The sequence below is a fragment of the Stegodyphus dumicola genome, chromosome 4 (assembly GCF_044657685.1).
Source record: "Stegodyphus dumicola isolate Sdum_Otavi_A_Nest chromosome 4, ASM4465768v1".
NCBI lineage: Eukaryota > Metazoa > Arthropoda > Arachnida > Araneae > Eresidae > Stegodyphus > Stegodyphus dumicola.
The window spans coordinates 246,688,015-246,832,193 of record NC_140771.1 but is presented as its reverse complement, the minus strand read 5'-3'; the positions used below and the strand labels follow the sequence as shown (position 1 = coordinate 246,832,193).

Here is a 144,179-nt window from a genome sequence, read left to right as displayed (position 1 = left end):
GAAATATGCATACTCCGTTATCCAAAAACGATGTGAGAGTCATGGTTTTGTGATATCTAAAGCGTCCATAGGTAATATCATCAACAAGAAAGGAAAAAAACGTCAAATTGGAGCCTCAAGTGGGACGAAAATTCCAAACAAGTATCCAAGGAAAAAACGGACATCTTCGACTATTGCAAAGGTACGTTGTTTAATGTTAAAAGAAAATCCCCATCGTCAAAGGACAGTTGCAAAATCATTAAAATGCTTGGTTTTCACCGTAAACAAAATAATAAACGTTGATTTAAATCTAAAGAAAGCTAAAAAAGGCAATGCGCATCGTCTTCTTCCAAAGCATATCGCTCGACGCAGGACACGCTGCAGTATTCTATATGAAAAACACTTATCCAGAGAAAAATGGAAAACAATTGTCACAATAGATGAAGCATGGGTGTATTTAAATGATTGTAACAATTTTTTTGTTACAATCATTTAAATACATTATTATCATAAAAGGGGAGAAAATTTAAGCACGTGGTTCAAAGAATCGAAAGGAAGTTTTTCTAAGGGATTCATGCTTGTTGTTGGTTTTTCTTATAATGGCAAGTTAAAAATAAAGAGAGTGCAAAAAAATGTCAAGATTAACTCCAAATACTATCAGGAACATATTTTATCGCCAATTTTTCTGAATGAAATACCATCGCTTTACCGACAGTGCCATCCATCTGTGAGACTCCATCAGCACAAAGCTAGCAGTCACACATCAAAATACACTGTAAATTTCCTAAAGGAAATGAAATAAAAAACTGATATCAAGCCATAACCCTTCACTGATATCCCTACTAAATCTCTCGATGTGTCACCTATGGACTTTTGTGCTTTCGGACTTTTAAAAACTGCATTATTCAAACGTTGTCCCAAAACCCTAACAAAAGTTGTCCAAAACCTAAACGTTGTCCCTAAACCTAAGCGTGATGTACCAATATATGTACAAAACCCTATCAGGACTTTGGAAAGCTGTTCGGGAGGAATGGGATAGAATACCTCTTCTGCCACTTCAAAAGGCATTATTATCCTGGAAATTGCGGTGTCGAAAGATAGTTCAGAATAAAGGATGTCAAATAGAACATTTAAAACACAAGAATTTTATGTAATTTAGTTTTGTGAATACAATATACATCGTCTGAAAAATATGTGAACAGCCTGTGTAGGGCAGGTAGCCCTCGTGAGCTTTGCAATATTAAAGTAACTGTAACAAATGTTTAGACGGATACAATTGAAATAATTAATAATAATGATTATATTCTAAAATGTAATTCTTCCGATTATTTAGTTAATGTTTAACAATGTTTGTACCGAAAACATTGCGCCCTTTGAAGTTTTTGATTAATTTCTTGAGTTGGTTTACTTTGGTAGCTTATATCATTGTCGTCCGAAGTTTGAATTAAGATGTAAAATAACGCAATAAATTAATTAATCCACTTTCGCTTAATTTTTCTTTAATATTATTTATTTAATTTCGTTTAATGTTCGTTTAATCTTGTCACCAAGTCTCAAAATTGTATATACAACTTTAAAGTTGCATTTATTTTCCACTTTTTAATTTCCTCATTCTCATTCCCATGCATTTCATTCCGTGGCTAGTTTCAGTTATTCGCTTATTTGATTCGTTAGATAATCGAAGGGTTTTCAAACATTTTAAGTTTTGTTTCCGTGATGTACCAATATATGTACTAGAAGGGGTGCCATTTTACATTCAGTTAAATTAAATCATTTGTGTAAAAATTATACCTCCAAAAATAATATATCGCTAATATGGTGCACTCAGAATTAAAATCTCATTCTTATTTCATCTCACGAAAACCCCCTAAACTTCTAAACTCTAACATTTTCAGCAGCTGGTGAGTTTACAACCTAATAACCTTGTGTATGGCCTACATTTAGTCAATAACTGCATAGATTTCTAGGGCAGACAAGTTTAAATCTCTATTCGTCAGGAGCAAAGATTCAGTCAATAACTCGATCGATTTCAAGGGCAAAAAGATACAAGTCCCTCTTCATCAGGAGCAAAGATATCTGCAAAACAGTCTCGCAGATTGTCGATTTACTCCCCGAATTGATTGAGTTATTGACTAAATCTACGCCCAACACAAGCTTTGCTAATTTCATATTTCACTTTTGCGTGTTTCTATGCTGATTTGCGTGCATAAGGTATTTTCTGTCTCTTTTACACCGTGCCTTTTTACTGTAACTAGAAGCACATCCGGCGCGTAAGCGGAAGGCTTGGAATTCGAATCGCGACGAGGGCTTTGCGAATTTCTTAAGTTTCCTGACAGCGAAAACTCCTAAAAGATTCTACAAGTGGCATCCGAATTAAAAAGAATGGTGGACGATAATTCGTCACCGCCAGGATTTGGCGATTGAGTCCCCTCGTTCCCAGCGACTTGCCTTCAGTGCTTAAGATATTTTCTTCCTCCTTCCGGCGTGCCTTCGTGGTATAACTGGATAGCACGTGCAGCTGATAGTCGGGAGGTTCGGTGTTCGAACCCCAGCAAGGGCCTTGCATATTTTTCCCGTCTCCTGGATCGATGATTGATTACTCTAGCATTATGAATGAATAATATATAAAAGCAGTACAGATACTATTTATAACAAATGTTTTTTTCGGGGGGCGAAGGCGTTTCTTACGGAATTTCTAACAGTTTGTAAGGTTATTACTTAAATTCACGAGTTGTTTATAATTTCAGCCTTTACTATAACTTTTCCTTTCCGTTTCAGAACATAAGTACGTAAATCCTTTCATGACTGATGGTCATTACCAACAAGTATTGCTAAACTCGGTTTCAGATATCTATTCTACCTTTCAACTGGGTTAGATTGTGGGTGATAGACAGGAGTAAGACTTTGATCAGTGTTCAAGATATAGCACAGTTGTTGCATAACAACACTAGTAAACTGGGTACCATTATCACTTATTATTTTCTTGGGTAGCTCAAATTGAAGGGCGACGTCTTCCAAAAGAATAGTGGCACATTCTCTGGGCGTGGCTTCCTTTAAAGCAAATAGTTCTTTCCACTTCCTGTGTTTCAGGAAGGGGACCGAAAAGATCAATTGACAAGGTCTCAAAACATTGAGCATAGACTGGTGTTTGAAGTAAGCCAGATGGCTTTTCATTAGAGGCTTTATAACGACAGCATTCGAGACAGCTTTTGACATAATCTGCTATATCCTTTCTCATTCCAACGAAGGCATCCCTCCCCTTAGGCAGATAGCCCTAGTGCGCTTTGCCATAATTAAATAAACCAAACCAAACCAAACCAAACCTTTCTCATTCCAACCCAGAAGTATCTTTTTGCTATTCGACAAAATGTTCCTTCAGATCCATAGTGACTGATCGTTGGCGAATTATGATATTCTTTCCCGATTTCTGCTTTTCTTTTTTGAGGTATAACTAGTTGAGCTTCTTCCTCTTCCGAATCAGGGGAATATCGGTACAACACTCCTCTGATCATAACGTAGCCTCTTCCAGTTCAAGGTGCATAGTCTGCTTCTTTCTCTGGACTCTCGATGATCTTCCGAAGATCATCTTCTAGCTGTGATTGTCGTAATTCTGCAGGACTAATAGTAGGGATTTCGACAGAGACAGCGGAGACTTGACGAGAATCTGTACTTGAGTGTTCACATATAGGACGAGATAATAGATCGCCCGTAAAGTTCAATCGTCCAGGAATGTAATTGATAGTCAGATTGTAGGATTGGACTTATAAGGCCCACCTTGCGAGCCTACCAGTTAGTGACTTTAAAGACATCAGCCACTTCAATGGTTGGTGGTCAGAGGTGATTGTGATAGACTGGCTTTCGACATATCCTCTAAATTTGTTGAGTGCCCATACTAGTGCTAAGTCTTCTTTTTCTATGATGGAATAGTTTCGTTCTCATGAGGTCAGCAAGCGGTTGGCATATTCTGTAGAATGTTCTTCATTTTTCTCCCCTTGCAGCAACACTGCTCCAATGGCTACATTACTAGCATCTGTGCGAATGATAAGAGGCTTCGTTCCATCAGCTTGCTTAAGTGTTTATGCTAGCAGCACGGCATGGTTCCAGAATTGATTTCCAGAATTTTTGACCAGCAGTCCACACTTGAAAAGAGATTGAGCCGATCTCCAGCAACCAAAAGTAAGGACTTGTTAAAGCCAAACATAAATTGAAAACATTTTGCTGCGCGATTTTGGATTCAAGTTTAGATGGGCGCCAATGTGATGTAGCCGCTCCACAATAAACACTAATGCCGGCCAGCTTTAAAAGGATTTATTAACAGAGCACACAGGAACGAATACAAACAAAAAATATACATAAAAATGAAACATATACCAAATGGAGCATCAAACATTAGAATTACAGAGACATCTAGTACATGGTAACCTATCATCATCGCGGCTGGAGGTCGACTGCCGTTTTTTGTCTTCACCACTAGATGGCGTTCAATACAATATATCAGTTACAGTCAAATAGTTCTGTCACACATGTTTGAAATAATTAAACTTCTTTATTTAAGAAATAAATTAGGTTACAAAACAAAGAGGTTGAATAACATGAATTTTGAAAGGGACAGGCATTTTTGCCTACGATCACACATTTTAAGATTTATATGTAAAAAATTTCAATTGATTTTTACTTCCTTGTACGAAGTAAAAAGGAAGTATTTTAATCGCGAAAAGTTTCAGGCAGCATATCTCAATGAAAATATCCATTTTGACCGCTATCGAAAGCAATTTAACGATATTTTTGCGTGATATCTGTACTTAAGGACAGAATAAAAGACTCTTTTCCTTCAAAAAAATTATAAAACTGCTTTAAAATTAATTCTGAAGAGAATTTTTCGTGGCGTCTGTACGAACGTATGTACGTACGTGCGTACGTACGTATCTCGCATAACTCAAAAACGAGTAGCCTCAGAACGTTGAAATTTTGTATATAGGACTGCTATAACATGTAGATATGCACCTCGTATTTCGGTTGCAATCTGCCGCACCAAACGTATATAAATATTCGTATAAACGTATATATATATATATATATATATCCACTCTATTACCCGGCTCAGTGATCTCAGTTTCTTTACTCTTATATGTTTGTAAATTGTACATTTTTTTCTTTAAAAATGGTTGAATTATATTGTTTTTATCTTCCGGTTAAGGATTTTATGCCTTTAGTAAATCTGTGTGCAATATTTTTAGAATTATCAACAATTTTAAAGTTGTTTAATTGCCGCTAAGCCTGTTTTTAATGGCGGCCATTGATGTTTACATTTGAAACAGGAAACTAGTGGATTTGTTGCCAATCTAGAGAAACTTAGCTTCGCAACAACAAAGATAACGCCTTCATTTATTATTGCCAATTAAATCATGCTTAATTCTTTCTGGAATATTTTCGAGGAAATAAGCGTTTGAGATTTACTTCGTAATTTTTAATATAGATATTTTGAGTTTTTATGTATTTTTGCCTTCTCGCGAAGTAAGAACTAAATTAATTCAATGAGAAATACTCAATCGTCTGTGAAAAACTGGTTTTTTTTTTTTTTTTTTTTTTTTTTTTTTTTTTTTTTTGTTTTGTTTTGTTTTATTTGCTTAATTTCTTTTATACATAGTTCTAGCTTTATTATAGTATTTGAATAGAACATGTGGCAACGATTAGATAATTCTTTAAAAGATATACATTTTGTGCATTCTGAGTTATAATATGAAGGAAATATAATACTGTTAAGTAAACCTAGCGCCAGAGTGTCGCTATGGTAAACAAAGTGAATTTTAAAGAATGCATTTATTCTATTGTGGTTTGTGCGCTGTCGGCGAAGTAGGTTTAATTCAATCTAATAAGTTTAAATAAAATGCAGGAAAAAATGCGTATAATTTAATATTCCGTACAAGGAAGTCATGTGGTGTACACATCAGATTTTTTTTTTTTTTTTTTTTTTAATTTAGAATGGTAGAGATATATTTATAGTCATCTTTATGCAATGCAATTGCTCAAACTAATCTGTAAACGTAATTTATGTTGAATTTTCTTGCTTTACTTCTGGAAGAGTATATGTAAGCAAAATTTGAAAATGGGCACCACAGCGATAAGTCCTTTGGCCTCATTTCACAGTCTTGGCTCAGTGTATGCTTCTCAAAAGACTGAGACTCTCTGTAGTAATGTTGCAGAATTAGCCCTTGTAGAACTGTAATACGTTCCTTCAACATAATTCTAATTTGCCTGTCCTAAATTTGCGCTCCGTCCCTTTGTCTGTTTCACCCATTTTCTTTCGCCTGCTGTAGTCCGGGCGCATCGTGTTGTTTTCATTCCGCGGCAGATTCTCTCTCGCTATTGGTACTTTTTCACCCGTGCAGCTTGAGATCGGAGGCAATATATTTCTGTTATGCCGCTGTTTAACCCGCTCCGATGCGCTCTTTTAAATCTGTTCATTCCGAGAGTATTTGTTTAGCAGAATGTTGGGTCCGCTTAGGAAGAAGGATAGAGAAGCAGGGCGAAACTCGATGAAAATAATCCGCATTAAAAATCGACTGGTAGTGTGCGATCACAGCCCTTCACCAAACGATTCGGAAAATTAAAATGCGAGTTTCCGCGCTTTAGTTTCTACGCGTCTGTCTGCGCATACATGGCGCGTCGGGAAAATGTATACACACTTTGAACTGTCATGGGAAATTTGTTTTCCAACCTAAAAGGTTAAATTTCTGGGAAAATAAAGGCTGTAGTCCAGTTTGAGTTTACTTTCTGGTGTGTTCCAAATGGTGTTTACAGTAAACGTTCAAAGTGGTCGCCTTCAGCGTCGATGCATTTCTGACTGAAACTGAGTCACGACTGATTTCGTACTTCGCTCCAGTGTGATTGTCCAATGGGCACACTGCTTGAATCTCACCCCAAAGTGTGTCAAGGTTGCGTGGCATACGACAGTATACTTCATCTTTTACTTTTCCCCATATAAAAAGAAAACAAAGTCGAGAAAGTCTTTCGTCAGGTCTGGAGACAACTCAATGGGTCCCCTGCGTCCTATCCAGTGGCCTACTTTGATCCACGTATGCTCGCACATCCCTATCATTCTGCCGAGAGGCGCCATCTTGTTTGTAATAAAATCTGTCATTGCCATACATAACACAAATGACAGGGAAAATGGAATCAGCAAACAATGTTGGGTACTTTTCTCCAGTTACAGCACCTTCAAAACGAGAAGGCCTATTGAGTATCCTAGGAGACAAACCACATCACATATTTACATCAGGCAAATTTACAGCCTTTTCAACAGTAATATGAGGATTATCTTCAATCCAGTACACGCAATTATGCCTGTTCAGAGTTCCATTAAGTTTAAATTGGTTTCATCCGACTAAGCAATGGTACCCATAATTGCCGATTCAAGTGCTGAACCCATTCGCAGGATTGTGCCCGGAGATCTGGGTCGTCGTAGCTGTTGAACCAGCTTCGGAACGTGCACACAAAACTCGCCGTTCTTCAGAATGCGTGGTTACTTACACTTACACCACTCTCACGGACTCTTCCTTTGAAAATATTTGTTGATGAACCCTGAAACAGCACCGCAACTGAGATTCATCACCTGTAGCCGTGCGAGATTGCCCTAATCGGCCTTTATGCGCATCAAATATTGTTCCATGAACCTCGAATATTTCTTGTAGACCTTGAAGTCCCATACTCACATCGCCACTGTCTCTCAACCCGCAGCAACATCCTCGAACTTTCCAGTGTAACTTAATAACCTGCTTCCTCTCTTGAAAGCTGAAACATACATCCGCCATGTCGATGTTACTCTTGGCACTAAGTAGGTTGCGCAGCTAGATCGATGATTCTGGTCCCTTAACCTTATAGGCAGGGAAATATATTTTCCATGACAGTTAGTTCAAAGTAAATATACATTTTTCTGACGCACCTTTTATATATAAGCGCACTAAATGCTCACAATTTGCAAAATTAGATCGTTGTTGCAATTGTTGTTAAGAGTAAGCTTTGCTTAATCGTAAGGGTAGGTAATTTAATCATAATGGTAGGGTAGGTTTTTTAATAGTATTTAAAGTACCACATACAATTTTACTTAAATGCGTACAGTCGTTAGGTTTATTTCAGAACAAGAAACATGAAAAATTAGTTCAAATTTCGAAGACGTGTATGTTTGTAAATGTATAGTGTGTGTGTGGCATAGAGGCACTCGGTATGCGGTAAGCCGAAAGCCCTCTCGAGAGGTTGGTGGGTGGGAGACCTTCAGTCCCCTTCTTGCCGGGGTGCTCTTTCTCAAAATGAGGGGGCGGAAGTCGGGCTGTCACCTATATGGTTCTCAAGGCTCTTGCCAACGACAGGAGGATATGATTCCTTGACACGATGAATGTTGTGACCTTGTACTGACCTTTGTCAGACAAATGAGACTGCTAATAACAACAACAACAACAACAGGAACAAGGAATTCTTTTATTGCTAAATACAATTTATTTTCTTCAAGTAAACTAATTCTCCGCACAATGTTTTATTTCGTGATAAAAATTCTCATGAAAAAAACTAGAACAAATGCATTAAAATTCACCGAAATTGGGCAATGATATCAAATTTCTTGCATACATTTTTATGAAGTATTAAGGTTTTTGAAAAACACTTCTACCCTCTTTGTGATAATTCTGTAACTTATAACTCTTATCGGCAATAGCGTAATCATACCAAATTTTGATCAAGAAAAGATCCGTAAAATAGGCTATTGGAATATAACAAAACACACGAACGCTAACTGCCCGGTAAGAGGGTAGCTTAGTGGAGCTACCCTCTTACCGGGTAGGGGATCACTCTCTGAGGGAAACGACCTCATATTTATGTGACACATGGAGAAAACCAGGAAAACCAACCATACAGCGAGCTAATTCGCCGAGGATGGGAGCCTAGTCCAAATTCTAGCATTCAGCGGTCTTTATCACTGGCGGGGCAATGATAAGTAGAAGTTCCATGCCGCTGCCTTAACTATTAAAGAGCATTGCTGAAGGCTTGAAGCCGAGCGGTAAAACGGTTGAAGGTTGGTAATTTGTTCCAGGTTAAAATTTTGGCAAATGAATTCCCTGCATCGGCGTTTTCATAGTTTCATCGGTGAATGTCGCCCACGGCATTATTTGAATAGCCTTTATCATAGACACGAAAAAAAAAAAAAAAAAAAAAAAAAAAAAAAAAAAGGAATGTGAGCCGGTTTCCTTTAAAAAGTCCTCTTTCCGGAGGCATCCTTCCCAGGTAATCGTCATGTACTGTGCCATAATCAAAATACACTCATGTCCATAAATTAAGGATAATGCAAAATCAGGCAAAGGAAGAGTTAGAAGCAAAACAAATTTGACTTATTTGTAAATCTTATTTATTAAACAAAAGGTAAAGAGCAAAAAAAGATGCTATATGTTTGATATTATTATAAAAATTAGCGATTTTTTCTCCCTGGAACAAATTAAAAAAAAAAAAAAAACTATTTACAAAAAACCAATATTACATGGTTGGTATGATTGTTAATACATTGTATGTCTCCCAGACGATGCAATACAGTCCGTACAACGCCTAGGCATGCTGACTATCAAATTATCGATCTGATCTTGGGGGATATTACACCACTCAAAAAGCAATGCTCTCCGAAGTTCCGGTAGACATGTAGGAGGAGGTTGACGGGTTGCAACTCGTCGGCCAAGCATGTCCCACACGTGCTCTACTGGATTCAAGTCCGGTGAGAATGCTGGTCAGTCCATACGGGTGATATCCTCCGATTGAAGGCATTCGCTTACGATGTTTGCACGGTGAGGACGGCCGTTGTCATCCATAAACACAAATTGTGCGCCCATGGCGCCCCGAAACAAACGTACATGTTGTTCCAGAATGACGCCCCGATAGATTTGGCTTGTCATGGTTCCAATTTGAACATGCAGGTCAGGTCTGGAACCCAGAATAATTCCACCCCAAACGAGCACTCCTGCACCACCGTAACGGTGTCGTTCAGTGATGTTTTCTTGGTGGTAACGGGTACCTGGAGCTCTCCATATGAAAGACCGGCGAGAATCAGACTGCAAGCTAAACCTGGACTCGTCAGAAAACATCACACAAGCCCACTGTTGCGGTGTCCACAATGCACGCTCTCTACTCCAGCCTAACCGTAGGCGACAGTGAGTTGCAGTAAGTGGAACGCATCTGACAGGTCTACGAGCATATAGACCAATCTGCCCTAAGCGTCTGTACACGGTCTGCCTTGAAGTTGTCGTACCAGTGGCTGAAGAGAGCTGACGAGACAGGTCTGAGGCTGTGCTTCGCCTGTTTCTTTTGGCAGTAACTGCCAAATACCGGTCCTCATTCGGCGTTGTAACTCTGGAGCGACCTGTGCTGTAACGTCTACTCACATTACCATCATCTTGGAATCGTTGCCAAAGCCTGGAGATGACACTCTGGGCAATTCCAAGTTCGTCTGATACTTCCAGTTGGGTACGCCCACATTCCAGACGGCCGATAATTTTACCACGTAAAAAATCATCCAAATGCGTTCTTTGTGTCATAACTATTCGGTTATTGCACTGAAATGCTTATAAAGCGCCTGCGAACAATTTTACTTCTTTGCCTGTATTCCTTATATATCGCTCTCTTACACTCTCGTCATTGTGACGTACCATCGGTGTCATCTGGTTACTTTCTGAAATTTGCATATGATTCTTGAAGATGTGTGTAGTGATTTTACAGGTGATATATTTGTTTTAAAGTTCGATTTCCGCGTGACTCCGAATTATCTTTAATTTATAGACATGAGTGTAAATGAAAACCAAGGCTGGCTAATTTTCATACTGTTCATTTCATCGTCATCTTCAGCATAACTGTAATTTTTATAATTCTGCGGATCTGCACCACATATAATTTCTTCATCCTTGAAAAATCTGTAAACTTAGTTTGTTGTTTCGTTCTAAATTCATGATGAAACCATCATCCTTTGAAAGTATTTGCAAATTCGTTATCAGTTAGTGTTTCTTTTTATCTTTGACACATGAAAGACACATTTCTTACTGTATTTTCTTTTTATTATGTATTTCTTTAACTTAATATATTACTGTAGAAATTTGATGAAACTTTCCCAAATATTCTATAGAATACTGCGAATTAAATGGACTAAAAGTTTAGGTACATATCTAAAATTTTTTTCAGACGATTCTGTAAATAAAAACAGAAAACTTTTTCGAAATATAGTTAGTGCATGTTCTCAGGTACATTTGACAGACATATATGCCCGGACAATTTCATCATTTAGATTTTAGTAAATATCCCTTATTCCTTAATAAATATAAAAGACATAAATAAAAGTAAAATTTTGATAAACATCTCTGTGGGAAACTGAAATTTAACACATTGTTAACCCAAAGTGTAAGGAAAAAAAACCGAAAATTATACTTTGATAATTTATTTATCTCCTGTTTCTATCATTTTGAGTCATACGAGTATTCTATGAAATAAACACACGCCAATAATACATTTATTTGTGCTATAGACTCTCGTATTCTTTGGTAACGTAAACTCACTAACTCTACAAAGCCTCTACAGTAATTATCCTCAGATCATTAACAATAGGCAGATAAAGTCAGAAGAAGGCTGTAAAAGCCTTTTTATTCGACCACAAAGAATCGACAGTAGACCCCGTTTTGGGGTTTTCATAAGCCAACACTTCTGGCTTAACTTAAAAAAGTAACGTTGAACTTAAAATAAAATGTTACTAGACTAGCCGAACGGCTCATAGGATGACATAAATGCGGAGGAAGGCTCTGGCTCGTAGAAGCCGGTGAGACAAGCCTTATGGCTAGAAGCACTCAACCACAGAATCAAAACGCTAATAAGTCACGGGAACAACGTGGCCTCGAGTAGCAGAACACTCTCTAAAATCAACTTCCAAAACCTTCGTTTAAATAGCACTTCTTTCTCCCTCGATCTCAATAAACGCACGCTATTTAATTTACATTTCTGGCATGGAAAGCGTGGGTGAAAGGAGAGTAGCTTTAACTTAAAATTAACTATTAGTCAAAACGAACAAATAAATCCTCACAGTACTATTTTCCAAAATCCTCGAGTCGAACATAATCGGACAGCTTTTAATGACAGTGGCACGGAGACTTTTGTGCATAATTGAGAAAAGGATTCTCGGAACACTTGCAAGAAACTTGGGACTACGAAATTCATACAAGACAGGCCTGGATACACATGACGGAAGATAATTTCACTCGGAGAAAGCTCATCATAGACACGAAACGTTCGTGTGACCTCGTGCATTTGATGCATTAGTCACGATCCCGGCGCCCTTTTGTCCGAGAAAGCGAATTTCTCGGCTCGACTACACGCTTTTGGCAGTTTCGAAAACACTTTTTTGCTAAAGAGAAAGGTAGGCTCAAGGACGAAAAGGAAATCATCCCATATCCCCCCCCCGAATTCGCTCAGATATCGTAAGATTACCATTTCCGCGGAGATTCTAAAGAGTGACGTGTTTTAAGAGATTATTAACACGTTGACTGCACGCTTAGAAAATTGCATGGGGGTGGGTAATCTAAGCATATTTTTAGCCCATTGGGGCAATTTTCCCAGAAGGGCTATTAATTTCGTTTTGGCCCTCCGCTTCGGTTCACTATAAATTTCGGTTCAATTTTCAAACTGTTGCCAGCGAATTTTAGAGCCCTGCATTATATTTAAATTAAATAAATAAGAATTAATGAAAAATAATTTAATTTCTTAAAAATTCTAATAATTTAATTTCTTCAATAAGAATAATTCTTATTAAAGAAAAATACTGAAGAATTTGCATGAATGTACCGAAAAAAACAAGGGTACCTAGAGACATCTAATTTTGAATGACGTAGCCCTCCATTCGAATGTGGACATCTGGAAGCCGAAATTTGGAATTTGTTTTACCATCTATTTCATATTTTGTCAAACATTAAAGAATTTATGATTAACAAACTCGACAATTTCAAAGCGAGCAATGTCAACACTATACGGAGGGGGGGGGGGGACTGAGCGCTTTTAGATTAAAAAAAAAATTTTTTTTTTTCGTACAGTGTTGCCAATGCACGCTTTGAAATCGTTGAGTTTGTTAATCAAAAATTCGTTAAAGTGTTACAAAATATGAAATCGATAATAAAATAAATTCCAAATTCGGACTTCCAGATGCAAATGTTTGGTGGAAGATTACGTTATTCAAAATTTGGTGGCCTTAGGTACTGTTGTTTTATCCCAATGCGAGAAACATACATATATTTATGCAGATTCTTCATTATTTAATATCTTCAAATATAACACAGGGCGATCATACTGGGTGGCAACAATTTAAAAAGTGAACTGACATTTACAGTGAAACGCAAAATACCAAAACGAAATTAATAGCCCTTCCGTGCAAATTGCCCCTTTGGGCTAAAAAAACATTTTGAACTCCAACACGCGAGACTGTGTATCGGGAATTCTAAAGATATACTCTAAAGACATATTGTAAAGATATATATAAGATTTAATTATTTTGTCATATTGCTGTTGAACTGAATTTTATTGAATTTATTTATTTATTTATTTACTAGCAGCTTCACCAAACGTTAAATTTAAAAACTGCATAGAATTTTACTCTGCAGAACAACTTCATAAAAAAAGTTATTACGTATAGCAAAATTACAATGAAATAAGCAATACCCCTTAATACAAATATTAATTATCCTAATAAATAAATTAACCAACTTCCCTTTGCAAAATCTTAAGAACTCAAATGGTATAAAGGAGGTTAAGAACTTTGTTTCCTAAAAAAATCACTCAAAACTTTTCAATATCTTAAAAACAGTGAAATGAGCAATAAATAACATAAAAGAATATATAAAAAAAAAATCTGAAAAGCAAAGTATAATTAATGATATTTTATCTTATATTTTCAAGATAAAAAAATTACAATGAAATAAGCTATATCCCTTAATACAAATATTAATTATCCTAAAAAAATAATTAATCAACTTTCCGTTGAAGAAAAAAATCATGCAAAACTTTTCAATATCTTACAAACAGTGAAATGAGCAAAACATAACATGAAAGCAACTAAAAAAAAAAAAAAAATAGGTGCTACTTTGGTAGACGGTTGCACGGATTTTTGGCGATTTACATTGGCGCAATAGTTGGCGCGGTTTTAAACTTTGGAAGAAAAAAGTAACTGGAGGTTATTATGTATAGGACACAACATGGCCTTTTATATCAATTGTATTTACGTTTGAACCACACTTTGGTCTTTTTCCAGAACATTACAGCACATATTGGTATATTTTCAACACCATTTTGTAATAAAACGAAATATATTACAAAATTAAATTCAAAATATACGAATGAATAATTTTAGAATTTCATACCTTTTTACCAGTAATAAAGAAATACTTTATGAAATTATATACGTTTGCAATTGAAAACCAGTCTGAGAAGAGTGATTCGGAGGCTGATGAAATTTATATTCCCAATATAAAACTGCAGAAAAGGTTACCAACTAGTAGTATATGCGGCCGCAAAAAAAAAAAAAAAAAAAAAAAAGATAAGCGTTACTGTGACCTATCCCTGGATCGATCGCGAGGCGCCAGAATCAGACTTGTCATGACACACCAGTGGGTCATGCGGTAGTTAATGTGTTAAAGGATCGCACATTTTTCCTGCAAGAAGCAAATTTGCAAGAAGCAAATTCAAACTCTGACGTTTGAACACTTCTTTGTAATAACCAGCAGCACACACGAAAATATTGTAACGATCAGGGTTTAATTTAGAAAATGAGGAGTGTGGACGCCGTACAAAAAGCCATAAGAAAAGTTGAACCAAAAATAATTAATTAATTAACAATTCATAAAGAAAATTAAATAATTTTCCCCAGTGGCGGGCACTAGCCATTATAGGCGTTGGCTACTACTAAAGCCGGAAGCTCAGGTCACTTTATTATGAAGGCACCTAATATGTGGTGCCACCGTTGCCTGCTTTGAAGGGACAGACAATATTGTCACGTTTTTTTTTTTTTTTTTTTTTTTTTTCTATTCTTCTGACACCAGTTGTTACGTTATTTTCTCCCTTCACGTTCGTACGGGGTTTGTATATTTGGAGTGAATAACGACGACACTTGATGAAGTATCGAAACACGCTTTATTGGCCAGTCTTGTCAGGACAGCTCCAAAACACGTTGTACAGTCGTCGATGAACTACTATAAACACGCTGACACGATCAGAGACACAGCCTTCAGGTTATAAGGCTATCACGGTGGAGACAGCTTCACTGCAAAGCACCAGAGTGCAGCTCCCTCCTCTGTTCGGTCGTTCTCGGAAGTCCACGTACTCTCGAGACTCTCCACGCTACAACTCGCGATGCACTCGACGACACACAGAGCCCGAATCTTCGGTTCAGTCGTTCCCGGAGCTCAACACACTCTCTCGACGATGCACTAAGAGACTCCTTCGGGGCACTCGACGACCCACTCGGTACTCGTAGGCCGGCTGTTAACTCCATTGTCTCCGCACGGACTAACTAGATGAGACTCTCTACGAGGCATACACACTCGCCCTCTCGACGAAGCGCACTCTGACTGACTGCGGACCAGCAGGGTTTATATAGCTTTCGGCCTGTGTTCGAGAACATTCTGGGCTAAACCGGTAAGAATTCGTTCCAGAAGGTTCTCCATCCGTCCATGAGATATCGTCAATTATGTCTCCAAATGTCGCAAAATGGGCAATTTATCGCCAAATGTGGCTACCCTGCCTTCCCTTGCCATTTTATTGCAACCCTAAAACTGCTTTGCGGGGGAAGCCATCTTACAGCGCCTGTACATTTCGTAACACTATACATCCAGCCTTTTTCCGGGATTCGAACCCGATCTATCTGTGCGACACTAAGTTAAATGTAAATAAGAAATAAATGTTAAATTAATGACAAATAGTTAAATAACAAAATAAAATAACAAGTACTAATCTTATTTCCTGCTCCAATTGGAATCTCTAGCTGAACAGTAGAATTCCAGAACAAATTCCACTGAGCTGACGGTTAAGATTACATTTTATTTTTTAATTATGCTGCTTTCCTTAAAACTTGGGCAAGCTTTTAATCTGAGGGAGTAACATAACGCTATCAGGCACATAGAAAATAAATTAAGATAAAGCTGACTGATATTAAAACTTAAATTATAGATGTGAAAACTTATAAAACAGTTTTGAGCAGTATAATGGTTAACGCCAATATCTTTGGGCTTTGGGTGGTTGTAAATTTTGCAGCATGGGAGCATTTGAAATACACGAAGAAGCGAAAATCCTCGCGAATGGTTCCTGATATGGAACGATAAGTGAAAGACCCCCCCCCCCGGATCCGTCACTGGGGAGATGTTACCTTCAAAAGTTGACGTAACTGGGAGAAGTCGTACTATTTGTTTTCCTCTGCCCATATCACACACTACTGTTACCTTAGGCCTATATCACACACGCATTTGTTTCCCACGAACAACTATTTCGGACAATTTTCCTTCCTTGTTTACTATTGAAAGAAAGACGTGCAATTTTTTCCTTCCTTTCGAAAAAAATTGCAAGTTGTTCATTTTCAACCAATCAGCTATCAGCTTGTTTGTAATACAGAACTAGTTTCCCCTGTATTAACCCCAAAGTGATCTATGGTAACTGGCTGTTGTGACAAAGCAGAAAAATTGTTCCAAACAGTTGTTTTTCCGAAACAAACGGATGTGTTGCATTTATTAGATTATTCGAAATTTATTAACCCCTTAACCTACAATGACGGGCATAGCCCGCGTACGATGGTCGTGCCAAACCTAACTTTCACGGGCATAGCCCGCGTACGGTGATCGGGCCAGAAGTGAATATTACGTGGAATATTTGATACGCAATTACAGTCTGATGCAATAATTGTGGTAGACGCAAGTATTACAAAATGTTTATATATACAAAACTCCAAAATGCAAAATTGGTAATCTATAACGGTATGATTTATTTCAAAGCATTCTGGTACATGTAAAGGAACTTTACACTTTTGACACCCGTGTTCTATGTGGATTTTCTCGTACTTCATCTGCACACTGATTCGTTTCGGTTACAATACTGTTCCAAAATATGTCATCAAATATTAGATTAAATATATCAAATTCTCCTCTACTTCCTCCTAATTCTAATAATAAGGCTTCCTCTCTTATGCCAGGAGTCATCGTATAGTCCCAGATTTTTGGACTATTTCTTATTTCTTTCCAAAGCCAGGACTTTAGTAGTTGATCGTTATCGGATGTATCATCCATAATTATTCGCCTATACTTTCTTCGAAAATTCCATAATTCGTCATGTTTACGATTGCCCGGATTAGCGTGTTACGCAATTCGTGCAAACATCCCGAACGCTGCGCGAGCTTGTAAACAATTTCGGCCCAACATCTTCGAATCTAAATCGTAGGTTAAGAGGTTAATTATGAATTTCAAAATTTTCTTCTTTGTAAAACAAATTTCTTACTTCATGTCTTTAATGACAATTTTCTGCAGTTCAAAGCGCGAAAATACTAGACTTATTTACATTTTGTTTTAAAAAAAAAATGAATTTTGTTTAATATACTTCAGCCACCAATAGACCATCCTTTTCAATGTCTGCATGCACCACTACTGCGTCTTTGGCTAACGGCAGACTGTCGATTGTTTGTTTGCAGCAGAGTCGTAGCTAGGGTTACTGCTTGCCAAGGATGGAAAACATTTAATTCTAAAATGTCGTAACATCAGTTTGGCGCCCCTTGGATTCTGCGCCCGGGGAGCGTAATGGCAGACCGCACATTGAGTTGAACAATGTTAAGCAAATTTCGCTTACTGCGCATGCTTGATGGTGTACCTTTGGCGCGGGGAGAAATATTGGCGACTAAGCAACCCTACGCTAGCTTATTCGTGATCACCCAGGCTGTCGAGTGTGTTCGAATGATGTTTACAACTGTAATGTTGTGGAACTTTGCTTATTAGTTATTTTAACTTCTATACGGATTGCGATTGCACTTGCTTATTTTTCTAATATATATTTCATTGTAATTTGTCAATAACATTGCATTTAATATTTGTTAACATATGTTTGTAATAATTCGTTATTTAAATGTAATTTGTTTACATGTTACAATTCAGTAATTGTAAACTGGAGTATCTCGCTTAGTTTGTTAGCGTATATTCGCGCTTTTATTTTATCATTTCAAAGAATTTAATAACTAGCATTAAGGAATTGTAAAATTTCTTCAGTGTTATTTGCAAGCACTTGTTATATTCCTCACTGTTTCTTTATGTATGTACGAATGAGACGTATGGTAAATCCTGAATTGTTTTTATTGCTTAAAAGTATAATGAATAAATTTTCAACTAATATATCCTAAATTTCAGTCTTTTTTCTGAACGAAAATTTGTACAGTTCCAAAGGAATGTGCAGAATTTCATAGGTATTATATTTTACATTTTGAATGCAAACACTGCTTCACATTACTTCGCAATAATTTCAGCTTTCTAGTTGTTTGAGCAGTACAGCAAAAAATAGTATTTTAACACAGTAATTAATTTACATTTACATTATACTCTACGAAGATTTAAACGCCAGATTTGTTTACAATCAGATGGCGGTACATCTACCATATACCGTATTTATCTTCTTTTCAAATCGCGCCAACATAGTAATTACGCCAAATTGTTTTCTGGGCATGCGCAGTATGCGACATTCATTTAACACTGTTCAACTCAATGTGCGGTCTGCCATTACGCGCCCGGGGACAGATGACCCCCCTCTAGTTACGCCCCTGGTTTGCAGAGAATTATTTAAAGGTGGGTCTGCAAGATAACTATAATTCCCTTCCCGTCTGTGGATTGAATAGAAGGCATTTAAGGGCCTTGAATCGAGAATGTCATAAACAACCAACTCAACCCCTTTTAACCCAAGAAACATTTCGAAAGTACCACCGGCAAGATGTCCCATTTAAAAAAGGACGAAGAGAATTCTAACCATTCTGAGCCGCTCGCAGAGTCCTAAGAATAGAAAACGTTTCTGAAGATGTTGCCCGGCCCGGGACTTCATACGAGACTTTTTACGGGGCAAGAAAAGAAAAGACGTTTAAAAAAAAAAAAAAATAGCAAAGTGAAAAGGTTAGCTTGAAAATGAATTTTACCACACGCATGACGAAACCTCCTCGTTTATTTTTAGACCGCTACAGAGACAGCGCCATTCGAAAGCTTTCCGGACGCTGCAGCTCCAGTAAGGACTTTGCCCCAGACATTCGGGTTCGAGCGATTCTGTACCCATGCAATTAGCTACTCGATGTACTTTTTCCTCCGATATATTTTCCTTAAGGCGGCACACTTTCGGATTAACAATAAGGCCAGACAGCTCGCCGTCAGTTGATGACGCTAAGCATCTCTTTCTCGTTTAATGTAATGAGCTTTCTTCGTATCTTCACGCGACTGATTGCAAATTTTAAAGTCGCTTCGAAGGCGCGATAATTAATCAGCATTTAATTAATTAATGAAATGCATATCTAAAACAAAAATTTTTAATATCTGAAAGAAAAATCTGATATGTGACATGACTTCCTTGTACGGAATATTAAATTATACGCATTTTTTCTTGCATTTCATTTAAACTTATTGGATTGAATTAAACCTACTACTACCACAATAGAATAAATGCATTCTTTAAAATTCACTCTGGTATTTGTTTACCATAGCGACACTCTGAACAGTATTCTATTTCGTTCATATTATAACTCAGAATGCACAAAATTTATATCATTTAAAGAATAGAATTATCTAATCGTTGCCACATGTTCTATTCAAACACTATAATAAAACTAGAACTATGTATAAAAGAAATTAAGCAAGTAAAACAAAAAAGAAACAGTTTTTCACACACGATTGAGTATTTCTCATTCCATTAATTCAGTTCTCACTTCGCGAGAAGACAAAAATACATAAAAACTCAAAATATCTACATTAAAAATTACGAAGTAAACCTGAAACACATATTTCCTCGAAAAAATTCCAGAAAGGATTAAGCATGATTTAATTGGCAACAATAAATGAAGGCGTTATCTTTGTTGTTGCGAAGCTAAGTTTCTCTAGATTGGCAACGAATCCACTAGTCTGATGTTTCAAATGTAAACAATCAATGGCCGCCATATAAAAAAAGGCTTAGCAACACTTGAACAACTTTAAAATTGTTGATAATTCTAAAAATATTGCAGAGAGATTTACTAAAGTCATAAAAACTTAACCGGAAGATAAGAACAACATAATTCAATCATTTTTAAAGCAACAAATGTACAATTTACAAACATATAAGAGTAAAGAAACTGAGATCACTGAGCCGGGTAACAGAGTGTATTTATATACGTTTGGTGCGGCCGATTGCAACCAAACTACGAGGTGCACATCTACATGTTATAGCAGTCCTATATACAAAATTTCAACGTTCTGAGGCTACTCGTGTTTGAGTTATGCGAGCTACGTACGCACGTACGTACATGCGTTCGTACAGACGCCACGAAAAATTCTCTTCAGAATTCATTTTAAAACAGTTTTTTAGTTTTTTTGGAGGAAAAGAGTCTTTTATTCTGTCCTTACGTACAGATATCACACAAAAACATCGTAAAATTGCATTCGATAGCGGTCAAAATGGATATTTTCGTTGGAATATGCTGCCTGAAACTTTTCGCGATTACAATACTTCCTTTTTACTTCGTACAAGGAAGTAAAAATGCTTAATATCTGAAACAAAGTAAAGGTATCAAAAATACACTGCGCAAAAAAAGGGGGAGGGGCAGTTCTATATCGCTCGTTCTACTGGGCTGATTGACGAAATTCAACTTTCGTTTTTCATGTCTCGGAAGCGCGACTTAGGATATGTATTAGATTAATATATATAGCCTTGTTGTAATATAGGAATTTTGACACAAAATCGGACTTTTTCCGAAATAACGTACCAATTCTTTTTTTCCATATATCGATTCAACGACTCAAATTACTACAAAGTACCAAGTTTAGTTAAAATCGCGCGAGTAGTTTTTAAAAAATTAGCTCTCAAAATTTTAACTCTTCCATGTTAATCGAATGTGGTATAGATTTAGGAATATCTCTTTTTTTTTATTAAACTTATTTGATTCTTCTTTTCACTTCCGAAATTTAGGTTCATTCCAAATAAAATTAGGCCATTTTTTATCATTTATTTTTTAAATTTTGTATTTTTAAGTTATTTTTATAAAATTTTTCGAAAAAAATTCTGAATTATAATCTGGAAAATTTTTACCATCACCTTAAAGTAGATGTATTTTTAAGCATACCTGCAACAAATTATTCAAAATTTCCTAAGATATACCTGAATTTAGATATTGGCGCGTTTTGAAATTTGGCATATTTGTTGTAAGCGATAATAACGCCAAATGTAGTTTACGCAGTTCGTTAAAATTATTTGAAAGTACGAACGATGACCTTTTTTCCGCTATTAAAGGAAAATATGTTGCTATAAATTAAGAAATTCGCTATTCTTGGCACCAACTGAAAAAAGGCGCCAAGATAAATTTTTAAATGTCTCGATAAATTTCTAATTAAAAATTACAAAATTTAATATTTAGGCATAATTTAAGTCGTAAATCGAAATTTGGAAAAAAATTTATTTTCTTTCAGAAAAGGGCCGATTTTGTGTCAAAATACCTATGTTGGAATAATTACTACATATAAATCTAATATATATCTTAAGTCGCACTTTCGAGACAAGGAAAATGCAGGTTAAATTTCAACAATCAGTCCAGTAGGACGGGAGATACAGAACTTTTTTTGTGTGTGCACTGTACATTCAGTTATTAAGAGGACTCATACACCTTAAAACCATAAGATCTTCGAATATGTGACTGTTGCAAGAATTGGTATAACTTATTTATTTTAAAAGCAATTACTTCCAACTTTTTACAGCTGACTACATAACATAGCTGCTTTCTGAATTAGTCATCAGAAAGTTTGTGTTGCCACAGATATTTTTATAATTTATTCCGCTTTGTGACAAAATTTTTCGTCATGTTTCCACCTTGCGTGTAGTTTAAAATATTCTGTTGCATAATTTAATTCCATATTTAATATATAGCTTTTATAACATTTGGAAACTACTGTGAACCCAAAATTCTAAGAATTTCATGTTATATTTTTATTTTATTTGGAGCTGAGTTTATAAAATGTATTTTATTAAAAGAAATCTGTAATGTTTTCGTCCATAACATTTTTTAATATTAGAATATTCATCAGATTTTTGGTTCAGTTAGAGAATAGTGCCCATATAAAATATTCCATCCAATTTCAAGTATGTACCATTAGCCATTTTTAAAATATCATCCATGCAAGGTGGAAACATGACGAAGAATTTTGTCACAAAGCCTATTAAATTACAAAAATATTTGTGGAAACACAAACTTTGTAGTCACTATTTCCCAAAGCAGCTATATTATGCAGTCAGATGTAAAAAGTTGGAAGTAACTGCTTTTAGAATAAATAAAATATCCCAATTCTTGCAACAATCACATATTCGAAGATCATAATGGGTTTAAGGTGTATGAGCCCGCTTAAAGGTATATGTTTACTTCATTTGAACATCAACAGCCCACACACGTGTCTTCTGATTAATTTTCAGAATAATTAAATGTATATTTAGTTAATAAATGCTAATCAACTAGTGTGACTGACTTTCTTTGGGAATTTTTATTTTAACTAGTGCAAGCCCTGGCTTCCACGGAACATAGTGTGAAGGCCTTGTTTTTGGCTTAAAGGAAACAAGTTTATCAGATAACTATACGGATTTTAAGACAAAGGCATCCAAAGAATCTGCTTCCGTCGATTTTGTTATAAAGGCAACTTATTTTTATTTTGCTATTTTGGGAAACTCTGATACTATATACGCTGTGAAAGCTACGTAAGAAATGAAATTATTTTTATTTAACGGTTTTAATCATTCAGTAGTTAAATAAAAAGACATTATCCTAAGCGTTTACGATTCGCTGAGGGTTACAGCTAGACCATTTGCGGCAAAATCTTCTCCCAGTCTAATCCGTCACATGATGATTTATGAATCGCTTCTGAAGAACATAAAAAATATCCTTGTCGTATCTAATCCTGTATCTCAAATTTAAAGCGTAATCGGCTGAGTGCTTAAGAAGCGAGAAGCGTTAGTTAAAGCCGCGGAAGCGCTGAAAAGACCCCCCTTCACTCTCCCGAAAAACAAAAATTGGCATTTGATCAAGTTAGTGCTTTGGCATCGCACACAAGGTCAAGGAATGCACGATTCGGGATTACAGCGAATATTTCTTCGTGGTGGGTAAATAATATTTTGCATAATCTCGTACAAGAATATGATTATGAACGCAAATTCTTGGGAAGGAAGAGGTACTGTGTGATGATTTTCGAAATTGTGTGTAACATCCATTGCAGTTTGGTTACATTTAACCCCTTAATCTACAATGACGGGCATAGCACGCGTACGATGGGCAGGCCAAACCTAACTTTCACGATGCCCGTGTACGGTAATCGAGCCAGAAGTTATTATTACGTGGAATATTTGATACGCAATTACAGTCTGATGCAATAATTGTGGCAGACGCAAGTATTACAAAATGTTTATTTACACAAAACTCCAAAATACAAAATTAGTAATCTGTAACGATATGATATATTTCAAAGCATTCTGGTACATGTAACGGAACTTTACACTTTTTACACTCGTGTTCTATGTGGATTTTCTCGTACTTGATATGCATACTAATTCGTTTCGGTTAAAATATTGTTCCATAATATGTCCGACTACGCTTTAAATTTGAGATAATGATACCGACTACATTTTAAATGTGAGATACAAGATTAGATACGACAAGGATATTTTTTATGTTCTCCAGGGACGATTCATAAATCATCATGTGACGGATTACAATGGGAGAAGATTTTGCCGCAAATGGTCTAGCTGTAACCCTTAGCGAATCGTAAGCGCTTAGGATAATATCTTTTTATTAGATTAAATATATCAAATTCTCCTCTACTTCCTCCTAATTGACATAAGGCTTCCTCTCTTATGCCAGGAGTCGTCGCATAGTCCCAGATTTTTGGACTATTTCTTATTTCTTTCCAAAGCCAGAACATCATCATCATCGGATGTATCATCCATAATTATTCGCCTATACTTTCTTCGAAAATTACATAATTCGTCATGTTAACGATTGCCCGGATTAGCGTGTTACACAAGTCGTGCAAGTGTCCCGAACGCTGCGCGAGGTTGTGTACAATTTCGGCCCAACATCTTCGAATCTAAATCGTAGGTTAAGGGGTTAATGGTGATTGTAGGGACATTAAGATATTTTGAAGCAGGAAGACGTAAAAAATGTGCAATGCCCCTGCCGGGACTCGAACCTGGATCTCTCGAATACGCGCCGAATGTGCTTACCGTTACACCCCGAAGGCATGCATGATATCGGCACGAGTGTTGGAGGGAGCGAATTTTTTACCATAATTCACGCTGTCCTGAAGGTACAGTGTACAGCGAAGCTTGCTATCACGTCGAAGGGTTGATAACACGTAGATTTCTGAGAATGTGAAATCTATGAAGAATATTGACGCTTGAACCTGCCAACCGATATAGTAGTTAGTGACTATGACTGCCGTAACAAAGGATCCAGTTTCGAATCGAATGATGTTTGTAAACGTATAGTGTCTGTGCCGCATAGAGGCACTCTGAATAAGCGGCGAGTCGAAAGTCCTCTCGAAAGGTTGCTGGTTGGGAGACCCTCGGAAAACCCCCGGTGGATGCTTTCTCTCAAAATCGGGGAATGGGAAGGTCGGAATTGATGTAAAGTCGGGCTGTCACGTGTATGATGCTCAATTCTCTTGCCAACGACAGGTACATATGATTCTTTGCCACGATGAAAATAGTGGCCTCGCTCTGACCTTTGTCAGACAAGTGAGCTTGGTAACAGCAACAGATTGGCACGTGATTCCTACCGAGTTGGATAGTAAGATGGATGTGAAACTCACGCAGTGTGCCATCTCACGGGATGTTCTTCATCGCAACTGGAATGTATATAAGACCTAAAAAAAAGCCAAGCACGTGAGGTCAGGGCCATATCCTCCAACCTAAATTTGATTTAGGGCATGCTGAGGGATAAAATACGAGGGTTCGTGCCACTCTTTTCGAAAAAAGTAATTTTTCTAAAGAACTTTTAGATCGACTCATTGTACGTGGACTTAAGGTATCGCAGCCACAAACATCCAGCTCGGAGTACATCAGTGCAAATACCAAGTCACATTAGTCATTTCCTTTGCCCTTTCATACCTGACCGGGGGGGGGGGGCGAAAAACCACACGGAGCCGAATAGAATCATACAAATTAGTTCTGTTTCCGCGATTCCTCTTTCCGCGTTTTCCAAAATTCTTCCTGTTCCCGCGAAATCGGAGAGTACAGTCCCCCCTCCCACAGCTCCTCAGATGTCCATGGAGGTAAGGATGGAGGTAGACCTCCTTCCTTACCTCAATGGAGATGTCAGGATGAGTCATTAAGAAGAGCTGGGCAGTTTCTCTGTGAAAAAGTTAGTTTTAGATGATACAGATGTTTTAGACATTATTGGAACTAAAAGGAAAAAAAAAAAAAAAAAAAAAAAACTTTAGCCCTTTATATCGAATTTAGAATAAAAATAAGAAAAAGGAAGTTTATTGGATTTGCATAAATGAAAGAATTGAAAGCTGCAATAGCGCAATTCAAATCAAAGAAGACGTCGTTTTTTAGAACGAATATTCATTCTGAAAAATTTTATTATAAGTCACCTTCACGCAGAATTTTGGAAGAATATTGTTTTTTTTTTATTTTAGAAAACAATCTTTTAGTTCATTGCTAAAATCATGGCAGAGTTTGAACATCTCTTTCTTTACATATAAATACAGTATTATCTTCATTCGCGCAAAAATATGAGATCGTAAATATTTTTCGATTATTTCTTTTAAAAATTCTTTTTAGATCTAAAAATTTTATGCTTTCCTACACTTCGGGAGAGGTCAAGGTCCACTTGGCCACCCCCCCCCATGTAATCCCCTTGAGAAGGGGGATAATGAAGATTGATGATTTCACGAAAGCAGGAATCGCGGAAAAGGAAGACACCAAATCATACTACCATTCCTGGTGCGCAATTAGGTGATGCTTCCCTGTTACAGGACGATAACGCAAGACCACACATCGTAGATGATTATCTTCAACAGGAAACAATTATGCGTATGGAGTGGCCAGCTCGATCCTCGGACTTGAATCCTATCGAGCACGTTTGGGATGCTTTAGACAGACATCTACCTGCTCTCAATTCGCCCCCTCAGACCCTTGCCACTGCTTTGCAAGAGCAGTAGCTCTCGCTTCCTATGGAACTAACTGATAGACCGCATAATTGAAAGCATGACGCATCGCTGTATTTCTTCTAGAGGCGACCATATTCCATATTGAAGGTACTTTTCCTATAGCAAACTGACACCTTCGATTTGTTCATTTTATACATGTGCTAATTTCTATACTACCATAATTGTCTGGTAATTTATTTTTATGTTATTTGATACCTTACTATGTGTTGTATATTGTGGGTAAGTTTCATAAAATTCTACACGTAACTTTTTCAGTAATCGTGATTTTTCCTTAATTTATGATAACCAGTGTAGTATAGATGTATAGTAATAGATATATTACTATTAGATATTAATTTTTGAAATATAAGCTATTAATTTACGCCACTGATGGGCCATCCCCTTTTAAAAAAGGCGTTAAGTTTGTTTATTGCAAAACGACGAAATAATTACTATCACGAACCACCAGCATAGAACAAAACTCTCTCCAAAAAATCTAAGAAGCAAAAGAAAAATGTGTGGGATACCAATATTTATAGCTAGTGATATCGCAATATTTGGAAGATATTTTTATCCCTAACATTACGTAATTTAATTGCCTGTAATCCGATATTTGTAAACATTGTACGATAAAAAACGCAAACTCTAATCCTTTTTTTATCGAGGTTTATTTCTATATCATTGTTCAAGTTCTTTTGTAATTATTGTTTCTTAATGCGATTTATTATTAGAATTTCTTCATTTATAATTTTATCTATTCTTTTATTATTTACAGTGTGTTTCCCTTTTGCTAAACTGCCGGATACTGTAAGTTCATCTTTAATATTTTTTTGTTAATTATAATAAGAATTATTTCCAATTCCTGTATCATCGGATTAACGGTGATTTTTGAGTAAACGTGAACAAGAGTTGATATTTTAAAATTCTCCTTGATTAATAATGCACGGATTCTGCGCTTTTCTATAAAATACACTCCAACACAACATCGTTCTTTAACTATAGGGCTGTGATTAGTTATATTTAACGGGGTTCGTCCGTCTTTTATGTTTTCTAATGCCGGTGTTGTTAGTAAGAGCCAGAAACTTCCAGAAGAAATGGTATCAGCTTTGGAAAGAGTACACTTTCCGTTCGAAGGAAGACACCATAACAATGCTGAAGATGACTGCTTTGATAACTTTCAACAACAGAAAGGCTGCATTGAAGACGTCACAACTTACTTAAATTCTGAAAATTTTATTTGCGCAGTTTATTCATAGTATAATACAGGATTGAAATTCTGTTAGCATTAACTCGAAACTTAATATCCTTACAAAATATTAAAATTCTCGTTAGTTCTCAGCTTTTTAATTCAGCATTGAAATTCCTCCGCTCCTTAGATGCCCTTTGCATTTCGTTGTGCTTAACGTTCTTAGTAGTTTGAAATTGTAAGTACAGATTGTGCTCTGCGATATTGATAAAAGCTGTACGATATTTTTTGTGGAAAATTTGAGAACTGAGAAGTATTCTCTTCGGGAAAATAAATTCTATGAAGGCACATTTTTCGATTTGAATTAATTTATTTGACTTTACTTAAAAATGTTTGTAAAAGTTTACAATTGGGCGCTCCTTCTTTTTTCGGCGATTCTTTTTTTGACGCCAAGAAGGCACAATTTCAAGATGACCGCTACACAAAACCAAAATAAAAGGTCAAAGAATTGCACAAACTTGGTGTCCATGTACACATCGATTCTATTTTCACTTAAAAAACATCAGAGAATCGCATAAACTCGGTATTGCGCACTGCCTTGACTTTGTTCATGTGCACATCGATCTATTTTTACTTAAAAAACATCAGAGAATCGCATAAACTCGGTATTGCGCACTGCCTTGACTTTGTTCATGTGCACATCGATCTATTTTTACTTAAAAAAACATCAGAGAATCGCATAAACTCGGTATTGCGCACTGCCTTGACTTTGTTCATGTGCACATCGATCTATTTTTACTTAAAAAACATCAGAGAATCGCATAAACTCTGTATTGCGCACTGCCTTGACTTTGTTCATGTGCACATCGATCTATTTTTACTTAAAAAAACATCAGAGAATCGCATAAACTCGGTATTGCGCACTGCCTTGACTTTGTTCATGTGCACATCGATCTATTTTTACTTAAAAAACATCAGAGAATCGCATAAACTCGGTATTGCGCACTGCCTTGACTTTGTTCATGTGCACATCGATCTATTTTTACTTAAAAAACATCAGAGAATCGCATAAACTCGGTATTGCGCACTGCCTTGACTTTGTTCATGTGCACATCGATCAATTTTTACTTAAAAAACATCAGAGAATCGCATAAACTCGGTATTGCGCACTGCCTTGACTTTGTTCATGTGCACATCGATCTATTTTTACTAAAAAAAATCAGGAGAATGATGACGTCACATAAGGTTAAAAAAAAAGGTTACTCATCGCCAAAACTGAACAAAATTTGCTGCCAATCAAAGAAGCGCCAAATTCTACACTAGAGCCTAAATTTATGCAAAATAATATTTTGTCTTCAAGACAACTATTCCTTAATTCAAATAATATGTGTATGGCTACTTTAATTAAATTAAATTTAATTTAGGGGATTCTTTATGAACCGCTTTTTGGTGCATTTATGACAGTCAAAGTCTTGGCAGAGTCTCTTTAATAACCGCAGGTCACAAATACCCATATTGCAATGTAACTTTATAAATTCCGGTACAAATTTTAAGATTCTACAGAGATTTTTGGCTAGGCCTAGATGCTCCACCAACTGAATACAAGTGCTGATTAGCCATATAACGGGCGATACAGTTACTTAGCTGGAGGCTAGTAAGTAAAGTATGTGGAACTCCATAGTTGACATGTTGGTATCATTATTCTCCTAAACTGATGAAACTTTCTGCCACTGGAACACGTGCAAATTTTTCAAGTCCTGTATCTCTGAAACGTTGGCATCCTAGCTAACAATTTTAATGTCTGTCCGATTGCCTACTTTGCGCATAAAGATAGCTATCACGTTCATAGATGACATACTCGCTCTTGAACGCTTGCGATGGGTGACCAAAACACGTGGGAACTATGATTCAGTATATGGGACATTTTGCTTAAAAATGCAATTGAACCCTGCAGATCCCATAATAACAAATTTCTTATCCGATTTTTTGCAACGCTAGAAAACGTTTTGCAAAAGTTTCAAGAATTTATATACTTTAGTAATCATAAATCGCCTTGATATATACCAAACTTAAAACTTGTAGAGCTTTATGTCTTTGTAAGCAGTTATATTATTTTCGCTTTTACTGTTAATTTCATTGGTTTCTGTTTGGATGTAAATTAATTAAAAAATTAAGTATAAAGGTCTTGATTTAAGACAACTTTTGGCAGCCATTGCCGTCAGTCTTGGAACTGTTTTCGTCTAGTTTCCTAATCACTTGAATCGGCTTTAGCCTTGCTAGACAAAAGTGCTCGAGTAAACTGAGGGCCTGAGTTAAAATTTGCAGGTGTGCTTTGTCTTGTAAATCTCGTACTTTAAATATTTACATTTCAAATTTAAACTTTATTTTTTAAAAAATTTATTATTATTACTATTATTCCCACGAGTTGAGGAGATTAATTTTGTTGTTATACAGGTTCTGTACCATAAGGCTGCCAAACGAATGTTAGCTTAAAAGGGCTATTAGTCTCAAAACGACATTTTGCGTTGATTCAGTTATCACTTTTTAAATTGTTGCCACGAAATAGTATCTCTCTGTATTATATTTAAAGAAATCAAATAATGAAGAATCTGTATGAATGTGTGCATGTTTCTCGCATAGTGAAAAAAAAGATACCTAAATTCTGAATAACATAGTCCTCCACGCGGACATTGACACCTGGAAAACCGAATTTTTGAATTTATTTTACTATCTATTTCATATTTTGCAAAATGTTAACGAATTTTTATTAACAAACTCGGCCATTTCAAAGCGAGCATTTGCAATACTGCATTTGTATGTCCAGGGCGCGACACTGTCTGTCGGAACTTTCAAAGATATGTTGTTTTTAAATATTTTGTGAATCGAATTTTATGTGGTGTAAGCAGGAAAACGTGATATTTAATAAATAAAGTACACATACAAAACGTTAATAATAATAAAAGGTTTTTTTTTTTCCTTAAGTTAAAAAAAGGTTTTGCCTATCTTAATCAGAAAACTGAACATGGATATGATAAACTGAGAAAAGACTTTAAAAAAAAAAAGTATGCCAACACTTAATGCCGCATCAGAAATTCTAAACGTATCCTGCTATACTGCTTTTAAAACAGCGGACTGTTAGAATGCGAGCTTAGCTAGAGCGTAAAAAAAAACTTAACAAATCCCTTTCGGCGATCGTTAAAATCTGAAACCTTTCAGATACTTCGCCTGGCTGTATTCGTGGATCCTAAGATAAACATTTAAAGAGTTAGACTCGATACAAGCTAGCGCAAATTAAAGAAACGAAAAATAAATTGAAACACATACAATTTAATGTACACTTTTTTAATAAAAGACAGTTAGACACACGTAAAGTACAATACATACAAACTCGAGTAGGCCGACAAAAAAACAATTTTGTACAATACTTCGAACTGCACAGCCCACGTCGACAAGCTTTGACATAAAACTTACTTGATCTGTACATCTATAATAAGCAAGCGTAGCATTACACAGCTTTCTATGCACAGATAGCTTTAAATATTATTATCTCTCTATATACAAACATCTTTCACATAAATCCGGTCTCACTTGCATTTGAAGAATGTATTTTTTTTTTATTTGAAGTAGGCATAGGTGCTTGCAGACAGACGACAGTTAAAATACCATTGATGTTATATGAAGCACTTATTAAACTTTAATAAGGAATCCATGATCACATGGTTTTAAATTAGAGCAAGGTGACATTTCTGTGTAATCGTCCTAGAAAATAACACGTTTTAAGATGTAAAAATAAAAAGTTTCTTGCCAGTTAAAAAGTCTAGTTTAGTAAGCCAGCTAAACAAATTTGAATAAAATAAAATATCCCACTGTCTGTCTGACTGCACCTATGACGGGCATAGCGCAAGAGCTCCGAAAACATGAGGAATACTTATGCTAGACAATCGTATTTCTTTGAATCACTTTTTAAGCAGAATTCAGAAAGAAACACAATAAATAAATAATATAATAATCAAGACTAAGCAAGCTGAAAAATATACAGGAATTGGGAGTGCGTTATGGAGAAAAATTAAGACAAGGTCCAAGTTTCTAGAACTATGGGTTATTCAAATAAAAAGTTATGTTTCCGAGAATTAACAAGAAAATAGATACCGGGGTACGTATAATAAAACATTCAACTACGTAGAAGAGTACGAAGCGTTGTTGCAGTCTTAAAATTTGTTAGGAACGGTATAATTAATACCTCAGATTTGCAACAAAATCTCACGCTTGCAATCATATGATTTGAAGACAATGAATTAACAACTAAGGCATTGACTAATTCACCGCTAAAAGCTATTTAGAGCTTCTTTTTTCGGATGACGGGTGTTGTGGGGGGGGGGTCTCTTCCAATAGGAGCTGTCGAGTGTGAACGCTGCTTTCTGGAATATTTACAACAGAAAAATACACACACGTCCAGCTGTTTTAGAGTTTGCTTTTAACACAGTTTCTATCACAATAGCGGCGCACAGGCACACATCGTCGTCTGCTATCGCACGGAAATCGTTTCGATGCCCAGCACTTGACGTATGCTGTTGTCCAGCCTCACTAGATCTGTCGTGCTGCCGTTGTCCACCAGCCTGTCGGTGTTTGGACGTGACATCAACGGGTTGTCTAACTTCGTCCCTGTCAGCAGGGGACTGCACGTGGCACTAGCTTCGAATTCGTGCCTCGGGAGAGCCAGAATCTCAATGTGACCATAAAGCTGGAGAAACTCCTCCTTGGTGATGGAAAGTTTGCGCAGAACGTCATTCAGACGAAGGTAGTTACATTGCCTGAAATTGAAAGACACAAAAGTAAGCATCTTGTTAAAGAATCATACAAAATTCATTACTTAATTTGCTTTTAATACAAAAATTCTCAAAGGGGCATAACTATTCGCAAAATTTTTGACCAGATGTCCATTTTTTTAAGACATCGATAAAAAAGCAATCGTTGCGGCACAGTATTTACAGTACATTCCGGCTTATCGCGTGCACCTATAATTTCAAACAGCATTTTTCAACTTTTAGGTATACAGGGTGTGATTCAAAAGTTTCAAGAGTAGAACTAGAAATTTATTGGACATTTAAGTACAGCGGACTCAAATTCTTCAAAATATGATACTTCAGCATCAACACAGCGCTGCTAGTGCGTCTTCCACTGTTCATAGCCCTTCTGGAAGGCCTCGGGCGTCATGCTGTCAAGGGCTCTCGTCGAAGCCTGCTGGATGGCGTCGATGGAGTCAAATCGTTTCCCTTTTAGGCCTGTCTTGAAGAGGAAAAAGTCCCTTGGAGCTAAGTCGGGGCTGTAGGGCGGCTGAGGCAGTGTTGTCACATTGGACTTGACCAAACCTTCGGCGGCGGGGGCGTTGTCGTGGTGGAGAGTCCGATCGCCCTTGATCGCCGGCAGGACCCGATCCCTCAAGCGGCGGAGCACTCCAGCATAAAAGTCACCTGTGACAGTCTGTCCACGAGCAACAAACTCCTTGTCAATCACTCCTTTACCATTTAAAAAAAAAAAAAAAAAAAAAAAAAAATTCAGCATTTCCATCGACACTATCCAGCAGGCTTCGACGAGAGCCCTTGTCAGCATGACGCCCGAGGCCTTCCAGAAGGTCTATGAATAGTGGAAGACACGCTGGCAGCACTGTGTTGATGCTGAAGGATCATATTTTGAAGAACTTTAGTCCGCTGTACTTAAATGTCCAATAAATTTCTAGTTCTGAGGTAAGTCTTGAAACTTTTGAATCACATCCTGTATTCACCTTACAACGCGCATCCTTTTTTACATCATTTAGGTACATGCACCCCCTGGGGTCAACATACCGAACTCTGGAAAGCTACTGGCTAGGAGCTTATGAACCTGGCGGTTCTGGAGGCCCAGGAAAGGTCATTATTGCCCGGCCCCTGGGTTTAGCAAGTCCTAGAGCTGAGGGCTCTAGTAGCTCGGGTACGCTGGGTAATGTCCCTCTGTAGCAAATCATAGTCAACGACCAGTTCCGCAAAAGCGATGCGTCTATGCCGATACTTAGCTAGGTACATGTAGAAATCTAATTTTTGTATGCTAATATTTTCCTTATTTTTTAATCTATCATTTTTAAATCCGGCCTATAACGCACACTCGTAAATTTTGATCTTATTTGTTGCACTAAAAATGTGCAATATTCGCTGGAATATACAGCAAACAGAGAAAGCAATGTATTTAAATAGGCTAAGGACATTTAAATTTGCTAATTTTAGCATTAATTTATTATATAAACTCTCCTGGAACATATTTTTAATACTAATCACTTCCGTGCCCCGTAGCGTGCTTACGAATTTGCCGTCGATCGTTTCCGACAGTGCAAGTTATTAACAATAATGGATAAAAGTGACGTCCAGTGGCGTAGCTAGGGTGGGGCAAGGGGGGACATCTGTCCCCGGGCGCAGCATTCAGGGGGCGCCAAATTGATGTTACTAACTTTTAGAATGAAATTTTTCCGTTCTTGGCACAGAGAAAGGGGCGCAAAATCTTCAGTTGTCCCCGGGCGCTGAAAACCCTAGGTACGCCTTTGGTGACGTCACATCGCATTCATGTGAACTTCGCTTTGGCGCAGTTTTGGAGGGATTCCCGCCAACTTTCACGATTGACAGTAAAATACTAAGTGCATTAAACTATATTTCAAAGTAGAAATACTAGATTTCATAATTTACAATGAAGCAGGCAGGTCATGACAAAAGTCTTCAAAAATACATCATATTTATTAATTTTTAGGGTGATTTGATACTCATTTTTTTTTTTTTTTTTTTTCCAAAAACGTAAGATGTTTCTCGCAATTTTTTAGAGTCTATCATATGTAAAAAATAGGTGAAAAACATGCATATTTTTGTTAAAAAAAACTTCACATAACATAGGATCATTCAAATTTTTGACAAAGTGGTCGATAAGGTCATTTTAACTCTATCTTATGTAACAGAAATAGACCTCCTCCACCTATTCGAACCCCTGCCAAAGTGCAAATCGAAATGGAATCATCAGCCTACTTACGCCTTACTGTTGGCAGCAGGCAACAGAAGTCTGAAAGTTGGAAGGTGGGGGGAGTCGCTCACCTCGAACAGGAAGTCGTTGTCGCCCTCCCCCTCACTCTGAGGATCGGACGGAACGCCATCAAACACATCGTAGCCACTATCGTCTGGATCTGAAATAGATACGACAACATCCATTTAAAAACCAACTCCATGGCAAGTCTGGATTTTGAAGCATGACTACAGCAAGAAGCAAGACGGAATTCAAACTTACCCAAACATCTGGCAGAGCCCCAGAATCTCCACGGTAGGTGAGGTCTACTATCGGCCTCCCCACTTATGTCAGCCAGAAATCCTTCAATAAATAAAAAATATCACGTGAGCATATTTATTTGCAGTACAGTGTCAGGAATCTTGTTCCTACCAATGATTCAACTTTTAAGTTCGACGATACCGATAATCAAACTTACCTTGCAAGAATTCAGCCATCATAGGCGAACGGGCTAGTTTTATAGGCTCCAGACCTGAATAGGTAGCTATGGTTGGATCAGCCCCATATGAGAGAAGGAGGCGAACAATTTCTACATGGTCATTTTCCACAGCATCATGCAAAGGCCTAGGAAAAAATGATATATGTCCATTATCTGATATCTAAGAGGAAAGTCTTGCTTAACTTCCTTAAATTACTCTTTGGATCATCACTGACAAACATTTCGGAGCTCCTCAACAATGAATGAAATAAAAATATTTTAGATGATATGTATATACGTAATTATTTTACCCAGATCGATATACAGTGATATTAATTAAACAAAAATTAATTCCTATCTTATTAAAATTATTCAGAATAGAAATTCCGAAGTCTTCATTTGACTATTTAAATACATTTCTGTTGTCATATGTTGTAAACATTACCAACAGATGGCAAATCTGATGATGTCATTACAACAAAGTCAGCAAAAATCGTTTAAGATACAATGATGACTTTTCAACTAGATATTTTTACTTCTTTGAAATGTAAGTAAATAACTGCATGTTAGACGATCGGCCGCTTAGCGTAATTTAACTAAATATTGTTACTAACACGATGACAGGAGTCGTGGGCGGATGGGATTGGTCTAACCGGCGAGGAAAACGCGGCACTTAAGGAATTTTCCGGATTCCCAATAGCCCCATCCGCATTTGACCAGTGCAGGATGCGAATTTTTTAAATGCACGTTGATACCGCAACCATGGGAGGGGCTTCTGAAATGGACCAATGGTTGAGACAGCAATGTGCAGTTAGGAAATTTACGTGACGGGCGAAGATCACCAATCACTTGCAGAGGTGTATGCAGACAGCAGAGTTCGCTGACTGTAGATTTTCATCCTTCCTCTCTGTTATACAGTAATTGCAGATTCTACTTTGCAATAAAAGTCACGTCATCAAAAAGAAGTTGGTAACTCTTTATTCCTCAACTATTTAAATTTTTTCAACTTGTTTAGCATATTATTTCGAAAAGTAATATAGCTCGTTTTTAACAAAAAGGCGATTAGTTAACAACTGCCATTTTTATTGTGAAATAATGAAAGGTAAACGGTTAATCAGCCGACTTTATGTTTAAAGAAAAACACTTTTAACTATTGCTATTTAAAAAAAAAATCTGCTCACCTAATGCCACCAGCAGCGCTTGCGTTAACATCTGCTCCGTATTGCAGTAGTGCCCGTGCTATGTCCAGATGCCCTCGAGAGCAGCATTCATGAAGAGGCGTGTAACCAGCATTATCACGTGCATTAACGCTGACACATTTGGTCTTCAGGCAGTACGCAACAGATTCCTGCAAAGAATGAAATGCACTCCAGTAAATCGCATGACTAGTGTAAAGGTAAGTGATATTTCTGCACTTATTTGGTTAATCTTACACAAATCCAGCAGTTACAAATATTCAGGAAATAACCGAAAACAAATGGTATTTACGTATTAATGCAACCACCTTGGCACAATTTCGCAATTTTTTTTTCCCCCCCACAGATGAAAAGGTAAAAGTTACCTACCTATCCATTGTAAGTTGGTGGTGTTTGCGCCTTTTTTTCTTAGCGAGATTCCCAATCTACCGATATTTATCATAAGTCGGTAAACATCACCAACATATGAAAAGGAAACACACTTTGGCAATTTAAAACCTAAATTTGAATCATTAAATGAGGATTACGGGATACATTAAAAAAGTAAAAAACAACGTTCTTCTTCCAAATCTTTCTGTATTTTTTTTAAAATTTAATTAATTTATTTTTTGACACTATTCTTCTCCCGAAGTACACAGCGATCCATTTTCGCATTAAAAAAATCAGAGAATTGCGGAAACTCCTCAACAGCGGCTATCTAGGAAACGCATTTTCACCTCGTCCCGTTTAGAAAATCTTTGTTTCCTTTTCTATAGTGTTGCAGAAATTTTACCGCAGTTTCTTCCACTGGTAGCAAGTTTCACAAGATCATATTTTAAAATTAAGGGAAAAATATCACGATTTATTTATAAAATAAGTTTGATCTCGGAACAGAAAAAAAAAAAAAGCATACGAAAATGGTGGCATTGCTTGACCTTGAGGACTGTTATGAGCATGGTTACCAGAGTTTGGCCCATTCTGAAAATTTGGCAACTTCTACTCGTGCGATTGCGTTAATACATAAGTACTAAACAAATTAATTAAACGTAACACATCCTCCGATGGCTGATTTACACAAAAGAGGGGAAAAGGCGTAGAATGTTTTTTATATCCTTTCGATAAAGTCGAATATTACGCTTTATTTTTTTTACGCACGGGATAAAATAACACTTTGAAAAAATATAAAAATGAACACCCATGAAAATGAGATAGATGATTGCTATGAGCGACACTTAACAGTTGTTACTCCAACTCCATATCGTTATGGAAATGATTTCCATTGTTCCTTTTTTCTTCTATTCCCCTGGTTAAAACCGTATCGCGAGGAAACGCAAACCGGCTAAACGGGACGGCGGAATGGACAATCACGACCATGGTAAGGACAAAAACACCTGTCCTATCAAGCATCTAAAATCTTTAGAACACAACACTGCTTTCAGAGGAATAAAAGAACCGCACGTGACACTGTAAAAAAATATAAAAAAATCTTTCTCTTGCACCTCCTCTCTTTCATTACTTTAAAAAAAATCTATATCGACCTGCAGCTCGACTGTCAAACGCGAGTGTAATATACTGGGGGAAAAAAAAAATTCTATTGTTCGTAGAATAGGGAGAAGGGAAAGAACAATGATTAGAAAGGGTAGAAAATATATGAGGGGAATATAGGAGGGGAAGAGGGCAAAGTGAAATGAAGTGAAAAATTAAGTATTCGATGTATCCAAAGTCATTAATGTACCTGTCATAAGAATTATGTTGTCACTGCCCATTAAAAGATTTTTATCTGTTATCCAATTGAAATATAACCAATTATATTCTCTCCCTCGTTTCTGCATGCTTTCAGAGTGTAACGGTAACACACTCGGCGCATATTCGAGAGGTCCAGGTTCGATTCCCGGCGAGGGCATTGCTCATTTTTTACGTCAACCGCATCAAAAACAACCTAATGACTCTACAATGGCACCAGAACTGGAAGGTGCTGGATGATGATTCTTCACCACCAGGATTTGGCGAATGGGTCCCCTAATTCCCAGTCGCCCTCTAAAAAGGGGGTATTTTCTCTTTCTTTTCTGCATGCCTTCGTGGTGTAACAGTAAGCGCACTCGGCGCGTATTCGAGAGGTCCAGGTTCCCGTCCCGGCGATGTCATTTTTCACATCTCCCTTTCAAAAATAACTTAATGACTGTACACAGTACAAGTTAAGTGATTACCCTTCTAAAAAAAAAAGTTTTTTTTTGCAGGTAGAATATTCTCTAATAAAACACGCCCTTGATCTAGATAGAATGCAATCGAGTATGGTACAATGTAAACATAGCACAGAACCCGAAGAAGTTATCTTCTGTTATAATGCAACAAATGCCATGCCTTAAATTACATTTACTAAAATCTAATCTGGATCTAATATGAATTATATTTATGAATATTTCTAATTTGTTTTTCAGGGTTTGTTGAATTTACTTTTAAAGACATTTATATATTTAAACTAAAGTCAATACAAACACTTCGCATTTTATGTTAGTATGTAGATTAGGAATAGAAAAAAAGTTAACAAGGTAACAGAAAGAATGAATGAATGAATGCGAATGCTTACAGGATAGCCTAATCTTGCAGCCCGATGCAGCGTGGTTTCTCCTAGAGCTTTGTTGCCCATTAAACGTTTCATCTCGGGAGTTATGGCGAGGGAACATGGCGAATCATTTGTCTGCAAAAGCAAACCAGTTCGTAAGTTTTTGAAATATTATTAAATATATTATAAGACTTATTAAGAAATAAACTTGAGCTAGTTATAGGTATTTGCAAATGAACTCGTTTCCGTACACAGAGTTCAAATATTCTGAAGGAAAATACTACTGATAAATATGAATCATGAGTTAACAAATATTATTTGAAATCAATTAATAACACACTGTTGAAATGTTATAAAATGGATGCAATCACACAGTGATACTTTTAGAAATTTGAATGTTTGAAGTTTTTAAATACCTTGGTTGAAGATTCGTGCATTTTAGAGTCTTTCAACTTCCCGTCACTGTCACGTTTGATCTTGTACACTACTTTGCCATTCCTTTTCTTTTTCCTGAGTTTCAAGACACCATTTGAGTTCTTCCTCTTCATCGAATGCCATTTGTGCAGGTAACGTCTGTGAGCCCATCGAAGGGTTAGTTGGGATAGAAGTTTTCGTGTGTACCTTACGGCTAACTGCTTCTCGATGGCGCTGGGGTCTGGCGCTACATGGCCAGTCAAAAGCGGCCGTCTCTGCTGGTAGATGCGGGCCAGCAATTTCTTTCGAAGTTTCCTCTTAGCTCTGATGGCACTCAGTCTGTCTGCCGTATGCAACGTCGACTGCTCGCATGTGGTTTTTGGAATGCACCGGAGTTCTGACGACTTTGAAGATGACTTAGCTGAAATAAGATGTACCGCAATTAGCATCAGATATACATTGTGCTGAGGAACAAATACAGTACAACTCCAATTATCCGAATCGCTTTCAGAATTTAAGAAAAAGGTTAAGACGGAACGGCAGTGCTGGACAATCAACGATTTCAGACATTAAAAGGAGCAAATCTACACTTTTAAACTTTGTTGCACTGCTTGAAAACGAAACTGGAAGTTCAAGAAATTCAATGCAGCAACAAACAAAATTTTAGAAGATGTCATTTTCAAGGGTTTTTGCAGCAACATTCTATGGGAAACCCAATTTTAGGTCCGATTCTTTGTGAAAAAGCTACGATCTTAGCTCAGTAGCTTGATTGTTCATCCTTAAAACTCTTTGAAGACCATGACGCCCCAGACGGCCTTTCATTCAAACCAACCCATCCGCCCAAAACGGCCGAAATTCCGATGTTGTTTTCTTCCCTCCCCTAAGGTATGCAGTAGCAGGTGCAGTATTCCAAATGCATTGTGTCAGTTTATTGCAGATAGCTTGTCCTAAAAGGATTTATTTGTGGTTTCTTATCTTTATTTGTTTGGAAACAGACAGGATGACATTTGAAATCGTCACTCTTCTTTGTGCGTTAATGGATGGGGAGGGGCGGAAATTACCGTGACTCTCGAAAACCTTTTTTGGCGATTCGGTATTTTATGCGTACAGGTTAGCGAAAACTTTGGTTTTCAAAGAGCAAGTAACCGCTGGCTAAGAAATTTAAACTGCAGGCACGGTGTCTTCAGCAAGCAATGACTTGCAGCACCTGTAAGTACTGTACAGTATGCTATATCACATGTATGCAAAAGCGCTGCCTTTTCACTTTCATTAATTAAAACCTTTTTTTCTATTCAACATACCGCACATAGAAACGTACATACAGTAATTAATTAAAATGCACGTAGACCCTCTCATCGGAAAAAATCCAATTATCCGATTTTTTGATTATCTGAATAGAGTCCGCTCCCAATTGATTCGGATAATTGGAGTTCCACTGTAGCTGCATTTAATATTTCTGTTGAACACAGATATATTTCTGTTTATTCTTTGAACTGAAGTTTAAGCATCAAACCAAGCGAAACACACTTACTGGTTATTGCCGACTTCGAAGAGTCCAGAGAAGTATCGTAAGGCTTTTCTAAACACTCTCGTCTGCAATGCTTTTGATTTTCCTCCATTTTGAACTGGAAGAATAACCACATTCAATAAATTTTAATAGTTTTATTCATTACAAAGAACATAACTAGAATTATAGACATCTGGTAAATCGATTTCGCTAGCAATATTTACGCAAAGAATATATGTATACGAAATTCAATTTATAATAACATTCTACAAAACAGCTGTTTAATTAACATCAGGCTTGATAGAAGATAAATGCGAAGATATAATTTAAGATAATTGGATAAATATAAAATGAGAAATTTATCCTTATTTAGCATAGGACTTGCTTGATAAACAAGTAGTTGCCTTATAATCAACTAGCGGAAGTACCTGATGCCAGTTAAGTTAGATTGAAAGTAATGTATCTAACAATAGAGAGAACAATACAGCTGTCATCCTTCTCTAATAATGATGCAAAAAATACGATTGATATTCATACATTTTTCTGTCTGATGCGATATGGATCGATCCCACATAAAAAATTTCGATACAAAAATAAACTAATTCTCTCTCATTATATCAGCAACAACGGCATGAAGTTTTTAATGATTTTTCGTCTTTCTAATTAAATGGGCGTACAAGCTCAAGTTCCATCCAATATTTCACCAACATTCAATCTTGGTCAATTAACTATGGCAAAAGATCGATCCTAATTATAGATTTTGTAAAACATACAAATTTTTTATTAACAAACTCTGCGATTTGAAAGCGAGCAGTAGTAAAACTTCGAAATAAAGCATTTTTATTTCCAAAGTGCGAAACTGTTGCCACTCGTAAAAATGTGTGTTTTCAGAGTTTTTAATTTAATATCTCGGCTGATTAAAGTCGTACAAAGATGAGAACAATCGAAATGGTTTCCTACGAATTTTTGGAATCGGGAGTAATGTATTTAAATTTGAGCAGTGCTATTTTTATTTCGTTGTAAAATTTAAGAAATTTTTATTAACATATTTTTCGATTTGAAAGCCAGCAGTGGCAACATATTTCAAATTAAAGCAAATTTTTATCTTTAGTTTGAGAGACTGTTGCCACTCGGAAAAGTGAGATCGAAGGTTAGTGTTTTCAGAGTTTTTAATTAATATCTCTGATTTTAGCTTATTCTATTTTTTTTTAAATTTTATTATTTTTTTATTTTATTTTATTTATTTATTTATTTTTATTTTTTAAAGTCGGACATCCACCTTTTCCAGACCAGAAAGAACGGTAGCTATAGTGGTGACTGAAATATAGATTAAATGCAACTTAGATTCAAATAAACATAACAGCCATTGTCTTTATAATGAAAGTATAAATTATTTTCAACCAAGAATTTTTATATTGCAGAAAAAGACTGTCCAGCTTATTTCTTTGTATTGTTTTATAAACTTTCATTAATTTTAAAACACGGTACTTGTTTTTACTTGCTTTGATATTTTTTATACTGCTTGAAATTCTTCACAAAACAAAATTCAAAAATAAGAACAATTTTTTTTGTGCCCTGCAAATAAAAACTAAATAATACAGATGGTATTTAAAGCAAGTGTTTACAAGTACAAATAAGGATATTATTTAAAGAAAAATCAAGTAGCTAATTTCATTAAAAATATTGATACACATATTTTTGTAACTTCCATAAACCATTATAACCACTCTTTCTTAATTAAATAAGGAAAAAAAACCAAAATTTTTTTTTTACCTGATTGCTGAAGTTGAGAGGAGGTTCTGGAATGAAAGTATATGGACATTCTGGTGCTTCTGAAGCTTCATTTGCAAATGGCGTTGTCTGCATAGAGATAAAATAAATAAGATAAATTAAGATAAAATTTGAACAAGCTCAGAATAGATGATAATTAACAATCCTATCAAAAATAGGAATTGCTGCTATTATATCAACTTATTTAGAATATTTGTTACAAAAAAAAGCATTCTAGAGCTATCTGTCGATGAAAGAACGCGGGATATGGAGAAGACTTCCTAGGAAAATGATTCAATTTCTAAAGGAATGTATAGACCATACTTCCTTGTATGGTCTATTAAGTTACACACATTTTCTTTTTGTGCATTTCATTTAAACTTATTTCCTCAAATTTCATTACAGATATATTTGACATTCAATTAATTCAGTTATCACTTTCCGGCAAGGCAAAAATACATAAAATTTCAAACCATCTTCATTAAAAAATTGCAACATATAGGAAAACATAAAACACCAAAATAGTTAAGACAATTAAAAAGAACAATTTTTACAATAAAAATTAGAGTTCCTACGCAAAAATAAGCAAACCTGCCAGCGGGCAAGTAGGCAGATTTTGGCGCACAAAACTGGATGTTCACTTTTGGTCAAACCCGGCAAAAAGACACTGAAGGTGCAGAAACTGGATTCATTATTCTACTCAGTTTCAAATGTAAAACAAATGGTGGTTCGATGGGCTTAACTCGCCACTTTTAAATTGTTGATAATTCTACAAATATTTCATGCAGATTAACTAAAGGCATAAACTTTAACCGAAACATAAAAACCACATAATTTAATCACTTTTAAAGCAAAAAATGCACAATTTACCAAAATATAAAAAGGAAAAAACTCACGGAGCCAGGTAATACAGCGGGAATATATATACACGCACATTTACATACGATTGGCGGTGCCGATTTCAACGAAAAAGAGAGGTGCACAACTACATGTTATAGCAGTCTAATATACAAAATTTCAACGTTATACGGCTACTCGTTCTTGAGTTGTGCCAGGTACGTATAGATGTCAAGGAAAAACCTTTTCTGAATCCATTTTACAATCCTTTATTTTGTCCATACGTGCAGATCTCACACAAAACACATCATTGATATGGTTTCGAGAGCGGTTGAAATGGATATTTTCGTTGAAATATACTACCCGGAATTTTTCGAGATTACAATACTTCCTTAACTTCGTTCAAGAAAGTAAAATTAATAAAATCATCAAAAATAAATTTAGTAATGAGGTATTTTTATAGATGTTATGTTATGCAGCAATTAAAAATATACATGTCTGTAAATAACACATCAGGGGGGGGCCTCTGTTAGCAATTTAACATTTATTTCTCTCCTTTTAAAAGTTTCGGTCTGGTGTCTTCGAAATCAATAAAAAAATAATACGCAAATTTGTCATCGACCCGTCAGCAGGCGCGATGTTTTCAGACGCTTCGAAAAAGCACGGAGCCAAAAACAGCGATGAATGGATTCGTGTGGCAAACGAGCTCAATCCATCTGTATTCGAGCCCACGACTGTTGACGGTAGCAAACGTCGCCCCGAGTGCAGGCGGATGAAAGGCATTTCCTGGCGACTGAGAAACTGGTAGACACGGCTGACTTCCGAAAAGCCTGTAAAAATAAAGGGCGAAAAGGATTGCCGCGGTTGAAAATTACTTCCAGGAGCGAAACGTTCGCTTTTGTTGAATTTCGCTAATTAATTTGTCGCTCAAATTCTGCACGAGTAGTTAGTGATAATAATAAATTGTTCTCTGCTATGGCATGTATAAATTTGTCTTTGCTACTTATTTTATTTTAGAACTAGCGGGCCGCAGCCAAAGCAAAATTCGTAAGTTCTATGCAAATGTATGAAAACGTTTCAATATGAAAGAAATTAGTTCATTCTTTCCAAGCAACAACCCATTCGTAATTGATTTTTTCATTGCCGAATCAGGAAACAAAAACCTCTCACATTCCATGTTAATAAGTATGACGTCATGAATTAAATTTAATGTAATGTAATATAAAACTTACGAATTTTTTACTACCAAATTCTATGAGTTTAAAGCGAGCAGTGGCAACACTTTTCAAAACAAAGCGGATTTTAATCTCCAATGCGCAAGACTGTTGCCACTCGGAAAAATAAGCGCGAAAATGAATGTTTTCCGAGTTTTTAATTAATATCTCGGCGGATTAAAGTCGTACGAAGATGGCAACAGTCGGAATGGCTTCCCACGAATTTTTGGAATCGGGAATAATATATTTAATGTTTGGCAATGCTATTTTTATTTCATATTTTGTAAAACTTATAAATGTTTTATTACCAAACTACGATTCGAAAGCGAGCACTTCTCGAAATAAAGAAAATTTTTATCTCTGGCGTGCGAGACTGTTGCCACTTGAAAAAATGAGGTTGAAAATTAGCGTATTAGTTCTTAAACATAGCTCAAAGAAAGTGGCAATATACAAACTGCCAAAAATTATTATTTAAAAAGGCGGTGAAAAGTTAGTGAAATAAATGTAGAACATACTCTATCAACCGGAATCCATAATTCAGAGTATATCACCGTATTTTAAGGAATAAAAAATTCAACTTCGCGAATTTCAAACGCATTCACAAAGAAATAACCAGTTTCATTGAGATGGATACTTTAAGAAATACACACGAATACATGTTTTCACCAATTTATGCATATCCCGACAGAATGTTGAAACCATCGAAATATGGAAGTTAGTACGACGTTTTACGTTATTTTTGCAAAATGGCTCCTTGGTGAAACAACCTTCTTCGGCATATATAAAGAATTTGCATAAAAAAGGTTTCTCCAGGTTATCGATTGATTCCTTAAATGGATGCTGGTTGAAGGAGGGGTGCACCCTAAGTACTACATTCCTTTTCCTATTTATGCGCGATTAAATTAGGTAATCAGATAAATTTACAAGTATCGAATTAACTTTCGAACTAATAATGTACTTTTTATCACGGAATTAAGGCTAAATTTCTAGTCCAACATTTTTATATTTTCAGTTGCACTTCTGATACCAAACCGCGAAAGGGCCAACTCGTTCATGTGTAACCAGCCAGTTCCCCCTAAAATGTCCTCCACTAAGACACCACTCTTCATGGGCAGATAAAACAATCTTAATCAATTAGCCGTGACTACATTTTCGCGCCAGATGCCATTACCTCAGACATATTTAGCAGCAGCGAATCGGATGTTATTTACAAAATCTGGCTCATCAAATCTGCTAAAAATTTTTCATAGACTTGATATTTTGAATCACAGAATAAAAGGAACAGTAGTTTTATGGGAAGCATACAAAAACTTCTGTACGTGTTTAACAAAAAGTTCCGAAAGCTTTAAAATTTTAAATTATCTACACTGGCAAATAAAATTAAGAGCATGCATATGTATACGTGCGCACGTTTTTGTTTCACGGACGCTGACATAACTTCACCACGTCTCTTTTGAGTAACTCCGAGCGTTGAAAACGACACCCAATAGCGCGAAAAGATCGAAAATTGACCAAAAGCAAAACGAAACAAAAAAGTGCTAGAATTTTATATTCTGCTCCACAGAAAATCTTTTTTTAAATAGGTGAAACTTCGGCCAAGGATTATTATGAACCTTTTTTTTTTTTTTTTTTTTTTTTTTAAATCTCTCTCTCCCACCTTCTCGTACTCCAGCGGGACTCGATTTGGAACGGGGGAGGGGGGAAGAGAACCAAAAGAGAACGGTACACCTCGTGACTGTTAAAAGATTCCACCGAAGCGTTCGGAAACAATTACGAGTGAAGCTTCACCTCCGCGAAAACCCCCGCTCTCGTTATACGCGTTTTGTGATTTTCTTTATGCTTCGGTTCTTTTCACTTTTTTTACTATTATTATTATTTTTTATTTTTCTTTCAGCCGTCATTTATTATTTATTTTATCGCTTCGCTTTTATCTCGGGCGGCGCGCTCTTCGCAACGCCGAAGGGAAGGAAAGCCCGATGAAGGGGACGATTACATATCGCGGTTATAGTTCCGATGATAACACTTCGCCCGCATGCAGATTTGCAGCGATATTCAAATTAGGATCTCGGGTCGATCTAAATCCCATTCGGTGGTCATGCGCGTCCGTGGACGACGTTGCACCTTCCGCAAATCTCAATTTAAGCACGCTGCTGCTGTTCAAATCCAGATTTGTCCTAGTCAGTGAATTCCGTTCTGCCATTTAACCGCAGACATCGTTTATCATTCGAATGTCTTGTCGCTTCAGACCAAACATCACGTGGGGACACCAACACTATTGCCACTTCGCAAACAGTTTATGGAAAATGTTGACGCAGAAGAAATCGATTCGGGTGACTTCTTTGAAACTTCTTTTTAACACACGATTACGTTCTTCCACAACGATCTGATGGGAAGGCAAAAACTAAGACCCTATTTGGAAGTGTGGGCAAATGTTGTAATTTCGAACGAATCTTCGAAACTACACATGTTACAATCTAAATACATTCATTAGACAGATAAAAGAGCACATTTAGCAAACATAAGTACAGGTAGAAGCTAGGCCAGTACCTCCGTAGTACCACAGGTAACTGAGGTATTGCTGAACTTGGGTACCACAGTTTCCTGAACAGTACCTAAGTAGCTCAGAACTACAGGTACTTCAGTTACCTGAACTTGGGTACCACAGGTAACTGAGGTATTGCACAACTTAGCTCACTCAAAGCTCTGTGGGCGACCGCGTGTGAGTTGCAATGCCGCCTGGTACACATTCGGTGTGTTTGCTGTACTTTATTTCGCGAAGCAGCGGTGTCGCGATTGATAAAAATTTCACGAGTGTAGCGGATTCTGTCCCGACAGAATTTACTGTTGAGTAGCGTAAAAGAATACAAGAACTCACGAACAGGCGATATTTGTATGGTTGATGTAATTGTTAATGGACAGTCAAGATTTACTCCAGCATCCGTCCATGTTCATGCGACTGTTAATTCAGGAGATTTGAAACTGTTTTTTTTTTTTTTTTTTAGTACATTGATGAAATATCTTGAGGCTACTTTATTGATGGATGAAGCGTTTACTGTAGATACAGATGTTCTTATTATTATGACGGCAGATGTCAATGTAGACGTCAAACGAAATCAAAAGGCATTTCGTTTTATGAAACATCATTTTAATCTGTGCAGAGTAACTATCCAAATACACTTGGAAATTCATTTACAGATTTAACATTTATTAGGAATATAGCTGCAGACATATAACTGCGAGGTAGAGTCCTTACGGGAACAGAGGTAGAGGCAAAAGTGCACAGTTATCCAATATGGCGGCTTTTCAAGAGAAAGTTTCGAAGTTCCGAATTAGCTACGTCATCAGTAATATGATACAGACTGATCTAGAAATGACGCGCTAAATGCAAAACATCTTGCACATTTTCAACAGCTACAGTTATCCACGCAAAGATTTTGGTACGTCCCCTTGTAAAATGACAAAACTTCAACTATTAGGTTAACATCAGGCGTGTTCCCCAAAATACCCGATACGTAATGCGCTGATTTAAGACATTATTAACCCTTTCGGCACGCAACAGTGCAGTGCAGTGCAGAAACACGCTGTGTGGCCAGACTAAAAAAAAAAAAAAAAGTTACAAACACGCGAATGGATGCTCGTTTTTAACCAGTGACTATAGATGGTGCAAAAGAATGTATTTAATGCATATATTCACTTTTTTTTGGGGGGGGGAAGAGGGGAGTATCTCAGACTTCGTTTAATGTTTGGCCACCGGCTGTGACCAGCGAATGCATTTATGAGTTCATGGGCTAAACAATGCATTTCTTTCTCCGATGGGTATTGCATCAATGAGCATGTCTTGACAAGTCTTGCCTAACGAATTTAGCTCTACACGGAGTCAAAGGAATTAACCAGAATTTCATTGGATATCATCAAATTGTCTATTAGTGAAATCTTGGGAGGGAAAAAAAAAAAAAAAAAAAAAAAGACAAGGTACAGTTACAGTACCCATGCGCCATTTCTTTTATTTTAATTCATTTCTGCTCACGATTTCATTTTAAATTTCTTTTTCGCCTACAACAGATTTTTAAGAGTTTACACATTCACGTTGACGAGTCAGCTCTTTTTTAATCGTACGTTTGCCTACTCGGATATTTTCATAATTTAAATTAATAACGTTTTTTTGAATGTATTTGTGTAAAGCTTCTCTAGCAGTAAACTTTGTTTTTGCAATTTTGTATTTTTTACAATTTAATTTACATCGTTTTAAAATATATTATTATTTAAATTCTGTGTTTGTAATTGATAGAGCGAAGGTCGACATGTAGCACATTATAGGGCTTTAGAAAAATATGACATTATAGGGATATTAGAAAAATAATTTTGCAAATAAGAAAAATTAATGCACAACGGTTTGAGTCATATAATGCCGAGAAGAACGAAACATGTCGTTCGGCACTCATTAATCGTCCCAGTTTAATGTTTTAAATACTAACCCCTTTAAAAGTTCTGCTTGAAGCATTAAACAAAGGATGATTCATAGTCTTTTACTGCTCTTTAATTTTATTATTTGCAGGAATTCTTACAGATTTCTTGCTTCAATATCAAAAGTTAGATTTACGTCTCAAGTTTAAAAAACATTTTTTTCACTTCTAATTAATAGGCCCTATAAAATTCTCTTCAGACTATGTAATGACCTTCTTCAGCGAAACGCATTTAGCTCTTTCTATCAAAAATCGTGACAAACGCAGAGAGTCGACAAAAACTACACTTCGTACCCCAGTAAACAATACTTCTCTCGTCAACAATTCACGGCTAAGTTCATTGGACGGGAAACTCGTAACATTACGGAGACCATTTCTGACAACACCATTACAAGTCATAAACAGAGAGATGAGCAACGGGAAAAAAACAACAACTCGTGATCAATATAATTTCAAACTTGCTGCGAAATAAACAAAAGTGCGATGAGATTTAACCAATGAGAAACTCTAACCTCGACAACAAATGCACGCGAATCAAACGCACGAAAAAAAAAAAAAAAAAAAAAACCACTGTCGATTAACCTCACACACTTTTCATTTTGAGATATGTTAGGACTGCAACTCATGCCAGCATCACCCAAAACGCAGTTGCGAGAAATCAGACAGTTAAGGGCTTGTTTGATCGACAAACAACGCGGGCTGAAGTTCAGCTGTTTCGCCAGCTCTTCTGGTGGAACGACTACAAAGTTCCACGACTGTCGTTCAACTGGTAGAGATCCGTGAGGCGAATAAGCACTCGAATTAATAGATATCTTACAATAACTGATTCATTATTTTATTAAAATTGATAAATAAAGCTTTTACTGATCACTACACATTAACATGAAAGAATATTATAACCAAGTCACAATTCTGCGCCACAAATATCAGGCGATTATATAACCGTGCCCAGTTGTGTTGACTACCTCATGGCGACTGACAGTGTCTTTTACTGACGAGAATGTACACTAGAATAAACTTACTGAAATTCAACAAAACGTAACCTACTTTTTTAAAAACATATTTTGATGATAGGTTAAAATATGCGTTTGGTTTACTTATGGCAAAGCACTGGAAGGTTACCTGCCTGAGGGAAGGGATGCTTTCGTGGAGGATGTTCTAAGGGAAACTGGCTCGTATCCACGTCATACATTAAAGGGGAAAATCACGACACGACCATGCAGCCAGTCCCTCCGCCGGGATTCGAACCTAGGATCAAACTATCAGTGTCTCTACTCTTCTTGCTGCTAACCCTTCTTCAGCTTAAGAGAAAATGCATCCATTAAATTTTGGCTATATGGTATTTAAACCATTCAGTTACGATTTTGTTAAACTTTAACAAACTTACATTCACAAACCAGACAAACCACGTAAAGATTCCACGTGAAGTGGTGGTTAGTACTGTTGCAACTCAACCCTTGTTGACATCTGATGTTGCTGTGTGACGTCATTACGAATTAAGAACTCACCATTAGAGATCGTCTGAGAACTCGGAAGGGATAAGTCGCACGTTGCGTCGTGTCAAATTTAAAACCTTTTTTATGTAGCTGTAAATATTAGGTAACCGTTTGAGTAGTAAATAAAAAAATGTACTTTGAATGTGAGAAGAATTGTATTTATCAATTATACCCCTCAAAGGACTACCGGAAAAGGAGGATTCATTCAGTGGCCCTTGCTCGACCCCTTTGGAACAAGGTAAGCAATTTTGTTTTACCTTCACTAATTAGTTTGAATTGTGAATAACACGAATAGTAACAGGCACATACTGAAATAGCCTGTTACTTGCATGTATTTGTCAAGCTTTTACAATATTAGGTCAATAAGTTATACCTTTGCACCGTTAAAACAGGAAACCAAGTTACCAACCAGTGGCGTAGCTAGGGTGGGGCAAGGGGTGACATCTGTTCCCGGGCGCAGCATCCAAGGGGCGCAAAATTGATGCTACAAATTTTAGAATGAAATGTTTTCCATTCTTGGAACACAGAAAGGGGCGCAAAATCTTTAGTTGTCCCCGGGCGCTTACAACCTTAACTACGCCTCTGTTACCAACCAAGTTATGCAAAAGATCGGCTTGCATGATTTAGTCGACAATTAGTGTTTAGGATATTACTAGGCATTTGCATAATGTGGTGTATTCAAATGTTCGTTTCAAAAGTGTTCAAATCAAATTTTCCAAGCGAATTCGAATTATCCATTTGATTTCTAATTCCGCCCATTCCCGACCCTCAAATCAGTAACCCTCTGTAAGATCTCATCAGCGCCTATGCACGAGCGCGTTTTAACCAACCTATACCTTGATAACGTGGCAAATGTTTCCTGAAATTGCATTTCGGGGGGGGGGGAATTGAAAGGTTTTCAGATTTTAAATTACGTTCCAAAGGGGCGTTTTTATTTAACGTTTTTGTGTGTTACCTTTATTTATTAAATATCATGATCTTCGCACTTAAACCATAAAATTCAGCTCAAAATCAATATGGCCAAATAATTTTAAAATGAGCATATCTTAAGAATTTCCGATACACAGTTCCGTGGGCTGGAGATAAAAAGACCCCCCCCCCCAATGTTGCCATGGCTCGCTTTTAAATCGTTGAGTTTGTTAATCAAAAATTCGTTGAAGTTTTACAAAATATGAAATAGATAATAAAACCAATTCCAAATTTTGGTTTCCAGATGCCATATTCGGGTCGAAACGTACGTTATTCAGAATTGGATGGCTCTAGGTACCGTTGTTTTATCACAGTAAGAGAAGCATACAAACATTTATGCAGATTCTTCATTATTTAATTCTTTAAATATAATACAGGGCGATAATATTGGGTGGCAACAATTTGAAAAGTAAATCGGACATTTATAGTGAAAGAACGCAAAATACCAAAACGAAAATAATAGTCCTTCAGGGAAAATTGCCCCTTAACGAACAGCTTAATGAAATTTATCAATTAATGAACACGGTAATTAGGATTTTGCCGATGTACCTGCCCTTCTGCCACACGAAACTTGGAAGCGATCAAGAAACACGCGAATGCAATAATTACATCAACCCCCGCAGGACTGAAAAAAGATCCGACGCGTGGTTGCGAAGGGGGGGAAAGACAAGAGCGCGATGAGGCAGGGGGAGGGAGAAAGCGGAGAGGAGGACTAGCGGGAAGTGAAGTGGCACGTCGTGTGGGTGACGAGGGCGAGGAGGGGAAGGGGAGCAGAGGAAGGGAGACCTCTCTAGACACTGATGCCTGCAGCTGCGGCGCGGTGGGGTGGACCAAAAGATCGATCACTCGAGCCGACTACCCCCGGCCGTGAGAGGCCTTCCCGCGGACCTACGTCGCCGGAGCCGCTGATGAATAGCGCCTTCCGCCGTCGGACTTGATTCCGGTCTTTCGGCCTTGGCGAGGGCGAAGCAATCCGCTCAGGGAGGGTTGCCGCGCCTTGGCGACTTATCCAGGTCGAAGCGGAGATTTAACGCCCCGATGACGAACGGATTAGTTCAAGGAAAACTAAAGAGCCTATTTTCAGACGCGACATTTTGGTCTTCGTTTTTATTTGGCTTTTTTTTTTTTCCCACCCTTCACGTCGGATGAAAGCATGCATTCGGCGATATGGTTCAAGAAACATAAAAACATGCCTTTAAAACATCATTTTTCCCACTTTAAATGTCAGTGGGATTAAACCAGCCATTACCGAGTCATTCATTTTGCTCGCTTGGACGTAAACATGAAAGGAAAAGTACTCGACAATATCTTAATCTGCAAAGCAATGCGGAAAAATGCGGTCCATTCACTTGAACGTAAATTTTTGATCAAAAATGAAACTATCATTTTAAATAATATTTTTTATAAATTGAGAACTTTTTTTAAAATTATTATTATTTTCGTTCACGAAGACGGTGCGAAGAATGACAGTGTAGCGATAACGTACGACATAATTCTCAATCGCGATTATTTATATTTTATGACTTCAAAGAACATTTATTATTATTATAAATAATACTTTTCTGATAAAAAAGGAAGCACATTTTTCGTTTACTAACATTGACAGTTTGGGAATGACATATCAGACTAGTTATGCACGTTTCATTTTATAACACTCATATCGGAGTTATATTTCAAGTTTTCCAAAAATGTCATTCGCATCTTCTAATCAATTAAATATCAAGGAAAAGAACATATGTAATAATAAAATTCCATAGTCAAGAATACACTTAAAATTCTAACTGTATGTTTTCATTTTTAATGGCGACGTTCTCTTATTTGAAAGTACGTGGAATTAAATCCCCAGCCCCGTAGTCAAGTTGTTTTTCCCGCCTTTTATACACGTACAGTTTTAGAATGTTCTGGAGATATTTAAAGCGAACTGGATTGGCTGACGTCATTTCTTGGAAGCTCCGCCTTTCCAGAGGCTATAAAAAGACTCGCTAAAGAATATCGGAGCTTTTTCTTAAATGTCACGATGCAGTAAACTTCATATAAAAAGTTATTAGTAATTCTTTTTATTTACTCCGGATATCTGATTTTTGTTAACTGCTATTTCTCCTGAATAATAATAAATGGATCCTGTTTTTTAAACTTATCGTCTGATTATTTAAGCTACGACTAAAGCCGATACATCACACATATATATATTGATTGTGCCAGGAAGTAAAAGAAAAATATATAGGGAAATGATAACGTGGCAGGATTAAATGACTGGTAACGTAATTGCGGAAAATTTCATTCTAGTTTTCATATACGAATCGGAACAGTTTCTTTAATATTTTTGTAATTCCATTTATAATTCTAATATGAACAATTTCTCCAAGAAAAACAAAACGCACGTTGATGCCTTCTGGGATACTCCTTAAAGATTCACTTCCACATGGGAGGCGGGGGTTAGGTTATTTAATTGCGGCAAAGCACACTAGGGCTATCTGCCTAATGGGAGGGATGCCTTCGTTGTGGATTTTCTAAGGAAAACTGGCTCGTATACACATGGGGAAAACCACGAAAATACCCACGCAGCCAGCCCGAGGTGCGGGATTCGAACCTCGGACCGAACTACCAGTGTTCAGCGACTTTACCGCTCGGCCGCTGGTGGGCGGGAGGACGTCATTAATGAGGAAAATCGCTAGCTTCATTTTTTTTCCAATTTCGAACTAGATATCATTTCCGGGCTTAAAAAATGAGTTAGATGAACATTTTGATATTTTATATAATAATAAAATCAGTGCTATCTCAAAATCAATCAACAATCAGATACTAATTATACGCAATCAAATACAAAAATTTCACTAAACAGTACGAACCTGATTAAAAGAAAAAACAGGATATAAATTTTATTCGAATTTTCACTGCATAACTAAACAAAGCAAGAAACTCGACAACATTTATGTAATTAAAGCCTAATTACAGAGAGAAAATTTCTAAAAACGTGTCATTTAGCTACCCCCCCCCCAAAAAACTAGTTTACTAAGAAAATTAATAAAGTAGTTTACTAGGAAATGATTAAGACTTTCCCGCCAGAATTTTGAAGTAAAGCATTTCAAAGTTTTGCCTCGTCATACAATCCAATAAAATAAATATTTTGAGATGAATCTAATTTCAAATAAAAAGTCCGTAACGTAATAAGCTACGTCATACAGACGCTGTTCACACACTTTTAGACGATTTTTAACGTATTTACGAAAGTATTTTACCTGAAATTTTTGTGTTTTAAATACTCAATTTGATAACCCTTATTCTTCACTATCTTTCTATACCATAATGTTCAAGACAATAAAAGTAAAGCCTTTTGCAGTATCGGAAGAGGTATTTTCCCGCACCCCCTCCCGGGGTGCTCTTCATCAAAATTGGGACGGAAGAGCTAAAGCTAAGCTTTTCGCCTTTTTAAGATTCAAATTAGTAACACAACTGTCCAGTAGCAGACGATAATTTATACTTTCAAAAAATATAGTTGCAGTTAAAAAATTTTTCCAAGCAGACGAGTTTTTATAGCAAAGCAAAATCTAAAAAATGCCCGAACTGCCTCTGTATATATAGTATATATCATTAAAAGCATCTTTCAGAAACCCTGTTAGAGTACGTACATTTCAAATACCGAACACCTAATTAAATACTTTGATTGAAAAAAATGCTGCTGTGGTTGTAATTTGCGGGAAATATTATTTACCAGATCCAGTCAAACTCGCAGTAAAAGCTTTTTAAAACCTTAATTAGAGAGAAGAGCTCTGTAAATCAGAAAATACGTCGCCATTTGAACGAGTCACGGAGATAACGAGACCAGAATAGCATTGATAAAGCGACTGACAATGCCGTCTGATTGTACACAACACATCTCAACGCGAAAAGAGAAAAACACGACGTTTAAAATGAAGTCATACCCACTTGTATCCTCTCAGCAAACTATTACCGCAACACTTGAAGGGGAAAATACAAGTAAGGACGCCAGATATTCAAGAATAGATTAAAAAAAAAAAAAACTTTTTTTTGAATTTCTCTATGTTTAGAAAGAGTGACGCCGTTGCAGGAAGCACTTATGCTTCGCAGGTGAAGTGGTAATGATACTATCAAAGAAGCGAAGGTTTGATTTGGTTTACTTGATTAATGGCAAGGCACCTAGAAGACTATCTGAATTAGGGAAAGGATGCCTTCGTGAAGGATTTTTTGAGAGAAACTGGCTCGTATACCTGTTACACGTCAACCAAAATGAATGCATATATTCCTTATAAAAATTAATGGTTTAGTGGATAAATAAGGCATATGAAATTATTAGTCTAAAGGGGACTTTTTCCCTAAAGAGGCTATAGTTTTCGTTCTTCGATTTAGCGTCAAATCAGTCTAATTGTCCGTTTCACTTTTCAAACTGTTGCCACCCAATAATCGAACACCTGCTTTCATACATGCCAAAGGATGCTGATATCACAGATATTTAATCTTCGAGCAATATGCCTACTGTCGAAGGTTTTCAGACGAAACTTTCTTTAATCCAAGTTCGTCATTTCATAACACATCACAGTTGTGAGCAAAACGGGCAGTTTCCTCAGAACGGCTATTAATTTTGTCTCGGCATTTAGCGTCGGTTCACTTTTCAAACTGTTGCCACCAAATATGATTGCCCTATATTATATTTAAAGAAATTTAAAAATGAAGAATCTGCATAAATGTATGTATGTTTCTCGCACTGCGATAAAACAACGGTACCTAGAGCCATCCAATTTTGAATGACGTAATCCTAGTACAAATACAGGCATCTGGAAGCCGAAATTTGAAATTTGGAAATTTTTTTTTAATTATCGATTTCATATTTTGTAAATCTTTAACGAATTTTTTATTAACAAACTCAAAGATTTCAAAGCCCGGCATGGCAACGTTGTACAGAAAGAACATTTTTATCTCCAGCGCGCGAGACGCTGTATCGGAAATTCTAAAGATAGGCTCATTTTTAAATTATTTTGCAGTATTGCCCTTGAACTGAATTTTATGTTTTAAGTGCGAAGAACATGATATTTAATAAATAAACAAACACAACAAACAAAAAAACAAAAAAAAAAAAAAAATCTGAAATGTTTCAGATTTTAAATTACGTCCAAAGGGGCGTTTTTTTAACGTTTTGAGTGTTACCTTTATTTATTAAATATCATGTTCTTTGCACTTAAACCATAAAATTCAGTTCAAGAGCAATATCGCAAAATAATGTTAAATTAAGCATATCTTTAGAATTTCCGATATACACAGTCTCGCGAGCTGGAGATAAAAGTATTTTTTTCCTATATAACGTTGCCATTTCTCGCTTTTAAAGCATTGAGTTTGTAAATCAAAAATTCGTTAAAGTTTTACAAAATATAAAATCTATAATAAAGCAAATTCCAAATTTGGGATTTCAGATGCCCATATTCGCAGTAGGATTTCGTCATTCAAAATTCGATGGCTCTATGTACCATTGTTTTATCACAATGCGAGAAATAGACAATCATTTATGCAGATTTTTCATTATTTATTTTCTTCAAATATAATGCAGGACTCTAACATTTTGTGGCAACAGTTTGAAAAGTGAACCGACGTTTATGAGTCCGACGCAAAATCGCAAAACGAAAACAATAGTCCTTCCGGACTGAAATCCCTTTGGACTAAAAATGTTAAAAAAAGTCCCTTTGGACGTAATTTCAGATTTTCTTCTTTTGTTTTCTATTAATATAATAACTATTAAAACAAGTGGAATTAAGAAATTACCTTTCAAAGCTCGTTAGGCTTTCATTTGCGACGTGCGTTTGAATACATTCATTGTTCGAGAGTGAAACCGTAGTATCAAAAAGGAAAAGCTTTAAGGTTATGCAAATTTGGGGAGGGGGCGTTACAGACGTAGCTAAAATATGCAAATGATTAAAGCTTCTAATCAGCCACCGAAACTACACTAATTATTGGTTTGTGGATTTAGTTTTAGGACTGCGACAGAAAAGACAATACGAGACATTTAAAAGTTCTAAGCCCATCGAATTAATTTTTATCACCAGCGGCGAAATTTCGAGTCGAGACCGGATGTCGACGGAGAGCTGTTAGCAGCCAACTTAAAGACGCCGACACATCACGCAGCCGAAAAGAGGCGTTAATACTTCAAAATAATCGAAAAGCGTATTGAAACGTCGTAAGTTCCCGCGGCTCGTTTCACGGCGCTAACTAATTTGATTTATATCTCCCTCCACTTCTCCTCGCCGTGCCCATCCAGCGGCGGAAACAACAACAAAACAGAAAGCAATAATTTAACTCGCCGCCTTTGGCGCGCTCGCATTCAATTCTGCCATCCGGCAAACAGGGCGGCCGATTTTAACCCGGCGCGCGCGAGAGGAAATATTTTCCAACACTGAATAGCGACGGATCGGGATTTTATTGGATGATTTTTCTTCGCTTCGCACTTCGATACGTTCGTCACGATTAAAAAAAATGACGCCGTGTCGTCTACTTTTTTTTTTTTTTTCGTTTAATGTCATTAAGCAGGCTCCCGCTTTGTAGTCTTGTTCTCCCGGTTTCGGTCTTGTTGATTTACTGCAGCGAGTGGCAGCACGTACTCTTGATTATAGAAAAAAAAAAAAAAAAACATTTGGACAAGTGCGATCCGTTATCTTGGTTGTCTACTGGGAGAAGCGCCTCAGCAATACTTTCACGCAGGAGCAATATATATTCAAATCGCCCTAAGCCATATACAGTCTTAACAATGCTCGAATTCGCACTTATAATTCTGCATGTTACGAAGTCAATAAAAGTAGAATACATAGGCAGTTTACATACACAGTTAATACATAAGTACATAGGCAGTTAATACATAAGTAGTAATACATAGGCAGTTTGGTGCCGAGTTCGACATCAAAGAGATGCAATTTAATTTACGTAGACTTCCGCAAAGACATGGTTTATTTTTGGCTCACAACTTTCCTCTAAGATCTCTAAAACATGAGTTACGCAGCTTTTACATTATTTTCAGCCATTTTAACTTGTATCGCAGAATTAAAACTGGATAAGTTACAGAAATAAGGCACAAAGGTTTGTTTTATCTAATTATGGCAAAACACGCAAGGGCTATCTGCCTTAGGACAGCGATGCCTTCGTGGAGGACTTTCTAAGGCTGGTATGCATGTTACACATGGGGAAAACTATGGAAGAGCCCATGCATCCAGCTCGTTCACCTGAAATCCAAACACAGTTCGAACTAGTGTTCAGCGAGTTTACCGTTCAGCCACTGGTGGGCTCCAAAGCGCACAAGGGCTATCTGCCAAAGGGAAGGAATTGAACAATTTACTGAGTTAAATTTGCTCGTATTCACGTTACAATGAGGAAAATCACAGTAAACCAACTACGAAGCCCGTTCGCCACGGATCGAGTTCCCAATATTAAGCGATCTCGGCGATTGGTGGAGCCAGAGCTAAGACAGAGTTCTGGCTAGTTAATATAAAAGCCCACACATGTTAAGCAACTAATAATGGATTATAATAATGTCAGAAACAGTATACACGGGGAGATACAACTAACCCCCCCTGTCCCCCCAAAAAAAAGTAGTTGAGAAATGTGTTACCTGTTGGGGAGTTCTCAAGTATTTATTGCCATTTTATTTACTTCTGTATACTCATACATATGCTACTCTGCGAACTAAAATGAGGGAAATGCATCAGCTAATGCAGGATATGTATTTCAAAAAGCAGTCAGACTCAATTCTACAATTCGTTTTCAAAGAACATAAGCCAGAGCAACCTTTTTCTTCATACATGAACTCATCACTCAAAGTTTATATGCACGGAAGGATCTTTTAGAAGCAGGCGGATGGTGCAATTTTTAGACCAAAGATCCAAGATTTCCTCAGAAATCAATTATAACCTAACTCATCATCATTCACTCCTTGTTTAATTCAAAAGGTATAAGATGAATTATCGCGACCACAATACGATCTTGAGTGATTTCTCCGTCGTAGCCAATCTGGCTACTGAAAATTCGCGTACTAGTTTCGTTTTTATTAATGCCTATTTGAAATAAATCCACTTTATGAAATATAATCTAGAACAGCATTTATTTAGTAGTCCAACCTGAAAATTAAGCACCTTTTAAGAGCGCAAAAGAGACGCTGAAGATATTCGAACACTCAAAACACAAGATGTTGGACGGTTATTGTCTGATATGCAACTGGAAACAAATGCCAGTGACAATTTGTACCGGTTTAATAGAAAGCCATACATTTGGTCACTCGCCTGCCAAATTCTTGAAATTGCAAATAGTGTGTATGCTCACAGATGTTGCATAAAGTCACGCAGGAGAGGCATTTGGCTGGAAAGAACAGAAAAATACCCAATTTCCTTTTATGTACCATCTTTCCCAGTTAACAATTTTTCCCTTCCTCGAATGACTGATGTACCCTATAAAAATGCACCCAAAAAAGTAACAGCTTGCAGGCGAGGGTATAATTGCCCGGCGTGGAAACAACTGGGCTAGTTTCGTGTGTTCGTGTTGGAAGGTGCGCCTTTTAAAAAGGGACGCTCTGGTACGGGTGGCGTGCGTGAGGTTGTGCACGCGGCAGCCCTAAGCATTGATTTCCGATCGGCTGTACCGCACTCTCTTCTCTTGCGGTGGGAGGGGCTTAGCTTTAGCCCCCAAACGCTTCTCTCGTTTCCAGATCTTCCCTTTTCTATTGAAAATATTCTTTTCCCCATTACTACTCCGGACAGAAATAAGTGCCTGAAGCTTATCCACAGAGTTGCATAAACTACGCTTGTATAAACTTCTCGGACGAATAAGTTGCACACAGACAAACTGGAATCGTATTAAATGCAAGGTTGGAAACTGTGGCTGCTTCGGAAGTCCAACACATGCCAGAAAGTTTCCAAAAACTACGCGATTCCAAGCACCGGCGATGTCAAACAAATGTTACAGTTCATAGTAACAATCTTAAACATCTTCAGCAACCTTCAGTTCGGAAATGTCTAGTGGGCAATTAAAAGCTTTGTCCTCTTGCGCATTTCTCGCATCTTCGTCCACTAACACACGATGACTGTGTTACCTACTCTCCGATCCCACGCTGCTATACGATTCCTTTTGTTGTAACATTACTCCTCGTAGAGGTCTGTGCACGCTTAAGCTGAATTACATGCATACCTCAGAATTCACATGCCTCGTGTCTTGCATTTTTAATAGGATTATTCTTTGCGTCAGCATAAAAAGAATGATGCTGTATTAGAAACGTCATGTCCATCCATAAATCAAAACTAATCCAGCTGTCTGTTGAAAAGAAGAATGTGTAAACTTCCAAGAATATGAAATTTTTGTAAATAAATATTCAGTTCAGTCAAAAAGGAAACTTAATAACCACGCAAATGAATGATGTGAATTTCAGAAATATTTTTCAAAATAACATGAGAAGATGATCATCAGAGACATACATCGTTTTTGTCCGAGACAATGTGTTTCAAATCCTGGAACTGGAATTCTCCAATAACCATTCAAAGAAGTAAACAATTTTAACAAGATGCTTTCTTAAAATTAGAATAAGAAGAGAGAATGGGATTAAGCGACAGCATATTTCAAATTTCATATAAAACTCAACCGAAAAGAACTTTTTTCAGGGCTAATAAAATATAAGCACTGAAACAGCTCCAGAATTTAATAACAGTACCATTGGATATTTCAATACTGGGAAGTAAATTAGAGTACACACACGTGGACAATCTCATCAACGAAAGAAAAGAATTAAATAAAAAAATTATTTCAGCAGCTTATACTACATATGGAAGAGCAAAACGGGTTCCTTCTTTTGGCTCTGAAGAACTGTCTGACACAATTCCAGAGCATGAAACGAAACCAAAGTTTAGATCTGTCTATTTCGGACCATTTAGTCGCGAAATATGAGACCGAACATCATAACTGGAATTTCCAAGAAATGGAACGTTACATCTAACTGCAACCCATCCTCTTCGGAACTCCGAATTTAATGGAGCCCCACGCGTCCCCTACGCCCTCTCCAACTTTTACTCTTCCCCCTTTTGCCTATCTGTCCAAAGAGCTAGGTCATTGATTTCCGATCGGAACTTCGCCCTCACGCACACCCACGCCTCCTTTCAGAGCGCCCGGATTCATCCGGAAAAATCCATTCCTCAGGTTTCTTTTGTCTTCCTCGTCTCCCGTGCTTCGATATTTATTTTTCTCTGCATTTCTCCCCCCCTCCCGCCCCAACTTTTTTTTTATGTTCCTCACAAGAAGGTTTTGTTTGGGGAGTTCCAATCAGCTAAGACTCTCTGCTTATCGGCGGAACTATTGTTGCCAAACCGAGATGATTAAAAATGCTGGGGGAATTTTTGTTTAGGCTCTAAGCTTTAAAGGATTCTTAAGTTCCGATTTTTGCTCGCGGTGTTTCTTTGCTTTGTTTTCAATTCGAGGTTTTACAAAGTTTATTATTTGTTTTGCCCTCAGTTTCCAACAATTATTTTAATTTCCAGCGAAGCTTTTGAAACTGAAATTCAGGCGCAAAGAAGGCGGAGGGAAAATCGTAACATAAGTGACTATTGTTTGCCTTTATTTAAAGTTTACTCACTAATAAGTGCAAAGCAAGACATTTTTGGATGCCATCGGTTACGCATCTGTAACGTTCTTACCAATATTTACTCGCAGGGAATGTTATCGGTTTCGTATCGTAAAACTCTATGAATCATGAAATCAAAATATCCAAAAACATAAGCCAAAAAAAAAAAAAAAAAACTACAAAATTACTACAATTACTAACGAAAATTTCTACAAGGAAATAAGAAAGCAGAGAGATTTGAAAGAACCTTTTACACAGCTCTACAATTATGCACAAAAAACAGCTATTTCAACACTTATAACGAAATAGTCGCTTATAATTTTGCATTTTCAGTTCTCATCTCTATGAGAATCCTAATATACATGTATACAATAAATTTACATTAACAAGAACAATTTTACTTTATTCTTACCTGAAAAGAATATCTTGGGAGAGGTGAGTTGAAGTCCAAGGAAAGTAGCCTTTTCTTATTAATTGTATTTTCTTCAGAACTTGGAATTCCATTTGACCTCTTCTTGGATGACACTTTAGGAGCGACGGGAGAAGAGTGACTGTTGTCAGTTTTGAGAATATCAGCTTTTTCCTTGAAAGAAGACATGGTAGTTATGACATTGCTCGGAGCTGCTGGCAGTCCGCTATGATTGGCAGTGGACATATTTTCGCGATTTCCGTTGGCCAAATGCAGTTGATGTCCAAGATGAAAATAGTCCAGCCCAAATAGAGGTAACCCATTTGTTGGTGTAATAACGCTCGTTGCAGCGATCGGAACAGACGCCGGAGGAATAGTGGCTAAGGGTTCCAAACCAGGAGCAGAACGTATGAGCAAAGACTGCAGAACATTTGCTGTATCGGCATAATCGGGTTCACGTTGACCACTAGATGGGCAATTTGACTGCTGCGTCTTTGTCGGACGGTGCGCACTTGTGACTACTGCCGTTGATGATGTTGTCAAAGAAGTGGTAGTCACCGGTTGTGGTAAGGGAGCTATTGTAACATTGGGATTGGCAGGAGGTATCCATCCATTGTGACTCTGAAGGTTTATCTGGTGCTGTGCAGGACGATAGTGACTAGCATAATGGTGTGGGGTACTCGATGTTAAATGATGAGTAGGAATATGTGGTATGGGTTTAGGAAGGGATACAGCAGCCGTTTGAGGTTCTTCATTGGCGAAACCTTGGGGCAGTCCATTGAATTTCGAAATCGATTGAGACGATTTCTTTGGCGATTTGGATGATAATAATCTGCTACTGGGAGCCTCTGAAATAGGTTTTTCGGTCTGATGCTTGAAAGACGGAATAAGTATTGAGTTATTCGGATACATCGAATTAGTCCTAAGAGTGGATGAGCTTTCAGTAGACACATACGGAGACTTAACAACAGCCGAGGCTGATGAAATATCTGTTGTACTAGATACTGCAATGAGCGGTGGGGGACCTTGAGGACTGGGCACAGATGTAGGCGGTTCTAATACATGATCAGAAGAAGCCTGATGTTCTGAAGGTCGCACTGCTTCAAGGAGCGGTGGCATTTTGGTTATGGGTATTGTACCTCCTTCACATTTTGTCGATACAAGAGGAGTAACAGAAGTTACAGTAGTTATAGCGTCAGTAGTATTAATATTAAAACTATTAGTATTACATTTATTTGGAATGACAATAGGATTTTTGTGAAAGACGAAAGGATTCACATCTGCATTGTCTCGCTGATAATATCGAGTGGAAAAGTCTTCATTGACAGGCACAGTAATTTTCTCTGGGTTATCACGATGAGCTTTCCTTGCAGCATCGTGCTTGGACGATGAAGTATTCACTTTCGGTTGATCAAATTTTGGAGTTTCAAAAGACACCGAATTATTATTTTGGCTGTCCTTCAAGATATCTTTAATGCTACCAGATGACCTGTGCTCTTTAGAGTGATGCGACGAAGAGTCTCTGTTAGAAGGTTCTTTCTTTTTTGGTACAGTAAAGGCTGTTTTCCCACCAGTCGAAACTGATGGTAGACCTGCATTCCATATTGCGGAATTTCTGAAATTTGTGTTTTGTTTTTCTCGTGAGGAGCTTACTGTAGTAGGCTCCGTAGTCGTTTGCGTAGTGCACAGACTTGAAACTGACAACCTTATTTCACTACTGCTGGGGGCCGAAGTTGTGGAAGGCGCAGTGGTCGTAGCCGTAGGACGGTGAAGGAACGTTAGACCAGGCTGAACAAAATCGCACACTTTTCCCGTAGCTGCTGAAGCTGGTTCCTTCGTGGCACAGCCCATTGGACTACGGGCGCAGAGAGCAGCTTGAGATGGCGTCTGGACACAGCATGCGCATGGCACTGAGGTTTGCCCTAATCCAGCTAGGGCACTTGAAGTGCAACAGGCATTGCTACATTTTCCTGTTGCTTGATGCTGTTGTAAATGCTGCTCCCTTAGTCGCTGAAAATGTTCCGCATATCGAGCAGCTTCCAGAACAGGAGCAACAGTTGTTCCGTTTAAAAAGTTTTTTTCGGCAGCGGCTGCACCGGCTGCATTTCGTAGGGATGTAAATGCTCCTTTATCATCTGTATACAGAGAAAAAGCGGGAAGCATCATGGGAGCAGGAAGAGTTGGAGCATAAAGCCCCCTAGTCGCTGCCAGGGCCGCAGCAGCTTCGCGTTGGGTTAATCCGTTTCGTAAATGAAGAGGAATATTCGTTGGATCCATATAGGCTGCTGCGGCAGCTGCTACGGCAGCTTGCTGCTGAGCTACTGCAGAGTTGCGAGCAGCATATAGAGCTTGCTGGTGTTGCTGTTCCAGACAGCGCTCCCTTTGTTGTAAGAAATTAGTCATCATTTGGTGTCCAGCAAGAGAAGTGGGTACAGCTACGCCAGTCGTCCGGTCGTAACAGAAAGGGGGTGCAAGTCCGGGTATCACAGCGGCAGCGGCAGCATCAGCGCCGTATCCCAAACGAAAGAGGGTGGGATCTATCAACTGCCGCCCCATCGCCGACAAGGAATGAGAAGCGGCCAGATTGGCCAGTTTCCGATGGTCCAACATCAGTAAGTCGTCGGCATCCGCACCACCAGCGGCGGTTTCAGATGATGGACGAATGGTCTTGACTGACAGGTCCAACGGATTTTCTCGGCCGACAGGAACTTCCAATGGATTTGTTCGTGGATCAAATGGTCTCACAGATGTAAAAAGAGGAGGGTAGTACATGGTGGACTTGAGGGTGAAAACACGCTTTTATCCACGCATGTCTTCATCGATTCTTTCTAGAAAGAAAAAAAAAAAAAAAGTCACTTACTACATGACTTACAATTAAATAATATTTTAAACAGACAAATATACGCAACCTAAATTAAAATTATTATTGCTTTAAATGACGCGATAAGAAAATACTATGTTCAATATTTATACTTATATGAAGATAACATGCTAATATTTTTTTGCTCACTGAAGTTAACGTTTATTAAAATGAGGAATGAAGTTGGCCAAATATAACCTTAACAGGGTAAAAAATATTCTTTTATTCCTTTCAGCGTAGATTAAATTAATATTCTTCGGTTAAAGGCTACAGCCCAACCATTTGATGGTCACATAGAAATATCCAATCGTTAACGTGCAGTTCCAATTTCATTCCGAGATTAGACTGTTTCCACAATTAAGTGGCCGCCGGACGATGGTCAAGTGCCTGCCAATGGCAAAAATAAAATAGCAACCCGATGTTTAAGGTAATTAAGTACTAGACATGTGAACTCTGGTAAACGTATCAGTGTATTTTGTATTTTTGATGAGAAAAGCTTGCAGAAGTAAAGCAGGAAAAAAAAAAAAAAAAAAAAAAAAAGAAGATGGCAAACAAATGAGAAATGTTATTCGAGGACGAGAGTGACATAATTTGACAGAAGAAAAGATGAATAAAAATCGTAAGCACTTGAATGATAAATCAGCAAGTGTTTTCGTTTTCCTTCATCTCCTCAACGAAAAGAAAACTGAATAAAAATCTGAAAGGTTTCAGATTTTAACAATCGCCCAAACGGATGTGTTAAGTTTTTTATACTCTCTCGGTGAGCTCGTATTGTAACAGTTTGCTGTTTCACTCACTCCTACTAACTTCCCCCCCTTTCTATAGCTTTATTATTAAGAACCATTTTCTTCGCACTAGCGCCATAGCAATTCAATAGCAAAATTACAAAAATTGTAAAAACAGCATAGAAGTATATATTTAGAATTCCCTATGCAGCATTAAGTGTTGCTTACATTTTCTGTTCCCCTCCCCCAGTCTTTTCTCAGTTCATCATATTAGTGTTCAGTTTTCTTATTAAGCTGGCTTTGCAAAACTATTTTTTGTCGTTTCATTGTTAAAGTTTAGTGTGTTGACTTCATCTATTAAATATCACGCTCTTACACCACATGATATTCGATTCAACGGCAAAATCACAAAATATTTAAAAACGCCACACTTTAGAATTTCCGACAGACAGTCTCGAGAGCTGGAGGGGGGGGAATCCCCCCGTACATTGTTGCCATTGCTCGCTTTGAATTCGTTGAGTTTTTTTTAATCCAAAATTCGTTAAAGTTTTACAAAATATGAAAAAGGTAATAAAACAAATCCAAAATTCAAAATTTGTGTTTCCAGGTGCCCACATTCGCGTGGAGGACTACGTTATTCAAAAGTCGATGGCCCTAGGTACCGTTGTTTTCCCACAATGCGAGAAACATGCATGCAGATTCTTCGTTATTCAATTTCCTTAAGTGTAACACAGGACGATAATATTCGACGACAACAAGCTGAAAAGTGAATCGACGCAAAATGCCATTTCGCGACTAACAGCTCTCCCGGGCTAAAAAGCAAAAAGCTTAAGCAATTCAATTTTGTTTATTACTGTCTCAGAATTTCCTAGTATGCTGTCGGCAGCATTTAACAACCACAACCGACGACGTTCGCAGCATTTTTGAATAAATGATGCCACCTGCGAACCGCAAAGAAAGATTAACCGCCTGCAGCTGATACTGAACGCCAGACCTGCGGCGGGTGACCCACACACCAAGGGCGGAACGAAATAATCAAGGCGTGGCCGACATTCACACCCCCCATATCGCTTTCGAGACGTCTCCAGCCTTCGTAATTCAGGTCTTTGCGGAAAGCACAGCATTTTAAACAACACCGACCCTAAAACTGTGACCGCAAGCATAGTTAGGCACGAGGATTTTGATCGCAACATCGAAGGGTCACAAATTACATTCGATTGTTACTGGTAACCTCAAAAAGAAGGTATAACTCAAAGAGGGAGATGGCATTATTCTGACAACAACTACGTGCACGAAACGTATGCAAGAACAATTAGGTTACTCCCGACTTAAGGCCACAGCATGCGTCGAATATGTGATTAGGATTTGTACCGAGAAATTAAGTAGAAGATTCTACATACGAAAAGAGCTTGAATTAAGTATCAAGCTTGGAAAATATATCTGTTGTTTGTGAAAGCAGAGTTTAAAAATTAAAACTGCGAACACATTTTATGGAACTCAAACATTCAGAGATAAAGAGATGTAATACATCCAATACCACGAAAGGGACAAGATAAGCCAATACGTTGAAAAAGAAATCTTTTTCCAGAAGCAAAGCGTGGTTTAAATCTGTAACTATAGCAACAGAAGAAATAGCCAGTAGAAAGTGGAAATTCGTCTTCAGGCATGATAAAGAAATGCAACAAGCGTTCGCCCTTTTTCGTTCGCTATTGCAATATCCATAATAATTCCTCGAGATTGCCTAAGATGTCGCTTTCACCAAGATATACGAATAAAACCTCTATGAAAAAAAGAGAAAATTGGTGGGGGGGGGCACAATAACCTACAAAAATAACAGCATTTTCATTTGAGATGAAGCATTTTTATGGTCAGAGGCATGCTAACATTTTCTTCAAAAATAAAAGAGAAGTAAATCCTAGTCTAAGTATCTGGTTTGGTTCATTGAGATAACGGCCAAGCACACTTGGGCTATCTGCCTATGGTGAGGGATGCCTTCGTGGAGGACTTCCTAAGGGACACTTGCTCGTATACACATTACACATGGGGCAAACACTAAAACGCCCATTGAGGCAGCTCGTTCGCTTGGAATCGAACCCACGCCCCAGTTCTGAATTTGCACCATTAAAAAGAAAAGAAAACATATTTCCATTACCCATAGCAGCTGCATTTCTGGTTTGTATGATTTACCGTTTACAAATATGGGGAGATTATTTACTGGAAATGTTTGATTCGAAACTGAATTTACCTCAAAACTGAAATTTACTTAACCCCTTCCGGTACGAACCCCCCCCCCGGTTTTTTATTTTTAATGCATAAATAAAAAAATATTTAAATATTGAATTTTGGAACAATATTGAAAGAACTTTTCACACCATTTAACTGAAGTTAATTCTTCACACCAACCATAAATAAATCTTAGACACTTCATGAAACTCAACACTCGGCGACTTTATCGCTTGCGCCGGCAAAATGGAAATTTGCGCCGGCCAAACGGAAAAGTACCGTTTTTCCTTTACAGAAATATATATTGACCGATGCTTACACTAAATTTTTACAAGAATGAAATCTTACAGACTAACAACAATTCGGCCGTGACTTGTACCAAGAAATTCTAACGATAAACAAGATGTGATAGGATCTGTGATATCTCCACAAGTAAAAAAGGTGTTGCCAAATTCAGTACACTAGAAATTTTAAACTAAATGAATTATCATATTCAACAGTATGCATGACGAGAGTAGCTCGTCATTGTGCGATATGGCATGAAAAACCAATGACGAGTGTAGCTCGTCATTTTACCGGAAGGGGTTAAGAAAAGGTTTAAATTATTACTGCAATTTTATTTTGCAGTCATACGTTTTTAACATCTAATCAAGCTACCTAATTTCTCTTAAATCTCTTCAATAAACCTTATTTCTTTTTTCGAAAGAGATTATATATATCAGAAGTTAGCGTCCTGCTATTTATTCGGAAATGAGTGCTGCTAGAAAAGAAGCATCTGGGATAGTAAGAGTTTTGTTTCCAGGTGTTAAGTAATAACATTAACTAAAGAGTAAAATACTGGTTCTGAGAATAATAATAATAATAATACTGATTCTCAGAATAATATAACAGATTAAATTACGTCTAAAGGGGCGTTTTTTTTTAACATTTTGTGAGTTACCTTTACTTATTACATATCATGTTCTTCGCACTGAAACCATAAAATTCAGCTCAAGAGCAATATCGCAAAATAATTTAAAAATGAACATATCTTTAGAATTTCCGATATGCAGTCTCGCGCGCTTGAGATAAAAATATTTTTTCTGTACAACGTTGCCATTGCATGCTTTGAAATCCTTGAGTTTGTTAAATCCAAAATTCGTTAAAGTTTTACAAAATATGAAATCGATAATAAAACAAATTCCAAATTTTAAATTTGGACTTCCAGATGCCTATATTTACAGTAGGATAACGTCATTCAAAATTGGTTGGCTCTAGGTACCGTTGTTCTATCACGATGCGAGAAACATACATACATTGATGTAGATTCTTCATTATTTAATTTCTTTAAATATAATACAGGGCGATAACATTGGGTGGCAGCAATTTGAAACATGAAACAACGCTTGTAGTGAATCAACGCAAAACGCCAAAACGAAATTAATAGTCCTTCTGGGCAAATTACTCCTTTGGACTAAAAAGCAACTACTGAACATCAGTACCTGAATTGAAGTTTTCCATTTATAGCGTGAATACGATGTACTGTTACTGTGATCTTCAATAAAGCGGTCCGATTTCACAAACACATCCTACAGAATCCTGAATTGCGAAATTAATGGCGGAAGAGGCTTTTAACTGAATACTTTCATTCTTCTTTACGTCGACTGCATAGCCCGCAGAAAAAATAATTGATATGATATCCATTCCGATTAAACGATTCTCATTCATTTTCTTAAAATCCTAAACGAATCTACGATAAAGAATCTACAGTAGCGGCTGCAGTATACAGGATCATCTCTACTGACTCAAGCAACCTCCATCTAGGGATTAAAAAAAAATCAACTTTTAATGTACTGTGCCTAGAATTGACAAACTAAGGGCTTGGCAAACTACTCGCTTTCAGTCGCCGGCATACGGCTGTCACCGAAACCCAAAAAAGAAATTATCGTAAATGATTTTCTTTCGTACCTGCATTAGGCAAAGGGGGGGGATGTCCGCCCTCCCCACTTGTCCTGGCGTGCTTTCCAAGGAGAGCGTCAGCAACAACTGCGATTCCGAAAGCGATTCTTCCGGACGAATGAGACGGAGAAAAACGCCGCTGTCACATGACGAAACGTTGGCTGCCCGCCAAAGAACAGTTGCAGAAAGATGCATAATATTCTCACACTACAAGCCATGAGCTCCAAAACAGTCCAGCGAGTAAAGGATAACGCTTCCTCTGCCGTCTGATGAACAATAATCACAAACCAACTTATTTAAGAAAAAAAGAAAAGAAAAAAAGGCAAAATTTGAAAAGATTCAGATTTTAACGGATGCCCAAAAGGATTTGTTAAGGTTATTTACGCTCTCGCTGAGTTCGCCATCTACCAACCTACTGTTGCACTCACACCTACAAATCCCCCCTTTTTTCTGCCTTTTTAGCTTTAACCTTTTTAAGACCGGATGGCCATTATAGTGGCTATAAAGACGGGGTTGTCCATTTTAGTGGCCATGTCTTTTTCCCCCATTTTCCAGGCTGAAAAGTGAGGTGCAATGTCAAAGTTGACGTCCCTGGGGTTTTAACCTATCTCTTTCAAAGGTCTTCCTTTTGTGACATACATGCACCCCTCTGAGAATCCATTAAACTACACACAAGAATTTTCGTTGCAAATAGGAGGTGATTTCTTAAAGGGGGGAAAGCATTCGGTTCAAGATTCCCCGTCCTTTGGTAGCTTTTACTGCTACCAAAGCCCCGGGCTCAAAAGGTTAAGCACCATTTTCTTTTTAATTACGCCGTACACAATTCAACAGCAAAATTTCAAGAATTTCAAAAGCAACAGAGGGATACGGTTAGGATTTCCGACGAAGCGTTAAGCGTTGGCATATAGTATTTTTCTATTTTTTTTTTTTTTTTTTTTTTTTTTTTCGGTTTGCCACATCATGCTCATAAGATGGGTTACGCCACATAAAATTCGATTCACCGGCAAAACTCACAAAATATTTAAAAACAACATATCTTTAGAATTTCCGATAGGCAGATAGCGCGCTGAACATAAAAATATTTTATTCCGTACACTGTCGCTTTGAAATCGTTGAGTTTGTTAATCAAAAATTCGTTAAAGTGTTACGAAACATGAAATAGATAATAAAACAAATTCGAAATTCAAAATTCGGGCTTACAGGTGCCCATGTTGGGGTAGAGGACTACGTCATTCAGAATTGGAGTGCGAATTGGTTTCACAATGCGAGAAACATGCATACATTCGTGCTGTTCTCCGTTATTTAATTTTTTAAAATATAATATATTTGGTGGCAACAATTTGAAAAGTGATAACTCCGTTTATTGTGTCTCAACGTAAAATGCGTTTCGAGACTAATGACCTATTGGGGAGAAACGCCCCTTTTGGGTTAAAAATAGAGAGAGAGAGAATGAGCCATTGTAACTTCAAACCTTACTTGAAATCTGATTGCTGCATCCTCGAAGAACTTTCTCAAAGAATGCACTTAAACACTGACCTAGGCATGACTCGTACAATTTGTATCCTTTTTCGATGTGATCTTTTGGTGTTTTTCTTATCTTCGTTCGTGCGATAATATTTGGATGATTACATGTCTTTTCTAAATAATTTGTAGAAAGTTATACAATTCATTTCATTCTATCTCAATCCACTGTCATATATTACAAATGTTTACGTACGCACTAATGTACACTAATCGAATCACGAATGTCGCTGCCTACGCATCTAACTATCTAACGACGTATCTAAATGCCACATCTAAATTTCTGCAACCGGTGGTTCAGCTATAATTCTATGATCAAATACTCAATCTAGTTTTAAAAGGATTTATTAAAATACTAAAATTAATCTAATCTAGAATCTAGAATCGAATCTAATGTTACATCTCAGGAGCAGCGTTCTAGCTGCGTCATAACAAATCGAAAGTCTAGTTCTCACTGTTGCCATTCTGAGGCAGAGAAAAGTTTGTTTCTAATCAAACCGGAACATAGGCATAGTGAAAGTTTCTAGTCAAACCGGAACAACAAATATTCCATTAAAGTAAGGGTCTTCAACCCGTGGCCAGTTGAAGGTATTTTGGTGGCCCCACATTTAAATTTGAAGAAATTTTGATTTCAAGAAAAATTGCCTTGTCAGTGTTTTGCCGTAAGAAAATTCGTTCCTAATTTTTTTTGTTATTTAAAACATTTTGACATGCCTGATATTTGAGATAACATTTCCTGAAAATGACGAATTTTTCAAAAATTTCACTTTTTCCTATGTAATTTATCTCTAATAATCTTCCAATTCCAATTAGAAGTTAAAGATTTACAGTGTGACTCTGCAGTAAAATCAAGTTTCTTGAAAACCTACATCGATTTTTATTCGAAGTACAAGACCGAAGAAAATGTATCGATGAATTCGTAAACATACACTCTTCATGCCTTCTATCTTTGGCAGTACCTACATATGTGAGCAGCCTTTTTTGTAAAATGAAAATCCTAAAATCAAAACCAAGAACACGGCTGACAGAGGAACATTTGGAGGAAACTTTACGAATTGCAACAATACAGATTTAACCGGATATTGAAGATTTTATCAAGCAAAAACAATGTCAAATTTCACATTAAAACTAAAGTAACTACCATCTCCTGCTAGTAATGTAAGCTCTTCTTTCTTTTTTTTAATTGCAAATGCATTTTGTAACATCGTTCTGTATAATCTTCTTTATACTTTTTTTTTTTTTTTTTTCCATAGTTAGAAAAAGGATTTAAAACAATTTAATTCGATTTCCAATTGACTTTTTGGAATCAATGTGTACATAGAAATCTGTAACAATATCTCTTCGCTTAGAATCAATTGCAGTCTTGCAAAACAAACCTCTCTTTTTTATATAAATTTTTTTTACTACACTATTTTTTTGACAGACATGTGTCCCACAGATCTTTGCGCATTTATTGATGTGGCTTTCGGGCGAGAAAGGTTGAAGACCCCTACATTAAAGGAACTGCAATGCAATTGGTTCTCGGAGTGTTGAGTTAATGAAGAGATTTAGAGACTGCCTTTCGGCGGGAGAAGCCAAACAGTTGATGTTGTTAGCTTAAAAACCAACGGTTTTGTGAAAACTGCTGCTATGTTTGTAAACACTGACTATATAGTATGTCCTGTATTCAAGTGTCGTTATACAAAATAAACTGATAATCCTTCTTCGCGCTTTCATCATTGAACGCAAAAGACCTATCGGCAGCATTTACATGCAATTGGTACTGTTTTCCTACTCGCTGGTGATGAAATTGTCGACGGCAGAGTTAACCATTAACGTATTCGCGTTGCTTCTGTTAACTGAAGTAGTATATTTGTTTTTTTCTTTTTTATTAAATCTGATGAGAATACTCACGGATTCAAAGCACGTGCGAAGAACAAAGTCCACGACTCTAATTAGGCATCAACATGCTTAAACAACAAAAGGGTTAAGAATTCTTCTACTGCGAGAACAATGCAACGGTGCGTTCTGCTAGGCAACAAATTGGTTTAAGCCAACCTTTTCCTGGACATGCAATTGTATTTGATCTCTCCGAAAGGCTAACCCGTTGTGCAAAGCAAACTGCCCTTTTTGGAGGCTGCAAAAATATAAAATAAAATAAATAAATAACGAGCCATCGCACGAATCTGAAAAGATGTGGGCTAGCCATAAATTATGCAAATAAGCTCACGACAACTTCGACGCGTTCGAATTCGGGACAGACGGAGCGATTATAGAACGCTCGTTCTTCTAGGAACAAAGCGGGTCTTTCAAGCTTGAGTACGATGGCGTCGGGTAATGGACATGGGAGGGAGAAAGAAAACTTCGTACAAGCTCCCAACCCCCGCAACGAGCCCGGCGTCGCCGTCGGGAGCTAATTACATGCAGGTCACATCCACCCTTCCAGGATGGTTATATCCTCATTGATATGCACGCGTTGGACCCTAACCGGACGAAATTCCCTAAATGCTCCCGCGAACACTTCCCCCGCTTTCTCTCCCCTTATTACTCCCCGCTCTCTTTTCTAATTTGGGATTCGTAAGATCTCGGCAGCTAGTCCAGGAAATCGTTTTCCCTCCCGATTTATGCTTCAGTTTCTGACTGAAATAGGTTGTGCTAACACTGTCTCCAATCTAGGTGGTGGTGGTTGCAGAGCTAAGAGAATTACGATGCTTGTTAGTTTAGTCAAAACACAAAATCGGCAACGCAAGTTCTTTAATCGATAGTGTAGAGCAGTAGTCGCCAAAGGTCTTGAAAATCACGCGCCCAAAGCCTGACACCGTCCATCCCCAAGTGCTAATCAAGGGAAGCCCATCTTCCTCGGACAACCTGTGATATCTGACAACGTAACGTCCCCACAACCAGAAGTCGAGACTGTCTAAACATTGGTCTAGCCCAGTGGTTGCCAAACTTAATCTACTGTGCTTCTGAATCTACTGTGCCATTTTTAAATCCTACTGTGAGCTAGCAATCAAAAGAACTACTATTAAAAAAAAAAAAAAAAAAAAAAAAAAAAAAAAAAAAAAACTGAAATGTTTCAGATTTTAAATTACGTCCAAAGGGGCGTTTTTTAACATTTTGTGTGTTACCTTTCTTTATTAAATATCACGTTCCTCGCACTTAAACCATAAGATCCAGTGCAACAGCAATATCGCAAAATAGTTTTAAAACGAGCATATCTTTAGAATTTCCGATACAGAGACTCACGCGCTGGAGATAAAAATGTTTTTTCTGCACAACGTTGCCATTGCTCGCTTTGAAATCCTTGAGTTTGTTAATCAAAAATTCGTCAAAGTTTTAAAAAATAGGAAATCGATCATAAAACAAATTTCAAATTTCAAATTTGGTCTTCCACATGCTCATATTCGTTGGAGGATTACGTTATTCAAAATTCGATGACTCTATGTACCGTTGTTTTATCACAATACGAGAAATATACATACATTTATGCAGATTTTTCATTATTTAATTTCTTCAAATATAATGCAGAACTCTAACATTTTGTGGCAACAGTTTGAAAAGTGAACCGACATTTATGAGTCCGACGCAAAATGCCAAAACGAAACTAATAGTCCTTCGGGATTCAAATCCCTTTGGACTAAAAACTTACATTTGCTTACTGCCTATAAACTTACATTTCTAGTAAATACGAAATCAATTTTAATTAAACTGTACATAACAAAAAGAAACTGAAATTGAATTGTAAACAATTTAATATCGAATTATAAATTTATAGAAAACAAACATTTCCAGCATTTATTTTGGCTGCATCAGTGTCCGAGTGGTTAAGACCGCTGAATATTTGAAGCTAACTCTTGAGCTACATCACTGGCGTTCACTCGTTTTCTCCATGGACAATGTGAATACGAGCCAGCTTCCATTAAAATTACTCTGCAAAGACAGCGTTCTTTTGGGAAGATGACCCTCATGTGCTTTGCCATATGCAAATAATCGAGCTATTAAAATGTTAATCCTTAATGCCTTTGATCAGTGGTCGCCAATTTTATGAAGCTTCTGAGTTACCATACCGTTTTTAACCCGCGGGAAGGCGCGTGGGGTGTATCATACCCCAACCCTACATAAAAGTGGAATATTCCTAACTTGTGAAACTGAAATTCTGTGCTGCTTTCAGTAGCTGAGTTTCAAGTTGTGGTTGACTTTCAGAACCGCTTTTTCTTTGCCTGTGTGTTTCAGAAAAAGATTTATGGGTATTTTGTTGGAATTGGGGTATGATACACTCCACGCGCCTGTCCGTGTAAGTGTTTTTCTGACGGAATATTTAGTTCAGAAATTTATTTCTAGAGTGTAACAGTAAATATTTCTACTCGCAAGTGATTTTAAAGTACTTGACATTAAATTCTTAAAAATTTCTAACCGCATTATGGTAAAAAGAATGAGTCCCTATGAACTGGAGATGCAACGCATGCGAGATTTATTAGAAAGCTTTGAAAGCGATGAAGATTGCATTTCGGAAACTGAAGATGAAACTAGGAATATTTTCTACACTGTTTTTGGTTTCGCAAAAGATAAAACATTAATTCCTAATCTTCCTAAAAAAGGAAAAACTGTTCTTATGCTTTCAACATTATATAACGATCGTACTATAGATGATACTATTGGAGAAAATAAAACATCAGGAATTATATGTTTTTATAATATGACTAAAGGAGTAGTGGACATGGGGAATGAAATGTCAGCAAATTATTCAATTGCCAGTATAATAAGGAGGTGGCCAATGGTAATTTTCTTTCCTGCACTGAATATTGCTGTAATAAATGCTTAAATTATATTACATTCAACTGCTAATCCACCAAACAGATAAAAATAAGAATATTTTCTACAATGTTTTGGTTTCGAAAAAGATAAAACATTAATTCCTGATGTTCCTAAAAAAGGAAAAACTGTTCTTATGCTTTATATAACGATCATTATAACATTATATAACGATCATACTATAGATGATACTATTGGAGAAAATAAAACGTTAGGAATGTTTTAATAATATGATTAAAGGAGCAGTGGATATGGGGGATGAAATGTCAGCCAATTATTAAATTGCCAGAATAACGAGAAGGTGGCTAATGGTAATTTTCTTTCCTGCGCTGAATGTTGCTGTAATAAATGCTTGAATTATATTACATTCAACCGCTAATCCACCAACAAGAAACAGAAGTCTGTTTTTGAAGGACTTAGTATTACAATTAATGAAAAAAAGTATTGAACAAAGATCAGAGATTAATACTTTTACATACGCATGCAAAACAAAACCAGAAGTTTCGATGAAGAATTAAAACGAATACGTGAAATTAGAAACAACTAAGTATGAAAGATGTGTTAAATTTTTTGCCCTCGCGCCAAGGACAGAAGAACGTGAATGCAATGTGTAAAATGTGAAAACATTCTGTGCCAAGAAAACATGAATGTATTTCGTTCAAAGTGTAAAGAAGTAAAAAAAGCATGGTGTATTAGAGAGGCATGATGTTTATTATTTTCATTTATCTTAATTTTAACTCTAAGATTATTTCGGAAATTAATTTTTTGAAACCCAATTATTATTCACTTATTTATAACACACGAGAACAAAAAAAAAAAAAAAAAAAAAAAAAAAAAAGTTTTAAAACTAAATAAACTATTTTTATTGTATTTTAAATATTGGGGTATGTGATACCCCACGCGCCCGTTCTAGTAACTTTTCTTGGTGCGCCTTCCGCCGGGTTAAATCCTACTGTGAGCTATCCAAAAGAACTACCAACTTCTTTTTAAAAAATCTTATCTTTGTTTATTGCCTACAAACTTACATTTCTCGTAAATACGAAATCAATTTTAATTAAACTGTATACAACAAAAAGAAACTGAAATTGAACTGTACTAAGAAAGAAAACGAAGTGTAGTTACTAATAAATAACAAATGTATTTTTTTTTTTTTTAATGAGACTGATTAACTTTAAGCAGAAGGATACAACTCTTTTTGTTCGAGTGTAAAAAAAAAAATCTCAAAGTACAGCTGAATATTTATTACCTTCACTTTGAGACAACCTGGACCGAAATTGGATATTTTTCTTTAGGAATAAGAGACCAAATATTTTCAGAGCTTGAAGAAAACATTTATAATACAGATATATCATCTTGAAAATCAATCAGTTTCAACTCTATTGCAGCACTATCTTTTTGAAAATCAAAATGCTCCGTGATACGCGTCATGGAGCAAGTTCTTGGACAACAACCGGATAAAGTTAAGAACTCTTCGGTATTAATTTGTATAAAAGGCGATTTGACAAATAACTGAAATCCTTTTGAAATCTTGGAAACGTGTTTTGCATTCACTACTTTCTTACGAACTGATACACTTGCATAGCACATTGGGACTTTGGATTAAATATTGGATTAAATATTGGATGGAACTTGAGCTTTAGAACTAGAAGGGTTAAAAGACTAGGTTAAATATTGGATGGAACTTGAGCTTTAGAACTAGAAGGGTTAAAAGACTAGAAGGGTTAGAACTAGAAGGGTTAAAAGACTTGGATTCTGATCAGCAGAAAGGATGAAACCGGCTTTGACGGGTGAAATAAATCTTGGGGAAATCAGTCAAACTGCAAGGCTAACGTCATAACATTGGCTGAAATGAAAGTTTTCGTTCATTAAAATTTCGACTACTTTAGGTTCTATCAAATATATAGATGGCATAATCAATGTTCAGAAATAGCTTTTTTTTTTTTTTTTTTTCCCAGTCTATTATTAAAAGTAAAAGAAGAAACAGACAGTTTCTTCTTTTACTTTTAATAATGGACGAACTGATACACTTGCATAGCACATTGGGACTTTGGATTAAATATTGGATGGAACTTGAGCTTTAGAACTAGAAAGGTTAAAAGACTTGGATTCTGAATTCTGATCAGCAGAAAGGATGAAACCGGCTTTGACGGGTGAAATAAATCTTAGGGAAATCAGTCAAACTGCAAGGCTAACGTCATAACATTGGCTGAAATGAAAGTTTTCGTTCATTAAAATTTCAACTACTTTAGGTTCTATCACATATATAGATGGCATAATCAATGTTCAGAAATAGCTTTTTTTTTTTTTTTTTTTTTTTTTTTTTTTTCAGTCCATCATTAAAAGTAAAAGAAGAAACAGACAGTCGTGAACGAAGGACATCAGTCAAAAGATATACCTGCTTCAAACGTATAACAGAAACGCCTCCAAAAAAATAGCTTTCAAAAAAATAATCCTGTTCCGCAAAACGCTCCCACCGAAAATGAGAAAGAGGGTGGAGCGGATAAAAGGCCGTTAGCGTTTCCTGTGCCGGGCGAGAGATGATTGCGATCGGCGATTGTTTGCACGCCCGGCCGCCCGACGGCGAACCACCGGCGCACCGCGACGACCGGGGGCACGGGGAGAAATCTCGTCTATCGCAATCGTTTCCCAACTTACTATTCCAAAATCTTTTCTGCATCTCTTCATGCTCGAATTGTGAGAATAATTAGTCTTCAAAATCATCAAGGGAAATCTTCAAAACGATATTGTAGGGAATATAACTGACATCAGGAACGACGACAACAAAAGACTTTTTCACACTTTTTTGACGTACTGTAAAGACACTTTTAAATCATCTTTACTATCTAAACCTTTTAACCATACTATATATATATGTGTGATATACCAGCTTTTGTCCGGAATAAATAGATTGGTGAAGAATCATAAATGTAGTCGTAGCTTAAATTATCAGACGATAAGTTTAAAAAACAGGATCCATTTATTATATTTCAGGGAAAATAGCAATTACAAAAATCAAGTTCTCTGGATTAAATAAAAAAGAATTACTAATAACTTTTTGTATGAAGTTTACTGCATCGTGACATTTAAGAAAAGCCCCCGATATTCCTTTGCGAGTCCTTTTATAGCCTCTGGAAAGGCAGAGCTTCCAAGAAATGACGTCAGCCTCGTCAGCCAATCCAGTTCGCTTTAAATATTTCCAGAGCATTCTATAACTGTACGTGTAGAAAAGGCGGGAAAAACAACTTGACTACGGGGCTGTGAATTTAATTCCACGTACTTTCAAATAAGAGACCGTCGCCATTAAAAATGAAAAGAACATACAGTTAGAATTTTAAGTGTATTCTTGACTATGGAATTTTATTATATATATATATATATATATATATAAAGAAGAAAGTCTATGTTTTTGTTGTCTAATAACTGAGTCACTACTATAGCTATCGTCACCAAACTTTCTATTATTCATTTCTAGGTCCTGGAAAAGGTCGACGTCCAATCCCTCCCTCCCAAAAAAAAAAAAAAAAAAAAAAAAAAAAAAAAAAAAAAAGCTAAAATCAGAGATATTAAATAAAAACTCGGAAAAAAGACCCTTTTCGCTCTAATTTTTTCCGAGTGGCAACAGTTTCGCAAGCTGGAGATGAAAATCTGCTCTATTCCGAAAGTTGTTGCCACTGCTCGCTTTCAAATCGTAGAGTTTGTTAATAAGGAATGTGTAACTTTTACAATGAAATAAAAATAGCATTACCAAATATTAAATACATTATTTCCAATTCCAAAAATTCGTGGGAAGCCATTTCAATAACTTCCATCTTCTTACGACTTTAATCAGCCGAAATACTAATTTAAAACTCTGAAAACGCTCATTTTCGCACTCTTTTTTTTCGGAGTGGCAACAGTCTCGCGCGTTGGAAGTTAAAATGCTTTATTTCGAAAAGTGTTGCTACCGCTCGCTTTTAAATCGTTTTAAGTTATCGTTTAATCGTTAAGAGTTTGTTAATCAAAAATTTGTAAGCTTTGTAAAGACATTAGGTTATTGTTTGAAAGCAGGAGAGATGAAAAATTAGCAACGCCTTCGCCGGGAATCGAACCGCGGACTTCTGGAATACGCACCCAGCGTGCAGACCACCACACCACGAAGGCATGCCAAGAAGGCGGGAGAAATATCTTATAGCTTTACAAAATCTATATACAGAAAGAAGAATGCCTGTTTGCTTGTTCGCGTTATTGATTTCTGATGAATCATGATCCATTTTTTTGCCACATATAATTGACTAAAAATGAATAAAGGTTAAATATTGGATGGAACTTGAGCTTTTACGATCATTTGATTAGAAAGACGAAAACCATTAAAAAAATTAAATCAGCAACAATGATTTAATTTTTCAACAATGATTAAATCAGCAACAATGATTTAATCTTTCTTTCTTAAATCAGCAACAATGATTTAATGAAAGAGAATTAGTTTATTTTTCCATCGAAATTGGGTATGTGGGTTCCATATCGCATCAGACTGAAAAATGTATGACTATGAATCGTAGTATCTTTTGCATCGTTGTTAGAGAAGGATTACAGCGGTATCGTTCTCTCTGTTGTTAGATTTATAACTCTAAATCCAACTGAACGGCCATCGGGTACTTCCGTTAGTCAAATATAAAAATTAAGATCTTCCACTTATTCTAAACCACTGGTTAAGCCGGTGAAAGTGGTCAAGAAGACTCATGGACACGCCCCTTTGGCGGTGTATCCGTTACTCAAGTGTAAAGAAAACGTTGCTTTTGTCTAAAAAATGACGAGAGAGTAATTCGCGACGAGACGTTCGCGCAATGCGGAAGTTGTCTAAAAAGACAACTGGTCTAGTTTTTATACCGGAAAGCTCGGCTATGTTAAGCCTTCATGTTTACTAATTTCAAATATAATTTTACTTTATCTTCATTTGACACTTTCATCAGTCAGAGTTTGACTACAACATCTGCCAAATGATTCCCCTCCACAGTACATTCTTCTAAGCGACACTGTAATCTTGTCAAACACAACGTAAAGGATATAGGTAACAACTACTCTGATGCAGTTCTTTCTGTTAGGCCCGTATCACACATGCATTTGCTTCACACGATGTGATACTTCTTTGGCGAAATGAAGCAACTCCAATGATGGAACACAGCAATAACTTTTATTTAACACTAAAAAAAATGGCGACATACAAAACAAGAAGAGAAAACATATTCTAACATTTAAAAATAAATTACATTCTTCGTGCGAGAGTCGCACGAGGCACTCGAGTCTGGTTTCAAATATTGCCATTCACAAATACCTTAATGTTCATCTATTTAAATTATTTAACTACAAGATTTTAATATTATTTAAAGCTGTTACAACGAACAACTGTTTTGGACAATTTTTCTGCCTGGTTTACTATTGAAAGAAAGACGGGCGATTTTTTTCATTTCCTTTCGAAAAAAATTGCAAGTTGTTCGTTTTCAACCAATCAGCTTGTTTGTTCCCCTGTGTTAACCCTAAAGTGATCTGTGGTGATTGGCTGTTGTGACAAAGCAGAAATATTGTTCCAAACAGTTGTTCTTCCGAAACAAACTCATGTGTGATGCAGCAGCCTTACATTGCTTATTACTGGCACAGTGTTCCAAGAAAAATCAGATCGCAGGAACCATGCGCCGACGAAACAGAGGGCATCACTGTAAGAAATTCTTTTCTAACGAAAATGTCAGTCGCAAAAAATTCAGGCGAATTTGATATAACTAAAAGACTAGGCTAAAAGTTCGAGCCTTATCTGCAGCTCAGATATAGCTTATATTTGTAAATACAACTTTGTTATTACAGCAGATATTTTGTACATTATGAGGTATTTCTCCCGTCTTCCTAGCGTGCCTTCGTGATGTAGTGGTTCTGCACGCTGGGCCGGTATTCCAGAGGTCCATGGTTCGATTCCCGGTGAAGGCGATTGCTCATTTTTCATCTTGCCTGCTTCCAAAAAATACGTAATGAACAATAGATTCGGTACGAACTAAACGCTGTCTTGTTCCCTAATTTGAAATTATGACGTTTATGTCCTGATCTCATCAAAATGAGGACAGATAATACCGATCCGATAAAAGAGGAACACAGGCATTCATTTTCTGTTGACATTCGTCCGTTTGCCGAAAAAAAAAGTGCGAGCCGGTATGGTATTTCAAAACGCAAGTCTACCCAAGCGATATTTCTCATGCAGATTGGTTAAAATATCTTTGTCTAGATGCTCCAGATATGTTTACACTGAGAACGGCAAACGCGAAAAACAGCGAACTGTGTTCGATAAGAAGCTGCGATTTTTCTTTTTTTGAAAAAGTGCACATGAATATTTATGACTGGTGAATTTGAATGAGAACCAGTTAGCCTTTTCCTCAAGCGAAACTAGTTAGATGAGCTTGGAAAAAAATATATAATAGCTGAAAATAGTTAGGATTTGACGAAGAGAGATTAAAGAAATGCGTGAGTGAAAACATAAACGGGTTCGAGAAGATGCGATTAAAAACACGAGGGTTTTGAAATGTTAATTACATACCAAAGCAGAAAAGTATACATTTCTAACCCAACATTCACCTCCACTAAAAGTCTCTCCAATTCCGGGCAAATTATTCTGTACAGACATTTCGTATTTTTTAAAAGCAGGAGCTATGAAAAATGAGCAATGTCCTACCCGAGACTCGAACCACAGACTTCTGGAATATGCGCCGAGCGTGCTGACCACTACACCACGAAGGCATGCTCAGAAGGCGGGAGAAATATCTTATGCCCACCCCCTTTTAACCATTTGAAGCCGGGGCTTTGGTAGCAATAAAAGCTACCAAAGGACGGGGGAGTCTTGAACCGAATGCTTTCCCCCCTTTAAGAAATCACCTCCTATTTGCAACAAAGATTCTTGTGTGTAGTTTAATGGATTCACAGAGGGGTGCATCTATGTCGCAAAAGGAAGACTTTTGAAAGAGATAAGTGGTTAAAACCCTAGAGACGTCAAATTTGACATTTCACCCCACTTTTCAAAGAGAGGACTCTATGGCCACTATAATGGCCATCCCGTCTTCAAAAGGTTAAAGGGCGACTGCATATTAGGGGACCCAATAGCCAAATCCTGGTGGTGGAGAATCATCACCCACCACATTTTTTAGTTCCAGCGCCACTGTAGAGACATTAGTTTTTTTTTTTTTTTTTTTAAGGTTACTGTTTGCTTTGTTTGAAAGCTTACTATTTAGTATTTACCATTTGTTGCTAATCATAAAAACCTAGCAGAAATTTGACGCATTTCCTTTTCATAAATCTTGGGAATGAGGAAGCTCTGGGAATTTTTGAGCGAAAGATCTTACGTTGCATTCTTCACGGGGCCCAAGTGAATGGGTCACGGAGAAGAAGATCTTAATTTAAAACTCTATAAAATTTACTAACAACCTGATATTGTAAAATTCGTCAAATTACACAAACTTCAATGGGCCGGCCATCTAGCTAACATGAATGAAGATCGTTGCTGAAAGAAAATCTTTCTGGCAAAGCCCTCGGGGCAGACTAAGATGGGCTGATTGTGTCGAAAATGGATCTTTATATTTTAAAGGTCAAAAACTGGAAAACAGTTTCCAGAAATAGAGATGCCTGGAGAAGTTCAAGGCTGCTGAGTCATTGAAGAAGCAGAAATTTAAATGAAGTGCAGCAAAATATGTGTATAATTTAGGCTGTATAAGGAAGTCATGTGATGTCCACATCAGATATTTTCTGGACTAGAAAGCCGATCAAATGAGTAGACAACGATTTCGAAGTCAGGTGCATCTTTTAAAGAAAGCCTCAGATTAAAGCGCAAATTCTGTAGCAGTTATTTATGCTGTATGCAGAAGAAATGTTAGCACGACGCGTAGTAAGAAAATGCGACTTAGTATAAATGCAAATTAAATGGCTAACTCCAAAGCTTGAAGAAATGATAGAGTGTAAAGCAGGTGAAATTAATTTATTGTTTTAAGCCGTTTTCTTTTTATGCAATCGCAATCAACCTTAGCAACAGCCATTTTCCTCGCGTACTTAATTTTAAAGCCATTTAAGCCGGCCCTTCTGCAAAAAATAATCCAAATATTTTAATTATTTCTCAAATTGGATGACAGGTACAGGTAGAAGCTAGGCCAGCATCCTGTAGTACCACAGGTAATTGAGATATTGCTGACACTAGCCAGTCGAAGCACCTCCTCAAACAGTCGTTTATCTCCTTCCCTAAGACCTTCTATCCAAAATTAGGGCCATTTAACCCAAACTAATCAAAAATCAAAAATAAAGCCTTGCCTTTTCTAAAGTTCTCCTACAAGTCGGATACCTACAGAAATCATGTGCTTAGTCCAAAGGGGCTTTGTCACTGAGGGACTATTGTTTTCGTTTTGCGATTTTGCGTCGAATCACTCTGAATTCCCGTTTCACTTTTCAACTGTTGCCACCGAATATTATCATCCTGTATTATATTTGAAGAAATTAAATAATGAAGAATCTGAATAAATGTATGTATGTTTCTCGCATTGGGACAAAACAACGGTACCCAGAGCCATCGAATTTTGAATGATGTAATCCTACTGCGAATATGGGCATCTTAAAGCCCTAATTTGGAATTTGTTTTATTATCGATATCATATTTTGCAACATTTTAACGAATTTTTGATTAACTCAAGGATTTTCAAATCGAGCCATGGCAACGTTGTACAGAAAAAAACATTTTATCTCCAGCGCGCGAGACTGTATCGAAAACTCTAAAGATATTCTCAATTTAAAATTATTTTGCGATATTGCTCTTGAACTGAATTTTATGGTTTAAGTGCGAGGAATATATTTAATAAATAAAGGTAACACACAAAATGCTAAAAACATGCCCTTTTGGACATACTTTAAAATCTGAAACCTTTCAAATTTTCTTTTTTTGGTTACTGTTATTATTGTTTTCTTCTTTGCCTTGCATACGCAAGATCTCTCAGCTTCACTTTTTTCAAAACTTTTCATCGTATAGTCACATAAAGCAGAAATTAAAGAACCTCTTACGAATTCGTATGCATACAATTACATATTGAAAGTATAAAAAATATATGAATAATAACAATAATTTTTAGTATATTACGCGTTTTAAGTGGTTCATTTTAATTGCTGGGTTCTTACTTAAATCAAATCTATATTCCGAAGTGCATGCACAAACAACTTCGTTTATCAAAGGAACTTGCATAGCGGTATCGCGTCATAAAAGCACCGCCCTTTTTATGCAAGTCGGCCAATATCTGCCAACACCGAAAACTTCAGACGAGTTGCCCACATCTGTATGGCAATGAATTATTACTTCCTTGTGCGAAGTAAATGAAATACTGGACAAGTAGAGCACATCTGGAAGCCCAAATTTGGAATTTGTTTTATTATCTATTTCATATTTTGTATAACTTTAACAAATTTTTTTTTATTAACAAACTTGACAAGTTCAAAGCGAGCAATGGCAACACTGTACGCAATAAAAAAAAAATTGCATATCAAGCGCGCAAGACTGTGTATCGAAAATTCTAAAGATATGCTCTTTTTAATTTTTTTGTGATATCGCTGGTGAATTGAATTTTATGTTTTAAGGGGGAAGAGAATATTTAGTAAATAGTTACCACACAAAGCGCTAAAAAAAAGCCCCTTTCGGCGTAATATAAAATCTGGGAACGTTGAAATGGAGTATATGGGATTTCTATAACATCTAGTTGTGTACCTCCCTTTTTTAGTGCAATCGGCAGTACCAAAAGTGTATACGGTATAATACCCTTACCTGGGTCAAAACTGCTTACCCGGCCTTGATTTTCTCAATCGTTGGTCGTAGTCAGGTACTTCTAATTACAGAAGTGTTTGAAACGAAGGAAATATTCGTGTTTTAGGAACGTTAAATTAAAAAAAAAAGTATATATTATTTTGGACAGTCAACAAAATTTCACATTACATATGGTCTCCCGTTTCCTACACTTATATTTGGGAAAGATTTACACTCGGTATGAAAAAATAAAATTATATTAAGTTTGACTCCCTTACGACAAAAATTGACCGAGATATTTAATTTCCAAAATTTACAATTTGGATGTCATTTACCCCGAGGGACCGGTTATTAAAATATAATAATTCGAGGAAATACGTTTATAAATGATTGTAGCAAAAAATGTGCATATGTCAAAGAGTCAAATCCATGCATTAAACAATGAGTTTTATAGTTGCTAGTACAAATGAATCCATGAAGTTAAAGTAACATACAGTGGAACCATGCATTAAACAATGAGTTTTATAGTTGCTAGTACAAATGAATCCATGAAGTTTAAAGTAACATACAGTGGAACCATGCATTAAACAATGAGTTTTATAGTTGCTAGTACAAATGAGTCCATGAAGTTTAAAGTAACATACAGTGGAACCATGCATTAAACAATGAGTTTTATAGTTGCTAGTACACATGAATCCATGAAGTTTAAAGTAACATACAGTGGAACCTCGAGATACTAGTACCTCTATATACGAGGAAAAGTATAAACAAAAAATTTGTCTCTAAATACGAACACTGACTCGTGCAATGAGCCAGGCTGTTGGTATGCGTGGCACCATTTCCCGATCCGACTCGGGGAATTCCCTCGTCAGATCACTCGGTGTTCTTTGATCTACGTGTTTGTGCGCTTGTGAGTCAATTGTTTTTTGCATTTAACGTGAAATTAATTATTTCACTATGCCTCCCAAGAAAATTGTTGCCTCAGATAGTGCTGCAAAGGGAAATAAGGAAGCCATGGCCGTCGAAATTAAGAAATAAATCATAAATAAACATACGCGTGGTGTAAGAGTGACGGATTACGCGAAGACGTACGACCTTCCAACATGGACGATCTGCACTATTCTGAAGAAGCAGGTAGAAATTAGGAAACTTCGTGTAGCCAAAGGAGTTACTGTTACGTCTTCCAAGCACCGTCCAAAACTCCTAGAAGATGTTGAGAAGCTGTTGTTGGTGTGGATTAAGGAGAAGCAGTTTAAAGGTCGATGTCGGAAGCTATCATAAAGGTAAACTAGGGTTATATTATTTATCAGTGTTATTTATTAGAGAAATTGATTTTTATATTGATTAGTTTTGGGGTTGCGGAACGGATTAACTGGATTTCCATTATTTTCAATGGGGAAGTTTGTTTCTAGATACTAGAAATTCGCTATACGAGCTCGATGCTGTACCGAATTAAAACTCGTATCTCGAAGTTCCACTGCATAAGGTGTGGAAAGAAAGTACCATAAAATTACGAGGCGATTCTTTTTAGTCTAAATCAATGAATCGAAATTTAAATGAAAGTTTCAAGCATTCCCACAAAATGTCCCATGCATAATGATACCGTAAGCCATCACTAACTACTACTAACTGCACATGTGCTAACCGGATTAACTACTCAGCTTTGAAATAAGTATTTTAGAATAAAGCAAAACTGGGAAGAGCGCCTAAAGATTTCACAGTGCACAATGTATACGGTCCCTCCAATCGACGTCGCGAAAAGCTTCGGGGAGGAAAAGACCGCTTTTCGAGAAGACGACCTCCCTCCGACCTCCCCTCCCTCCTCCACACTCCCTCACCCGCCGCTTTTCCGTCGAACGAAACCTCGTCGGCGGAGAATGTCGAAATCGTCACGCAAAAAAGATCCGAGGCATACACGCCTGTGGGATCGTTAGTTCTGGCTCGGAGCTCGCAATTTCCAACAATAGGGTCCAGCGCAGTCAGTGGCCGAGGCAACACCAGTGCCTCTTCCCCCCCTTCCTCCCTCCTAGTCATCATTAGGCACGACAGAGAACAACGAGCACACCAGCCGCGGAAAAATGAATCGCTATCCCGGACGCGCGTGGAATAAAAACGAACCACACTGTCCTTCCCCCTACCCTACGCAACTGTCGCGTATGGGTGTCGAGTACCCTTTCAGAACACTGGCTGTTCTGGAGCCATTTAAAAGAACAGCCCACTTACAATAAAAACCTTTTATGCAAACCATGCAAGCTATCTTTTGTTCCAAAGTATGCAAGTATACAATATACACACATTGAAATACTAAAAAAAACTGCATATGTGCTAAATAATTAAAAAAAAAAAAGGAAAGCCCAGAGCAAGAAGAAAATTTGAAAGAGTTCACATTTTAACAATCCCCCAAAAGGATTTGTTAAGGTTTTTTAAGTTCTCGCTGAGCTCACCGTTTACAAGTCTGCTGCTGCACTGACTTCCGCCAGCTAAGCACCATTTTCTTCTCACCTACGTCATATACTATTCAACAGAAAATTACAAAAATTTAAAATCAGCATAACAGCATATGTTTAAAATTCCTGGTGTCGTGTTAAGCGTTGGCACACGTTTTCCTAATTTTTTCATTCGTCATTGGTTCATCATATCAACGTTCAGTGAGTAAGATGGCTTTTGTGAGTGCTTTTATTATTAACGTTTTGTGTGTTAATTTATTTATTTATTACATATCACGTTCTTCGCACTTACGTGATGTACATATCTGTAAAACCCCAAACACACAGTCTAACGCCCTGGAGATAAAAATATTTTACTCCGTAGTGTTGCCACTCCTCGCTTTAAAATCGTTGAGTTCGTTAACCAAAAAGTCATTGAAGTTTTACAAAATATGAAATTCAAAATTTAATGGCTCTAGGTACCGTCGTTTTTTCACAGTGTGAGAAAAATACGTACATTAATGCAGATTCTTGTTTATTTAAAAATAATACAGGGCGATAACATTTAGTGGCAACAGTTTGATAAGTTATTCACCGTTTATAGTGAACGTGCAAAATCCCGTTTCGCGAGCAGTAGCCGATTCGGTCTGACGCCATTTTGGGTTAAAAACCACGCAGATCATAAATATCGACCTAGGTATAATATGAATGAATTTGTAGAATTCTTGTTTTCAGTGACAATTCCTAAAAATACAACATCGAAAGAATCAGTGGTAACCAAACAACCAATCGGTAATTTTGAGAATCTCAAAAAGGTCTCCATCGTCACGTATTAGTGTTACGCTTTTCTTCCAATACACAAAGTGTAATAAGATACGCCATTATCTTTAATTTTATTCTAGCCTGCGAAGAAACGAAAAACTACCACGATACGGTTATTTGCCTGCGGCAGGTGTGTGTTCTTCGGTGTTAAATTTCTCTGCTTACCTTTTCGTATCATTATTACATGCAAAGGAACCTAATCTAAATTTTTTCCATCTCAAAATTGAATTCCTGCTTTCCAGGAAATTTTAACCTCGTAATTCATTTGCTAATCTTGCCCTTGGTATAGATACAGAATCATTAATAAATTTTTGTCTTTTTTTAAAACCCAGAAGGACTATTAATTTCGTTTGGGCATTTTGCGTTGGTTCATTATAAATGTCGGGCCACTTTTCAAATTGTTGCCATCCAATATAGAGCTCTGTGTTATATTTAAAGAAAATAAATAATGAAGAATCTGCATAAATGTATGTATGTTTCTCGCATTGGGATAAAACGACGGTACCTACAGCCATCCAATTTTGAGTAACGTACGTCTAAACTCAAATGTGGGCATCTGGAAGCCCGAATTGGAATTTGAAATTTGTTTTATTGTCAATATCATATTTTGTAACACTTTAACAAATTTTTTGTTAACAAACGGAACGATTTCAAAGCGAGCAATGGCAACACTGTACGGAAAAGGAAAAAAAAAAAAACTTTTTTATCTCCAGTGCGCGAAACTTTGTATCGGAAATTGTAAAGATAGGCTCATTATAAAATTATTTTACGATACTGCTGTTGAATTGAATTTTACGGTTTAAGTGCATAAATATAAATAAAGGTAACACACAAAACGTTTAAAAAACGCCCCTTTGGAAGTATTTTAAAATCTGAAACCTTTCAGATTTCATTTTATTTAATTTTTATTTCAATAATCTTCCTTCGACTCTTTTGACATCTGCTATATGCTATATGTTATCGTGGTAGTTAATATCTGAAAATAAGCTTTGAACTAACATCCTTTTAGAAGCTGAAGCTAAATAAAAATTGTAATATTTACAACAGCAATTAAGCAAAGTGATCAGTCAATTCAGACTTTTAGTAAAGCAGAGTTTTCAGTTTCAGATTCCCAAAACTCTTTTCCCCCCCCTTCCTTGTAGATTAAATACATTTGCTAAGTATCAAACTATTAATATCACAATAAACTTTTTTTTAAATATTATTTTTAATCATATTACTGGCAAATCCACAAACACTGTTGACTGACTGACAGAAAATGTATAAAATTCGAAAATTTCTCAATAGCTTCGGACAGAAGTGGAGTGAAAAAGGATTTACTGCAGAGAACAACATCTAAAAAGGAAATGGTCAATGATTGATGAGGTATAATAATTAAAATTATTTAATTAAAGCAAAAGAAAGTTACCACTTCAGGGATTTGCGAGCTTCTGAATTTTAGACAAAAAAAAAAAAAAAAGAGCATCCCTTCCCACTAGCTACGAAGCATTTATAAAAACAGTTTTCATTTTAGGCAGGTGCCAAACTTTTCCCCATTTTTGCTCCATATTGCGATATAACGAAAGGGAAAATAATAATAATTATCTTTGACACGTTATAAGATAACAGGAATTAAATTACCAATAAAGATACATTTTAAACATTGATTTATTACAGTGGTTTACAATTGGTCATATGTGACTGTTAATACCTAATTATTAACAGTTCGTTTACATGAGAATTTATAATATAAAATACATTATACCACTAATACAGAGGCTTTGCGCACATTTTTTAAACGATTTTGCTTTCTTGTAAAAGAAATTATTTTGCGTGGAATTTTTTTTTTTTTTTAAACTGCAACTATATTTTTAAAAGTATAAATTATCGTCTGCTACTTGAAAGTTTTGTTTTATTGCAAAATGCCGCTTTTAAAGAAGCAATGGGCGGAAGACTATGTTTGTGTTCTTTGCAATGAAAATTATTCGTGTCGAGTTATTCAAAAACGCCGTGAAAGTAATGGTTTTTCGATATATGAAGCTACGATAGGTAATGTTGTCAAGAACAAAGGAAAAAAAAATAACGTCAAAATCTAGCTTCAAGAGGAAAATTTGTTCTAAATGCGTATCCTAGGAAAAAAATAATGTTTCGAATGTTGCAAAAGTAAGATGTTTAATGTTAAAAGAAAATCCGTCTAGTGAAAGGACAAGTTCGAAATCGTTAAAATGATCCGTTTCAACTGTAAACAAAGTGATTAATGTTGACTAGAATCTTAAAATGAAAAAAAAAAAAAAAAAAAGGGTATCGTCTTTCTCCACAACATATAGCGAACGCGCCGCAGAATTCTTTATGAGAAACATTTATCCTCACAAAAAATGGAAAAATGTTGTCACAATAGTCGAATCTTTAAATGATTGCAATAAAAAGGGATCTATTTATTACTCGTATCATCAAAGAGGAGAGAAAAAAATCTTAAAACATGGTTTAAGGAATGTAAGCAAAAGTTTTTCAAGGGTATTTATGATTGCTCCTGGTTTTTTATACAACGGCAAATTAAAAATAAATCGAGAGGAAAAAAATGTTAAAATCAACTCCACATATCATCAAAAACATGTTTTATGCCTAGTTTTAAAATATGAAATAACTTTTTTTTTACACACAGTGTGATCTGAAGGATTTCAGATTTTGAATTACGTCCAAAGGGGCGTTTTTTTAACGTTTTGTGTGTTACATTTATTTATTAAATATCATGTTCTTCGCACTTGAACCATAAAATTCAGTTCGATAGCAATGTCGCAAAATAATTTTAAAATGAGCTTTATCTTTAGAATTTCCGATACACAGTATCGCGAGCTGGAGGGATTTTTTTTTTTTTTTAAATGGCTCGCTTTGAAATCGTTGAGTTTGTTCATAAAAAATTCGTTAGTGTTACAAAATATGAAATCGATAATAAAACAAATTCAAAAATATATGCTGATATTCAAATGGAGGATTATGTTATTCAAAATTGGATGGCTCTAGGTACCGTTGTTTCATCACAATGCGAGAAACATACATACATTGATGAAGATTCTTCATTATTTAATTTCTTTAAACATAACACAGGGCGATAATATTTGGTGGCAATAGTTTGAAAAGTGAACCGACATTTATAGTGAACCAACGCAAAATGCCAAAATGAAATTAATAGTCTTTCTGGGCAAATTTCCCCTTTGGACTAAAAATGTGTGAACACCCTTCTTTATTTCTTGTGATCGTAAATATAGGCTAATTAATCTAGGCCTATTAAATGTATTTCTCGTATTTTTTGTAAACCTAGATTTACATTATTATTTATTACATTATATTGTATGAACCTAGATTTACATTATTTCATTAACTTACTTCACTTAGCTGATGCAAATGGTGTCAGGGTACAGGCCTTTAAATATATCTAATTATAATTATGTATTTTAATCATCCCTCGTTATAACAATCGCTTATAATGGTGATGATTACAACCACCGTACAAAAACTGTCCAACTCGATGGCAGTTATGTTTGTTACATTTATTTTGCTTAAGAGATCGCACATTTTTAAGCCCCTTTTAGGACGCGAGAGGTCGTTATAACGAGGTTGACCGTATAAGCAGCAAATTCGGAACATATGATGCATAAATGTATGGTATGTCCCAAGTAACCAAAAATCATACTGTCTGAGTCAAGAGAAGTAACATAGTTCTTCAAACAGCTTACGTATAGGATCCCAATAATTTAAATAATATTTTTATATCGGTTTTAAGCATAAAACTATAGGAGATAATAACGATTTCACAACGTTTTAGCATCAGATTTATCCGTTATCGGCATGCTCCGTTTTATAACGCTGTCATAATTAGGATAACAGTGTCACTAACGTTGAGTCAAAATGATTGTGCAAACAGCTATTCGAAAACATTTCATCAATTTATGAGCCAGCTTTTTAAAAAAAAAGGAAGTTCAGAAAAAGAATTCTCTATTTAAGAACCTGGCTGCATTACGAATTATGCACTAAAAATCAATCAAAAAATAAAGTAAAATCTTTACCTTTCATAACATGCACACTGAAAACAGCGCATCGATGATTCACAGATGTATCCGCCAACGGTGTTTACGGGCACACGAAAATAATCCCAGAACGATCTTCGAAGCGAAGCGAGCGCGACAGTTTCCCAGCAGTACCTACTCCACCAACAGCGACGACTCGAAAGCCGGAAGGAACGAGTCAGACGCTCTTTCCTATACTCTCCCTCCTCACCCCCTACTCAACACCCTCTCTCCCCCACCACCACCACTGAGCCGGCTATCGGCACTTTTCGTGACACACCATGGGGAAACATCCTGTGCGCTTCACGCCCACCGTCCGTCCGTCTGTTCCTTTTTCTTTCTCTTATTTTTCATTGCTTTGTTTATTTATCGCCGTTCTTACCGCCGCTCCATCCTTCGCCCTTATCCTATCTGCAGCGAGGAGAGAGGAAGAGAAGAGGTGGGGGAAGAAAAAAAAAAAAAAGAACACGTACACTTCGCTGCTTCATCGGCAGACGATTGCGGTGGTTCGACGTGCCTGCGGGTATCCGCGCGCCAGGCGTGACCGCAGCTTTCGAATTTCGTAAGAACAAACGCGAGAAGCTGTTCCAGCAATGGCAGTGGTTACCAAAAGCCAGAAATTTGAGTGATCCCGTTCTGTTTCACCATGTGCACCGAGTTACAGATTAGTTCTCTCGCTCTGAACATTTTCGCCATTTTCTTAAGTTCATTTCATAATGTTCATACAAATACTTGCACTTTGTAATGCAGCCCTGATGCTGAAGAAAGATGTGGTAAATTGCTAACATTCTTTTCCCTCTCCCGTTCTGAAGAGGGGAAAGGCATCGTGTTTTTTTGAAGGGGATAGGAGAAATGGGGGATGCTAAATTTGCGTTTGATCTTCGTTAAGAGCACACAAGGTTAGACTGACCTCCATGAAAATTAAGATTTTCTGCATCTGCAAATTTCATAATAAAAATAAGCCTCCAACATTTATGAAAATTACAGTTACTACTATCCCTATGCTGCGCTTCAAGAAATTATCATTGTCCACAATGGTAAATAATCATTTGAAAATTTAATTAGATCTTTGATGTCAAGAACTTCGAAGATGCCAAACATCTGACAACAGCCTGATTTCTTTTTCATCAACATTGTAGCAACAAAAAGGCCATAGCACCATCTCAGCTCACCCTAATATTTTAAAATGCGAAATCTCTCCATTAAGCTAAAAAAAAAAAAAAAAAAAAAAAAAATTCGTAATTTCTTTTTAATTTATTAGTATTATCAATTTGAAACGGTATTTCCTTATCATCCACCTCTCGAGAGGACTTTCGGCTCGCCGCATATTTAGAGTCCCCCTGCCGCAAGGACGTTGTACATTTATAAACATCCACGCCTTTTCCGGGATTCGAAACCGGGCCCTTCGGCACGGCAGTCAGCGACGTTAACCACTATACCAGTTGAGAGGCACAATTTAGTTCCAGTAATAAGTACGACTCCAGTCCTAAATTCTTATCCACAACATATTGAACACGCCTTCCTAAGGCTCCAGCAATGCATCCAAGTTGAAAGAGAAATGTGTATGCAGTTATTTTATAAGTAATTTTCTGCTGCCTTATTGCAAGTTCTTGTGGTGTTATTGGAAACACGACCAGTTCGTGAAATCCGGAATCCGGCTCGTAAAATCCAGAGTTCAACTATAAAATTTTTCCTGTTTGCAGCAACGAAACGCCTGGTGTCGAATCCCGGAGAAGGTATGGATATTTGTAAAAAATAGTACCTGTGCGGGTGGCGTAATGGCAGACCGCACATTGAGTTGAACAGTGTTAAACGAATGTCGCATACTGCGCATGGCCAGAAAACAATTTGGCGTAATTACTATGTTGGCGCGATAAATACGGTATATGGTAGATGTATCGCCATCTAATTGTAAACAAATCTGGCGTTTAAATCTTCGTAGAGTATAATGTAAATTAATTACTGTGTTAAAATACTATTTTTTGCTCTACTGCTCAAACAACTAGAAAGCTGAAATTATTGCGAAGTAATGTGACGCAGTGTTTACATTCAAAATGTAAAATATAATACTTATGAAATTCTGCACATTCCCTTGGAACTGTACAAATTTTCGTTCAGAAAAAAGACTGAAATTTAGGATATATTAGTTGAAAATTTATTCATTATACTTTTAAGCAATAAAAACAATTCAGGATTTACCATACGTCTCATTCGTACATACATAAAGAAACACTGAGGAATATAACAAGTGCTTGCAAATAACACTGAAGAAATTTTACAATTCCTTAATGCTAGTTATTAAATTCTTTGAAATGATAAAATAAAAGCGCGAATATACGCTAACAAACTAAGCGAGATACTCCAGTTTACAATTACTGAATTGTAACATGTAAACAAATTACATTTAAATAACGAATTATTACAAACATATGTTAACAAATATTAAATGCAATGTTATTGACAAATTACAATGAAATATATATTAGAAAAATAAGCAAGTGCAATCGCAATCCGTATAGAAGTTAAAATAACTAATAAGCAAAGTTCCACAACATTACAGTTGTAAACATCATTCGAACACACTCGACAGCCTGGGTGATCACGAATAAGCTAGCGTAGGGTTGCTTAGTCGCCAATATTCCTCCCCGCGCCAAAGGTACACCATCAAGCATGCGCAGTAAGCGAAATTTGCTTAACACTGTTCAACTCAATGTGCGGTCTGCCATTACGCGTGCGGGTGACAGTATGCGGCGAGCCGAAAGTCCTCTCGAGAGATTGGGGGTAGTGAAAGAGGGATGGGACACACTCGGAGTTGTCTCGGGGTGCTATCTTTCAAAACTGGGTACGAAACTGAGCCAAAGTCTCACACACACAGACCTCAGTGTCTTCCTGTTGTTATTTAACTCTTTGAAATCCAGAGCTATATCCTAAGCTGTATCCTCAAAATACCCGAACCGCCCGAAATACTTTTCCAGTTTCGCAGCAATTTCTTCCCCTCCCCGTCCATTAAAGCAGAAAATAGGTGTGATGATTTCCAGTGACATCCCTTTGTACTTTCTAACAAAGATTCCATTAGCCTTTGACCCCGTTCTTTATAAAACTGAATGTCAGAGCAACAAGCCTTTCCGGCTTTGTTATGATCACGACAGAGATTTCTTTATTTCCGTTATTTTTATAAGACGGAATAAATTGTTTAAAAATGCTAAATATAATCTTTAAATTTTTAAACTGCTCTTTTATTGCTGTTTAAAGCTTAGCACACTGTGCCACAAAAGAATCAACAACGAAATGTCACGATCATCCAAAAGATAAAAAAAAAACCTCTTAGGACAAGCTGTCTGCAGGAAACTGATACAATGCATTTGGGGAAAGTGCACCTGCTATCGCATACTTTAGGGGGAGGGAAGAAAAGAAGATTACAATCTCGGGCGGTTCTGGTTGTTTCAATGTAGGGCCCTGTGGGGCGGATTGGATGTGAAGGAGTTAAAGTTGGTAAATGCAATAAAAGAATTCCATCTGTAATCATTTTCTCGAAAAAGACTGGAAATAGTGGGTACATTATTTGGGACATTATCTTGATACATTATCTGGAAATGAAAGAATATCATGTGGACTTTCTGGAACAGGAAACCACATCAAACAAAAGATGCTTACTGCAACAGGTGCAGGTAGAAGCTAAGCCAGCACCTCCCTAGTACCACAGGTAATTGAGGTATTGTTGAACCTAGCTAACTGTTAAACTTTCCACCCTAATTTTGAGGGAGAGCATCCCGGGGGGTGGTCCGAGGTTCTCCAGCCCCTCTTTTTTTTTACCATCAACCACTTGAAAGGACTTTCTGAGATAACTGAGTTCTGGTATTAATAGTGTACACAAATCATATTGAGAAAAGACTATCCTTGAAAAGTTCAACAACTGATGCTTCCAAAAGCATAAATGTAAGAATAAATGTCTTTTCTAAGGCGGAAGGTGTAAGAAGCAAGTCTTTGGAGCTCCCATCCGTCAGCATTGCGTAGATAAATGAAACTGTTGGAACATTAAAATGAAATATAAAAAATCTGATGTGTACACCACATGACTTCCTTGTACGGAATATTAAATTATACGCATTTTTTTCTTGCATTTTATTTAAACTTATTAGATTGAATTAAACCTACTTCGCCGACAGCGCATAAAACACAATAGAATAAATGCATTCTTTAAAATTCACTTTGTTTACCATAGCGACACTCTGGCGCTAAAACAGTATTATATTTCATTCATATTATAACTCAGAATGCACAAAATGTATATCATTTGAATATTTATCTAATCGTTGCCACATGTTCTATTCAAATACTATAATAAAGCTAGAACTATGTATAAAAGAAATTAAGCAAATAAAACAAAAAAGAAACAGTTTTCACAGACGATTGAGTATTTCTCATTTAATTAATTCAGTTCTCACTTCGCGAGAAGGCAAGAATACATAAAAACTCAAAATATCTATATTAAAAATTACGAAGTAAATCTCAAACGCTTATTTCCTCGAAAAAATTCCAGAAAGAATTAAGCACGATTTAATTGGCAATAATAAATGAATGCGTTATCTTTGTTGTTGCGAAGCTAAGTTTCTCTAGATTGGCAACAAATCCACTAGTCTCCTGTTTCAAATGTAAATATCAATGGCCGCCATTAAAAACAGGCTTAGCGGCAATTAAACAACTTTAAAATTGCTGATAATTCTAAAAATATTGCACACAGATTTACTAAAGGCATAAAATCCTTAACCGGAAGATAAAAACAATATAATTCAACCATTTTTAAAGAAAAAAATGTACAATTTACAAACATATAAGAGTCAAGAAACTGAGATCACTGAGCCGGGTAATAGAGTATTATTTATATACGTTTGGTGCGGCCGATTGCAACCAAAATACGAGGTGCACATCTACATGTTATAGATGTCCTATATACAAAATTTCAACGTTCTGAGGCTACTCGTTTTTGAGTTATGCGAGATACAAAAAATTCTCTTCAGAATTCATTTTAAAGCAGTTTTATAATTTTTTTGAAAGAAAAGAGTGTTTTATTCTGTCCTTACGTACAGATATCAGGCAAAAACATCGTTAAATTGCATTCGATAGCGGTCAAAATGGATATTTTCGTTGAAATATGCTGCCTGAAACTTTTCGCGATTACAGTACTTCCTTTTTACTTCGTACAAAGAAGTAAAAATTAAAATAAATAAATAAATAAATAAAAAATAAAATAAATAATGAACAATAAAAAATATATAAATAAAATAAAATAAAAAAAACTTTTAAGATTCCTATCCGCCTCTTGCTATTCTTTAACCCAATTTGAATGATAGCTTCTTTTGATCGCCCGCTACTGACTTGACACATTGCGACATTCCGGCAAAACACCTTGAAGTCTTAAAAATAATTTACACCATGAAATACTGTTGTAAGTAAAACACAATACCTGAGATCAAAATACTGCCACACGCGAGGGATTGCTACTCAGAAAGCAGAAAGTAGATAAGGCGATGCAAGCGAAGATTATTCAATAAATAAAAAAAGATTAAACAAGTGATAATCGTCAAAAGTTGTCCTTAATCGAACACCTGCTTTCATACATGCCAAAGGATGCTGATATCACAGATATTTAATCTTCGAGCAATATGCCTACTGTCGAAGGTTTTCAAACGAAATTTTCTTTAATCCAACTTCGTCATTTCATAACACATCACAGTTGTGAGCAAAAGGGACAGTTTCCTCAGAACGGCTATTAATTTTGTCTCGGCATTTAGCGTCGGTTCACTTTTCAAACTGTTGCCACCAAATATGATTGCCCTATATTATATTTAAAGAAATTTAAAAATGAAGAATCTGCATAATGTAGGTATGTTTCTCATATTGTGATAAAACAACCGTACCTAGAGCCATCCAATTTTGAATAACGTAATCTTCCACTGAATACGACCCTCTGGAAGCCCTAGATTGGAATTTGAAATTTGTCATAATTGTCGATTTCATATTTTGTAACAGGTACAGGTAGAAGCTAGGCCAGCACCTCCGTAGGTAATTGAAATATTCTGTAACGCTTTAACGAATTTTTGATTAACAAACTGAACAATTTCAAAGCGAAGAATGGCAACACTGTACGAAAAATAAAATTATATCCCCAGCGCGCGAGACCGTGTATCGGAAATTCTAAAGATAGGCTCATTTTAAAATTATTTTGCGATATTGCTGTTGAACTTAATTTTATGCCTTTAGCGCGAAGAACATGATATCTAATAAATAAATGCAACACACAAAACGTTAAAAAAACGCCCCTTTGGGCGTAATGTAAAATCTGAATGTTTTCACATTTTGTTTATTATTTTAATTTTTGTCTTTAAAATAATTTTATGACTAATTAATTTAAATACAGTAGAAGCTAACAAATCACACACTCTCTCGTTTTGAGCATTTTATCACGTTTTAAACTGTTGCCACCAAATATTAGAGTATAGCATTATATTAAAAAAAATAATGAGGAATCTGCATGTATTGTATGTATGCATGTTTCTCGCACTGTGATAAAACAACGGTGTCTAGAGACATCTAATTTTGGACATCTGGAAGGCCCTAATTTGGAATATATTTCATTATCTATTTCATATTTTGTCAAACATTAAAGAATTTTGATTAACAAACTCAAGGATTTCAAAGCGAACAACGGCACAACCCGTAATTCCCAAATTATCTAATGAATCCTGTAGCTGCTGAATGAACTGGACCAATGAATACCGTCTTTCTGCGTCACCCATTTTGCGAAGTTGTTGTTGGCTTATAAAGATCTATAAAAGCGATTCCTTTAACAATTTGCATATCTAACATTAAATCTATTTAGTGTAAACGCCTAATTTTTTTTTTCTCCATGCCCATTTCAAATTAAAGTCAATGTCGCTCGGGCTCGACACTTTGTAGAAACGAGAGCTTCTCTACCAGGAGGTTCACACGGCAGTTGAAAAACTGCTTTTTATATTATGTCAACGTCGATGCTAGGCAAGTATCCAGAAAATGATAATATAATCAAATTCTAATCTGGTTATATATGTCGTTGCTAAATAAAAGCTCTGTTGGCACAATGAAAATGTCACCGATTGATATTTTCGCCGGTATGGATCATATGACATTTCGATAAATGGTTTAATTATGTAATAAAGATTATATATTCATCACCTGTACCTGTGTCATTATCAAAATTATCTGTACCTTATTACATGTACCGCTATCGAAATTTCTTTTTTATCGTTTCCATCCTATCTGGTAATTCGTGCCATTGTCGATTCTGTGCTATTGCCGACTCTATGCCCAGACGGCGCAACACACCATACTGGTTTTATGCAATATCGATCCTATGTGATTCGGTTCCGCGCAATGTCGATCCTCCATCCGTGGAACAGTGTTTGGTACACCAGGATACCTGACCCCTTGTGGAACAGTTTAAGAATTGCGAGTGGTATGATGAAATAACCTAAGAGACATCTAAGGTAATTTGATTTTTATAATAAAGTTTTAAAAGTGAATAATTAATAATCTAGAATTCATATTTAAGCCAGAAAGGGAATGCTAATATTAAGCGATTTCAAATGAATGCAGGCCAGAAGTCGTCGAGTCGGTGAGCGTGCGGATAAAGGCAAGGTTAGTGGAACACTGGTAATTTGAACCCGATACGTAAGACATAAATAATACGAATGTAAGACTAATAAAAAGAATGCATAGCAGATACAATAACAGAACGTTAACTTGAACTGTAAAGGCATTATAATAAATATTACATAATATATACATTCAGTTGGGCCACGGGCCTGTCCATATTTGCTAGGTCACTGTAGTCATAACTGCAAATCTTAATAGCCGGGTTGATAATTGTTTTTTTTTTTTTTTTTTTTTTTTTTGTTTTTGTTTTTCATGAAAGCTTTTTACAAGTTTTTGCTCCATACCCAGTTCTTTATGAATTCTTTTGTTACTATCGTAAGAATGTTAAGGGGACTCGTAACTTAAAACCCTTAAAATCTTCGAATATGTGATTGTTGCAAGAATTGGGATTTTTATTTATTTTAAAAGCAATTACTTCCAGCTTTTTACAGCTTTCTACATAATATAGCTGCTTTGGGAACTAGTAACCAGAAAGTTTGTGTTGCCACAAATATTTTTGTAATTCAGTTTGCTTTGTGACAAAATTTTTTATCCGTTCGCGTCATGTTTCCACCTTGCGCGCATGATATTTTAAAAATGGTTAATGGTACATACTCAAAATTGGATGGAATTTTGTATATGGGCACTATCTTCTAACTGAACCAAAAATCTGATGAATATTTTAATATTAAAATAATTTTGTACACGAAAGCATTACAGATATTTTTAATAACATACATTTTATAAACGCAACTCCAAATAAAATAAGAATTTAACACGGATGTTTGGTTCACAGTAGTTTTCAAATGTTATAAAATCTATATATTAAATATAGAATTAAATGATGCAACAGAATGTTTTAGACTCTGCGCGCAAGGTGGAAACATGTCGTAAACGCATAAAAACATTCTGTCACAAAGCAGATTCAATTATAAAAATATTTGTGGCAACACACTTTCTGGTTGCTAGTTCAGAAAGCAGCTCTATTATGTCATCAGCTGTAAAATATTAGAAGTAATTGCTTTTAAAATAAATAAGTTACCCCAATTCTTGCAACATTCGAAAATCTTAAGGGTTTTAAGGTGTATGAATCCCCTTAAGGTAAATTAGCGAAGTGCCTCGAACTTTATAAACGTCTATAAAACGTTTGGTTTCTCTCGCACGTGGAAGGCTGTTCTTGATTAAGACCCATAATTATCCTTAATATCCCGGGTCTTATTGAAGAATTCCGCTAGGCAAAAGGCATTTCCCCCCCTCGCCACACACACCTCTAGATTCAGGTTAAAACCGCTAGAAAATATATTGTTTGTCTCCCTCCGGGGCTCGCAGCTGTGCAAATAAGACGCTGTGCCCACAACAAAAGGCGAGAGATAGTAGCAGAAGCCGAATCGCAGAAGTTGCAGGGGTTAAAACAGGACCTAACACAGTCGAGCACTTTTCCCGCATCGTGATGTTAAAAATACACCAGCCTCTTTACTAGGCCAGAGGAAGGGGGGCAAAACCGCGTCGCGAGGCCATGGACGTTGCCTGCGGGCGGCGGGGTGACGGTGACCGGCGTCGGAGACGACGTCAAGGGTTGATGGAGGTCGCTGCGCGTGATAAGCCAGCCCGGAGATAACAATGGTAGGCTGCGCGCACAGATACGAGAAAGGATTTCCGAGGCGCAGCACTCAACTAAATGGTAAACAGAATCTCTGGAGATTTCGAAATTCGCTTCCAGCGGATGAGAAGAATCGAACGTCCGCTCGGTCTGCACGATATGTATGAGCAGGGAATAAACCAGTTTCGAATAAATAGTTTTAGGTGTCCTAATCGCTGCCATAAACGTTTCCATTTATTTCAGAACCTCCGTAAATTGAGGAGAATACTAGTTCCGCAACAAAGAAAAGAACGAATATACAATGTGGCGCATAGTTAGAGTTATGATTTAAACAGTAAGCAACTTTTTTTGTAAGACTCTCGCGGTTACGGTGACAGCGAAAAAATTTCGAAATTTTGGAATAGAAACACCCACTTTTTTCCTGCGCAATTGGATCAGCACACTGGAAAACCATAAATACGCGAACGATGCATATATAAATAAAACTGCCAGCGTAAAGCGTTTGCAAAGAAGTGTAACAGACCGATGACAACACAAGAGAGGAGATATCTACGTAAGAGTAGAGATTCCTTCGTGGAGGACTTTCTCAGGAAAACTGACTCTTGTTCACATTACATATGGGGAAAACCACGAAAACCAAACATGCAGGTAGCCTGTTCGCCTAGGATCGAAACTAAGTTAGGTCAACCTACCAGTATTTACCGGCCTTAACCCTTTGCGGTAGTATGTCCGGTCTGGACACAACTAAAAAATTTCTTCTGTACGCACAGAAAAATTGAATGAAAAAGGATTTATAGGTTACTATAGGTTACTCTGAACCTTCTTTACTTATAGTAGATGGCAGCTCAACACAAACCAGTCCATATATTTTAGCCATGTTTAGTTTTTTAAGAACCTCATTTTTCAAAGAAATCTTCCAAATTTTTTTAGGGTATAAAAGGAATTGTTTGAAAAGAAGTTTCTATGCTACTTTTTTTTTTTTTTTTTTTTTTTTTTGTTGTTGTTGTTGTTGTATGCTAATCTCCTTATTCTATATTAGTTTTAAATTATTACCTTGAAATCTTGCTTAAAATCAAACGGCGAACCCTAGGTGTGCCCAGACCGGGCTCACCGATAATCTAGAGTCTGTATTTTTTGTTTCTTCGCATCTCATCGGTCAGTTCATTGACAACAATGCTCGTTTCAGCACTCTTTTCGAAGCTCTATTCAATCAGTGTGCCCACTTTGGGTACACCAACAGGCCTAATTAGACTGCCTACCTTTTTTTTTTATCAGAACTCCAACTTTAAGAGGTAGCGTGCCGGAAAGGGTTAACCACTCGGACACTAGTGGGGCAGAGAGGAGAAAGAAAAGAACGTTAATTGGAATTACAAGTTTTCAACGTGCGCACCTTCGCAGACGATAACGCACTGCATGCGGGTTGACAGTAAAGAAAGTAACGTCGCAGGGAGAATCTCTACGAATTTACGTTTTATGGCATCTTTGAGTTCTGACAAATCACGTGGACTTGATCTGTAGAGCTCAAATTTCAGATAACTCTAAAACTAGAAATTCATCAGAATGAGATTGGGGCGAGGGGGGGGGGGATCCTGGCAGCCACGAAACTGCAAAGTTACGAAAGATTATCTTGAAACGCTGTACACGTTCAATACTTGTCATTCCAATAAAAGTTTTTGTCCCTCTCCTTTAGTGATGTCATTGGTCTTTTACAAGGTGAATTACTGTAAGATTGATCATCTGAAACACTGAACTATCGTAGCATGCAAATGCAAAGGTGACTGTAAATAATTTTCACTGTCGTGTAAAAAGTAATGTCAAAATATCACTGTCATGCAAAAATATTCATTGTAAAAACTCTGTAAAAAGTATCTATTCAATAAATTATTTCCATTGGGTGGGCTATTTCCGTTAGGTCGGAAGCTCTCTCAGTGCTGCACAGTGCAAAGGTCTTTTACAAGGAGTGCTATTCTTTGCAAATGTTTTACACTGGTAATTTTCGTCAAACATTTTCCAACGCCATTTATGGTTTTTCAGTGCGCTGATCAATTTTCAGGAAAAAAGTGGGTGTTGCCGTTCGAAAATTTCGAATTGTTTTCACTGTAACCGCGAAAGCTCCTCGGACCGCCCTCGAGCGCATACCTTCAAATAATAAGTATCTGAATTTTCATTTCCATTGGTTAAGTTGATAGGTCGCTAGAGGTTCATACATCCAGGAATTATTTTTATGAACAAACACCCTGTATTCAACACAAGAATTCAACATGCCAGTTTGACTTCATAGGCTGGCTGATCTTCAGAAGACATCGGGAAATACAGAAAACGAGAAGTAGATTTTGTTTGCAACTCTTACAAAACCAGTTTCATATACAATGTACTACTTTAAGTACTAAAATATTTTATCCTATTCCGGTAAATAAATTTACATGATTGTTCAATTTATCTTCCGCCAAATACGAGATTCAAAACTGGTTTTCGCATATATATATTTAAAACTGTATTAAAAAGGAACCAGTTTTTAACCAAGCTGAGAAAAATATTATGAATTTTTAAATGTACTACTTTTCTAAATGATAAAATGAGTGCTGAGACTATAAAAAGAAATGAACAGCTGCGTCGAAAACTTCGCAAGTCTGAATCACTTTTTAAATTGTTGCCAACAAATTCGCCCTATATTATATTTAAAGAAATTAAATCATGAAGAATCTGCATGAATGTATGTATGTTTCCATTTTTACCATTTCCATTTTTACATAGTTCTTGCATATAAATGACATATATATAAAAGAAAATCTGAAAGGTTTCAGATTTTAAATTACATCCAAACGGGCGTTTTTTTAACATTTTGTGTGTTACCTTTATTTATTAAATATAATACATATCTTCTTCACACTTAAACCATAAAATTGAGGTCAAGAGGTGTATCGCAATGTAATTTTAAATTGAGCCTAACTTTAGAATTTCCGATACACAGTCTCACGCGCTGGAGATAAAATTGTTTTTCTGTACATTGTTGCCGTTGCTCGCTTTGAAATCCTTGAATTTGTTAATCAAAAATTCGTTAAATTTTTATAAAATATGAAATCGATAATAAAACAAATTTTAAATTTGGGTTTCCGGATGCTCATATTCGAAGGAGGATTACGAGAATGCGAGATGAAGAATGAAGAATCTGCATAAATGTATGTATGCGAGAATACAGGGCGAATTTGTTGCGAGAAACAAACATACATTTATGCAGATTCTTCATTATTTAATTTCTTCAAATATAATAAAGGGCGATAATATTCGGTGGCAACAGTTTGAAAAGCGAAACGGACATTCAGAGTGACTCGATGCAAAATCGCAAAACAAAAGCAAATATTTTATCCCATTCCTGGACAAAGCCCCTTTGGACTAATAAAGGTTTCATATGAATACATTTTTCAGCTATATTTTTATAACAAATTATTTTATTTCCATTTTTACATAGTTCTTTTCTAAAAAACCAAACCATTTTTCAGCAAAAGTTTGATTCCGTGCTTAGTGAAATACTGGATGGATACTAAGAGATTATATTAGCCAGAGGCAAGAATTTAGCTATTAAAATGCAGACGGAAAAGTTTCTTCATGAAAGGTTTACGGAACTGGAAAGGAAAGAAAATAAAACTAACGAAGCTTACTTTGTCTTAGGTCATAGTTCTAGAGGAAATTGTTAAAGGAAAGTTTCCCAGCATAAGCATGCATTTCTGCAATAATTCCTTTTTCTTTAGTTAAATGTCCTCTTTTATTAGCTTCGAAAAATCCTAACTGAGAATTTGAAGAAAATCACTGACATCAAAACTAAATATCGTGTTGTTCCGAATTTTTTACATACGTAAATAATTTTAGAGAAATTACACGTGAAAGTCCAAAGTGCGTTAGCTTTTTTGTCCAAAGTGCGTTAGCTCAGAAGGGCTGTTAATTTCGTTTTGGCATCAAAACTTCAAAAGTCTGAATCACTTTTCAAATTGTTGCCAACAAATTCGCCCTGTATTATATTTAAAGAAATTAAATCATGAAGAATCTGCATGAATGTATGTATGTTTCTCGCATTAGGATAAAACAACGGTACCTAGAGCCATCCATTTTTGAATTACGTACGTCTGCACCTGAATATGGGAATATGGAATCCCTAATTTGGAATTTAACGAATTAATGATTATAGATTTCATATTTTGCAAAACTTTAACGAATTTTTATTAACAAACTCGACGATTTGAAAGCGAGCAATGGAAGCCCAAATTTTGTTTTATTATCTACTAACCACTACGCGACCAGCCTTCGTTTGGCTTTTAAATGTACCGTGTAAATGACTAAAAGGAACACCAAACATTAAATTTAAAAACTGCACAGTTTTACTATGCAGAACAACTTTATATATATATAAAAAAAATTAAACGAAAGATACACACACACAGACTCTTGCTTTTATTGCATGTAGAGATTTAATATTTTGTAAAGCATTTATGAGTTTTCGATTAAGAAATTCAACGATCTGAAAGCAAGGAATCGCAACACTGTATGGAGAGGAAACATTTCCCCCCCCCCATTTTCCGATGCAAGAGACTGTGGCATCGGAAATTGTAAACATATGCTCTTTTTAAATTATTTTATGATACTGCTATTGATTTAATTTTATGGTTTAAGGGGACTCATACACCTTAAACCCCTTATGATCTTCGAATATGTGATTGTTGCAAGAATTGGGATATTTTATTTATTTTAAAAGCAATTACTTCCCACTTTTACATGTGACTACATAATATAGCTGCTTTGGGAAATAGTAACCAGAAAGTTTGTGTTGCCACAAATATTTTTGTAATTTAATCCTCTTTGTGACAAAATATTTCGCCATGTTTCCACCTTGCGCGCAAGATATTTTTAAAATGGCTAATGGTACATACTTGAAATTGGATGGAATTCTTTATATGGGCACTACTTTCTAACTGAACCAACAATCTGATGAATATTTTAATATTGGAAAATTTTATGGACGAAAACATTACAAATTTTTTTAATAAAATACATTTTATAAACTTAACTCAAAATAAAATAAAAATTTAACATGAAATTTTTAGAATTTTAAGTTCACAGTAGTTTCCAAATGTTATAAAAGTTATATATTAAATATAGAATTAAATTCTGAAACAGAAAGTTTTACACAGTGCGCGCAAGGTGGAAACATGACGAAAAATGTTGCCACAAAGTGGATTCAATTATAAAAATATTTTTGGCAACACAAACTTTCTGATTACTTTTTCAGAAAGCAGCTATATTATGTAGTCAGCTGTAAAAAGTTGGTAGTAATTGCTTTTAAAATAAATAAGTTATCCCAATTCTTGCGACAGTCACCTATTCGAACATCTTATGGGTTTCAAGGTGTATGAGTCCCCTTTTAAGTACGAAGAACATGATATTTCATAAATAAAGGTAACACAAAAAAGAATTTGAAAAACGCCTCTTTGCGCGTAATATAAAATCTGAAAGATTTGAATCCCCTTCCCCAACTGCTGCGATGGCGTTCCTGGTATCACCCGGGTAAAGCGGGTACTTAGCGTATTTTACGTATCTCGGACACAATCGTCCTAGTTTTTTGCCCCAAAACAGCAAATCATTTAACAACGGGGCTTAAAGCTAAACAAGGAAAAATAATAATAATAATAATAATAAAACTGCTTCCTTGCAGTCGGAGATTAAGCAATGGTAGTAATTGAAGGTGGGTCGCTGCAACCATGCTCTCGTTGAGATGCTCAAAAATTGATAAGCAGCACACGCCCTGTTCGCTAGGAGATTACGTACCCCCCCCCCCAATCTGAAAATTCTAATAGAGAGAGTAAAAAAAAAAAAAAAAAAAAAAGCAAACAAAATATCAACAAGGCAAGGATTGGGAGTGCGAATGGCATGCGTGTTTGTGGGCTAGGGATATAGCCGAAATTCTCCCGTCGGAGCCTGGAGGTCTGCTTCATTCTGCATCCCCCTCATCCTTTCGTAACACGCGACGGAGGGAACAAAAACAACCCGACAAAAGCCGATCCGCGGCCAAAGGAGGGGGGGGAAGGGAGAAATACCCGAAAACAACATGAAAGTCGAGCCCTCCTGCCATTGATCGCAGCCGACTGTTCGCAGGGGCTCGTTATCCGAGTCGTAATAAACGGCGCAAGGGGGGGGGGAAATGCCTCAAAGAATAAAAATAAAAAAGAAGAAAAAGCTTTCGGAGTAATCTTCTGCGCCGTCTGCCAGGGTCATGTGACGCCCCTATCTGGAATGGAAAGCCGGAGGACAAAGCTGAGCCGAGTCGTCTTCATCGGCAACTAATTCCCCCTTCAATCGGGAATCAAAAAGGAGGACGGCTTCGCTTACTCATTAGGAATCGTCTGCTCGGAAAGCCGAACCTCTCATGTTATTCGGAACTCATCACGATTATGAGCTCCGACTGAAAAAAAAAAAAAAAAAAAAAAAAAAAAAAACGTCTAGGAAGCGAGCGCGTTATTTTGATTGCAACTGCTGAGTTGACAATAATGACTTTTGCCTGTGTAGGAAAAATGACGAGATGTCGGTTATGATTTCGTCCGCTTATCAAATCTGCTGTTACAGCTGCTGACTTTACATACGAAACTATGCAATACTTCAGTAAAGCATCAGTAACTGGTCGCAATAAATAAATCCATCATTTGGTAACACAAGGAAAATGTTGCACCAAAATCAGCATTGCGTAGAATCGAACCCCCCCAACAACAACAACAATAAACTTTATTCATGTTCCTACAACAACTACCCTGGCTGGAGTCCCAACTGCAAGACCGGTAGAAAAAAAAAAGAACTTTCTTGCTAAAGCACAGACTTTTAGCTATATTTGAAATTTTCATGTTACAAACTGACCGACTAAAGTTAGCAGTTTGAGGGCAGTGGCCATTTTAACGAGGATGTACCAGGTATTATACAGGGTTAGCATAAATGTTTCATTCGCTTCGAAAAGGGTATATTTTCAAAAGTATTTTACATACACACACGAAAGATATATATGAAAAGAACCACAAACTCACTAAGCTTATACACACTATGTGCCCCTTTGGAGACACGACACACGTCCAGACGATAATCGAGCTCATTCCATATATTTTGTGGCATTGTTGTCCAGATAGATATCCGTCCTGTCAATTGACCAGATCTTCGAAATACCACAAAAACTGCGTGGAAGATTTTGCGTCAACGGTTGCATATGAAACCGTACCAGGTGTAGCTCCTGCTACAATTAAAGCCGGAGGATTACACCGGTCGACTAGATTTTTGCATCCACATTGGAGGACGAAGATTTCGCATTAATTTGAATAGTGATTCGCCGTTTAAGGAGGGCGACACAAAATCCCGTTTCGAGACTAATATTCCGTTTGGGCTAACGCTCTTCTCGGGCTAATAATCAAAAATTGCAATCCAGTTTCTGTACGCAGAGTTCCGATTATCACTTGAGTTACTTTCAGGCTGAGTTACGACTGGTCGCATTTAGTGAATACGAAAATCACATTAATATTCGCAACTGGGAAACTTAAACCATCTAAATTTCTACGCAGTTACCAAAACAATACGATGGACGTAACTCTAAAATGTCGGATTATTTGTGCAAATTTATAAATAAACAGTTTGACTAAAAGCGATATTTTAAAATATACAAGAAATCAAAAGCGCTTGACAAAAGACGAAAAATAACTTTTTTTTCTCTCCTTAACATTATCTAGAACGCAACGGTACTGCGAAATTTTTTATTTCGAAACTGCGGGAAAGAAGTTTCAGACACGGTGACCTACACAACGTCGGCCTCGACTGCGATGAGTATAAGTACGTCAAGCAGCTAGCCACAGATCGACATTTAACGAGCAGTTTAAATGACCCTGCTCTTTAAAAGTGTGCTACGAGATACAGAAGACACTTCAGAAGATGACACAAGGCCTTTTTCCCACCCACGTTCCATAACGATGGCTATGATCTTAATGACGACATCGTTTTAAAAGGAATACAAAAATTAAATTCTGTGGCAAAAGTAAGCAATTCACAGAATTAGACAAATTATTAGCCCAAAGGGGACCTCAGTTCCAAACGGGATATTAATTTCGAAACGGCATTTTGCGTCTAAAAACTTAAATGCGTTGCATCACTTTTCTAATTGTTGCCATCGAATATTATCGCCCTGTATTACATTTAAAGAAATTAAATAATGAAGAATTTGTATGTATGTTTCTGGCATTGGGAAAAAACAATGGTATCTACAGCCATCCAATTTTGAATAACGTAGTCCTGCACCCGAACATGGTCACCTGGAAGCTCGAATTTTAATTTTCGAATTGGTTTTATGATCTAGTTCATAATTTGCAAAACTTTACCGAATTTTTGTTGAGCACATTCAGCGATTTCAAAGCCAGCAGTCGCAACAATGTACTGAATAAAACAATTTTATCTCCAGCGCGGGAGACTGTCTATCGGAAATTCTAAAGATATGCTGTTTTAAAATATGTTGTGATGTTGCCGTTGAATCGAATTTTATGCGACGTAAGCTCCAAGTACGTGATATTTAATAAATAAAGTTAACACGCAAAAACGTTCATAAGAAAAAGACCAAAAAAATTTTGTAAAGCTACCTTAATAAGAAAACTGAACATTGATGGGATGAAAAAAGAACAATGTACGTTATTAATTAACAAACTAAGCGATTTAAAAGTAATAAACGTAGATCCATTTCAATGATTATTAATTTCTAGAATGATCCGTGAGAATATGTTAGCCGGGCTCATTAAAATCATGACATATTTTTTCTTTTCTTTTTTTTTTTTTTTTTTTGTAATAAATATGTTAGGTAGATGGCCACGCAGACGACTAATATTGTTGTAAGAACGCGTTAAGGAAAAAACGCGTTTAACTTAACGCAAAACGAAATGGCACATATGTCTTCCTGCAACAAACTGCTTGGCACAGGTCCTCCTATAAAGAATTACGTCTTTTTCTGAATGTTAAAATATTTATTAAGGATTTAGAAAGGAATAAGATTCGTTCAGAAAATTATTGGTAGGGGAAGAAGTCAGTTCACGGGAAGGGCCTCAGTAAAAAATGAATAAATAAAAAATCCAGTTTAACAATCCTTGGAACGATATTGTCCCTGATTACAATCGGCCATAAAGCCACATCATAAAAGTTGAGTACGGCAAAAAGCCAGAGCCGGCCAACTTTTATAAAGGGCTCGACGCAGTCGATAATATGAACGGGAAAGGAAATAAAAAGAGGCTTCGCATCGGCCACAAAAAGTCCTTATCGGGATCACTTCTTCAACAGCCATTCCAAGGTTTTACCACGGACACCTGGCTTTTCCATCCCTTTCGCCTCAGTTCTTGTTGCTGTCGGTAGACTGGGTGCGGTCCAAACACGTGAAAGGCATATCCAGTGAACACGAAACCAGAAAGCTAGGGATACTGAAGAAGAAAATACGCCTTTCCGAAATTGCGTCGGCCACTAAAAAAGAATTCATCAGCAAGTCGTCGTGTGTTGCATTTGAAGAGTTGGGTCGAGGTTTCATGTTTCACAACCGCCCTAACAATTAAACTTCTGCGCGAAACTAGAACCCTGGAGCCTTTTCTATTTGCATTTTATTATACAGAACCGAGAAAGCTATTATTATATATTAAAATGGTCAAATAATCATAGACTTCAGTCAGTTGGTATTATTTTTAAAACAATCCCCGCTTTGCTGTGCAACAATTGCTGCAAAAAATGGCGTCTAACTTTCCCATTTCCGATAGCTACAAAGAAGACACAATAAGCTAGTGTTATAACTGGTGAATTCAAAACAAATGATTTGATAAAAATATATATATATGTTACCGTGAAAGACCGAAATTGGAGAATGTCGACTTTCACCGGAGAATGTCAGCATTCACCAAATACGTCGGTGAACGACCGAATATTTCACTACATTCTTGTATATTCGGACCCTCACCGGTGTATGTCGACGATCACAGATATGCTCTGGTGAAAGTCGAAAAGAGAGGTCATAAAGTGCCATAATAGTTTAAGTTGTTGCAATAAATAAGATTTGAATCACATAATTTAGTAAATTTTTTATCACTGTTATTTTAAGAACGTACTGTACAATTAAGTAAGTTTTTAACTTCTATTATTTTCCTTTCTCATTTTGAATGTATTGTGTGTTTTAGGTTCTCAGGTTCTTAAGTTCTTATTTCAAGTCTCAAGTGCGTTTATTCGCGACTGAATTACGGAGAAGAAAATATAATATTGTTATATGTTCAACATTCACCATTAGTACATGGTGAATGTCGACATTGACCGGTGTATGTCAGAAATAAGAGTATTTGGAAAATATTTCGGACATACACCAAGAGACTATGTGAATGTTGACATTCACCGATGAAAGTCGACATTCTCCAGATTTCGGTGTTTCACCGTAACATATATATATCTACAGAAGCTGTTTGTACACATTTTAGACGATATTCATTGTATTTGCAGCAATATTTTACCTAAAATTTTGTGCTTTAAATGTTCTGTTTGATAATTCATATTCCACCGTAATTTCCAAGACAATATAGCCTTTTGTAATATCGGAACGGATGCTTCATCCCATTCCTCTTGAACAGCTTTCTAAAGACCAAGGAGAGTAGTAGGCGACGTTTGGACAATCCACTTTTTCAAAGTCCAAACGCGCAAATATGCATAGCTGATGCATCAGGAGAATTAGTAGGGACACAAGTGATAACATACCCGTTTCTTGTTCCGTTTTTTCCAAGAAATTAACAGTGGATCTTGACCTGCGGCTGCTTGCTTTGTCTTGATGCAGTTCTACTGACTGATGGCATTATAGATAAAGGAAAACTATTTCGTATTTGAAAATAAGGTCTAAAATATGTTCCCGATAACTTAACAATTGATCGAGTTAATCTTAACAATTTTCTCCACTCTCTTTATTTTTAATTTGCCGTTATATGAAAAAATCTTGGAGGTAAGAAAGGAAAGAGGGGCCAAACCCGCACTACGAGTTCAGTCTCCGAGGCTTCAGTCTACGAGTTCAGTCCAAACCGCACTACGAGTCTCTGCTCCGAGGCTTCAGTCTCCAGTTGGGGTGTTCTTCGTTTACATTCAGAAGCTCCCTTGAGAGCGCTCTAATAGTATTTCGACACACGTCAGTTCCATACAAATAATTCCAATAAAAACGAAATGAATAGCCCTTCTAGGTAAACTGCCTCTTTGGGCTAATAATACTAAAAATTCAGAAATTAAAATACCTGAAACTGCTTAAGGCCCATACCACACGGCGTTTGTTTCATACGAACAACTGTTTCGGACAATTTTTCTGACGTGCGACTTTTTCCTTCCTTTCCAAAAAAAAATTGCAAGTTGTTCGTTTTCAACCAATCAGCTATCAGCTTGTTTGTAATGGGGAACCAGTTTCCCCGGTGTTAACCCCAAAGCGATCTATGGTGATTGGCTGTTGTGACAAAGCACAAAAATTGTTCCAAACAGTTGTTCTTCCGAAACAAACTGACGTGTGATAGCAGCCTAAGAAAGGTACGATAACAACATTCAGTATTCAAGAAGACGCTTTTCACATGCATCAAAGTTATAGACAACAAAAATAAGCCCAAGACAGTTTGAAATGCTTCCAAGGAAACGTTGAAACACCCGATACTGATCTCTGGCACCTTCCATCTTTACAGCTTCGAGACAGGGGCACGGGAGATCTCTGATTCTCCACGTCGCACGGTGCCAGAGATCAGTATCCCTCCTCGGAACAAACTTCAGAAACCTCCAGAACTGACTGAACACAGGCAGTCAAATTTTTGGTTGGTATACGATCAAGATGCAAAATGGCATAATGGATCGTGGATAAGTAAAAAGGCACTTTTTTTTAAGAGAAAGACAGACAAAGAAATCACAACAACCCTTATGTACTGCAGGCATAGCTACAACAAAACAAAACCGCTGTGTTTTTTTACTCAAAGGAACAAATTGCCTAGAAGGGCTATTACTAATTTCGTTTTGGCGCTTTGCGATGTTCACAATAAACGACGAACCACTTTTTAAAATTTTGCCACCCAATATTAGAGCCCTGTGTTATATTTAATGTTATATTTAACCAAATTAATTAATGAAGAATCTCTATGAACGTATGTATGTTTCTCGCATTGTACCTAGAGCCATCCAATTTTGAATGACGTAATCCTCCTGCGAATATGGGCATCTGAAGCCGAAATTTGGAATTTGTTTTATTATCTATTTCCTATTTTGTAAAATTTCAACGAATTTTTGATTACCAAACTGAAGGATTTCAAAGCGAGCCATGGCAACGTCGTACAGAAAAAACATTTTTATCTCCAGCGCGCGGAACTGTGTATCAGAAATTCTAAACATACGCTCAATTTAAAATTATTTTGCGATATTGCTCTTGAACTGAATTTTATGGTTTAAGTGCGAAGAACGTGATATTTAATAAATAAAGGTAACGCACAAAATCGGGGAAACGTAATTTAAAATCTGAAACCTTTCAGATTTATTTAATTAATTACTTTTCTAATGAAATTTAAGTTAATTTACAGTTCCCAAGGTACAAAACACGCGTCAATCGAGAATGGGAAACAGTGGGCATGAATGGCAGAAAAATCGCGTGTCGGCATTCTCTTCATCACTCTGTGTCCTCATGAACACTATTTTTGTCAGGGAAGTCCTGACCCCGTCCAGACTTCCTGCAGTTATCTACATAAGAAAGGGATGGCTTCAAGGACAATTTTTAAGGGAAACAGGCTGCTACTCATACTGCAAATGTGGAAAATCAGCGGAACGACAAAAACAATTTTAGAACTTCCATGAACCCGTTCTTCAGAATTTGGTTCTCCAGCGGCCAAATGGTTTAGACCACAGGCTCTCAAACCTTTTGGTTACATGGAAAGCTTTTCTCCACTGACAGACCCTCATTCCCGGCCATCCGAAAACTCGAAAAACACAAACATCTATTTAAATACAGATAATTTTTAATGCGTTTTATAAATTAAACAAAGAAAAGTACCGAAAATTTTAATAAATACCAAAATTTGAATAAAAGTAAATTTTTATATTCATAAAATAAACTAAATATTTAAATGGTAAATAAAAGGCAATCTCCCTCCGAGATGATGAAATCCTCCCTCGCGATCGTGGCTTTCTCACAATGCGAGAAACATGCATACATTCACGCAGATTCGTCATTATTTAATTTCTTTAAATATAATACAGAAAGATAATATTAGGTGGCAACAACTTGAAAAGTGATACGCCATTTTTTAGTGATTCGACGCTAAATGCCGTTTCGAGAAATATCGCATTCAAAGTAACGTCTCTTTTGGACTAATTATAGTAATAGAACAAACAACAGATGGAGTAATAATAATAAATTTGCATTATAATCTAGCCCCTTATAAGTTTTAAAAAATATTCCTTTTTTAGCATTCACAAGTAATGCTTATAACATAACACTGCTTTTATCGAATTGTTTGACTGTGATTATCTACAATTAAACAGAGATTACAGTTGCATAATTTATTATTACGTCTAATTCTTCTTCCTAATTATCCAATTTCTTTGTCCTCGAATTCCTCGGAGACAATAAACTGCATTAACTGTGGCTGGTGAAGTCTGAAAAGCAAATCGGCTTTTACGAAGACCAAAAGTACGATCTTAGGCCTTTTTTGTTTGTGATTATTTTTAAATTCCTACTATTAGCTCATACTCTCCCTGTACCTTGCTCAAATTTTCAATCGTTAATAAAATACTTTTTATTCATCCACTCAAGTTCAAATACATTTTTTTAAGCTTCTAGTGGATGACACTTGATGGCAACACAGTTTTGTTTTTTCATTTCACAATTCCTACTTATTGATTCCTGTTTATCGAAACTAAAGATAGGCTGTTTTTACTTCCTTGTACGAAGTAAAAAGGAAGTATTGTAATAGCGAAAAGGTTCAGGCAGCATATTTCAACGAAAATATCCATTTTGACCGCTATCGAATGCAATTTAACGATGTTTTTGCGTGATATCTGTATGTAAGGACAGAATAAAATACTCTTTTCCTTCAAAAAAATTATAAAACTACTTTAAAATTAATTCTGAAGAGAATTTTTCGTGGCGTCTGTACGAACGTATGTATGTTCGTGCATACGTACGTATCTCGCATAACTCAAAAACGAGTAGCCTCAGAACGTTGAAATTTTGTATATAGGACTGCTATAACATGTAGATCTGCACCAAGTATTTTGGTTGCAATCGGCCGCACCAAACGTATATAAATACTATATTTATATATATATCCACTCTGTTACTCGGCACAGTGATCTCCGTTTCTTTACTCTTATATGTTTGTAAATTGTACATTTTTTGCTTTAAAAATGGTTGAATTATGTTGTTCTTATTTTCCGGTTAAGGTTTTTATGCCTTTCGTAATTCTGGAAGCAATATTTGTACAATTATCAACAATTTAAAAGCTGTTTAAGTGCGGTTACGTTTTAAATAACATGGCGGACATATTTGTTTACATTTGAAACAGCAGAATTGTAGATTTGTTGCCAATCTGGAGAGACTAAGCTTCGCAACAACAAAAATAACGCCTTCATTTATTATTGCGAATTAAATCGTGCTCAATCCTTTCTGGAATTTTTTCGAGGAAATGTTTAAGTTTACTTAATTTTTAATAATTAGTAATTTTTAATACAGATATTTTGAGCTTTTATGAATTTTTGTCTTGTCGCGAAGTGAAAATTGAAGTAATTGAATGAGAAATACTCAATCGTCTGTGAAAAACTGTTTCTTTTTTCTTTTGTTTGCTTAATTTCTTTTTTACATCCTTCTAGCTTTATTATAGTATTTGAAAAGAAGATGTGGCAACTTTATGTAAGATGATAGTGTCGGGGACGATTACTCGAGTTTTACAGGATTTCTCTACAGTAATTGATTTTTACTCCAAATTGAATTGACTAAAATGCTTCATGAGAAAAAGTTCTTTGAGTAGCAACTATTCGCGGAAATATTTGGCCTGACTAGAATTGCCGGTTTGGCTTTAACTTATAACTCGAGTAAAGACGAAACACTTTCATATTTACGTATTTTTATCAATTATTGTTCATTGAACGGGAGTTGGTTTGTTCCCCTTGAAAAGTCAACTAATTTCCGATCAATGACAATAATTACATGTTTTAATTTTTCCTTTTACAATTGAAATATTATTCTTCGTGATGATTTAACTCCAGTCCCCGTTAAAACCATTTTGCTTTCAAATTACTTCAAAACATCTTTCAAAATATAACTTACCAGTATGGATGCACACTTTTAAAATAATTCTACTTTAATTAAACTTAGGAGATAATATAATCAATTAATCAATACTGTTTAGGAAATAAATTATTATTAACTAACTTTGCAGCAATTGCGCAAGTAATAATAACTTGTATTCGCACTAAATGGATTTAAGTTCATACAACATTATATATATATATATATTACTCCAGTAGATATTCTGATATTCAGTTGTATTTCAGAATTCAGAGAATACGAACTCTGGAACTGAAATATTTGAAGTCACTGACGTAATGCACTTTGAACCGCAATCTAGAATCATTCTGCCATCTTTCCTTCTCTCTTCGCGATGTTGGTATAGAAGGAAAGTTACTGGAGCAATGATGTGCAGATAAAATAATGAAAACAACGCCTTCGTGAACTGGCAGGTGAACCGAAAACGAACGCGAAGTCAGGCACCTGCAGTCGGAATTGAGGCTGCGGGAAAGTTCTTTTGGCCGTCACAAATAAAATATTTGACGGGTTGTATTCCAGGTGATTTTCTGATGGAGAAAAAATGAAATGCAGAGCAAGGAAAAAATTTACCCTAAAATTTTGCTTTTTATAATTTAAACAAACATATTTACATTAAAGTATTGAAAATTTTTGCAGTCAAATCTCGACTAAACGGAGGTGGATTAACGGACTTCGGCGGGAAAATGTTATTCATTTAAATCTGAACTTGTATCTATTGCGAGTAGATAATATGAAAATAATAAAAAAATAAAAACAAAAATCTGAAAGCTTTCAGATTTTACATTACGCCCAAAGGGACTTTTTTTTTTAAACTTTTGTTTGTTACCTATATTTATTAAATACTTCGCACTGAAACCTAAAATTCAATTCAACAAATTTAAAAAGAGCATACCCTTAGAATTTCCAATACACAGTCTCGCGCAATGGAGATCAAAATTTTTTTTTCGATACAATGCTACCATTGCTCCCTATGAAACCGCTGAGTTTCTTAATCAAAAACTCATAAATGCTTTAGAAAATATGAAATAAATACTAAAAACAAATTCCAAATTTGGTCTTCCAGATACCCATATTCGGGTGGAGACGTACGTTCTTGAAAATTGGATGAAAGTGATTCAGACTTCAGTTTTCGAAGCAAAAAGCCAAAACGAAATTAGTAGCGCTTTGGGCTAATAATAAAAATTAATTTTTGGGAGAACGGAAAAACGTTTACCACAAACCACTACCGTAAATTAAACTTTATCCAGTTGGTGGTATATGTCTACAGAGAATATAAAAAGACAAACGGAAATGTGTCGAAGAGCAAATATGGATAGCGTGATAACATTAGGAAGTCATTTTTATACACAAAATAACGCAAATTCATTGTCCGTCATCCCTAATACAAAAATATTGTACAATAAAAGGGAAAAACATTCTAATTGACTTTTTTTACGTGGGTTTAAACTTAATACATTGTTTAAGTTCTTTTGTTAATATTGCTCTTTAATACTTATTTATAACTTAATTTCTTCATTTTTTAATTACGCTTATTCTTCCGTTATTTAGACGTTCTTTTTCCTCTGAATGCTGATTTCATTTATGAAACCGAATTAATTAACTTATTGCGCAGATTACCTTGGTTGAAAAGACAAATTGTCTTCACATATTTCTGTTAATTTTAATACGGGTTCATCCTCTTTTTTGTGTCTTTTTCTTAACTGCCTTCGAATTATCCTTGATTTTACGTTAGTTAACTGTGGAGTTCATCTGTTCGTTCGTTATTCTGGAAATTCGAGAGTTGACCGTCATTTATAAAAAGTCACAAAAATTACTTTAGTAATTTATGCACTTTGAAGATTAATTACTTTTATATATCGAAATATAAATAAAAAGTGTCATTGCTTTTAAGTAAAGAATGATTTCGTCCCCAATTATAATTACTAATTATCTAATTTTTTAAAATATGAATTTGTAAAAAAACATAAAATTTCCCTAGTAATTTATGCATTACAATGGCCAATTATCTTTAAATACTGAACTGCAAGCAGAAAGTGCAATTGATTTCAAGTAAAGAATGATTTCGTCATCCGCATTTGTAATTACGAATTATTTAATTTTTTTAAGATTCTAATTTGTAAAAAAATCACAAAACTTTCCCTAATAATTCATGCATTAAGAAAGCAATTTTTTTTTTTTAAATATTGAACTGCTTATAAGTAAAGAATGACTTCGTTCCCCAAAATTATAATTACTAATTATCTCCGCTCCTCCAATAATAAATTACTCAAATTTGATATTAGTACGTAAAAAAACAAAAACTTGTCGAGAGTTTTAGGAAAAGAGGCGGAGTACGAACACATTTAACGAGTTGGATATGATCGATGTAAACAACATACATTGCGAGTACAAGTTAAGATGACACACATTTTTTAATTTGAGTTTCAGGTATTTAAAATCCTGGATTTTTAAGCTAAAAATAAATAAATAATAATAAATCATTTTAAAAATTTTAATTCAATATAAATAGTATAAATACCTGTTTGCAATAAAGACAAATTCGAATTTAGTGAATAATAAACTGAAATTACAGATTTTCTTTCAACAGATCAGTTTTCTTTCAACAATTTTTTTTTTTTTTTTTCTTAATTGTTCTTAGTTTTAAAATTGCGCTAACTGCAAAGATGCGTTATTTTCATAGATTAACAACGACAAACAATATATACAAATAAAACTGTTTTCTGAAGAAAAGCAATTTCTTCTACACGCGACTTCTCCGCCCCCTTAAATAAAATTCATTTCACAAATTCATATGTTCCCTTTTCAAAAAAATTAACAAATTTAAAAAGTTTTCTATCCCAAAAATATGAGAGAGAGAGAGAGAGAAATCATTTGAAATTTTAATCTTCACATTTTAACACAGACCGTATATTAAAGCCTGATATCTATATAGGAATTGTATCAATTTTGTAATATCATTTAAAAAGTTCCTCATAATTATTACATAAAAAAACATACTTAAAAATTTTCAAAGATTACTCTTCATAGAAATAATAAACTATTTATAAAGATTTTAAATTAAAATTTTTAACAAAAATAAAGAAAATTACACTTACCAATCGCTGCTACGTATTTCACTAATAATCACAGAAAACAGCATGCTATATTTTTACTTGATCACAAATAAAACTCGGAAACGATGAAGATTTTTATATTATTATTATTTTAAAGTCTTATCCGATATATATTTACAGCGGGGGCGGAAATTTCCACCGCACTCAAATACCACTGGTATAGTACGTACGTCTCGTGCGGAAAGTTCCCGCGGAGTTTCGTCGAATATTCCGCAGGCGACGTTTCAACAGCAAATTCCGCAACCTTTCTCTGAACTCAGCGGTGGCTGACTGTGACGTTGAGGTTACCGCAAGCCGGCGTTATTTCCCCGCACACATTACCCGTTCCACCTCGTCGCCAAATGCAGCTTGGATGGCGAAATAAAACGATGCCAAGAACCGATATCGCGCCGAGCTGTGAAAAGCCTCGGGAAGATAACTGCGGCCGACGGCAGAGTTGTTTTAATGACATTCGTCTTCTTTTTGCGGCGTTTTTTTTTTTTTTAATAGTTATATCCTCCTCCGCGCAATTTCGCAACGCGAAGATTTTTTACGCCTTCTGGCTATCAGGCTAGCGAGAAAGAACTAGCTCTTTTTTTTTTTATTTCTGTTATGTGTTTTTGTCATCGCTCGCTCTATGTTGATGATGGTTCGCTCGAAAGCCCATTTTATGTTTATATTTGTTCTGTTAAATATTCAGCTCAAAAGGTTTAAACGGTTATGTCCCATTTCAAGCTTTCCCATTTGAGGCTTTTTTTTTAAATCGTCTTATTTCAGCCATGACCGAAAGTCATGTTACTGTTAATTAGGTGTGAAATGATATCTCAATAGCGTTCTTCCCCGCTTAATCTTCGCATTCACATGATGTTAGTGTCACGCATACGTAGAGCAGTAAACATAATTTTTGAGTTACTTTTTTTTTTTTTTTTTTTTTTTTTTGTGCGTCTCATCATGATATACAGATCTCATCATTGTTGAATCAGTCTGTTGAATGGTATACAGATCTGGCAGAGTATAATATAATATTCAAATATAGAATGTATCCTTCTTTTCCAGCTCAGTTAAGTATGTACGGTGAACTATTCGAGGGAGACCCAATCCGCCTTTTCCCAGCGGGACCATATGATTAAAAATAGGTCAACCCTCCTCCATAAGTATGTACGGTATTTTCTCCCTTCTTTCTGCACGCCTTCGTTGTGCAACGTTTAGCACACTCGGCACATATTCAAGAGGTCTAGGTTCGCGTCCCGGCGAGGACATTGCACATTTTTCAACTCTTCTGCTTCAAAAATAACCCAATGACTCTACAAGTATTCTTGATCCGCTAAAGAATACCCTCCTTTTCGGTTTTATTTCAGATTATTTAAAATATGTAAATTTTAATTTTTCAAAAACAGACTATTTTCTTCGTAATAAACATCCTGATAAACAAGAAGCTTCTTCTTCAGCCAACTCCCGTCTTTGGCAGGTGAGCCATTTTAAAGCGGCACCATACAGTATAGCACCATCCAGTGCTCCTCCTTCCGTTCATGTTTCTGCCTCCAAAGCGTTGTAGATGCGGAGATGCTCGGCGTTCCCTTCTCCCGAGTTACATAGGGAGCATACGAGGTGCTGACAATGCGGATTTTATGGAAATAGCTATGGATGTAGTTCTGGCTTAAGTCTGAAGATGGCCATAGCGACGTTTCCAGGTAGTTTCCTTCTTTATTTGGGGATGGATCTTGTTATCGTTTTCCATCTTTTACCAGCGGCAGCCGCCCACCACGTGTAGCCCATGGTCTACTTGACTGTCGAGGTAATTTTGCTGCATATGGTCCTGTACATTACGGGGTGCTACGTTGGTTGAGACATACAGCATTCTTTTTTTTGCGAGTCTGTCCGCCTGGTTTTTTTTTCCCCTTTGACGTCGCAGTGCCCCGGACCTATTGCCCATAAATATCTGTTGTCTCCTGCAGTGGAATGAACCAAAGCGCATGTGGGGTATTTCGGAAATGAGACCGCGGACCAGCTAGCCAAAGGTGCAGCTAGGAATATAGAAGCAGATGAATTAAATATTCCGTGACCTAAATCCCGTCTAAAGCGCAGTCTCGTGCTTACGGCAACGTCCCAGTGGCAAGAAGAATGGGACACTGGTTCCACAGGACGTCACATTTACTACCATATTACATACGTGGACCAGGCGCGGCTAGTCACGCACCCGCATATGGTACGCTACATTACAGGCCACGGTCCATTTCCGGAATGTTATGAAAGACACGACATTACGTCCACTGCACAATGCAGCTGTGTTGAGCGAGGTACTCCCGAACATTACGTAACAGAATGTCCATTAACAGAGGGATTGCATATCCCAATTCCCAGGACAAATACTTCTGTAAGTTCATAATAAAACAGCAGCACCTCATAAGAAAACTGACGCAGATCATGACCAAACTCTCAGGTATAAGTACTGACCTCTGCGATACAAACTAATCAGCATCCTATACTAATACTGTACATAAAATCGCATAGAATCGTAAGCATGCTATTGAAAATGTAAACAATGAATGTATCAACATTCTAATGCACCTGGTCAAAACAGTATTAAACAATCCTCAAACAAATCGGTATTGAGTAGTTGGAAACCTAAGCATAACTGGAATAAGATACATCATATTTTAATTGTAACATAGATTATATGCAGTATTACAATGCATTAATATATTGTACTGTCTGATATGTAACATTGATACTCTACACTTTTATAGACTTATTCACTACTGGAATATATCATTGAAACATGTAAATTTAAACAAATTTAAATTCTTAACAAATGCGTATAAAAGTAAAAAAGTAAGAAAGCAAATTTAAATTCTAAAAAAAGGAAAAAAGCCAAAATAATTTAAAATAATTTTAAAATATGCAAACATGTAAAAGATTTAATTCTCGAATTAATCTACAATATCATTTAAATTCAGAAGCATAAGCAAATCAAGTGCAAAATCTATCCATGAAAATAAATCTACTAATTTAATAAATTAAAATTAAATTAAACATTTTTTTTAAAATATGCATATGTGAATGATCGTAGAGTAGGCAGGAGACAGACTTATCAAGGGGAAGTTGCCTGCAAACCTAACTCTTCAATCATTCAATTCGTGTTTCATCATTCATGCAGGCAAGGGTAAAAGTCAAAACCAAAAGTAATTCCAATAAAGTGGTACCCTTAGAAATTAACATTTAAGTATTAACATTTAAGAATTAAAGTTCAAAAAGGAAAATACTAATTAAGTCTTTTGAGAAACAAGCAAGTAAAGTCAAGAATTAAACTTTTTCTTAAAAAATTAAATTTTTTAAATTAATTTTTTATAAAATAATAAAAAAATCTAGAAACCAATGTATTTTAGAAATCCTTGTCTACAGAAACTTCCCCTACACGAATATGCATATCAATAAAAAGAAACTATAAAAGAACTATACATAATCCATATAAACCAATAAGAAATATAAAACAAAAAGAACAAATTCACAATTTTTAAAATAAATATATATTTAAAAATATAATTTCATGTTTAAAAATACTTAGATACTACATAATAAATTTTTTAAAAAATACTTAAAGCAAGTAAATAGTAAGTTTTAATTCTAACTTACCTACTATATGAGTGTTGGGGTCTGCAAAAGTGTTGTGAAAGAAAATTAAGTGTGTTCTTCAAATTATATAGATGGCGCTTATGTAGGTAAAGTTGAGTGTCAAGCTGCTATCTTTGTTATAGTAAAAATTTTTTTGTAAATATTAATATTAATTAAATTAAATTAAAAATCCTAAGGTAGTAATATCAATTATTTAGGGAGTTAAGTAACTGAGCCAATCAAGAGATGTATGTTTGCTTGAAGGAAATTAAAGTGAAGTGGTATGTGAAAAAAATTTAAATTTAAATTTAATTTTTTTAATTAAACTCAATTTATGTACATGTTGTTATGTACATGGCGATTAATGCTAATGGGCAAATGCAGTTTCATAAGAATAAATTGAGTTTAATTAATTTATTCTTATGAAACAACATTATTGCAACATGTATTTATAGACTATAGTAAGAATAGTACTGCATTTGCCCATTAGCATTAATCGCCATGTACATAACAAGAACTTACTATTGGAACTCAATATGGATATTAATTATTGCAACGTGTATTTAAAGACTGCAATAAGTATATTACTGCTTTTGCTTTGCATATCTATACATAAGTATTAATCACGATGTATGTTACCTCTACTACGTAAATGTACTTAACATGTTGTAAAGACATTACGTAAATTTTGGAAGCAGGCAAGATGAAAAATTAGCAATCGCCTTCGCAGGAAATCGAACCACAGACTTCGCAGGAATCGAATACGCGCCGAGCGTGCTGACCATTACATCACGAAGGCATGCTCAAAAGGCGGGAGAGATACCTCATGTCCCCCCCCTTTTAAAATGCGACTGCGGTTTTTAGGCGACCCAATCGCCAAATCCTGGGGGGGGGAGAAATCATCATCCACCACCCTTTTAGTTCGGGCACTACTGTAGAGACATTAGGTATTTTTTTGGAGAAAATGCAGAATCACCCACTGCTTGGCGCGTTTTTAAGAATTACACATACTCAGTATCTATGTACAACCCAGAATTGCACAAAATTGGCATTGCGCACTTCCTTGATTTTATCCATTTACACGTCGACCTATTTTCACTTAAAAGGTCAAAGACAATTGTCAAAAATCCAATTTTTCTTACTCTTGTAAAAAGCGTCAAACAAATAAGTGGAAGATACTGCACTTTAACCATTTTTTGGAAGCAGGCAAGATGAAAAATTAGTAATCGCCTTCGCCAGGAATCGAACCGCGGACCTCTGGAATACCGGCCCAGCGTGCAGAACCACTACACCACGAAACCACGCTAAGAAAGCGGGAGAAATACTAATTATAATGTAATTACAATGTGCATTGTAACTTGCATAATATCTGCATCAAGTAAATCACTGCATCAGCGCAAAAAGGTATTCATAACAAATTAATAATATAGGAATCCAATACTGTAATGTATTACTGTAATTCTCTATTGCAACACTGCATTTAAAATCCGCATAAAGCATAATGCAGCTTCTGCAATGTGTATTATATAATAACATTAATTATAATTACTACGTACTTAGTCTTTATTCAGTAAGTGATCCTAACAAGTACCATATGTGCATTTGTATTGTGTGTAACAATAGCACTGTAACTTCTGAACGGTGTTTTCCTGTTTGCGTGGTTGTCAAAAACGTTCCTGTTTGCGCGAAATCATCAATCTTCATTACCCCTCTTCCAGAGGGGTTCCATAATGGGGGGCCGACTGGGCGTTGGCCTCTTCCGAAATGTGGGGAAGCAAAAATTTTTTAGATTTAAAAAAAGAATTTTTAAAAGAAATAATCGAAAGATGTTTACGAAGTCTGAGTCTTTGTATATCTTTGCATAAATGAAGTACTGTATTTAAAAGGGAAGAGATGTTCAAACTCTGCGATCATTTTGGCAATGAACTAAAAGATCGTTTCCTAAAGTAAAAAATGTATTCTTCCGAAATTCTACATAACTGTGAATTATAATAAAATTTCAGAATATACACTGGTGTGCAAAAATTAAGGATGAAGTCGAAAAATTAGCATATCAGCTGAACGAAGAGGCAGAGCGGACAGAAAGACCAATCAGGAGATTACGTAAGGTGATGTACGGTAGCACATGCGCAGATATGCAGGTAGACGTAATGGGGGAGTGTCTGAGTAGTATAAAGCATGTTGTCGGTGTAAGATCAGTATTTCTGGCAAAGAGATTGCACGCCGTATAGCAGTTAAAATCACACCGAGATGCTGCCTCAGCGAGAAATGGCGAATAATCAATCTGTTAGACGACATCTGGATGCTTTTACCCGAGGTCGAATCATTGGGAAGTTGGAGGAATGCCGCAGTGTGACAAGTGTGGCTGCAGAGTTCGGAATTGCTCACAGCATCGTTTCACGACTTTGGAGACAATTTCAAACTACAGGAACAGCTATCCGGGGGTTTAGTAGTGGTCGTCCACGAGGAACTACACCCGCAGATGACCGGTATATTGCCTTACAGGCCAGAAGAAACAGGCGGCAGACAGCGGGAGAAATCGCTAGACACACGACACAGGCGACTGGACGGCTGATATCGCGTTTTACCGCGGCCAGAAGACTGCACGGTGGTGGTCTATTTGCACGACGCCCTGTACGGTGTGTACCTGTAACGTCTGCCCATCGGAGAAGGCGTTCTCTGTGGTGCCGGGAACACCGGAATTGGAGAGACAATGAATGGGGACGAGTACTCTTTACAGATGAGAGCAGATTCAGTCTGAGTAGCGATTCTCATCGCATACTCATCTGGAGAGAGCGGGGAAGCCGCAATCATCCCTCGAACATCATTGAAAGGGACAGGTAAGGAGGTGGCGGTGTTCTCGTTTGGGGAGGCATCATGCTTGGTAGTCGTACAGACCTTCACATCTTCGACGCAGGTTCAGTCAGCGGGACCCGTTATTGTAACGAGATTCTTCTTCCATATGTGCGTCTTTTTAGAAGCGCTATGGGTCCGCAGTTCCTTTTCATGGACGACAATGCACCATGTCATCGCACAGTAGCTGCCGAACAGCTCTTAGAGAGTGAGGATATTGAACGTATGGATTGGCCGGCACGATCTCCGGATCTCAATCCCATCGAGCATGTATGGGATTTTCTAGGAAGACGCTTGGCAGCTCGTACCTTACCACCAGTAACGATTCCGGAGCTTCGATTGGCGCTGCAAGACGAATGGGCAGCAATGCCTCAACAACTTATTGACACCCTCATTCTCAGCATGGGCAGACGCTGTGAAACCTGCCTAGCAGTCAGGGAAGATTATATCCCCTATTAAAGACCGGATGTTTCTTGCTGGACACCCATCACAGGGATGTTTCGGCCTTCAGTCGCATTGCGCTCCATGCTACTTTTTTAATAAAGCTTCTTTTTATCCCTCTGATTTCTCTTTTAGTAAGTGTTGCTTACATTACTCATGTCCTTACGTATTGGGGATCTTACGGTATTAAATGTGTTGATTTGGAAAGCTTTTGTACAAAGTTATATTGAAAAAACCGTCTCGTCCTTAATTTTTGCACACCAGTGTATATTCGTTGCGAAAAGATAGGCAGCTTCTGAGAAAGCTATTTCGTAGCCAAAAGAAGCTTTTTTTGTCCTAGCTGTAAATTGTCAAAGTCATAATTCAAAAATATAGCATCTGAATCTCGATTGAATGGACTTGATTTACTTACATTCATCAAAATATCCAAATACATTAATAGAAACCATTGATAAATTTATTAATTGCCAAAGGTAAATTCGTTAGTTTCAAAGATTTAATTCAGAAATTCCAGAAGCATAGCGCACGATTCAGCAGTGATTGTATATATTTATCATACTAATTTAAAATAATTAATTATGTGTATATACTTGTTAGTAATTATTCACAGTAAATATAAATAGTTAAAGAGTATATTTTAAATCATTTATTTTTATATACCCATCTGTATTTGTATGTAATGAAATTGCTAATTATTATCAACTTATTTGATATTATTTCATTTTAAAATGCTCTTTTCCTAAATCTCCTATTCATCTAGCTTCTTTTTTAAGAGAAACCGTACTTTGTGAGTCACTTTCAATTCCAACTGTAAATGCGATTCGCAATTTAATTTATTCGTATGGTGGCAATATTAAAAACTTCGGAAACACTGGTTCGACAGTTGTAACTGAAGAGTAAGTACAATCAGCTTCTTTAAGGCAAATATCAAACAACTTTAGTTTACTCTGACGATGGATATTTAAAAAGTGGAGAATTCAGTATTCGTCGAATATTGCTATATTCTGATAATCCCTTAAAATTCGTGCTTTCGAAATCTCTGATAATCCCTTAAAATGCATGCTACGATTAGAAATTTTAACAGTGTGACGTTATTAGGTTTAATCAATGCAGGAAACGTGAAAAATATGCAGTGCCCTCCCCGAGTCTCGAACCCTGGACCTCTCGAATACACGCCCGAGTATGCTTCCAATTAATCACGAAGGCATGCGGAAAGGAGGCAGAAAATACTTTATAACTATAATTATCAATTTAATAACAGAGAAAATTCAACTTTCCTTCACACTTTTCCAGGCTTTGGACTGGCAGTAAAAATACTGGCGTGTTTAAAAGTTGTGTGATGTTAGTCACTTTCCTTTAAAAAAAAAAAAAAAAAAAAAAAAAAAAAAAAAATCTGAAATGTTTCATTTTAAATTACGTCCAAAGGGGCGTTTTTTAACATTTTGTATGTTACCTTTCTTTATTAAATATCATGTTCCTCGCACTTAAACCATAAGATCCAGTGCAACAGCAATATCGCAAAATAGTTTTAAAACGAGCCTATCTTTAGAATTTCCGATACAGAGACTCACGCGCTGGAGATAAAAATGTTTTTTCTGCACAACGTTGCCATTGCTCGCTTTGAAATCCTTGAGTTTGTTAATCAAAAATTCGTCAAAGTTTTAAAAAATAGGAAATCGATCATAAAACAAATTTCAAATTTCAAATTTGGTCTTCCACATGCTCATATTCGTTGGAGGATTACGTTATTCAAAATTCGATGACTCTATGTACCGTTATTTTATGACAATGTGAGAAATATACATACATTTACGCAGATTTTCATTATTTAATTTCTTCAAATATAATGCAGGACTCTAACATTTTATGGCAACAGTTTGAAAAGTGAACCGACATTTATGAGTCCGACGCAAAATGCCAAAACGAAAGTAATAGTCCTTCGGGACTCAAGTCCCTTTGGACTAAAAAAATTATTAATATTATTAAGTTATTTTTAGAGAAAATTTTCATGTGTTTTAATCGAATCTTTGTAGATAAGCAAGAGATAATAAGCACTTTCTTATAGTTTGTGATGAGTAAAATTCTTGAATAATAAGTTGGATTCTTTCCTCTTTTTTGACCGCACTTTTTTTTCCTTCTTTTCCCTTCTAAATTTACATAACGACGATCTATAATATAATCACTTTCTTTAGCTTCCTTCTTCAAAAATTTTATCAGTTCTAGAGTTTTAGGGTGGATTTTCCTAATAACAGAATTTAATTTATGATGCCATCCTTCAACAATATTATTTGTGCTGTGAAATTTTTCACTGCAATTCCACATCTGTATAGTTACGACGTCATTTTCAAGCCACTGCTCAACAAAGTAATCATAAAATGCCTTAATAATCTTGCATTACGAGGTGAACTTTCTTGTATGCACAGCCAACCATCATCGACACATTCCGCGGGTATGTATGCAAGGGACGCGCACATTCTGAGATGGGTTCTAATTTCTTCATTATGCCTATATTCGTTAACAAGTCCCAAGTCTTGAATCTTTCTCCACAGACACTGATTTAAGTGGAAATTGCAACCTCTTATATTTAAGGAAGGAAAAATATTTTTCAGCGAAATTATAACTGCAATTTCAAAATCCATCGCAATTTCTTTAGGATTCCAGTCAGAAATATGATTTTTAATTAAACGAAATAATCTCTCATAAGTCTGCTTTCGCTTATCAGGAAGTAAGCAAAACAACACAGGAACAACATTAATCTCGTTAGAGGTACTTCCAATATCAACATGGATAGTATAAATTTGAGAGAAAAGCTTTGAGCAACTTTTAAAAGTTCCATCCACAAAGAAAGTTTTGCCGCTTTTCATCGCTTCCCTCCCCTTCTTCCTTGAAAATACCAAAATTCGGCTATCTTTCAAATCATCGAACAACAAGAAACTAAAGTTATCATCCATTGATAATAATTCATTAGGAATTTCTAAATCTTCCATACATGCAGCTTCTCGATCGTATCCTTCGGCACTTTGCCTAGATTTGTATACAGCTGTTTTAACACTTGAAAATTGCGGAATATTGGTTAATACGTTAAAAAGCCTTGATTGTATAGTTTTCCAACTTGTTCATTGTAAATTTGAGAAAGTGGAACATTTTCTTCTTTCGCTCCCATTTTTGCTACAAATATTTGTTTTTTTTTTTTTTTTTTTTTTTTTTTTTTTTTTTTTTACTAAAGAATGTGCTGTATCAGGTTGACATAAATGAATTTTTTCTTCTAAAACAACTTCTTCCTTGGTCTTAATTGAGCCTTTGCAGCTTTTAGTTTTTTCATTTATGCAAATCCAATAAACTACATTTTCCTTATTTCTATTCCGAATTCGGTATTGATAACCTTTGTAGAGGGCTAAAGGCTTTTTCCTTTTAGTTTCAATAATCTCTAAAACATCCATACTGATTTAAATACGAAAGATAACAGCTAATACTAAAGATTTTAAAGTGGAATGAAACTAAAGATTTCGAGAGGAGCCTAAACTAAGACACGTCTTCAGTCTAACAATGTCAAGACAATGACTAACTTATTCACAAAGAAACTGCCCAACTCTTCTTAATGACTCATCCTGACATCCCCTGAGGAACTTTGGGAGGGGGACTGTACTCCCCGATTTCGCGCAAACAGGAAGATTTTGTAAAAATGCGGAAACAGACCTAATCCTTCTGAACACCCGTGTTGGGCGAAAAGAAAAGAACAGTTGTGTTTTAACTCTTTCGCATCGAAGTCGCCCCAACCGCCCGAGCATTCAGACATCGGCTGGACGCCCGAAACGCCTGAATAATTTCCTACCAAGTGCTTTCCCCCATCACGTTACTGCATTACTCATTACTCATTGGGAGGGGGACTGTACTCCCCGATTTCGCGCAAACAGGAAGATTTTGTAAAAATGCGGAAACAGACCTAATCCTTCTGAACACCCGTGTTGGGCGAAAAGAAAAGAACAGTTGTGTTTTAACTCTTTCGCATCGAAGTCGCCCCAACCGCCCGAGCATTCAGACATCGGCTGGACGCCCGAAACGCCTGAATAATTTCCTACCAAGTGCTTTCCCCCATCACGTTACTGCATTACTCATTGCTTTCAGGTGTTGTTAAATCACATGTCAATCATTCTTTTGAAGCTACTAAAAGTAGCTTCCTTGTTTCCTTTGTTCCTTCCTTTCCTTTGCTTACTGTCAGTGTTTAGCTTTTGATGCCCGAAGTTGCAATCCCGTCCCAAGGGGGAACTTCACCACAGTGTCAAAGCGTCGAAGAAAGAAGTTCTCGCTTTACTTAAGTAAGGCTTTTGTTAGCGCTGTAGTATTCAACTTGTCATAGGCAAATCTGACCATGAATCGAACGTTAAAGATTTTGATTTTGTTTATTTACCAAGGTATTTTTTATCGTATATTTACTTTTTTTTCTCAGATGATTTTGAATAAATGCAGTACTTAAAAAAAAAAAAAAAAAAATTTCGAAGTTTCTCGATCGATTTCGGAAGTGGGGGGTCGATTTATACGCGGGTTTCTTATTTTCTACGAATTTTTTATGTTGAAGTAGGGGGGTCGACTTATACGCGGGTATATACGGTAGCGGCACGCAATTGTGAAAGGAATATCGTTCATCGTACCTGCATTTTATTTCCAGAATTTTCCTGGGATGTTCTCTGACATCTACGTCGATAAATTTGAAAGAAGTCGAATAATTTAACTTTCACGTCATCAGGGTTCTGTTGTAAAATAAACATCTTTCGGATTCACTGAGAAAACTGCATGCACAAGTCTAGTCTGGTCTAGTTACGTGTTAAATTGATGGATGCGTTGTTATACGTCGGATAAAAAATGATAAATTAAAAAATAAGGAAAAGATGAGCATAAAAAATTGGATTTTCTACGTGTACCTAAATGCTGTTTCTGGCGATTATCTAATATCCAGTTCACAACACTTTCTTCTAGGTTTGGCCATCTCATTACTCCTTATCGCAACGGATATTCATTCTTTGGCATATTAATTATCGCGATATCATTTTCTTCCACTCACCAATACCAAACATTATTGCTGCGGCATGATTTACATTTCCTTCCGCATTGCAATTGAAACCAGCTCTGTATTATTCATTTTCCAAGTCTCCCGCATCAAAAACGCTAATGAATCTATATATTTATTACTAAAATGAACACTAGATCAACTGTATTTCATCTGAAGCAAATGCGATTTACTAAAACCCTCGTTCACCTTAAAATTTATCCCCCCCCCCGTAAATTATTTTTACTGTGTGTCATATTTACAAAAACAACGTAAGAAACGCACATTTTTATGTAAACTTTTTCATTTTTAACACTTATATTTTAGTCCGAAAAAAACTCCATATTTTCGACTTTTTTTCGTACCTAAAAATATGTAAAAAGCATACATTTTTACGTAAATTCTTTCATGTTTTAATCATATTTATATTTTGTTCCCCAAAATTAAGACATCTGTATATTTTTTAGAGATTTTTTTTTAATTCCGACTCTATTTTTTCTATAAATACCACCTTCATACTGAATGTAAGTTTTGCATTTATATGATATGTAATATAGTGTAAATTTTGCATTTTAACTTGTAATAAATTAAATAATTTTAAACACTGATGCGTTAGCCATACTTTTGGTTCCTGAATTTACGTTGTCAAAATTGCTTTGATAAAATACTACAATTAGACTACACTATTTGATAAGATACTAATTATATTATTACAATAATCTTTTGTTTAATTAATTAAAAGGGTTATTTTTTTAGGAGTAACTCAGAATAAAAAAAATCTGATGTGTACACCACCACTTGTATGGAATATTAAATTATACGCACCTTTTCCTGCATTTCGTTTAAACTTACTTCCTCGAATTTCATTAGAGATATATTTCTCATTCAATTAATTCATTTCTCACTTCTCGGCAAGGCAAAAGTACATAAAAGCTCAGAATATCTTCATTAAAAATTGAAAGCTACTGCTACATAAAACACCATATACAGTTAAAAAAAAATCTGATGTGTATGTTACCGGGAAAGATCGAAATTGGAGAATGTCGACTTTCACCGGAGAATATCAACATTCACCAAATATGTCGGTAAAAGACCGAATATTTCACTACATTCTTGTATATTCGGACTCTCACCGGTGTATGTCGACAATCACAGATATGCTCTGGTGAAAGTCGAAAAGAGAGGTCATAAAGTGCCATAATAGTTTAAGTTGTTGCAATAAATAAAATTTGAATTACATAATTTAGTAAATTTTTTATCACTGTTATTTTATTTTCTCGTTTAGAACGTACTGTCTAATTAAGTAAGTTTTTAACTTCTATTATTTTCCTTTCTCATTTTGAATGTATTGTGTGTTTTAGGTTCTCACGTTCTTATTTCCAGTCTCAAGTGCGTTTATTCGCGACTGAATTGAGAAGAAAATATAATAGTGTTATATGTTCAACATTCACCATTAGTACATGGTGAATGTCGACATTGACCGGTGTAAGTCAGAAATAAGAGTATTTGGAAAATATTTCGGACATACACCAAGAGACTATGTGAATGTTGACATTCACCGGTGAAAGTCGACATTCTCCAAATTTCGGTGTTTCATCGTAACATGTACACCACATGACTTCCTTATACGGAATATTAAACTATACGCATTCTTTCCTGCATTTCATTTAAACTTATTGGATTGAATTAAATCTACTTCGTCGATAGCGCATAAACCCCAACAGAATAAATGCGCTTTTTAAAATCCACTTTATTTATTTACCATAGAGACACTCTATTAACCGCGTTGCATCTCATTCATTTCATAACTCAGAATGCACAAAAATTATATCGTCTGAAAACGCATTTACTTTCGTTACTCTCAATATCGCACGCAAACGTATCCCATCGTATTTGAAAAAAGTTCGCAGCGCTCAGGTAACTGCACGAAACTGCCATCCCAACCTCTACTGAAGGGAAACTGGCCAAAAAAGGTATAGAGGAAAAAAATGCAAGCGTAGATACGAACGACTTCCCCACTTAGCCTCCCTGGGGTAGCCACAGCCTCATTATTATTACTATTATTACCGACCGTCAGCTCCCGCGGTCGCAGCCCGCGTCAGGAGGGAGGGTACGACGTAAAAAGAGAGGGGGGGTACGCCCGCCTACGACTCCTGCGAGAGTCATTACGACAGCTGATTTCCCCCGGGGTTCCCCCTCAATATTTCAATCTCGGGATCTTCTTGCAGGATGATCAGCAGTTCGGTTCGAACGCGCCCGGATATGGAGAATGATTTCGAAAACCTTCCCCTCCCTCTTTTTTTCCATCGCTTGGACACGACTCTCGAGGGGAAAGAAGGACGTTACACAAAATTTCACGCAAGACTACATTACATGGAAAGAATGGTTAAGAAATGAAATTTTGGACTGCAATCCACCCTCGGATTGATGTCCATTGCTTTGTTTATTTTCTCACTTGCTAGGGTATGCTAGATTATGTTCGCACCAGAATTATAAATTTCACCCTTAATTATTTTAGAAGCAAGTTTTCATCGGAAAGTCCTTCTTGATGGAAAAAGGCTTTGCTAAAATTGTTTTAACTTGGCTTTAATTTTAATATTCTGAATGTTTAATCACCTCACACATTAATCATATCAATGTTCAGTTTTGTTACTAAGATGGCTTTAAAAAGAGGCGTTAGACCCAAATTATTAGTCTCAAAATGGCATTTTGCGTCGTTTCACTTTCTGCGTTCGTTCACGTTTCAAACTGTTGCCACCCAATATTATCGCCGTGTATTATACTTAAAAAAACTAAGTAATGAAGAATCTGCATATTATTATTCATGCTTTAAAACGACAATACCTAGAGCGATCCAATTTTGAATACCGTAATTCTCCAACAGAACATGGGCACTTGGAAGCCCGAATTTTGAATTTGTTTTATTAATCTATTTCAAATTTTGACAGACTATAACGAATTTTTGATTAATAAATTCAATGATTTCAATGTTTTCCTTGGTTTTAGCGCACACAATAGAATCTTCTCCTACCTTTATTACCTTTTCCGTCAATATAAATTTTCGGAAAATATCTTCCAGTTAGATGAAAAGGTCTGGTGATTTTGGACAAATTTTTAAGGTCTCCCAAAACTTCTTCAAAAGACACCCAGGAATATTTCATCCTCAAACCCTGTATTTTCTAAACTTCTTCTCTTAGAAAAGGGTCCATCTTAATTGTCAAAACTCATGGAATTTCTTTATAACAATGAAAATACAATTTATGTTTAAATATCATAATACTTAATGGTATAAAATGTTTGTGATGTTTCATATTTATTACAATTTTAAAAGTGTCGTAATATGTAACCTTGGATATTATATCGTACTCTATTGTATCATTGAATTAATTTTAAGAATATTATCCCAATTTTTGATTGTAACCATAAATTAATTGATATATAGATCTGATCAATGTAAACTTTGTATTTAAGTACTAATAAAGACGATGGTGAGGCCAACATATCCTTTAGTCTGAGGATTTCAAAATTTATCGCTAGGATTCAAAATTTTCTAAATTCTGTTGTTATTCTTTAGCTATTGCTGGATTATTAGTAACTTTATGGCCTATGGCTCCGGTGATACCTCTGCACTGAGGTGAGGACCGGATATTCCATTTTCATGTAACATCAGGTTTATATTAGAAAACTTGCTGTTTTTCTAAATGGAAAAGCAATGTCCACCACGATGACCGGAAAGTGATCAAGGAAAGCCCCCCCCCCATTGGCGGGATATCCGTTACTGATCGCGTCATTATATATAATTAATTACATTATATGTAAAGTAAATATATAATGTCTACGTCATTATATATAATGATCATTCAAGGCATTCTATATAATGACCTAATAAATCGAGTAAGAAAAAAACGCTGGATCTTTCCTGAGAAATGCGAGCGAATAAAACGCATTGCGCGTCGAGAAAGTCGATGGTCTTTCCCCTTCCGTAATAATGTTGTAATGTTACTTTTTAACTAACCAAGAAAGCTTATATTAAATTTCAAAATTAAATGGAAAAAGGACAACTGGTTTTGAGTTTTTCCATCACGGATGTTCGGCGAAGTTACACCTGCTATAGTCAGCTGAATGTACTTTCCTAACAAAAACAGCAAGTAACTTAAACGAAAACAAAGAGCAGAATGCAGTTACCCACATTGTAATAACAATAAAAGCAAAAAACAGAAAGCGAAAAAAAAAAAAAAAAAAAAATTGCTAACGAAATAAACAAAAAGCCTGTGCTCCTTTAATTCACAGGCGCAAAAATAAAAAGCCGTGATTCCCAGTTTGTTTATACGAATAAATCTATCAAAATCTGAAGCACAAAACAGAAACTAATGCCAGTACATGAAGGTCAAAATGCCGTATGAATCCAACCCATGTGAAAACAGTTACCATTTAGCTCCATCTACTGGCTTTTACAAATTCAAATAAATCGTTCCGTCTTAAAGTTACGTATACGCGACGCTGGGCTGGTAGGAGTACAATCGTTGCGTATACGGGACGCTGGGCTGGTAGGAGTGGAATCGTTACGTCGCGTATACGGGACGCTGGTCCTGAGCGAGTTAAAGTTTTAGAAGATATTAAATGGGTAATAAAACAAATTCGAAATTGAAAATTCGGGTTTCTAAGTGCCGATGTTCGTGTGGAGAACTACATTTTCAAAACTGGATGGCTCTGGGTACCGCTGTTTTTTCACACTACGAGAAAAACTCATACATTCAGATTCTCCGTTATTCATTTTCTTTAAATATAATGCACGATGTGGTGGCAACAATTTGAAAAGTGAAACGCCGTTTATAGCGATTCAACGCAAAATGCCGTTTGGTTTGTCTGCAAAATAAGCTAAAGCGGTACTTACGTATTATCGCAACGAGGTTGGCGCTATTTGTAAGTTTGAGTAAAAAAGTATGAATAGAAAGAACATGTACATTTATTAATTACAGATAATTTTTAATACAGTTTTTTATATTATTTTGTTTTAAAATATAAAATAGCAATTAAACCCTTCCGGTTTCGAATTTGAACAAGTTGCAGAATTATTTTTTCGGCGGAAATCTTTTGGCTATTGCTTTTAGCACTGATTGAAAACCGTATTCGCCATAACCACGTACACGTCGACTTATTTTTACTTAAAAAAACATCCCAGAATTGCACAAAAATGGCATTGCGCACACTCTTGACTTTATCCATGTACACTGCTATTTTCTCATAAATTACAAAAATTTGCACGAAAGTGCAGGAAAATTTTGTGAATCTCCACATGCTCTTTTTACAAAACTACGTATAACACGTAGGGTTGCCGTAAGTAGGGTCGCCAAATTTGGCAATTTATGCGAATTTTGGCCTGGTTGCGTTAATACGTAAGTACCGCTAAAGCCTTTTAAGAAAAATGAACAAAAACACAATCCACATATCCGTTTTAATTTTACTAGCTGTTTTGATTTTACTACTACTATTTTACTTTACTAAAATACATGAAGTTTTTCTAAAACTAGAAGAAAGTGACAAAAGTGTACTGCAAAATGATTATACATCTTTGGAGAAACGTTGTCGCTTGCCATCGAAACTTCTTTTGGTACTTTTCCTGTTGTGAACTTGAGAATTTTCTCTTCTTACCATCGAACAATAGTCTGCCATCATGTTAACATTCCATGGAATAAATGATGGTTCACTGTGAAGACTGCTAATTTTTCCTCGGCAGTCCTGTCTGTCTAGATACTGGCCTAGACAGAACGCCGGGATTGCTCCCAGTCGAACCCCCCGGGAAGGACGAACCGAACTCTACAACAGAATCTGAAAGTTTTGTGCTATGCTGTTGTAAACACATTTTTACTTATACACTGACTACCAATAAGTATTTGGACACCTATGCAAATGACGATATCTGCGGTCCTAAGGTACGTCACGGACTCCGCCGGTATATATCGTGTAGGAAACAACATCGGCTTTAGTCGCCTGCAAGATGCCTCGCAGTTCGGAGCTCTCTGATTTCGAGAAAGGTATAATTATCGAGTATCACAAATGTGGCCGATACTTAAGGGACATATCTAGCGATCTGAAGTACCCAAAATCGACAGTGGCCTATGTGATTAAGAAGTAGAAGGTGAGCGGTGATTGTCGGAATGTGCCCCGAGTCGGCAGACCAACGAAACTGGGAGATAGAGACCGAAGAGTGCTGTCCAGAGAAATTCGGAAGAACCGCACCCAACCGATGGCCCTCATCCGCGAGGAGTTTCAACAGGCATCCTGGAGTATTGTTTCAATGAATACCATCCGTAAGGAAGCACATCTGCTTGGTTTTCATGGTCGTGCTGCTGCCCATAAGCCTTTGATCACAAAGTCCAACCGCGCTGCTCGGTTAATGTGGTGCAAAGCACATCGAAATTGGACCGTAGATCAGTGGAAACGGGCTTTTTGGAGTGACGAATCAAGGTTCACCCTTTACCGTTCGGATGGCAGGGTCTGGGTCTGGCGTCTACCTGGAGAACGTCTCCTGCCAGTATGCATTGTACCAACAGTCAAGTTCGGCGGAGGTGGAATTATGGTCTGGAGGGTGTTTCTCCTGGTATGGACTGCGACCCTTGGACCCCATTCATGGTAAGCTCAACTCCGATGCTTACTGCACTATTTTGGATGACAATGTGCTTCCTACGTTACGGCAGTTTTACGGGTTGGACCCCTGTTACTTTCAGGACGACAATGCCAGTTGTCATGTTTTGACGTTAACCAAGGCTTGGTATGGTGCCAATGGAGTTCATCGAATGGACTGGCCTGCCCAGAGTCCAGACCTGAACCCTATCGAGAACCTCTGGGACGAATTGCATGGCCGAATTCAGGGGTGCACTACCCGTGCAAAATCGGTGAAGGAACTTCTATGTCTTCTCCAAGCCGAGTGGAAGAAAATACCACTAGCTGTCATACAAAGACTTGTGGAAAGTATGCCCCGGAGGGTCCACGCTGTGATTACCTCTCGTGGAGGCTCTATCAACTATTGATTTTGAATAAAGTTAGTTTTTCTTTTCTATCACATGTGTCCAAATACTTATTGGTAGTCAGTGTATTACATATAGTTTTCAAACATCCAAACTATTCTGTTTTCAAAAGGTCAGAATCCCGTGTTGCTATTTCTCGAAAACAAAATGTGAAAAAAAGGGGAGCAAGCTCTGGAGGAGGGAATGGGAAAAAAAGTGTTTAGAACAGCAAGGACGTGAAAAGATTTATTTTCCTAATGCTAATTTTGACTTAAAACTTCACGATTATTTCTGTTAATTCCACTTTGCTTGGTCGTTAAGAGGGATGTAATTACACAGCGTTACCAAAGTCCTCTTTCACTCAAAATTAATTTTAAAGAACTTTTAAGGCTTCGTTTTCCTTTTTCCTATATAAACACCCTTCATTATTAGGTTCCTTAAAATAACTCCTAAGGAGAAAATTTATCAGCTGATGATTTTGCTGATATATTACCTAGGAAACTAATACGTCGACTTAGTAAGGCTTCTTAAATTATCGATTTTTGCATATGAATTCAAGGAAGACTCTGAAGTTTCCCAGACAGTTCGCCTTATATAGAACAAACGTGGTATTCAGGCTGCATAAATTCAGTTCACAGTATGGTTTGAATACCAGGATTACCATGTTCTAAACGTAATAAGAGTTACGGAAACAGATATCAAAATATCAATCGTTCTGCTCTAGCACCGGCACATATCATCATCACTTGCTTCTTTATCTCTCTCAACTTCTTTATCTGTTACAACGGCAGGGTTTCTTAAACTATAATACATATATACCCTGCACATATATGCACACCAAAAACAAATTTCCCTGTCGGGAAGTTATTTCCCTGTCGGGAAGTTAGAATTGAATATATAGAAAACTATATATTGAATATATAGAAAACTATATAACTGAATTGAATATATAGAAAACATATAGAACTGAAAAATATAGAAAAACCAAAACACCAAATACAATTAAAACAATTGAAAAAATAATTTTTACAAATAAAATTAGTATTGAAATTCAATTAAAAAACAAACCATTCGGCCAGCGGGCAAGAATGCAGATTTTTCGGTGCACATACCTGAAAGTTTACTTTTGGTACCACTCGGCAAAAACATACTGAGGCTGGTGCAGAAACTGACTTATTTCCCTATTCTGCTAAGTTTCACATGTAAACAACTATAGCTGCTGAGTTAGGCTTAGCCGCATTTAAACAACTTTTTAAACTATTGATAATTCTACACCTATTGCATGCAGAATAATTAAAGGCATAAAATCTTTAACCGTGACATAAGAACAACATAATTCAATCATTTTTAAAGCAAAAAATGTCCAATTTAGCAGCTATACTTTTGGAGCGGCCGATTGCAACCAAAAATGCAGGTGCACAACTGCTTGTTATACCAGTCCTATATACAAAATTTCAACGTTCTGAGGCTACTCGTTTTTGAGTTATAGGAGATACACAGATACGGAAAAATCTCTTTTGGATCCATTTTAAATCCATTTTGCAATCCGTTTTTGGAAAAAGAATCCTTTATCCTGTCCTTACGTACAAATGCCACACAAAAACACCACTGAATTGCATTTGATAGCAGTCAAAATGGACACTCTCCTTGAAATATGATACCCGGACTTTTCGCGATTATAATACTTCATACAAGGAAGTAAAAAGAAAAGTACAGTTTTGTATCTCCTGTTCTACTAGACCGAATGACGAAATTTAATTTGCAATTTCTTCTCAAAAGCACGACTTAAAATATAAAACAAAATCTGACTTTTCTCAAAAAAACATATCGATATTTCTCCATATATTGATCCTACCCTTTAAATTATACCTAAATATTAAATTTAGTGAGAAGTTTAAACAGAAATTTAAAAATTTGTCGTCACGCAATTTTTTTTTCCCCCAGTATCAGCCCAGAATGGCCCACTTGGCGAAATTCTTAATTTAAGGTAACCCATTTTCCTTTCCTTTTCATTGTGCACAAGTTGAAAAAAAAAGGGTTCATCGTTTATTCTTCCAAATAATTTTAACAAAATGAATAAACCACATTTGGTGTTATTACCGCTTATAACAAATATGCCAAATTTCAAAACAAACCAATATATAAATTCACATATATGGTGGAAAGTTTTGAACAAAAAAACTCTAATTTCTTGCAGGTGATGTAACCTTAAGATAACAAATTTATAAGTCAAAAATTTATAAAAATTATTAAAAAGTATAAATTAAAAAATAAATCGGAAAATATCTGCGAATTTTGTTTGAACCGACATAAATTTCGAATTGTGAAAAAAAGGAATCAAGTAACTTTAATAATAATAAATGCAAAACTTGCGCGTATAATAAAACTCCGCCACCTGCGAGTGTTAAATAACCAAATATTCAATCTAAAATGGATTTGTAGCTAATTAAGCCTCGACTCAAAAATTGTAATGGGGCGATTTAACTTCTGCTAGAAAAATGGCTAATGTCTGAATATTAACTTAATTGAGCTGGGCGAAGGAAGATTGAAATTGCGAGTGACAAAATTTTCGGTATTCTGGAACAAGAAAAGTTTTACGAACCTTTAAACAGTTTTAAGAAATCCATGTTAGGTGAAACTGCATGAAATCCTAAGAAACAATTCTCTTTTAGTTAGCGGTATAGACCCAAACGCAAAAACCTTGTTTAAAAATATGTGTGTACTATTCATCATAATTATATCATTATGGTATGATAAAACTACTAGGTCTTCGCCCTCGAAGCTTCATGAAACAGCCGGTACGATCAGCGAGCTAAAACGTTTGGAGACCCCTTAAGCTTTCGTTGTTTATTCTGGTCAGCAGCAGGAATTTTATCTCGCTCTTGACAGAACTTCATTTATATACCGTGTGTGTGTATGTGAATATGGCAAAGCCTTGAGGGCTATCTGCCTAAGGGAAGGGATGCCTTCGTGGAGGACTTTCTAAGGGAACACATGGGGAAAACCATTTGTATCCCGTAAAGAGCCTACCGCTTGAAAGTTTTTTTCCTACTGTAATTGGTTTATTTAACTATGGCAAAAACCTCGAGGGTTATCTGCGTAAGGGAAGGAATACTTTCGTGGAGGACTTTCTAAGGGAAACTGGCTCGTATACACTTTACACATGGCGAAAACCACGAAAATGCCCATGCAGCTTCTGATGCGTACACCACACGACATTCACTAGGATCTGAAACCCGAGAAAAACTACCAGTGTTCAACGACTTTACCGCTCTACCAGTGGTGGGCTGGTGTGCGAAAAGGCGACGAAAATCAGGCACTTCTGTATTCTCTCTGGCGGTAAGAGTTCTGAAGGGGTGGCGAACAAATCATTTCAATACGACCAATCCTATGCTATTTGGCAGTCACATGATTGCTGATATATATGTACAGATTCGATTTCAATACACTAATTCCAAAAAGTCTGTAATTAGAAAATGCTCATATCCAAATAATGCTACAAATACGTATTATTTCACTAATGCAATTAAAAAAAAATGGTAGATTGGAAAAATATACAAAGTTCTATCTATCTACATGGTGCTAAGCAATCTCTACATACTTCACTGAGGGAAGCGACCAATCCTGTGTTAGCAAATGGTCACGTGAGAAACCTCCATATCCGAAGCATAATTCTCAATCGTTGCAGTACAATATAATAATCTGGGCATCTTTGAGTCAATTGAAAGTAAGCAAATCACATACCAAATGAATGGGAAAAATGTGACTAATTTGATGCTACTGCTCACAATGTCCCATGAAACATTTAACAGTCCTACTGAACAATTTAAACGGACCCCTCGATGTAGACCGTAGTCTTTTTATGCTGGTCGCT

General features: G+C 36.4%; 1 protein-coding gene across 4 annotated transcripts; it reads right to left on the bottom strand.

Annotated features, from left to right (window-relative positions):
- Positions 1–30,926: 30,926 nt before the first annotated feature.
- LOC118188809 (uncharacterized) lies at positions 30,927–121,642 on the bottom strand. Of its 4 annotated transcripts, none has more exons than XM_035359316.2 (11): positions 121,352–121,642; positions 62,507–65,331; positions 42,525–42,611; positions 40,776–40,869; positions 39,247–39,665; positions 38,855–38,965; positions 36,274–36,440; positions 35,093–35,238; positions 34,897–34,977; positions 34,645–34,795; positions 30,927–32,411 (listed from the first exon to the last, which is right to left on the bottom strand). In XM_035359316.2, exons 2-11 carry the CDS (start codon positions 65,273–65,275, stop codon positions 32,126–32,128), a joined length of 4,311 nt encoding a protein of 1,436 aa, XP_035215207.1. In that variant the 5' UTR covers positions 65,276–65,331; positions 121,352–121,642; the 3' UTR covers positions 30,927–32,125. The 4 variants fall into 4 exon arrangements, with proteins under 4 accessions (XP_035215207.1, XP_035215208.1, XP_035215209.1 ...); XM_035359317.2 differs by lacking the exon at positions 121,352–121,642 and adding an exon at positions 93,634–93,797; XM_035359319.2 differs by lacking the exon at positions 121,352–121,642 and adding an exon at positions 93,634–93,800 and having other exon boundaries at positions 32,271–32,411; positions 34,707–34,795.
- Between the last annotated feature and the right edge of the window lie 22,537 nt (positions 121,643–144,179).

Bases quoted from the DNA above. Each gene is read 5' to 3' on its own strand.
- LOC118188809 (XM_035359316.2), bottom strand. From the start codon at position 65,275: ATGTACTACCCTCCTCTTTTTACATCTGTGAGACCATTTGATCCACGA. The intron at 40,870-42,524 runs GTAAAAAAAAAA...TTATTCTTCCAG, and splicing joins CTCTCAACTTCAGCAATCAG to TTCAAAATGGAGGAAAATCA. The intron at 34,796-34,896 runs GTAAGTTTGAAT...TATCTATTTCAG, and splicing joins GGGCTCTGCCAGATGTTTGG to ATCCAGACGATAGTGGCTAC.